At 38.8% G+C, this 112,813-nt stretch overlaps 3 protein-coding genes across 5 annotated transcripts; all 3 read left to right on the top strand.

The window, feature by feature from the left end:
- The first annotated feature begins 3,778 nt into the window (after positions 1-3,778).
- Positions 3,779-58,408, top strand: LOC124856354 (immunoglobulin-like and fibronectin type III domain-containing protein 1). 2 transcript variants are annotated; one of them, XM_047346707.1, is made up of 25 exons: positions 3,779-3,922; positions 13,224-13,309; positions 14,441-14,462; positions 19,319-19,438; positions 30,216-30,358; positions 30,483-30,582; positions 30,705-30,749; positions 31,359-31,392; positions 31,500-31,683; positions 31,778-31,891; positions 31,981-32,149; positions 39,845-40,117; positions 40,254-41,054; positions 46,718-46,842; positions 46,938-47,079; positions 47,167-47,460; positions 47,541-47,837; positions 48,611-48,790; positions 48,889-49,017; positions 49,117-49,425; positions 55,027-55,112; positions 55,191-55,383; positions 55,464-55,760; positions 56,063-56,389; positions 56,780-58,408. In XM_047346707.1, exons 2-25 carry the CDS (start codon positions 13,286-13,288, stop codon positions 56,782-56,784), a joined length of 4,413 nt encoding a protein of 1,470 aa, XP_047202663.1. In that variant the 5' UTR covers positions 3,779-3,922; positions 13,224-13,285; the 3' UTR covers positions 56,785-58,408. The 2 variants fall into 2 exon arrangements, with proteins under 2 accessions (XP_047202663.1, XP_047202662.1); XM_047346706.1 differs by lacking the exon at positions 14,441-14,462.
- Positions 58,409-58,988: 580 nt separating this feature from the next.
- Positions 58,989-71,723, top strand: igfn1.3 (immunoglobulin like and fibronectin type III domain containing 1, tandem duplicate 3). Its single transcript, XM_047346708.1, has 24 exons — positions 58,989-59,103; positions 60,776-60,843; positions 61,052-61,174; positions 61,259-61,392; positions 61,486-61,585; positions 61,664-61,705; positions 61,788-61,833; positions 62,334-62,517; positions 62,639-62,752; positions 62,883-63,045; positions 63,197-63,469; positions 64,490-64,900; positions 64,986-65,110; positions 65,200-65,341; positions 65,481-65,774; positions 65,866-66,162; positions 66,250-66,429; positions 66,540-66,668; positions 66,763-67,071; positions 67,151-67,236; positions 69,496-69,688; positions 69,902-70,198; positions 71,107-71,433; positions 71,526-71,723. The coding sequence occupies exons 2-24, from the start codon at positions 60,792-60,794 to the stop codon at positions 71,528-71,530; spliced, it is 4,026 nt and encodes a 1,341-aa protein (XP_047202664.1). The 5' UTR covers positions 58,989-59,103; positions 60,776-60,791; the 3' UTR covers positions 71,531-71,723.
- Positions 71,724-88,561: 16,838 nt separating this feature from the next.
- LOC124856429 (immunoglobulin-like and fibronectin type III domain-containing protein 1) lies at positions 88,562-111,093 on the top strand. Of its 2 annotated transcripts, none has more exons than XM_047346823.1 (24): positions 88,562-88,612; positions 90,672-90,761; positions 100,060-100,182; positions 100,274-100,413; positions 100,994-101,093; positions 101,534-101,557; positions 101,714-101,768; positions 101,853-102,048; positions 102,227-102,340; positions 102,441-102,603; positions 102,701-102,838; positions 103,134-103,514; positions 103,916-104,040; positions 104,160-104,301; positions 104,405-104,698; positions 104,800-105,096; positions 105,386-105,562; positions 105,678-105,806; positions 105,932-106,240; positions 106,920-107,005; positions 107,110-107,302; positions 109,064-109,360; positions 110,516-110,842; positions 110,923-111,093. In XM_047346823.1, the coding sequence occupies exons 2-24, from the start codon at positions 90,722-90,724 to the stop codon at positions 110,925-110,927; spliced, it is 3,855 nt and encodes a 1,284-aa protein (XP_047202779.1). In that variant the 5' UTR covers positions 88,562-88,612; positions 90,672-90,721; the 3' UTR covers positions 110,928-111,093. The 2 variants fall into 2 exon arrangements, with proteins under 2 accessions (XP_047202779.1, XP_047202778.1); XM_047346822.1 differs by having other exon boundaries at positions 102,701-102,973.
- Positions 111,094-112,813: the final 1,720 nt, after the last annotated feature.

Here is a 112,813-nt window from a genome sequence, read left to right as displayed (position 1 = left end):
GGGGGGTGTGGGGGAAAGGGACAGTGTCAGTGTGGTTTCCGGGCTTTGTTAACCAGGCTGGTGGCAGATGGGAAAAAACTGTTCTTGTGGCGTGAGGTTTTGGTCCGGATGGACCGCAGCCTCCTGCCAGAGGGGAGAGTCTCAAAGAGTCTGTGACCGGGGTGGGAGGGATCAGCCAGAATCTTCCCTGCCCGCTTCAGGGTCCTGGAGGTGTACAGTTCCTGGAGCGACAGTAGACTGCAGCCAATCACCTTCTCAGCAGACCGAATGACACGCTGCAGCCTGCCCTTATCCTTGGCTGTAGCAGCGGCGTACCAGATGGTGATGGAGGAGGTGAGGATGGACTCAATGATGGCTGTGTAGAAGTGCACCATCATAGTCTTTGGCAGGTTGAATTTCTTCAGCTGCCGCAGGAAGAACATCCTCTGCTGGGCTTTCTTGATGAGGGAGCTGATGTTTGGCTCCCACTTGAGATCCTGGGAGATGATGGTTCCCAGGAAGCGGAAAGATTCCACAGTGTCAATTGTGGAGTCACAGAGGGTGATGGGGGCAGGTGGGGCCTGTCTTTAGAGCGTTGAGCTCAAGGCTGTTCTGGCTGCACCAGTCCAACAGATGGTCCACCTCCCATCTGTACGCGGACTCGTCACCATCAGAGATGAGTCCGATCAGGGTGGTGTCGTCCGCAAACTTCAGAAGCTTGACAGACTGGTGACTGGAGGTGCAGCTGTTGGTGTACAGGGAGAAGAGCAGAGGAGAGAGAACACAGCCTTGGGGGGGAACCGGTGCTGATGGTCAGGGAGTCAGAGACGTGCCAATAAGAACTTGAGTTGACACTCATAAAACATTTTTTGTACAAAGAGTTCCCTGCTGACATTTTATACAAAGATGAAACTCGACGGTATAAACCCTGGTGCAGCTAATGTTGGCTTACATTTTGTGGGCTCAGTTAAGTAAAGTGATTTGAGGACAGGGATGCAGCAAAGAAAAATCAGCTACGTTCTGTTCAGGGTTACATCACAAAATTTACATGATATTTTGTCATGGACCAACATTTTAACATAAACTATGAAAAACAAGTCAGCCTCTAAATAATAAAAAAAACATTTAATAAGTGTTTTGTTTTTGTTTTTTTTTTACTTAGAAAACTAGCAGAATGGAGACAAACAGACTCAAATGTACATTTCAGATCATTTCCTTATAAATTACATCGGTTTATTTTGTTTTCCTTCTCAGTATTCTGTCAAACTTTGCAAAAGAAGCACATGAACTTTTGCTCAACTTGCTTTTACAGTTTATTGCACTGCAGCTCCCTGACATGTTTATTTTTCATGTTTTTGAGCAACTCATACAGTCTGAAATCATTGTCAGGGGTCTGTCTGGGGACTATAGGGCATTCTGAACATATTGTAATAGCAATTACATCACATGCATGTCCTTTATATTAAACAAATTGTAGGGGTCACAATATTTATAGATTTAAATCTAGAAAAAAATGCTTATTTTGTGGTTTCTGAAGCAATGTTGAAGACTAAAGCAGATCCTGAAAAATACTAGATAACTTAAATTAATATACAATAGTATTTACATTACCGACCCTTTTTTGTAAAGGCTTTTCCGACGATTTGCTAACTTAAACACAACCAAACTGCATGGTTATACTGTCTTGCAGTATATTTAGATATTGCAAAGTTTTCTTGTCTCATAAAAAAAACAACAACAACAAATCAGCCACTCAGCTTACATGACTTTATGATGAATATTTTGGAATTTGCAACCTAAGCCTACAATAAAACCCTGCTGACTTTACTGAGACTGCCAAAATATCTCATAAAACATTCTAAGAAAATCTACCACCCACAGAGATAATGGTTTCCAATGGATATTGTTTTATGGTATGAGCAGCATTTAATGCAATTTGAAATAATAACTACAGATGATGTTGACCTATTATTATCAACTACATATCTATGATTGTATTAACAATATTGTTTTGTTACAGTATAACTATATTTTGCTATTGTGGATGTTTCTTTTCCAACCTAAGGATCATGCCCTGGAAAACAACATGGACAAACTTGACCGAGTCAATGTAATAAACAGCAACATACCATGTCAGATGGGATTTAGCGGTCAAGACATAGTTATCAAGGGGTTAAAAAGGGCAAAAACTAAATATTTTGTTCTAATCAATTTGAATGAAGCTTGTATGTGGTAATCTGCTATCAGCTATTCATTAACTATTCATATTTTTGCGCCTAAACAAACTGAGCATCCCCTGGAAGATGACACTTGGAAGTAGAATTCTTTACGTACAGTGTTTCCGATTTATGGTTGTTGTAATGTGCTGAAGTCAAACTTTACTGCTAAAGCCATAAATATTTTGGGAATGCAGTAAGACTAGCATGAGCTTAAAGAAACACATGTAAAGAGGTTATGCAATACTGTGTCTGTTTGCTTTAGGGTAGTTGGTGGGTGGCTTTACTATCTTGTATATGAACATTAAAACAGAACTGATGTAAAACCGATGCTTATACTAATGGGAAAGTACAATATAAATACAAAGTAAATAAGAATAGACATTGTAGGGACAGTAGAAACAGAACTGGATAATTTAAGTGACTGACTAGGTCATTGAATGTTAGATGGCAAGGATCAAATTGCAGTTTGTCTAAAGGTCTTTTTAATAGTCTTCCACTGTATGCACATTTGTGAAGGTGGATGTTTCTTTGTCTGTGTAACTTATGCTTGCAAATGCTTTAGATCACATGTCAGATGTTAATAGAAACAACATAACCTTCCTGGCTCCAGTAAAAGCAGAACATGCAATCGGATGGAACAAAGTGAGACAAGCACAGTGTCTTTGCTTCTTGATTTAAGTCTTTCTGGACAGTGACTAAAAACCTCTATCTTCTTTTAAATTATCAACTGACAACAACTGTATGAAGTATAAAAGGATGTAATATAATACAGGACACAAATATTTTTCCTACTGCAGGCTTCATCTTTGATTCTGAGTATATGTTTAAACTTGTCTTACCATTACACAATGGATATTGCTTTAAGTTTTAAAGTGTATGCAGCACAAACTGTCAAAAAGGGGCAGTTTACCCTTGATATGAAACTTCACCCAATAAACCTTATCATCACTATTTCTATTCCAGTTTGTCAAATCAATATCAGCCATTTAAACAGCTTATTTTGTTAATTTAAGTTGTTAAGATAGTAATTACTATGTTCATCAAGAATTGATTAATGGTGGTGAATGTCTAATTCAGTCTGTATATTTATACATGCATGAGACAGCATGAAGAAAATACTCCTGCACAGATGTTTATGTTTGTTCGCCTAAAGGAAAGTAATTGTACAGAAGTATCATGCATATTTTTTGTTTCTAGCCAAGCTTGCTGTCTTAGTTGCTGAATGTATTTTGCTATGTTGATAAATAATACACAAAAAGAAATGCATTTCTTTATGAATAACAATAACAATTTAAGAATAACATTGCCGCACCTAAAACATTCCCAGTTTTTATGCTGCAGGACGTTGTCACCTCTGATTTAGATGTGAACACCCACTTTGAGCTTATAAAAAAAAACAAAAAAGTTCATCTTCATTTGTGTCACTTTATCTGCTTCATAAAAAATTACTGTATAAGTATTTAACTTGATCTTTGACCCCCACTTAATAACCCAACACCCCCACCCCAAAACCCCCAACCTGCTTCACCGCCCACTTTACCTACAATGGCTTTGGAGTCATCACTAACATGAAAAAAAAACATAAATGACTTTAGGCAGTCACTGGGTCTGAGCAGAAGCGAAGCATCAAGCACCAGCTTGCAAACTGCAGGAAGGATCTATTACAGTTAAAACAGGGGAAGGCACAGTGTGACCAGACTTCTGTCTGAAAGAGAAGAGAGACGGTAGGTGATCCACAAAATAAAGGCTTGATCAGAGATTTTACTGAGCAAGGGAGAAAAAAGGATTATATGTATAGATTTATTTTGCATTTTTCCACATGCAAATATCCAGATTTATGCTATATGTTGAATGATGGTGTGATAAAACAGATAAGTGCATTATTCTAGAAAGGTGTGATTAAATTGTAGAGAAAATAAAGGTATTTTAACCATATCAAAGAATAAGGCTAGCTGTTAAAATAATTTTTTTTTGGCATCACAGTACGGAGTATTTTAAAACATTAATCATTAGGCTAGATTAAATGTTGCATATTTGATACTGATGCATAAAATCACCTTAACAAGACATGCTGGTTTAGATTTCACACTTTTAAATCTAGGAGGTTACATTAGAACAGTATGGTCAGACATGTGAGACTGTTGGGTCATAACTAACTTTAGATAGAGGTATCAATATGTAACCTGAGATTTAGGGTCTTGCAAAGAAGAAGTGGGCTGTAGTTTGGCAGATGATCAATTTCTTATTTCATTAAAGAATCTGCAGACCTGTGGTTCATGTTGACTTTTCCATACAACTTTAGGTTGTGCAACTTAAAATGTGTGCATGGCAAGGTTGTTGTTAGCAGAATAAAAAGTAAATATCTTCAATGCAAATAAATAAAGCAAACAAAAACTTCTGAAGGGAGAAAATACTAAAAGGCAAATCTTTTTTCCATTCTACATTTATTTGTGATGAAAATAAAAATCTATTTATTTTCCTACATATGAACACATGAGGGAAGTTAATTTATCACCATAAGTGCTCATTTGTCACCAAAGATCTTGCCATTAAGCCAGGTTTTGTGTAAGTTACATTGCTGAAGACACTTTCTGTCTTGTTCTCTCTGCTGCAATTACTGACATGTTGAAAAAAAGCAGTGAGCGACATTTGAGAAGCTACTAGATGCCATTTCCAGAGTACATGGTCAGCGGCCCAGTCAGCTGAAGTGGGTGTAAGCAGGATGTCATGTTCTGCTAATATATGCTCTGACTTTGTGTTGTTAATCACTTAAAAAAAAAACTTTTCTGCAAATATTTCTTTAGTTAAAGATGGTAATTTTCCTTGTTATAGGAAGAGGTAAAGCCGAGACGAAGGCAAGTTATTTAGACAATAAAATGATTTACTAACATTCACCTATGATATGTATCTAAATGTTGGCCTTTTTTGTGATTATTTTAAATCATATGCTATCAAAGTGAGCCACAAGGAAAAACAGCTTGTAAAATAAAAACGTTGCCATTTGTACACACAAAGTCAGTTTGAAAACTGGTAGAGATTTATTCTACAGAAGTTGTGAGATGACCTGACATCCACAAAACTATTTTTGGACCAGATACCTGAAGGCAAAGAGTTTGTTTTAAACTGACATATCAAGGCATGCTTTGCAAAGTGGCTGAAGAGACAGATGTAAAAAATAATGATGTAAACTAATAAAGTATTTAGGGATTTTATGTGGGGGAGTGGCCATCTACTTTATTAATAAAGAGTAACAACAAGAAAGGTCTGATATTTGTCAGTATTACTCAACCACTGGAATGAAAACTTATAGCAAAAGGTCTTGGGGGATTAATTAAACATTTTTAATTTATAATATTTTAAACATGTCCACAGTAGATCAAATATAAGTCCAACACTTTCATGAAAGGCTCTAATACGTGTCAACATGACAGTGGTCCAAATGATGATGAGCAGTCACTGAAATAAGTTTTGTGTTTCCATAAATTTCATTTCATTTCAATTAAACTTAGTTTGTTCATATTAGCACCAATTCACAGTCACCTGACACTTTACAAAAATAAGAGATACATTTTAGATACAAAAATATATAACCAATTCAGTCAAATTATAGGGACAGATTATTAAAAAAAATGTACACCAATTTGATCCTAGTTATAAAACAGTGCAATCCAGTTTATGTTATTATTCCAGTAGGTCAAATTTTCTAAGAAAACTGAAATATGGAGTCACTGACTTTGAAAAAATCCCTCAAACTGAGCATGCATGTGGAGACAGTGGAAAGGAAGAAACCATCTGCAGAACCTGGCTCAATGTGAGCGGCCATCTGTCTTGATCAAGGTTTAAAAAGACAGAGAGGAAACAGAAAAAACACAGAGGCGCAGGTACAGGGCACTTTCGTTGTGTAAGAGCAAGCAGTTATGAACACCAGTAGCTTATTTAATAGCTTCATCTAAGAGAAAAACATTCAAACATATGTTCTGTGCCAGTAGTACATTCTATGGGATGCAAAACAAATATACAGGTCCTTCTCAAAATATTAGCATATTGTGATAAAGTTAATTATTTTCCATAATGTCATGATGAAAATTTAACATTCATATATTTTAGATTCATTGCACACTAACTGAAATATTTCAGGTCTTTTATTGTCTTAATACGGATGATTTTGGCATACAGCTCATGAAAACCCAAAATTCCTATTTCACAAAATTAGCATATTTCATCCGACCAATAAAAGAAAAGTGTTTTTAATACAAAAAACGTCAACCTTCAAATAATCATGTACAGTTATGCACTTAATACTTGGTCGGGAATCCTTTGGCAGAAATGACTGCTTTAATGCGGCGTGGCATGGAGGCAATCAGCCTGTGGCACTGCTGAGGTCTTATGGAGGCCCAGGATGCTTCGATAGCGGCCTTTAGCTCATCCAGAGTGTTGGGTCTTGAGTCTCTCAACGTTCTCTTCACAATATCCCACAGATTCTCTATGGGGTTCAGGTCAGGAGAGTTGGCAGGCCAATTGAGCACAGTGATACCATGGTCAGTAAACCATTTACCAGTGGTTTTGGCACTGTGAGCAGGTGCCAGGTCGTGCTGAAAAATGAAATCTTCATCTCCATAAAGCTTTTCAGCAGATGGAAGCATGAAGTGCTCCAAAATCTCCTGATAGCTAGCTGCATTGACCCTGCCCTTGATAAAACACAGTGGACCAACAACAGCAGCTGACACGGCACCCCAGACCATCACTGACTGTGGGTACTTGACACTGGACTTCTGGCATTTTGGCGTTTCCTTCTCCCCAGTCTTCCTCCAGACTCTGGCACCTTGATTTCCGAATGACATGCAGAATTTGCTTTCATCCGAAAAAAGTACTTTGGACCACTGAGCAACAGTCCAGTGCTGCTTCTCTGTAGCCCAGGTCTGGGGAACGCGACACCTGTAGCCCATTTCCTGCACACGCCTGTGCACGATGGCTCTGGATGTTTCTACTCCAGACTCAGTCCACTGCTTCCGCAGATCCCCCAAGGTCTGGAATCGGCCCTTCTCCACAATCTTCCTCAGGGTCCGGTCACCTCTTCTTGTTTTGTAGCGTTTTCTGCCACACTTTTTCCTTCCCACAGACTTCCCACTGAGGTGCCTTGATACAGCACTCTGGGAACAGCCTATTCGTTCAGAAATTTCTTTCTGTGTCTTACCCTCTTGCTTGAGGGTGTCAATAGTGGCCTTCTGGACAGCAGTCAGGTCGGCAGTCTTACCCATGATTGGGGTTTTGAGTGATGAACCAGGCTGGGAGTTTTAAAGGCCTCTGGAATCTTTTGCAGGTGTTTAGAGTTAACTCGTTGATTCAGATGATTAGGTTCATAGCTCGTTTAGAGACCCTTTTAATGATATGCTAATTTTGTGAGATAGGAATTTTGGGTTTTCATGAGCTGTATGCCAAAATCATCCGTATTAAGACAATAAAAGACCTGAAATATTTCAGTTAGTGTGCAATGAATCTAAAATATATTAATGTTAAATTTTCATCATGACATTATGGAAAATAATTAACTTTATCACAATATGCTAATATTTTGAGAAGGACCTGTATGTTCTTTAATTGCTTTGTCTAGAAAATAAATAGAGGGTTAAAACCAGAAAGACAGAAGCAAGTGTATCATCCATAAAACGGGAACATAAATTTATTGGCAGCAATACTCAGCCAATGACCATTTTAGGATGGTGTCAAAGCTGGACAGAAACATCTGACCATGTGTAACCTTTGAAGAAAAAAAGAGCGATAGAACAGGAACCTCTTAGAGCAGTAAATTATCAGAAAAAGGAAAAAGTAATTTCAGTTAACAGTTCAGGCTGTTTTTGAGAACATAAGTGATAATATTCACTCTCAAACGTTTTAGCATCAAACAAATAATTTTTTTTGTACCATATATATATATATATATATTGTTTTTGCATTATTGCTGTTATTGCACACGTTATTATTATACCCTTTTTACTATTTGCCTGAACAAGCATAGAAAAAAAAAGTGGTTTAATGTAATATCCTTAGTTGAGATTTCCAGCAGTGAATATAAATTGCAGCAGAAACTGTGAGTAAAAAAAAATGGTTTCTCTCCGTAGTGGTTCAACATTTCAGAAAGCCTGTCTCTTATTACCCCTCCCCCAAAAATCAGAATTCATTAAAACAGAAAGCAAAAGCAAAACATTGGACTCTACGTGTAATTAGCTAAAACAACAAAACTGGAAAAATAGAGGGGTGAATTTCTTTAGAACGCGCAGAACCTCATACCAGGAAATCTTCACCACCAGACAGCTTTGGTTGTGCCATACCGTATGTGGTTTTTAGTACATTTCAAAAAGCCAATGTTGCTGCAAGAGCTCATCACCTTTTAGTACAATTGAAAAGGCATATGCAGTAAACGTATATGCAGCATATGTGCTAAAAATAAAGGATTAAAAGATTTATATTCTCATACCAGCTCACATTTACAGGTTACATTTATAAAAAAAATTATTTTATAAAGTAAATTCTTATCTTTTGATAGATGTCTGTCTTATTTCATATCAGAAACAAACTTGTTTGTTGAATGAAAGTAATGTTCAATCTGCCAGGGGTATAATGTAAAGATTAGCTTTAGCATTTAGTCTTAAGTGTGTACTTGCAGCTGTAATTAACCACAGTGAATTTTACCTCTAATTTACTCAGTAACAGAGAAGTGCAGGAAAGGGTATCTAAAAGTCACCTTTCACCATTCTCTATCATTTCCTCATCTATCCATCAAAGTGGCTGTCACTGAGAGTGATGCAGAGCACAGAATGGAGAGTTTGTCAGGTCATACAACAACCACAATAGGGAAAGAAGTAAAACAATCAATGACCAATGTTTACCATAGGTGGGTTACAAAGTGGCCTAATGGTTACATTAGATACAACAATACCATGATGATTTGCTTATATGTGTTTGCTGCATGTTATACATTAAGTATGTGTCCCATTGCAGTTTCCATTTAATAGCTGTGTAATTATACAGCTAAAAACAGGTAAAGATTGAATAACATAATTTAATCAGCAAAAATGTTTGAATAAAATGTATAAGCAATGTACAGGGGTTGGACAATGAAACTGAAACACCTGGTTTTAGACCACAATAATTTATTAGTATGGTGTAGGGCCTCCTTTTTGCGGCCAATACATCGTCAATTCGTCTTGGGAATGACATATACAAGTCCTGCACAGTGGTCAGAGGGATTTTAAGCCATTCTTCTTGCAGGATAGTGGCCAGGTCACTATGTGATACTGGTGGAGGAATCGTTTCCTGACTCGCTCCTCCAAAACACCCCAAAGTGGCTCAATAATATTCAGATCTGGTGACTGTGCAGGCCATGGGAGATGTTCAACTTCACTTTCATGTTCATCAAACCAATCTTTCACCAGTCTTGCTGTGTGTATTGGTGCATTGTCATCCTGATAAATGGTACCGCCTTCAGGATACAATGTTTGAACCATTGGATGCACATGGTCCTCAAGAATGGTTCGGTTGTCCTTGGCAGTGACGCGCCCATCTAGCACAAGTATTGGGCCACGGGAATGCCATGATATGGCAGCTTAAACCATCACTGATCCATCCCATGCTTCACTCTTGGCATGCAACAGTCTGGGTGGTACGCTTCTTTGGGGCTTCTCCACACCGTAACTCTCCCGGATGTGGGGAAAACAGTAAAGGTGGACTCATCAGAGAACAATACATGTTTCACATTGTTCACAGCCCAAGATTTGCGCTCCTTGCACCATTTAAACCGATGTTTGGCATTGGCATGAGTGACCAAAGGTTTGGCTATAGCAGCCCGGCCGTGTATATTGACCCTGTGGAGCTCCCGACGGACAGTTCTGGTGGAAACAGGAGAGTTGAGGTGCACATTTAATTCTGTCGTGATTTGGGCAGCCGTGGTTTTATGTTTATTGGATACAATCTGGGTTAGCAACCGAAGATCCCTTTCAGACAACTTCCTCTTGCATCCACAGTTAATCCTGTTGGATGTGGTTCGTCCTTCTTGGTGGTATGCTGACATTACCCTGGATACCGTGGCTCTTGATACATCACAAAGACGTGCTGTCTTGGTCACAGATGCACCAGCAAGACGTGCACCAACAATTTGTCCTCTTTTGAACTCTGGTATGTCACCCATAATGTTGTGTGCATTTCAATATTTTGAGCAAAACTCTGCTCTTACCCTGCTAATTGAACCTTCACACTCTGCTCTTACTGGTGCAATGTGCAATCAATGAAGACTGGCTACCAGGCTGGTCCAATTTAGCCATGAAACCTCCCACACTAAAATGACAGGTGTTTCAGTTTCATTGTCCAACCCCTGTAAATTCCAAGCCAGTAAATACTGTGTGCAGCTCTAATAGTAGAAGTCTTGTTTCATTTTAAGCAGATTTTAGAGAGGTATTTCCATTGTAACGCTTACTTCCCACATGGAAATAACGCAGTCATTAGGCTTCAATTTACAAATCAAGCCAACCCAAAATTCAAAAGACCTACACCTACAGCTTATATCATACATTTCTTTGAAGGGAAATCTAAATGCGCATATATGTTTGTCTTTATTATTATTGTTAGGTAGTCATTGCTATTCCCTTTGTGTAGAATAGTGCTTGTTAATTAGGTGATGGTTTTGGACCAGAATAATGGTATATTAGGATTATTTGGCTTCAATAAATCTTCATATATATATAATTAAGAGAAGCTTTTGTGTTTATTTCGTGCAAGAGTGATTTATCTGTCAAAACAAGGTCGAAGTTCCCCCACCTTCGGTGAAGCGGTTGAATAAACAGTGACAGTTGGTGGTTTTGGTTAATAATTTGTAATTATTAAAGAGCTTTGAGCCCATAATCACAACATCAGAGGACATCTCTGATTTCTATTTCTAAGTAATGATCTTTTGTTAAGAAATAAAAAAAATTCAAATTATAATTTTAAATTATAATTCTTGATGAATATTAATCAATAATCATAATCATTACAACATTTATCATACTAAGCTTTCAAAACAGGTAAAATGGTTTCAGAATCCCCAGACAGTGCCATTCTTTGCAGTTTTTAAACTCTAAGAGAACGTCTTCTTGCTTTGTCACAGAGATTTGGACTTAATTTATACAGGTCCTTCTCAAAATATTAGCATTGCACACTAACTGAAATATTTCAGGTCTTTTATTGTCTTAATACGGATGATTTTGGCATACAGCTCATGAAAACCCAAAATTCCTATCTCACAAAATTAGCATATTTCATCCGACCAATAAAAGAAAAGTGTTTTTAATACAAAAAACGTCAACCTTCAAATAATCATGTACAGTTATGCACTCAATACTTGGTCGGGAATCCTTTGGCAGAAATGACTGCTTCAATGCGGCGTGGCGTGGAGGCAATCAGCCTGTGGCACTGCTGAGGTCTTATGGAGGCCCAGGATGCTTCGATAGCGGCCTTTAGCTCATCCAGAGTGTTGGGTCTTGAGTCTCTCAACGTTCTCTTCACAATATCCCACAGATTCTCTATGGGGTTCAGGTCAGGAGAGTTGGCAGGCCAATTGAGCACAGTGATACCATGGTCAGTAAACCATTTACCAGTGGTTTTGGCACTGTGAGCAGGTGCCAGGTCGTGCTGAAAAATGAAATCTTCATCTCCATAAAGCTTTTCAGCAGATGGAAGCATGAAGTGCTCCAAAATCTCCTGATAGCTAGCTGCATTGACCCTGCCCTTGATAAAACACAGTGGACCAACACCAGCAGCTGACACGGCACCCCGGACCATCACTGACTGTGGGTACTTGACACTGGACTTCTGGCATTTTGGCATTTCCTTCTCCCCAGTCGTCCTCCAGACTCAGGCACCTTGATTTCTGAATGACATGCAGAATTTGCTTTCATCCGAAAAAAGTACTATGGACCACTGAGCAACAGTCCAGTGCTGCTTCTCTGAAGCCCAGGTCAGGCGCTTCTGCCGCTGTTTCTGGTTCAAAAGTGGCTTGACCTGGGGAATGCAGCACCTGTAGCCCATTTCCTGTACACGCCTGTGCACGGTGGCTCTGGATGTTTCTACTCCAGACTCAGTCCACTGCTTCCGCAGGTCCCCCAAGGTCTGGAATCGGCCATTTTCCACAATCTTCCTCAGGGTCCGGTCACCTCTTCTCGTTGTGCAGCGTTTTCTGCCACACTTTTTCCTTCCCACAGACTTCCCACTGAGGTGCCTTGATACAGCACTCTGGGAACAGCCTATTCGTTCAGAAATTTCTTTCTGTGTCTTACCCTCTTGCTTGAGGGTGTCAATAGTGGCCTTCTGGACAGCAGTCAGGTCGGCAGTCTTACCCATGATTGGGGTTTTGAGTTTTAAAGGCCTCATGAATCTTTTGCAGGTGTTTAGAGTTAACTCGTTGATTCAGATGATTGGGTTCATAGCTCGTTTAGAGACCCTTTTAATGATATGCTAATTTTGTGAGATAGGAATTTTGGGTTTTCATGAGCTGTATGCCAAAATCATCTGTATTAAGACAATAAAAGACCTGAAATATGTCAGTTAGTGTGCAATGAATCTAAAATATATGAATGTTAAATTTTCATCATGACATTATGGAAAATAATGAACTTTATCACAATATGCTGATATTTTGAGAAGGACCTGTAGCTGCCTGTGGAAACTTCATGAAACTGGAGTTCAGATCATGTTAGGACCAACAGTTATTGTAAATAACACCTACCTCTGCCTCTTGTTGACAGGTTTAGGTAACTGCACTCTGTGGGTGAGGAGTGGTGGGGCCAAAAAGCCTTCTGAACATTAAATAAAAATTCTCAGAAAATGGTAGATATTTCTGTAAGAATCTTTGAGTGGTATGTGCTTATATTTTCAAAGATAATTCATTAATAATAATAAAAATAACCCATCCCCAAGTTAAGGCCATCTCTTCTGGAGAGAATATGAGCTATGAATGTATGAGGTGCTAAGGTTTTATCTCTGTCTTTTGTTCAGAGCCCTCCGAATCTGCTGATCTCAAGAGAAAATAAAGATGTGGAAGAAGACAAAGGTGGCTGATGAAACTGCCACTGGGCAGGCAGGTAAGTGCAGAAGTCAGACAAAAGTTGGTATTCCAGCTGCCTCTGCCTGTATTTTCTTTCATCCCAGAGTTGGTGATAAACAAGTTTCAACTCAACTACACTTTATAAGTAAACTTTATAGTCATGGAAACGCCCAGCAAAACAGCCACAACAATGAAGACCATGTCAGTATTGTATAATCTTAAAAGATCTTCGAAGATGTGGATCCCAAAATACTTCGTTAATGTTGTGGAGAAGAGCTGTTCATTGCTGATGAGATAAAACCAAGAACAACACAAAGCAACAAGTGGAGGCACCCCAAGTATCAGTGACGACTTATTTGCTCTTTTACCTTTGATGCTAAAAAAATCTCATCAAAGAAGACCTTTTTTATGTGAACAGAAATAGAGATGAGACTATTCAATGCATTTTTCACAAAGACAAAAAGCAACGATCAAGTTATACTGGTAAGAACTGAACTCTGGTTTGGAGTCTTCTCCCCCCTCCAAGAACAGAAATATAAGAAGTTGATCAAATAAACCATCTGAGGCATCCGAGAAGATAGAAGCAAGCTGTAATCACCAAAGAAATACATTGCATAAAATTCCTGTTATTGATGAAATGCGCAAACAAAGAATGATTACGAAGGTCCAACAAATGCCCTAATGGTAACAAGGGATATGCACAGAATTGAAACAATATCTTTCAAAAAATTATTTTCTTACAAACTGCTTCTCTCCAAGTATTACCTGAATTTATCTCAAGCACCACGCAGGAATCATCCTGAGAAGTCTGCCATCTGAAAATGTGTAAGCAAGCTTTATGTTGAGTTGTAACACTTACATGGCACAACTCTTTGTTTCAATGCTGCTGAAACACAACACGCTAACATGCCGTGTTATCTTTTGTCTATGACTAACAGTTTTTGTTGTGTTGTCAGTCTCTGCATATTGTGGTCTGCAGATGCTTTGTGTTGTGTTTGTCTACCCAATCTTGGGTTATGTATTGTATATTGTGTGGGCCCTTGTGTTTCTTTTCTATCCTTAATCCTGTCAAGGTTCCAACCTGCCAAGGTGCTTCTGTCAGGATTTATATTTACCTGTCCTGTGCCCTCTCCTTTTGTCTTGTTGCGTGTTAATCGGCGGTTCTGAGGGAGTTCACCAGGACGACAAAGGTATGCAAGAAAAATGGAAATCAAATTACAAATGATTCATTTTCTGCATGTGTGATGCCATGCTGGGTTTAGTTGCATGAACAATGACATCTTCATCATCCTTATTATCACTGTTATCTTTCTTGAAAGGTGTTTTCCAAAAATGGATGACTCACCTTTCTGTGGCACAATGGATGAATTTCATTGTGACTTTTTTTATCAAACTCCATACTGTGTGAAAACTTGCAACATGCTGATGCAAGAGGGCGCTGTGAATGATTGTCATGTCTGTACCTTAGCTTGTGAGTCAATGGGAAAATGCCACTTTTTACTGAAAACTTTGAATCCATATCAGCCCTGTAAGAGATGGGGCCTTAGCTCAATCTCAATACATGAACCCACTTTGCAGAAACCTCCACATAACACAACAATTCGTAGAAAATCACTGGTCCAATAAGCCATTGTAATTTCCTATAAACTCACAGTAATTAGTCTAAATTTTGGATGGTTTTTAGCAGAGTTCACCCACAATAAATTTGATGCAAGAAAAGTTTACATAAACGATGGCTGTTTCTTAGAGAGAAATACTAAAAGAAAAATGAGCAATCTTTAAAAATCAACTTCTTAAACATTTGACTTTTTAATGCTTTCTGACATGTAACTTTCACAGAGTTGCAATAGGATACAAAGTAGCTATAGGAGTACCATGTACAGCCAGCCACTTTTTACCTGAACATTGAGGGTTTATGATAGCGAGTTAAACATATGACATATACAAGCCCTGAAGGCTCATCTACAATACCTTGTAAATGAACTGATACTCCTTAAATGTTTTTAACATTTTGTCATGTTGCATACTTGAATGTATTTTATATGGATTTATGACAAACCAACTAACAGTAGTGAACAATTGTGATTGTGGAAACAGGACATGGTTTTCACATTTTCTAAAGTAAAAATCTGAAAAGTGTGCGGTGGATTTTTATTTGGCCCCTTTAACTCTGATATCTCTATGTAACATCCAGTCCAACTAATTATTTTAAAAAGTCAATTAAATAATAAAGTACACCCATATCAGCATAGATTTTGTGCAGCTTTCTGTGGAGGTCTCAGGGGTTTGTCAGACAACATCTGAGAACAAACAACATTCTTAAGTCCAAGGGACACACTGGACAGGTCAGGGATAAAGTTGTGGAGAGGTTAAAAGGGTCAGGCTATAAAACTATTTCTCAAGCTTTAGATATCCTAGGGAGCAACGTTCAATTATTTATCCAAACACAAAAAAGGGTTTGCAACTGAAGGACTATCGAGGAATGCTGTCTACCTAATCTAACAGGCTGGACAAGGGAAGCATTTATCAGAGAAGCAAGAGGCCCATGATACCTATTCAAGAGCTGCCTGAGATCAACAGCTCAGGTGGTAGAATCTGTTGATATGACAACTCCTGCACACCACAATTCAGGCTTTTACTTAAGAGTGGCAAGAAGAAAGCTAGTTTACAATAAGTCCTGTAGGGAACACAGCAAACAGTTAGAAGAAGGTACTCTGGTCAGATGAGACAAAATTCTAAATTGTTTGCATGAATGGTGGTGGTAGCATCATGCTGTCAGGATACTTTTCTTCAGCAACCACAGGGCTGCTGGTCAGAACTGATAGGAAGATGGATGGAGATAAATTCAGTACTGTCAGAGGAAAGTCTGTTAGAGACAAATTCCTCAACAAAAGGAGAGAGTTCAGACCGAAGATGCATAAACCAAAACTTGATTTCAAAAACAAAGTTGAAAGCAAGTTTTGTACAGTCAATCCACATCAGGCCTTGGAAGCCCTGAATAAAATGATGGGTTGTTCAAAACAAACCCAGGCAGGACAACGCACCGCTGAGAATCTCATCTTTGCCAATGACTTCAACCACTTCTACAGTTGTTTTGACACAGTTAATGCTAAAGAAAATGCTCTTTCCATCTGTGCAGAGGTGCCTCAAGACCAACCTATTCAACGTCTGAGGAGGATGTTGGTGGCTGTTTGTCCCAGATTAAACCATGCAAAGCACCTGGCTATGATGGTTTGGATGGATGCGATATGAGGGTGTGTTCTGCTGAGCTCAAGGGGGTCTTGATGGCTCTGTTTCAAATTTTGATAAACACCTGCACTGTTACAAACTCATGGAAAATCTCCACCATTAAGCCTCCGTCTAAAAAGCTTGGTTCTGGGACTCTGAATGACTTCCAACCAGTTATACTCACTTCAGTACTAGCAAAATGTATGGAGAGAGCTGTGAGAAAGCATCTTGTTGCAGCTGTAAAAGACCAACTTGACCCCCTAGAATTTGCCTATAGGGTTTGTAGGGGGTGGAGGATGCTACTTTGACTCTCATAAACACAGTGGTGGGTCATTTACAGCAGAAAATTATTCATTGACCTGACCTCTGCCTTTAATACGATGAGGACTGACATCTTGTTGAGACTGTTTTCCATTTTGGGGGTGAATGGGGGTGGATCCACTGGTTCAGAGACTTTTTGACAGCCCGACCCCAGAGGGTCCACATGAACGGCGCATGAAACATAAAGGTAATGGCAGCAATTGCTGCAGATAATGCATAATTGGAGAGTAGTAAGAGAAAGTGTGAGAAGAGTGAGGAAAGATGATCATTATGTACTTCAGCAGTCTAAACTTGTAGCAGTATACCTACAAAGGTCTACAAAGGTCTGTCTTCCATTCTACTTTTTGAGACTTTAGAAACTACCAGTAAGCCTGCGGTCTAAGAGCAAACTGCTCCGTCTGCAACATATGGACATATGATTATTAAGGGCTATGAATGTAAGAAGAATAATTTCATCATTTTGATTATATTCTGGATTTAAGTGGGTGTCAGTGAAGATAAGCTAAAATAGGAAAATATTATCTATTTCAGTTTAATCAGAACTTTCATCTTGGTTTTAAATTGTGGTGTTTTAAAAATGTGATATATCTTGAAAACACATTTTTGTTTGTAACCAGGTTACAAACTTGAAAACCTTGGTATATCTATAAAAAATCTCAGGCCTGATGCATACATATTTACATTTCACTGCCAACAAATAAGATGACCTGGACAGTTTTGAAAACACGTTTATAGCACATTACCTTTGCAGTTTCAAGAACATGTAAATTATTATACATTTCAGAGTAGAACAAACACATTTGGAAGATGTATTTAAAAATACCCATGTTCATGCAAGTGGTATTTATCTAAAAAGTTCTTCAATTTCAAATTGCTAAAAACTATAGGAAGTTAAATTATTAGCTGGGTTAAACAATGCCAACTTACTAAATGTCCATTCAGTTTACATCTGGCTAAGAGAGAAGTATTGGTTAGGTTAGTGGTTTTATATTGTGAAAACATTGTTTGTTTGTTTTTTTTATATATAACTACATATGTGGGTCAAAGTTTAATCTGTTATAGTGGCATTTTCCCATAAGGATAATATTCTCTTTTCATATAAACACAAATGTCTGATATTTAGCCCCCCTTACACCAGATTTAAACTGCACAATAGCATAAAATAACTTGCAGAGTGTAGGAGAGGTCTTCTGTTGAATATAAGCGCAGTGAGCTTCCCATTGTGTGTTATAGCGCAGGAGAATTTCCTGATTGTTTTGAACTTCAACACAACTTCTATAGGGAATTTGTTGTGGTTTATTATTGTAATGTCAGCACATTAAAATCCTTGGGGAGTCATGAGGGAGTGTAGTGGCACCAGTAGCAAAATATTCATTCTTTGAAGCTGGAAGACCTGTTAGGCTTGTTCCTCAGAGAATTTGAAGCTGGGCTAGCCTTGCTGACCTTATGCTAAGGCTACTGTAATGCTCCTGGAACTGTGGCTATATCGTACACCTCCAAATTCTCCCTAGCCTGTGCTGATTATTGGGAGACTGAAGGAAGACTTGAGTTTTACAGGCAGCACTTTTAATGTAAATGTACCTGTGTGTGTCAAATCTAAAACCTCAGCATTGTTTTACAGCTTTACTATATAATTTTATAATACTCAAATTGGGACTCAATCTAAGGCTTTAGCGATTTGGCCTGATTGGTTCATAATGATTAGTGAAAAATGCGATGTTAAATAAGATGTTGGATTTTGTGTGCGTAGTTCCTTCTAACTGCACCAGCAAAGTATCCTCATGGAGTGCTGCACCAGATTACAAGTCATCCTCCAGATGGCACATTATTGGTGCGCAGTTTGTATAGACCGCTGTATCCTCTCATGCTTTTAAGATGCTGGATGCTGAAAATACTAAATGTGTTTCATCCTTCACAACGACTGACACTGGTGGTGGATGTCCAGAAAACGTGCATGTATATAGGGAAACTAGACAGTTTGTGAAGGAGTTATTTTTGGGGATTTGATTCTCATCGTTTTAGGTATGTGGTAGGATGACCAACAAAGCAGAAGAAAAAAAACAATTAGCCCGGGACAACGAATGTAGCATTATGACTGGCTTCAAACTAGAAGAAGGTTTTCCAAATTTTCTGCAATGGAGTCATGTTTGTGCTCTCATGCCTGTCTTTGAGACCACACAGCAGTCATAAGCTGGTGTGAGTGGGCCTTACAAAGACAAATGTATATCCTGTTGTTAAATGTGTTTTTTCTTGTCATTATTAAATAAATTTAAAGGTAGTCCCATTACCTTTTTTTAAAGTTATGTATGTACCTTAAATGGATCAAAGAAATTCAATCCATACTTTCTGCCATGATAAAAGTAATCATATTAAAAGGATTTCTGCTCATTTTTAACTGTGCACTTATACTTGGTTTTGCTACATCCTGTTATAGGCTTTGATTGTCACCCTAGAAATACTGACTTTATCTACCGCTAATCCTGTCTGATTCATTTAGGCATCAAGAAGAAATCAAAAGTGCCTGGTGTCATGATTACACAGATTGTGGAGGAACTTCCAGAAGGAAAAACAACTCCAGATTTCACCCGAAAACCCATAGCCCTTACCATTCAAGAGGGTAAGATGTTTTGCAAATATAGTCTAGACTTTATTTTGATACTTACCTCAGGTAAGGTGCAACTCAGAATAGTTGCACCTTCTCCAAGGAGTAGTAATTTTAGACAGCCATCAAACTACTTTCCTACCACAAAGCTGAACCTCCAATGCACAAGGCAAAACACCACAAAGTAATTGTTAGGTTTAAACACCAAACACTTTCACAATTCTGCACAAAGAAAGACACAGAGAAGTTAGTTCATTTTAACCTGCAGGTGAGAGTGTCTCAGAGGCTGCTCAATTACAATCCTCCAAACACACTCTGAGACAGCCCCTGCTCTCTCTGCCTTTTATTCATAAGAGAAGAGGCCCTGGTTACAAAATGTTCCAAGCACAAAACAGGGAGAGATGCACACTCATATTGATTAGAAACAGCTGCACTGACAGAATGTTCTAGAACATCCTGTCTCTATCTTGCAGCTCTTGTACATATAAGATATAATCACTCTGAACAGCAAGCTTCACTTCTATTAAAGTTAAAACATATATAATCATTAATTAACCCTAACATTTTCCTCCTCTTTATAAATGTTTTAAACACTTGATACATCAATCATTAACCTTTTCTTCTCAGATTTTCAGTTAAGACATCATGGTGTGTTTTATCTGTACATGTCATTAAAAAAGTAGCAGGAGGTCTTTAAGTTTACTGTATACAACTAATTGTCGTCAGGGTCAAGATACAGATCAGGGAAATGCAGAGAAGTCTCTTCTTCTTCCTGGTCATCATCATCATCATCACTGGCTCCTTCTGTCTCCTCAGGTCTCAGGAGGGCATACATCTCTGACATTTCTGTTTTGACTGGCTGAATAGCAGAGGTTATTATGCGAGTGCACAAAGCTCTTATACACGGAATACAGCAACATCCACACAATGTGAGAATAGCTGCAAAGACTGCTATTGACATAAGGATAGACAACACTAATTGTTTATATTTACCAAACATTTCTCCAAACCCATCCCACATTGTGGTGTCAACTCCAGAATGATCTTTCATTTTGCTGTTAAGTGACCTAAGGCCCTCCAGGGCCTTGGTGAGGCTCCCATCAGCTGCGGTGTTATTTGGAATAAATGTACAACATTGATGCCCAAATATTGAACATACTCCACCTTTTTCAGCTAAGAGCATATCGACAGCAATTCTATTTTGGAAAGCCATTAAAGAGGTAGCTGACAATTGTTCATGGATGGCTGAGAATCCTTCTTCAGTTTTATTTCCTAGTCGTTGCACATTGTAATGGATGTAATTTATTCTGTCAACATTTTTATTTATTGTGCACCACCAGCATATGGTGGATTCAAAACCTGCTGCTACTTGATCTGCTAACTTATATTCATCAGGAACTCCTCTTGGTATTCCTATGCTATCTATATAAGTAGGGTCGTCTTTACTCCATCCTGATCTTTTTACTCTACTTTTCCAGGTATGTGGAAATATACTGGCTACTGTACCCAACAACTCTGCTACTGAGAGTGGAATAACAGACACGGGAAATATTAATGACACTGATGCACACAATCCAGTTGTGTTGTATGGCAACCTGTCATACAGTTTATCGTCTCCACACCACCACCAGATGTCGCTGCGTGCTTTAGGTTTAAAGCTGACACCTACTGCTATGATGGAGTGACATTGATCTTTATTGAGTCTGCTTATGTTTGATCCCACACCTGTTCGGTTTATACAAGAAAAATTTCCTGGAGCAACCTTATTTGAAAACATCGGTTTTTGTTTTTCGGCGGTAGTCAAAGGATAAATCTTATCCCACATAGTACAGTTTGTTGAGAGTCTTGTGCTGTTCATTACTTCTACTAAGCATTTTTCTGTCAACGTTGAGGGGACCACCTGTAACAGTGGTCTGGCTCCCATACATACTACACAATCTGTTTTTACTGCCTGGGCAGCCTGTTCTGCCATTAAAAGCCAGTTGTTATCTATTTTAGATATTCCTGTAGATATTTTGAACCAGTCATCTGGGGTTACTGGTTCTGTCTTGAACTCCACTAATAGTTTTAGCCCCATATGCCATTTGTTTGTTTTGTTTTCAGGTGTGGCTGCATCATGCCGTATTACCGCAAGTGGCTCAGTAATGTTTTTAACGCATATTTGAATCTGCCAGTAATATTGGCCTTGGCTAGAATCTACATATGGTGCCGCCACAAAGTCTGTACATCCCGTGTTGTTGGGGGAGATCACAGTCAAGGTTAGACCTCCTCCATCTTTTATCAGGGTCAATTGTCTTCTCCATTTAATTGCTGGACCTGTGGACCAATCAGACCAGTCCTGTCCTGTTTCTGCTACTAAGTATTTCCAACTCCACCATTGCACATCTCCATAGGTCAAATACCAATCCCATTTCTTATACATTGAGGCTTGTTCATTTGTGCCATCACGTGCTGTTCCAAGCGTTCCCCAGGGTATTTTTACTGTAGTGGTTTTCTGTACTGGTACACATAGTTTTGTGGTTCTGATGCTTACATCATTTGGGCAGGAATTAACATTTATTTGTCTTTTACTCAAATCTTTTCTTTCTTCGTAAAAACGTTCCCATAGTAAAATAGCTCCTACAATTACCACTGAGATTATTCCAGCTACTAGCACTATTTTCTTGTGTGTGGGGGTGTACATCTTACTTATAGATTGGAACCTTTCCTAAGCACCTTTAAACAGAGTTGTGGAGATCTTCACCGGTTTGAGACAATTGTAAACTATAATTACAATTCCCTTTGTAGCCGGACTTTCCTCTGTAGGTTTGTTGAAAAGTCACAATGCTACAGCAGATACCACAATGCTATGACCACAACACAAATTATGATGGTTAGAATATACACTGCTATTAAGAAACTTATTTTAGTCATGTTCTATTATTCTTTTACAATGTGTCAGATGGATCCATGAGTTTCTTTCTGCAATCTTAATTGCAGTTCCAGTGGTCAACAACACCTGATAGGGCCCTTCCCACTTAGGTGAATGCCAATGCTTCTTCTTTATGCTTTTTATCAGGACCCAGTCTCCAGGTTCAACTAATGGTTTTTCCTGTGTAGACACAAAAGGCTCATGGTCACTTGCGTGTTCATCTGTTTGTTGTTTTTGCTGTAACATTTTTCTCATGTAATCTGCTAGTGTGCTTTCATCATCAGTTTCCCATTTATTTTTAAAGAATGGTAATCTATATGGCCTCCCAAACAGGGTTTCATAGGGTGTTAGTCCTCCTGTGCTTGTGATGTTTATGTAGAGCTTTACTAAGTCTAAACATTTAGTCCATGGTCTTCCTGTTTCTTCCATGCACTTTTTTAATCGATTTTTTATTGTTCCATTCATTCGTTCTACTAGACCAGCGCTTTGAGGGTGATAAGCGCAGTGATGTCTAAGATCCATTTGTAGGGCTTCTCCTATTTTTTCTATCATTTGATTGACGAAATGAGTTCCATTATCACTATATATTTTTTCTGGAATTCCATATCTAGGTATGATATCTTTACATAGTGCTTTTGCTACGGTCAATGCATCAGGATTTTGTGTAGGAAATAACTCTATCCATTTAGAAAAGGAGTCTATTATTACTAAACAGTACTTTTTTCCTTCACTTTTATTTAATTCTATGAAATCCATATGTATGTGTTGGAAAGGATATTTTGCTTTGGGGAACTGTCCCCTTTTTGGTCTGAAGTTCCCTTGTGCATTGTGTTTGGCACAGATCAAACATGTTCTACAAAAATTTTTTGAATAAGAGTTAAATCCATATGTTGTGTATATTTTGTTCACTAATCCTACCATTCCTCCTCTCGAGACATGAGAAACTCCATGACTCGATATTGCTGCCCATTTGTATAGGTTTTTTGGTAGGATAGGTTTATTTTCTGGTCAGGTGTATATTCCTTCTTTAAGTTGAGCTCCCTTTTTTAGCCAGGTTTGTATTTCATTTTGGGGTGATTGTTGTTGCATTTCCAGTAATGTTTCATCTTTTAGTTCCATTGTTACTAGGAGAAGACTACTTGGTTGTTGTTCTGCAGCTGCTTTAGCAGTTTTATCAGCAAAGGCGTTGCCTTTAGTCACAGTGTCTGTTCCTGTGGTGTGTGCTGCACATTTGCATATTGCAAGCTTTTTTGGCAGTTGGACTGCTTGCAATAGCTCTGTTAATAGTGCTGCATGTGTTACAGGTTTTCCAGTGGAGGTAATCATACCCCTATTTTTCCAATGTTGTGCAAAAGTATGCGTTGTTGCATATGCATACTGGCTATCAGTGTATATTGTTGCACTTTTTCCTGTCATTAATTTGCATGCTTCAGTTAAGGCTACTAACTCAGCAGCTTGCGCTGAGTAGTGTGAAGGGAGTGCTTCTGCTTTTAGTACTTTATTAAGAGTCACTACAGCATATCCGGTTTTTGTTTTACCTTTCTCATCCTTTTTGGAAGACCCGTCTACAAATAATATTTCTCCTTCTGTCAAAGGAGTATCTTTTAAGTCTTTTCTGCTTTTTGCTATTTCCTCAGATAATGTTTCACAATCATGAGTTTCTCCATCCTCCTCTGTGGGGATTAATGTTGCTGGGTTTAGTGCTGTACACCGTTCTATTTTGAGATGTGGTTGTGACAGCAAGATAGACATACAGGAAAGATGTCTTGCAGGTGACAGAAAACTCATTTTAGTTTGCAAAAGCAGTGCTGAAACTGCATGGGGTACTTTCAAAGTGAGTGGATGGAATAGTACAACATCTGCGCTAGACGTGACTGCTAGGGAAGCAGCCACCACTGCTCTAACGCAATGTGGAAGGGCACACGCCACTGCATCCATTTTGGTTGAATAGTAGGCTACTGGTTTATATTTACTTCCATGTAGCTGTGTCAACACGGAGGTCATGAAATTTCCTTTGCAGTCTACCATTTGTACAAAGTCTTTGTTGTAATCTGGTAATGCTAACACACAACTTCCCACCATAGTTTGTTTCAATTTACAGAGTGCATCTTCTGCTTCAGAACTCCATTTTAGGTAGTCAGACATTTTAAGGTCCTCTTTGTACATCAGGCTTTGCAAGGGTGCTGTTAGCTCTGCATAATTTGGCACCCAACTTCTACAGTAATTAGTGAGTCCTAAAAAAGACATCATTTGTTTCTTTGTCAATGGTTTTGGTGCTTGCAGAATTGCAGTTTTCCTTTCTTCCATTATTGTTTTTCCCCCTGAACTGAGCTGATGGCCCAGATATTTCACACTTTCCTTACAAAACTGTAATTTGTTTTTGCTGACTTTGTGGCCTTCTTTAGCCAAATGTTTCAGGAGTGCTATGGAGTCTTTTTTGCATTTTTCTTCGGTTTCAGATGCAACTAGTATGTCATCCACATACGTGAGCAATTGGCTCTGTTGTGGTGGGTCAAAAGTGGCCAAGCTGGATGTAAGAACTTGGGAGTAGATGGTGGGGCTTTCACAATATCCTTGTGGTAATCTGGTATAAGTGTATCTTTTCCCTTTAAAGGTGAAAGCAAACCAGTATTGACTGTCTTTGTGTAGTGGTACAGAAAAGAATGCATTGCTTATGTCCACCACAGTGAAGTATTTTGCTTTTGGGTTCAAAGAGTTTAATAACGTGTGTGGATCTGCTACACACGGAGATCTTTGTATTACTGCATTATTTACCGCTTGTAAATCTTGAACCATCCTCCATCCCACAGATGGGGGTGCCTTTTTTACAGGGAATATTGGTGTGTTACAGGGTGATTCAGCACACTCAATTAATACTCCAGCCTTCTTTAAATCTTCAATAACAGGTTCTATTCCCACCATTGCATCTGGTTTTAGAGGATATTGTTTAACTCTGGGTCTGTACTCTGTTTTTGGTCTTATCACAACAGGAAGTGCTCCTTTTACCAGGCCAACATCAGTAGGTCCTTGTGACCATAGTCTCTCAGGAACTTGTTTAAGTAGTTCCTCTTCTTCTTTTGTGAAAAAGATGTGTCATTTTTGTTTTGGGTCTAGGTGCACTCCAGCCTGGACAGTTACTGTCCAGAACAATGCCTTTTTGGTCATTTCAGTGGACTGGCTATACCATGTGTTCATGCCGGTTACCACCCAATCCCTTGCTCTTTCACCTCTGTCCACTAGTTTTGCTAAGTTTTTCCATTCTTCCTTTTTGTCTTTGCATAAGGATATGTGTGGCCCAGAAAGTTGTCTGAACAGTGGTTTGACAGTTTCTGGCAATATTACTGCAGCTGCTGCATTTGCTTCTACATCTGAGTACACATATGAGACTGTTATCTTTGTTGGGGTCATCCTGTTCAGTTCACTCATGTACTTGGTGTCTGGCTTTGCAGTATACCACATTGTCACATGTAATTCATCTGGTGACATAACATCTTGTGGGCTCCGCATTGATTGTTTGCCTTCATCCACTAACGATGCCCCTGTTGCAGTTGGCGGTTTGTTAGGGATGTCTAAAGTGTAGTAATAATTTGGTGTTCCCGTCCCTTGTACTACATAGACTTCCTCAGGTTTGCCTCTGACCACTCTCAAACCCTCTGGGGTTGGTGTTAGGCTTAGGCAGAGGGCTATTAAGCCATCTCTTCCCAATAGGTTCACTGGACATTCTGGTAACATCAAAACTGATAACTGACATGTTTTTCCTTCTGGATCTCTGATCCATAAGGGTTCTGTTTCATTTACTTGTTTGATTTTACCTTGTGCGGCCTGAACTGTGGTACATTTCCCACTGGGTCTCACATATGGTAATTGTTCTCTAATTGTTGTCCTGCAAGCTCCACTATCACAAAGAAACGTGATAGGTGTGCCTTGTACCAGCAGGGTTATTTCAGGTCTTATTTTTTCAACATAGAATAGGTCATCTAAATTTAGTATTTCCTCATCTTCTGAGGTGGTTTTCTCTTGTATTAAATTTTGATCCAATTCTGTCCCGTTTGTCTCACGATCTAGTCATGCATTTTTAGTTTGTGGGGGAGGACCTCCCCTACAATCCCTGGCTAGATGTCCTTCTTTACCGCAGGACCAACATGCTCTAAGATTTTGTGCTCCAAAGTGTCCTCTACCTCTTCCTCTACCTCGGCCTCTGCCTCTTCCCCTGCCCTGTGACTGTTGATAGTACACAGTGTTGTCCTCCTCTTGGTAAAACACTGCGTCTCTGACTGTGTCCTTTTTACCCTTTTTACTTTTTATAACTTTTTCAGCATGCAGCGCATGATTTATGTAGTCTGCAAGCGAGCCCCCACTCATTCCTATGTAGTGCCGGTTCACCCAGCCATGTATGTCGGGTGTTGAGCCTGAGTGGAGTGCATTTTTTAGTTGCTGCTGATAAGCACCATTTTCATCCTCGCTTGGTTCCAGTCCACTGTGAACTTTAAAAACTTTTGCCATTCTTACTCTATATTCATCAAAAGGTTCGTCTGGTTTTTGTTTACATCTCCCTATTTCAGTATAGTTTGCTCTCTTTTTATATTTTCCTTTTATTCTTTCCAGGAGAGGAACTAACTGGGTTGTTAGCTCTCCGCTACCAGCTGCAAGAGGTGCTCCTAATGTAGTTGATGGATTATAACCTCCCTTCACGTGATACCAGTCAGGGCCAAGTTTGCACATCCATGCTTGTTGGACTTCTATTCCATTCAGATGGTAGGCTTTCCTAAGATCCTCCATCTGCCTCACACTCTCATCCACATCCTCTCTAGGGTGTGGGATTCCTTCTACAGCCTTTTTAACATCATCTTGGGTCCAAGTTCGATAAACTCTAATTATGTCTGATTGGCCTTCTGCGCCTGCTCGTGGGTTAGGGAGTTCAATGAGGGGAAAAGTTTGCACATCCCCTCCTTCATCTAGGGTCATGGGACTAACCCTAGGTAATGGAGATAATAAATGTCCCAATGTTGCAGACCATTTACCCACTGCACCAGTGCTTCGAGTAGCAATTGGTGTTCGTGGTGTATATCCAGGTGGTGATGGTGGTGGTGGAGCAGTGGGTGCATCTATATCATTTCTCCCCACTGCCCCTCCCTGTTGCTGCAGTAACTGCTGTTGCAACGCTAAGTAGGGACCAGAATATTCATTATCTTCCCTTCTGTGAAACATTATGTTCTCATGTCCTGCTTCTTTCCATTTTGCTTCCTCTTTTTCTCTCTTTTGCTCTTCTTCACTTGCTTTTTTTTTTTCTTTATTTTGTCGCTTCCTTTCCTCTCTTTCCTGTTTTGCCAGTCTTTCTCCTTCCTCACGTTGTTTTGCTATTTTAACCCAGACTTGAGTCTGTGCATAACCTTCCTTTCTCATTTGTTTTTCATTATTTTTGCATTTAATTTTTATTTTATTCTGTAATTCTGTTAGGGCACTTGTAGACAGCTTTCCATTATAATTATAGGTTTTTATCCAATAACATAGGGGTTCTACTGCATCTTGATTTTCTTTTTCTACCGCTTTCCAATCTTTGCATGTAAGGTTATCAAGTAACTTTTGTTTCTCTTTACTTTGCCCCTTTCCCATTTTGAACTAAATTTAGATCCAGTATGTTTTTTAATACCTGGTGTATTCTAAATACTGGATTTATGTATTTGAAAACAGGATGGTGATCAAGAAGTCAGTTGTGGTAAAATCCACTTCAACCCTGTTCAGGTGGGATTTTCTTGCCTACAAGCATCCACAAAGGCTCACCATTTACTATCTGTTTTCAGTTTATATGAAAAGTAAGGACCTAATGGTCATTACGATTCCATTCACTCTTCCACACGTTTTTCAGTCACACTTTTTTTACGCGTTTTACTCTTACTGTAATTACTTTCACAAAAACATAACAGAGGACTCCGCCGTCCTGTGTAGAGTTTAATTAGTCTATTTCAACTAAGGGAGTCTACCCTCCTGCAGAATTTAACTGTCTATTTTAGTTCAACAGAGGACTCCGCCGTCCTGTGTAGAGTTTAATTAGTCTATTTCAACTAAGGGAGTCTACCCTCCTGCGGAATTTAACTGTTTATTTTAGTTCACCTGATAGTGTCTAGAATTGTCAGGGTTTCTCTATACTGTACTATTTTAGGTCATTTGCATTTCATCACTCATTCCTTTTAAATGAAAGACCTACTCACTGGTTCTCTGTGTCCTCGGGAGTACCGTCAGCCGTCAGACCCCAGCCTGTCAGGGAGGGACCAGTCCCGGAAAGGGTATTAGTACTGTGGCCACAGATTTGTCTGGAATCTCACTCACCCACTGGGATCGTCAAGCGTCTTGGTCTCCGGCTCGAAGGACCATTTATGTTAGGTTTAAACACCAAACACTTTCACAATTCTGCACAAAGAAAGACACAGAGAAGTTAGTTCATTTTAACCTGCAGGTGAGAGTGTCTCAGAGGCTGCTCAATTACAATCCTCCAAACACACTCTGAGACAGCCCCTGCTCTCTCTGCCTTTTATTCATAAGAGAAGAGGCCCTGGTTACAAAATGTTCCAAGCACAAAACAGGGAGAGATGCACACTCATATTGATTAGAAACAGCTGCACTGACAGAATGTTCTAGAACATCCTGTCTCTATCTTGCAGCTCTTGTACATATAAGATATAATCACTCTGAACAGCAAGCTTCACTTCTATTAAAGTTAAAACATATATAATCATTAATTAACCCTAACATTTTCCTCCTTGCAAATGTCTATGTGTGAAGTGTTGATATCATAAAGGGCTATTTGGAATAAAATATTGGCTGGTTATTATATCCCAAGGGTCAGGGATTTAAACATTAGGAATACCATATGCAGTATGTTGGGGTGAGTCAAACTGCCATTGACCCTCCACTCCTGATAATAATTATCAAGACGAGCTGTTAAAGAGTTAAGGAAGCATTGTTTTCCATGAGGAAAATGTGTATTTCAGAAATCTGGTACTATAATTTTTATATTTTACAGTACTTTCATCATTGTATGATTTTCACAAACCAGCTCAATATTTAAGTTTTGTACATTCCCAGTGTTCTTATTCTACTGTGCTCTTTCAGTTTTTTAGTCTTCTTCAAGGCAGTGTTCACTGTAGCTAGCAAAATCTTTGACAACAACAACAGCATTATTTATTTATTTTTATTGCAATGGAATGAAGCAGAATAAGTTGGGACATAGTAAAATGCTATTTTCCGATTAAAAAGATAAAATAAAATAAAAATGACAAAAGTTCAGCAAAACCCTACAGGAGTTTCACATTGTCGAGTGGTATGACTCAGTCAAAAGTAGATGTGATATCTTTTTAAAGCAGTTTGTTTCCTGTGGCTTTAACTGGCTGCTCACACAGACTTGCAGCTCTAACAATAATAGATTAACAATTTGTTTGATCTTCCCAGGTTTTATTTTCCCCCTCTATATCTCAAAAAAAGCACTTCATTCTTTAAATAAAACAGATGTTCTTTGACTAGAACAATAAATCTCATCGTAGTTTGTAGCATTGTCTCAAAACCAAATCTATATTTTGTGTTTTCTTCCTTTTCTTTAATATTCCAAAAAGGATATTAAATAATGACATGATGAACTGGTATCATATGCATAAAAGCACTTATTTTTGTTAGAGACCAGGATTTGCCATCTGCCAAACCAAAACCAACAAACAGACTTAAACTATTCAATTAAAAAAATAATAAAAATCATATTTATGTAGTCACTTTTAGTTGTTGCTTGGTTTGTGTTGAAGTTATGTTTTTTCAATTTTCATATAAATACAAAATGAAAACATAAAGAAGCACTAACCTTGTTTGTCACTAATGACTAGTTTGCTGTTTCAGGCAAATTTGCATACTTTAAAGCCATTGTGGTGGGCGATCCAACACCTACTGTAACATGGAGCAGAGCAAATGGAGAAATAATGTTTCACCCTGATGTGTGCCAGCAAAAATACAATGAGGCATCAAATGAACATACTCTGGAGGTAAGTTAAAAATACAAATTACAGTCATCTACAATACATGTAAAATGTTAATAGGCAACAATGAGACACTGATAATATAAACAAAAAAGTAAAGTGGTATTTCCTCTATTTACCTTTCTGTTAGTTCCCTAAGGTAGCTCCAGAGGATGCTGACACCTACAAGTGTTTTGCAACCAATGAATATGGGAGGGCAGTTTGCACCGTTGTTCTGAACATTATTGAGGGTATGATTGTCTAATTACTGTGTAAAATGCTGTTTTTTTTCTGATAGAGATATATTTATACTGTATGATGCTGACACATTGGTAGGCAAATTTAAAGGTTATGTTTTATTGTTTGTTCACAGTGGGATTTTCTAAGACAAAGGAACGTCAAAAGATACAATCACTAGGTAAAGTTTCAAATACAGAGCTTAACTTTGCTGATATGAAATTAGAATTGTCCTTTAATCTGCTCTTGCGCATATATACATATTCAACACATTCCAGAATTTTAGCACCTATAATAAAGATGTGTAAAAAGCCTTAAAATAAATACATCGTTTAATGCAGTGGCATATTGCAACATACATTTTTTGACAAATCAATAATTTGATTTCAGTCATTTTATTCAGTAAGAAAAAAAATCCCATGTTATAAATAATATACAGTTTTTTTTTTTTGTAATGGTGGCCACTTACAAATCCAATTAAAAAATGTGACTGTACGTTTTACTTAGTCTAGGACCCTATTATTAGTAATCCATGACTTTTTGCTTTCTTCTTCTCTTAAAATCCTAGCAAACAGTCAGATTTCTCTTAGCCACCCTTCTTCAGAATGGGAAAGAAAGGATAACATGGCATTCTTGCAGGCTAATGTGTGTTGAGTCAGAATATGGAAACAAACAATTAGCTGTTTACATAAACTGTTCCATATCTACAGTCAGAGCAATTATTCAAATATTTAACTGGAATTGTGAGTGTATTCAGCCACTGTTCAATGTTTTTGTCATATTTCTTTAGATGCAACAGAGCTCAGAAAAACACTTAAAACACGGTAAGTAAAACACAATATTCTTTATGCCACCCTTCTCTACAGTGTCTTTCTAGATTAAGAGCAACTATTTTAGTAGAGCCTCACAAAACAAACGTTTCACTCTGCAGTAATCCAGATGGAACACGTCAGGAAAAGACAATGGATGAGCAAGAAAAGGTCTGGGAAATCCTGCTTAGTGCAGAAAAGAAAGATTATGATAGAATCTGTGCCGATTATGGTATCACAGACTTCCGTGGCATGCTGAAGAAACTTTCTGAAATGAAAAAAGAACGAGAAGAGGAGATTGCACAAGTACGAAAGCAAAAGTATTGTTGCATTCAATTTATATTTTAATTTTTTATGATTATTTTAATTTTATTTGTTCATCTGTTCATTTTTGCCACAGTTCATCTCACATATAAGGACACTCAAACCTGTTGAGGTAAAAGATGATGACTGTGCAACAATTGAGTTGGATATGGAGCTCTTAGATTCTGGCAGCAAAATCTTTCTGTATAAGGTGAGGCACACACATATATTTTATTCAGGATTTTTTATTTTGTAGTATTTTAGTCATTATAAACATTATCATATCTCTGATCTTTGCAGGATGGTATCATGGTGCCATTGTCAAAGGAAGATGGTGAAGCAAAGAAGCATAATTTGAAACAAGTTGGCAAAAAATATGTGTTCACAATTAAAAACCTAAGTAAAGAAGATGCTGGGCTCTATTCAGTGGATGTTGAGGGAGTCAATGTATTTTCCACAGATTTTAAAGGTAAGAACAGATTAGGTTTAAGGCTACTTGAAAGATTTTAACCCTGTTTACACATTTTCAGAATTCACAATAATGAACATTATTTGTAACAGTAGAGCGTGTGACACATATACATAGGCCTCAGTACTCAACACAACCACCCTGGGTCTAAGTCCCGATCCCAAAGACCCATGGTGCAGGTCTTCCCTCTCTCAAGACTCAAGATTCAAGATTCTTCATTGTCATTATGTCACCACAAAGAAATTTAGCTGAGACCTGGCTCAAAAGATACACATGCAGGTTATAGGCACTTACAAAATGTAAAAAGACTTACAGAAAAAGAGAACATGTGTATATAGAATGTGGCATGTAGTAATTAGTATTTACATAAAGTGCAGCTTGTGCTAAAACAGTCTGAGATGGGCTGGTGGTTTGTTTGATTGTCAGCAGGGATGTTTAGTGTCTGCCTGCAGGGGGACAATTGCCTTCACTACATTAGGAAATAATCTGTTTGTGAGTCTTGTTTTTGATGTGATGTTCCTAAATCGTTTTCCTGACGGAAGTGGGACAAACAGTGCATTGCCTGGCTGGGTGTGGTCTATAGCAATGTGTCTGGTCCTTTTCTGGACTCGTGCAGCATAAATTGAGTCCAGATTCGGTAGACGGCATCCCACAAACCCCTCTGCTGTCCTCACCACCCTTTGCTAAATCCATTCTCTCCTGTGTCATGCAGCTCCCAAACCACACTAAGGCACATGATGCTTTCAATTGTGACCCTGTAAAAGTTTGTGAGCAGCTGAGTGGAGAGCCCAGTCCATTTCAGCTGTCTGAGAAAGAAGAGCCATTGTAGGGCATTCTTTACCATGTGGGAGGTGTTCTCAGTCCAGGAGAAGTCAGAACACGTCCTCACTGTATGTGTTCAGTCTTGATGGACCTCCTGCATTCCACTTTCACTTACTTTGTCTTGGTGTTCAGAATAAGGTTGTTCATGGAGCACCACTGAGTAAGATTGTGGACCTCCTGTCTGTAGTGGGTTCCATGTTAGTTATGAGACCCACCACAGCGGTGTCGTCCGCAAACGTCACAACCACGTTTGTTTTGTGAATAACAGAGCAGTCCTGTGTGAATAGGGTGAAGAGGGCCAGGCTGAAAACGCAACTCTGTGCTGTGGATCAGTGGGGCAGATGTGAGTTTCCCTATCCTCACCACCTGGGGTCTATTGGTGAGGAAGTAGCTGATCCAGGAGCAAAGTGGTGCAGATAAACCAAGGTTGTGGAGCTTCATAGTCAGCATGTCAGGAAGGACCACACTTCCAGTTCCTACTAAAAATAACAAAAATGAAGGGCACTAGTCCTGCAAAATATATGTATAAATATACTGTAAATATATCCATCCATTTTCTATACCTGCTTCCTCCGTACAGGGTCGCGGGGGAGCTGGTGCCTATCTCCAGCGGTCTACGGGCAAGAAGCGGAGTACACCCTGGACAGGTCACCAGTCCTTTACAGGACAACACAGAGTCACACTGGACAAACAGCCATGCCCATATCCATTCACACCTAATGGCAATTGAACTAAACCATTTAACCAAATATTTTTGGGCTGTTGGAGGAAGCTGGAGTACCCTGAGAAAACCCCCACATGCATTGGGAGAACATGGAAACTCCATGGAGTCGAAATCCGGGACCTTCTTGCTGCAAGGCAACAGTGCTACCAACTGCACCTCCATGCAGCCCATATGTATAATACATATATATACGGTACTGTGTAAAGGTTTTAGGCAGGTGTGAAAAAATGCTGTGAACAAAGAATGCTTTCAAAAATGGAAGTGTTAATCATTTCTTTTCAACAATCAACAGAATGGAGGGAATGAATAAAAGAGAAATCTAATTCAAATCAATATTTGGTGTGACCACCCTTTGCCTTTAAAACAGCATCAATTCTTCTAGGTACACTTGCACACAGTTTTTGAAGGAACTTAGCTGGTAGGTTGTTCAAAACATCTTGGAGAACTAACCACAGATCTTCTGTGGATGTAGGCTTTCTCACATCCTTCTGTCTCTTCATGTCCCAGACACATTCGATGATGTTGAGATCAGAGCTCTATGGGGGCCATACAATCACTTCCAGTAATTCTTGTTCTTCTTTACGCTGAAGATAGTTCTTAAGGACGTTGGCTGTATGTTTGGGTTCACTCACTCAGCATTTTGTAAATAATAACACCTGCCTAAAGGTTTTGCACAGTGCTGTGTGTATATATATATATATACATATATATATATATATATATATATATATATATATATATATATATATATATATATATATATATATATATATATATATATATATATATATATATATATATATATATATATATATATATATATATATCCAGTACAGACCAAAGGTTTGGACACACCTTCTCATTCAAAGAGTTGTCTTTATTTTCATGACTATGAATATTGTAGCTTCACACTGAAGGCATCACAACTATGAATTAACATATGTGGAATTATATACTGAACAAAAAAGTGTGAAACAACTGAAAATATGTCTTATATTCTAGGTTCTTCAAAGTAGCCACCTTTCGCTTTGATTACTGCTCCGCACACTCTTGGCATTCTGTTGATGAGTTTCAAGAGGTAGTCACCTGAAATGGTTTTCACTTCACAGGTGTGCCCTGTCAGGTTTAATAAGTGGGATTTCAAGTCTTATAAATGGGGTTGGGACCATCAGTTGTGTTGTGCAGGAGGTGGATACAGTACACAGCTGATAGTCCTACTGAATAGACTGTTGGAATTTGTATTATGGCAAGAAAAAAGCAGCCAAGTAAAGAAAAACGAGTGGCCATCATTACTTTAAGAAATGAAGGTCAGTCAGTCCGAACAATTGGGAAAACTTTGAAAGTGTCCCCAAGTGCAGTCGCAAAAACCATCAAGCGCTACAAAGAAACTGGCTCACATGAGGACTGCCCCAGGAAAGGGAGACCAAGAGTCACCTCTGCTGCGGACGATAAGTTCATCCGAGTCACCAGCCTCAGAAATCGCAGCTTAACAGCAGCTCAGATTAGAGAACAGGTCAATGCCACACAGAGTTCTAGCAGCAAACACATCTCTAGAACAACTGTTAAGAGGAGACTGTGTGAATCAGGCCTTCTTAGTAAAATAGCTGCTAGGAAACCACTGCTGAGGACAGGCAACAAGCAGAAGAGACTTGTTTGGGGTAAAGAACACAAGGAATGGACATTAGACCAGTGGAAATCTGTGCTTTGGTCTGATGAGTCCAACTTTGAGATCTTTGGTTCCAGCCACCATGTCTTTGTGCGTCGCAGAAGAGGTGAACGGATGGACTCTACATGCCTGGTTCGCACCGTGAAGCATGGAGGAGGAGGTGTGATGATGTGGGGGTGCTTTGCTGGTGACACTGTTGGGGATTTATTCAAAATTGAAGGCATACTGAACCAGCATGGCTACCACAGCATCTTGCAGCGGCATGCTATTCCATCCAGTTTGCGTTTAGTTGGACCATCATTTATTTTTCAACAGGACAATGACCCCAAACCCACCTCCAGGCTGTGTAAGGGCTATTTGACCTAGAAGGAGAGTGATGGGGTGCTGCGCCAGATGACCTGACCTCCACAGTCACCGGACCTGAACCCAATCGAGATGGTTTGGGATGAGCTGGACCGCAGAGTGAAGGCAAAAGGGCCAACAAGTGCTAAGCATCTCTGGGAACTCCTTCAAGACTGTTGGAGCTCTTGAAGCTCATCAACAGAATGCCAAGAATGTGCGTAGCAGTAATCAAAGCAAAAGGTGGCTACTTTGAAGAACCTAGAATATAAGACATATTTTCAGTTGTTTCACGCTTTTTTGTTCAGTATATAATTGCACATGTGTTAATTCATAGTTTTGATGCCTTCAGTGTGAAGCTACAATATTCATAGTCATGAAAATAAAGACAACACTATGAATGAGAAGGTGTGTCCAAACCTTTGGTCTGTACTGTATATATATATATATATATATATATATACACATATAACAGCAAATTAGAATATTGTTGAAAAGTTAATTAATTTTAGCAACTAAATTTTCTAGGTGAAACAAATTATAGATTGTTGATTATAGATTAATTCCACACAGACTACTGTTTTCAAGCCTTTGTTTTGGGTAATTATGATAACTTTTTTGCTAGTAGCTGTTAAAGAAATATTTCAGATTAGAATATTACACCAAACCAATAAAAAATGAAATTTTAATACATCAACATGGGTTTGATGAAGAATATGTATAATACCTGTTTAATAGTTGTTATTTTGGCAAATGTTATTTATAAGGGTGCCTGTAATCTGTCAAATGGGCCTCGACTGAACCCATATTCAAATTAACTAAAAATGACTGTATATTCAGAATATAAAAGTTGATTGCATAAAGTAGTGAACTTTTCAGCCTTCCCTCATACTGAGCATGCATATGACAACATTGGAAATCGCTTTTTAGGAGAAACAAATGTGAACTTACTAGCAGCAATTCAGCATTCAGCCGATGCCTTATTCCAGGTAGGTGTTAACAGAGATGCTGAGACAGATGTAACCTTCATGAAACAATTAAAAATACTCGTCTTCCACTTCATCCGGGACCGGGTCGCGGGGGCAGCAGACTCAGTAGAGACACCCAGACGTCCCTCTCCCCAGACACCTCCTCTAGCTCGGGGAATCCCAAGGTGTTCCCAGGCCAGCCGAGAGACATAGTCCCTCCAGCATGTTCTGGGCCGTCCCCTGGGCCTCCTCCCGGTGGGACGTGCCTGGAACACCTCCCAAGGAAGGCGCCCAGGAGGCATCCGGTATAGATGCCCGAGCCACCTCTCAATTAGGAGGAGCAGCGGCTCTACTCCAAACTCCTCCCGGATGGCCGAGCTCCTCACCATATCTCTAAGGGAGTGCCCGGCGACCATACGGAGGAATCTCCTTTCAGCCGCTTGGATAAGGGATCTCGTTCTTTCGATCATGACCCAAAGTTCATGGCCATAGGTGAGGATAGGAATGTAGACCAACCGGTAAATGAAGAGCTTCGCTTTTTGGCTCGCTCACCACAACGGATCGGCACAGCGTCCCCATTACTGCGGCAGCCGCACCGATCAGTCTGACAATCTCTTGCTCCATTCTCCCCTCATTCGTGAACAAGACCCCAAGATACTTGAGCTCCTCCACTTGAGGCAGTAACTCCCCTCCAACCTGAAGAGGACAAGACCCCCTTTTCCAGTCGAGAACCATGGCCTCGGACTTGAAGGAGCTAATTCTTATCCCAGCCACTTCACACTCGGCTGCGAACCGCCACAGCGCATGCTGTAGGTCTTGACTAGAGGGTGCCAGCAGGACTACGTCATCTGCAAAAAGAAGAGACAAAATCCATTGGTCCCTAAACCAGACCTCCTCCGGCCCTTGGCTGCGCCTAGAAATCCTGTCCATAAAAGTAACCGGTGACATAGGGCAGCCCTGCCGGAGTCCAACATGCACTGGGAACAGGTCCAACTTAGAGCCGTCAATGCGGACCAAACTCCTGCTCCACTTGTACAGAGAGCGGATGGCCGCTAATAAAGGGCCCCCGATTTCATACTCCTGGAGCACCCCCCACAGGACACCATGAGGGACACAGTTGAAAGCCTTCTCCAGGTCCACAAAACACATGTGGATCGGTTGGGCAAACTCCCATGAACCCTCAAGTACAATGCAGAGGGTGTAGACCTGGTCCAGTGTTCCACGGCCAGGTCAAAAACCACACTGCTCATCCTCAAGCCGAAGTTCGACTATCGGCCGGACTCTCCTCTCCAATACCTTGGCGTAGGCCTTACCATGGAGGCTGAGGAGTGTGATCCCCCTATAGTTGGAACACACCCTCCGGTCACCCTTCTTATGAAGCTGGAGCACCACCCCAGTTTGCCAGTCCAGAGGCACTGTCCCCGACCACCACGCAATGTTGAAGAGGCCTGTCAGCCATAACAGCCCCACAACATCCAGAGACTTGAGGTACTCAGGGCGGATCTCATCCACCCCGAAGCCCTGCCACCGTGGAGCTTTTTAACCACCTCGGTGACTTGAGCCTAGGTGATGAAAGAGTCCAACCCCGAGTCCCCAACCTCTGCTTCCACCAGGGAATGCGTGACAGCAGGATAGAGGAGATCCTCGGAGTACTCCTTACACTGCACGACAATGTCCCCAGTCGAGATCAGCAGCTCCCCACCCACACTGTAAACAGTGTTTGCAAAGCACTGCTTTCCCTCTTGACGGTTTGCCAGAATCACTTCGAGGCCAACCCAAGCGATTCTGGCCTCACTGAACTCCTCCTAGGCCAAAGTTTTTGCCTCTGCCACAGCCCTGGTCACGGCACGCTTGGCCTCACAGTACCCGTCAGCCGCCTCAGGAGTCCCACAAGTCAACCACAGCCGATAGGACTCCTTCTTCAGCTTGACAGCGTCCCTTACTGCCGGTGTCCACCACCGGGTTGGGGGATTGCCACTGCGACAGGCACCGCAGACCTTACGACCACAGCTACGGGCAGCAGCATCGACAATAGATGTGGAGAACATGGTCTACTAGGACTCTATGTCTCCAACATCCCCCGGAATCTGGCCAAAGCTCTCACGGAGGTGGGAGTTGAATACATCCCTGGTCGAGGGCTCTGCCAGACGTTCCCAGCAGACCCTCACTATGCGCTTTGGCCTGCCAAGTCTATCCGGCTTCCTCCTCTTCCAGCAGATCCAACTCACCACCAGGTGGTGATCAGTGGACAGCTCAGCCCCTCTCTTCACCCGAGCGTCCAAAACATGCGACCGAAGGTCTAACGACACAACAACAAAGTCGATCATTGACTTCCTACCTAGGGTGTGCTGGTGCCAAGTGCACTGATGGACACCCTTATGCTTGAACATGATGTTCATTATGGGGAATCCATGACTAGCACAGAATTCCAATAACGAAACACCACTTGGATTCAGATCGGGAAGACCATTCATCCCGATCATGCCTCTCCAGGTGTCACTGTCGTTTCCCAAGTGGGCGTTGAAGTTCCCCAGCAGAATAATGGAGTCCCCGGGAAGGGCACTATCCAGCACCCCCGACAGGTGACATTCCATATCCCTAGAGCTAGCCTAAGCATCCGGAGATTGTGGCGTTGAGGTCTCCACCTTTGTCCGCTGCCCAATCCTCTTTGCACCGGTCCCTCAGGGTTCCCCCTACAGGTGGTGGGCCCACTGGGGGATGGCCTCGCGACTCTCGTTCGGGCTTGGCCTGGCCGGGTCCTGCGAGGAGCACCCAGCCAAAAGACACTCTCTGACGAGTCCCGACCTCAGGCCTGGCTCCAGGGTAGGATCCAGGCTCCGCGACATCACGTGCCTTGATTTTCTGGTCCTCATGAAGGCGTCTTGAACCTCTCTTTGTCTGACCCGTTACCTAGAGCCTGGGGTAGGCTATGTTGTCTGGAGCTTAAATGCCCCTGGAAGGGTCTCCCATGGCAACAATTAAAAATATCTGCTGTGATATTATTTTGCTTTTTTAAGATTTAACTCAGTCAAAAAGATGTTTGTTTGAAATGTAATCAAATGTACTCAAAGAAACTGTTGATCAATAAGTGACTAAACTAAGTAGGCATTTAAAGAAATGTATAGAAGGGATGATAAGCATTTGTCTCTTTGTGTTTTTCTCTTTAAACTCTGCAGTGCCCGAAGTTGACTTTGCTGTCAAAATTCAAGAGGTCAAGGCAGAAGAACGAGAGGATGCTCTCTTTCAATGTGTCCTTACTGCACCAATGAATGAGATCAAATGGTATGGCAAAAGTGCTCTGCTGACAAATAATGAGAAGCATGAGATAATTGTATCTGAAGATAAACTCATCCATAAGTTGCTTGTGAGGGACTGCCTGCCTTTGGATTCCGGTATCTATGCTGCTGTGGCAGGAATAAAGTCTTGCAATGCCTGGCTAGTGGTTGAGGGTGAGGAAACTTTTATTTCCTGAGATTAAGACCTTCTAATAATCCTTCTAAGCAAATAAGACTCTCACAGTTTAAGGATACCTAAAATATGAAAGCAGCACAATTACCAATTCTGTTGTTGATTTTGTTTTTACAGTGGAGAAAGATCCAGCCAAAAAGGCCAAAAAGGCAGGGCGCAAAACCACCATTGCTGGAGCTGGCAATGATGAAGAGCTGATGAAAGTAGCAAAGGAACAGCAAGAAAGATATCAGAAAGAAATGGAAGAAAAAATAGAACTTGCCAAAAAAGCTCAATCAGAGAAGGGATTGGCAGATGCAGCTGCCCGAGCACAGCGAGAGGCAGAGGCTGAGGCCAAAGCTGCAGCAAAGGCAGCGGCCAAAGCTGCTGCAAAGGCAAAAAAAGCAGCAGCTGGCAAAGATGGTGCTGTTAGGAAAACTAAGAAAAAAGGATCTGCCCCAGATGGGACCAGTGAAGCCACAGGGGAAGGTGAAGGTGTTGGTGCAGGTAGTGCAAAAGGTGGTGCAAAAGGTGGAGCTGCTCCTGGTGCTGCAGGTGGAGCTTCTACTGGTGCTCATGGTACAGGTGGTGGTGGTGCTGGAGGTGGTGCTGCAGGAGTTACTGCAGGTGTTGCAGGGAGCTCAGGGAGAGATGGGAGTGGAGCTGCCAGTGGAGTAGGAGCAGGACTTAAAGGTGGCACTACAGCTGGGGCTGGAGGCACTGAGGGTGAAGATTTGGAAGAGTATTCTGGTGAAGAATATGATGAGAATTCAGACGAGGATTCAGACGAGGACATTGAGGTAAAAGGAGATAGAATAGAAAGAGGAAAGGGGGGCGAGGGAGGCGAAGGAGAACAAAGAGGAGAAGAAGGAGAAGAAAAAGGAGGGAAACGGGGGAAACGAGTGAGAGCTGGCCCACTGGTTCCTGAAACAGTTATAGGTAAGAAATGAACTCATAAAGTGAATAATGTTTTCATACTCACCACCATCAAACTTGGTTTTCCTTTATTAGATGGGGCAATTTATTTTGACCCAGCACAGGAAAATGTTTACAGTTTCCAACAACTAAGAGTTTTATTAAAAATCATTGACTTCATGTCAGTCTATAATCAACACCTAAAATCAAGAGAAGACTAATTGATTTACAAGTATTTTAAAAGTATTACAAAAGTTTTGTATTTCTAAAAATGTTTGTTCTGTGCTAACGCAAGATACTTTTATATGAGACTGCACTTTATTATTACTGATAGGTGATAAAGGAGGAAACAACAAATCCATGAATTGAAATATCAGAAAAACGAAAACATCCCAAAAAATAGTTGAAAACATTTTTGATAAAAGATCCTAAAATCTGCCTGCTACCAAAGACATTTCCCTGACTCCCTAACTCCTCAATTCAAATACAAATTGCACCGACATTGTTATTCAAGGAATTGTAAACATTTTTAAGTGACAGCATTAACATTTCATTCATACAACATTATCCAAATGACCCTATTGGCACTTATACTTATGAATTCTTATTTAGCTTCAGCAGCAATTGGCTCACAATTCACAAATTTGCTTGAGAATTAAAAGTATATTCCACAACAGACTTGTTAAACCACAGTAAGTGTTTGATAAGCTGGGTTGACAGTAGAATATATTTGAGATAAGCTATCTTGAATAGCCTTACTCAGAAGTAATTTGTATTCAGCAGCAAATATTTTATGCTGCGTAAGATCACTATCAGATTTGTATATATTACCTCTTTTGAATGTACAACAGGCAAGAAATACAGACACAATGTTGTTATCCAGACCGGCAATGGAAACCCTTTGTCCAAGCAGCCACAAGATATGTGACTGGTTCCTTTTCTTAAAAGTTGCTACAGGAAAACAAAAAAGTCACAAGAGCCAGTAACAAAAAGTAATTGACCTTGTAAGTACCACAAAATGTATAATTCAGAGCTCACCAAGAGTTATGTAGTGCCCTCTCTACAGAACATACTCTGTGTCTTATAAAACACACAACTAATTTTCTTTTTTAACATTTTACATTAATGTAATATTTTATATATTTGTGTTTTCTGTGTAATAAGTGTGGTTTTATGCCTATCAACATGTTTGCCTTTATTCTGCTGTAAACGTCTTGTTTGGTTTATTGGAATTGTGGACAGTTTAATGGGATATAAATAGAAGAGGTGAAAAATCTAGATATGCACTTAGATATATTAAAGAAAATAAAATGTATTTTTTGATCCAGCAAACTGTACCCAAACAAAAGATACAAGAGGCATCCTAGGGTTCATCTTCACCACAACTCGTTTTTGGGTTTTTTTCTGCAGCGGTTTATTTTCTTGCTATTCTTATTCTGTTTTTATAAATATTATTTGTAACCCTAACTAAACAGCAAATGAAAATTGTTGGCTTGATGCTATTTACAATGAAATCCATTAAAATGAAAAGTTAATAACAGTGGAAAAAGATATGCCCGAGGTGAGAGTTGCATTGGGCAAACAGCAAGCTTTGATTTGTGAGGGTGCAGATGGAGGTGAACCAGCAGCAGCTAGCAAACGTTCAGGGTGTGCACGGCACGTCCCATTGATTGAGCTGACAGCGGTAAGATTACTGGGCGCTGCACTGATTCTCTATGGGAGGTATCAACATTGCATAAAATAATTTAATGCATTCATGAAATTTACAGAGGTTTGTGGGTTAAAAGAATAGTTTTGTAAACCAAAAAAAAAGCTATTTTTTCTAAACATTACATGTACTGATAAACTTAAAATATAATAGACTTAATTTAACCATGATCATGCCTGAGAGGTATGCTAAATATGTCTGATTCTAATTCATTTTTGTAATGTTTGTAGCACGTCGAATATACATCACTCATGCCTGTGAATGAGATTGATTAGTCATTAACTGTGTTTCTTTGATCTGCAGGTTGGACATCAGCAGATAAATCTTCTGTTCGTCTCAATGTGTCTTTTTGTGGCAGATTTAGCTGCTTTTGTGCTGTGTATGCTGCTATGTTAACATTCCTGCTTGGTGTTTCAAAGGTTAATTCAGGATGAGTTGGTGCATTGAGGTAAATGATTTTAACACAGAGCAGTAGAAACATTTCTTCAGATAATAGAAGTGAAACAGTCAGTGTGTACATGAGGTTTTACATAATGGAAAGGTCAAGGAAGAGATGAGCTGATCCTTGAGGACAGAAATGCCCAGAACTACAGTTTTCTATTTTATTAACTTCCTGAAGACTGACTTCTCATCAGAATAAATACATACTTCAAATGAAGAAGAAACATTCAGTACTGAGAGAGAGATTTCATTTCTTAACAGCTTGTCTGTCTTTCAACATAAAGTGAACAGAGGAACATGAATGACCCTGAAGACTTTTTTATAGCTTTAAGAATTCAACTAATTGACGTAAAGAAAGCTTCCAGAAAACAAACCATTTAGGCTTCATGTTCATAAAGATGTCTTCATCAATTCAAATGAAGCCAAAGCACATTCTGAAAAGTATTTCTTACTTCATACATAACTACTATTAGTGAAATAATGCAAGACTGATTTCTCTAGATGCAATATTTTGCAGGTAAGTCTGTATAAAGAGAAGGAAGATCATTTATTTATTAATGTGATATTTGCATACACTTTATAAAAAGACAATGTTTTTTCTCACTGTCTGGCATTGAAACAGACTTTTCCTGTTTAAGGTTATTTAGGATAATCAAAATTATTCCTATTTGCTAAATGCCAAAATAGTGAGTTTTTTAAAGTCAAGTCAAGTTTATTTATTTAGCACTTTTCAGCAACAAGGCACTCAAGGCGCTGTACATATGGAAAAACATTACAATGATACTGAAAATCAAACAACAGAGGTAATAAAAAAAAAATAAAGAGAATAGAATGATGGATAAGAAAATGAAAGGAAAATTGGACTGAAAACGTTATTAACAGTGTTTAGATGGCACAGTCAAAGGCCACTCTAAACAAAAAGGTTTTTAATCTTGATTTAAAGCAACAGGGTTTTGGTGCTTTTACAGTTTTCTGGGAGTTTATTCCAGATTAGTGGAGCATAAGAACTAAAAGCTGCTTCTCCATGTTTGGTTCTGGTTCTGGGTATGCAGAGTAGATTTGAGCCAGAAGACCTGAGAGGTCTGGTGGGTTGATACACTGACAAGTCTGTAATGTATTTTGGTGCTAAGCCATTCAGTGATTTATAAACTAACAGGAGTATTTTAAAGTCTAAGCGATGTGCTCCACTTTCTTAGTTCTAGTGAGGACGCGGGCAGCAGCGTTCTGGATCAACAGCAGCAGTCTGATTGACTTCTTAGGCAGACCTGTGAAGACACCGTTGCAGTAATCAATTCTACTAAAGATGAACGCATGAATTAGTTTTTCAAGGTCCTGCTGAGACATTAATCCTTTAATCCTGGAGATGTTCTTTAGGTGATAGAAGGTCGACCTAGTTACTACTATCTTTATGTGCCTCTGAAGGTTCAGGTCTGAGTCCATCACTACACCCAGGTTTCGAGCCTGACTGGTGGTTTCTAGCTGTATTAACTGAAGCTGTGTGCTAACGTTTAAATGCTCTTCCTTTGGTCCAAAGATTATTACTTCAGTTTTGTTTTGATTCAGCTGAAGAAAATTTTGGCCCAACCATGCATTGATTTCTTCTAAGCATTTACCTAGCGCTTGAATGGGTTCATAGTCACCTGTTGACATCGTAACGTATAGCTGTGTGTCGTCTGCATAGTTATGATAACTTACGTTGTTGTTTATTAAAATCTGAGTTAGGGGGAGCATGTAGATATTGAATAGAAGGGGCCCTTAGATGGATCCTTGGGAACACCTCATGTGATTTTTGTGGTCTCTGATGTAAAGTTACCTACTGACACAAAAAAGTCCCTGTCCTTCAAGTAGGATTTAAACGAATTGAGTGCCGACCCAGTTTTCCAGGCGCTCTAATAAAATGGAGTGATCAACAGTGTCGAATGCTGCACTAAGGTCCAATAATACCAGCACTGTGGTTCTTCCACAGTGTGTATTTACACGAATGTCATTAAACACCTTGACAAGAGCAGTCTCTGTACTGTGGTGAGCATGGAAGCCTGACTGGAAGACATCGAAGCGGTTGGTCGTTGTTAGGAAGTTGTTTAACTGTTGAAACACAGCTTTTTCAATAATCTTACTGATGAAGGGGAGGTTTGAGATAGGCCTTTAGTTCTGTAGTAGCAGCTTTTCCAAGTTGCTCTTTTTCAATAGAGGTTTGATATTTGCTGTTTTCAGGGCCTGGGGTAAAACACTTGACAAAAGGGACGTGTTTATTATTTGTGTTAAATCAGATGTTATTACAGGCAAAGCTTTCTTAAGGAAACCTGTGGGTAAAAGATCGAGACAGCAGGAAGAAGAACTTAGTTGCTGTACGATTTCTGTACGATTTCTTCTAAGATTTTGTAGGTTTTCTTCATATTCAGAAATTGACATACATTTACTTAGCATTTGGTATAACATCACTTTAAACTGTATGGCTTGGGTCAAATGTATTCGGCATTCTTCAGTAAGCTTCTTCCCGTAGTTTGTGGTCCATTTTTCCTGACAGAAGTATTGTAACACAGTAAGGGTTGTATGTCACCTTGCTCACACACACGCCTTTTTAGAACTACAAACAAATTTTCAATGGGATGGAGGTCAGGGTTTTTTGGTGGTCTCTCCAAAACATTGACTTTGTTGTCCTTGAGCCACTTTGTAACTAATTTGCACAATGCCTGGGATTAATGTCCATTTGGAGGACCGATTTATGCCTAAGCTTCAGTATTTTCAATGTTCTTTCCCTATGATGCTATCGGTTTTATGAAATCCATCAGTCTCTTCTGTAGGAAAACAACCCCACACGATGCTGCTAAGTAATACACAGCTTGCAAAGTTGCGGCTATTTACTCTAAATGTAACACGGATAGTTAAGGCCAAACACTTTAATTTTTGTTTCTATTGGGCACACAACATGTCTTCTAAAAATAAGGAATGTGTTCCTTCTGTGGACAGACACACATTTGCAGTAATGCTTCTTCCACTGTGAATGGCCTTTCAGCCTCTGTTGGGAGATGACTTGTTTCAACACAGATAATGACTTGCTCTTACCAGTGTCAGGCGGCATTTTCACTTCATTTTTTGCTTTTGTTCTAACTCTAAAACATTAGATTTTCTGACAGGCGGCTCGTCCATCCCTAAAATTAATTAATTTTAGTCTGTAGTCTATTTTATTTTAATTTGTTTTATTTACTTTCCTTAATCATGCCACTGCAATGTACTTTTGTATGTCTTTTGTCACCACAAACGACTTTTTTTGTCACGTAAAGCACTTTGAATTGTCGTATTGCTGAAATGTCCTATACAAATAAACTTGCCTTGCCTTGCCTAAAACAGAAGAATTGTAGTCTGATATAATGTCAGACAGTAAGAAAAAAGGTTACGTTTCTTTTCTGGTTTTAACTACATATATGTATTAATTTATTGTGGTTGTTCGTTAACTACAGAAAGACGAGACAAATGAACAAAGCATGACTGTAAAAGGATGGCAATGTGTGCATTTAATAACTTGCTTGTTTCTCAGATCCAGGAGTTCACTTTCACGCCGGTCTTTCTGACTGCAAAGCCATTATTGGAGAAGCAGCAGAAATTGAGTGTAAAGTAAGCAGCGAAGAGTGTGTAGGAATCTGGTACAAAGACGGAGCTGAGGTAAGCTCAGACCCCAAAAGCAGTCATAATCTGGATAGTATATTTGGATGATACTTAGGCAATAAAGCAAAGTAATGTTTTTGTTTTTCTCCCAGATTCAGTCATCTGAGAATTTAACAATTTCAAAAGACGGATGTTTCCACAGGCTGAAAATTCACAAAGTCACAGAGGAAAATGCTGGAAAATATAAATTTGAAGCTGATGGCCGAAAGACAGAGTCTGAAATTGTTGTTGAGGGTAAAAACATGTGCATAATTTACCAGAGTGTGAATGCAGGTCTTCGAACTGAAATTTAAACATCTTTGTGCATTTTCTTGATTTCAGATCCCCCTCGATTTGATACTGAGGAGCTAGAAGCATTCAAAACTGCTGTAACTGTAAAAAAGGGACACAAAGCTACCTTTAAACTGTCTTACAGTGGCCGGGAACCAACAAAAGTACAGTGGTACCTTGAGGGTGAAGAGCTTTCAAGTGAAGGCAATATAAATATTGAGACTTTAGATGGAAGCAGTCGTTTGCTGCTGATGAAGCTACAGCGTAAGGACAGCGGCGAAATCAAGATAAAACTTAAAAATGAGTTTGGCATGATTGAGGCTGTAAGCCAGCTTAATGTACTTGGTATGTATTCGATGGATGTGACAATTATTATAAAGTGTTCAGCTGAAATTATTGTTACATACTATGATGGATTCTGACAGATAAACCTACGCCCCCACTGGGACCTCTGGAGATTGTTGAAGCCTCCTCTTCTGTTATTGAATTCAAGTGGAGACCCCCAAAGGACAGTGGTGGCTGCAAGATACAAAACTATATCCTTGAACGTCAACAGGTTGGCCGGAACACCTGGAAGAAGGTTGGACCTATTGGTCCTGAGGCCAAATACAGAGATACTGATGTGGACCACGGGAGGAGATACTGCTATCGCTTCAGAGTGGAGACTGAAATAGGAACCAGTGAGCTGATGGAAACAGAAGATATCCAAGCTGGAACAAAAGGTAACCTCCAGTCAGAAATATCAGATTTCCCTTAGCAGCCTAAAATAACCAGTCTTTATTAAAAGGCAAACTGAAACTAAAACAATGAGCATTGTTCACAGAATAAGATTTGTTTAACCCTGACATGCAAGCTGACCACACAAACCTAACTATATTGATCTTTCTGTTACTCCTCTCCAGGTTTGACATGCTCTATGAAAAATAAGGTTGTGATTACAGAAAACTTTAAATGAACAGTTCATAGTAAACATATAGGAAATAAACTGTTATAGATTTACCTAAACTAGTATTTTCTAATCTAACAAGCAACTGTATTACATGTTTTACAAAAATTGTTCCATAACTATATCTTTAAAGTTAAGTATGATTTTTTTCAACATATGCCACTGGCATTAAAATAATCATTGAGGAAAAATATTCATTTCAAGGCTAATCTCTTTACTGATAATTAGTAAGTTAATTTCCTTTTATAGTTGCTTATTTCCTATCTTAAATAACATATTGTTTTACAGAAATGATAAACAGTTCTTAGAGCAAATACATTTCTTTATTTTTTTATGTTTTAATTCAATTTAAAAATGAAGATATTCAAATTGTGTAGATTTTTGTTTCTTCCCACACCATTTCAGTTATTTTACAATAACCAGAATTTTTAATTTGACAGATGATTTTGATATGCCGTTAAATCAAGGAATTAAAACAAGATTATGACAAATGCACACTGACTCATTTAAAACCAACCTGAAGCAAATTCATGCTTGTTGTGTATGCAGCATATCCTGGACCTCCATCAACACCAAAGGTTGCCAGTGCCTTTAAGGACTGCATCAACCTGACATGGTCCCCTCCTGCTGACACTGGAGGAACCAGCATTCTGGGGTACACCCTGGAGAAACGCAAGAAGGGCAGCAATCTCTGGGGCCAAGTTAACCCCCCGAATGAAATCATTAAAGGTAACATTGTGATTTATCAATGATTTCTTTAGCTCTTGCTACATTAATAGTTTGTGGGATAAACTAATGAAGTGTTGTTACTCATATTACATGTTCAGATAAAGGATTCGCTGTTAAAGATGTGGTTGAAGGATTAGAGTATGAGTTCCGTGTCTCTGCAATCAATGGCTCCGGAACTGGTGAATTTAGCACGCCATCAGAGTTTGTTTTCGCCAGAGACCCTAAAAGTAGGTGGATGTTTACAAATAATGTGACAGGGCTGTCATTGTTAATCTACATAAGATATTTGTGTGACATTAAAAGTGACACGGGATAATATGTTTCAGAGCCTCCTGGTAAAGTGCTTGATTTAAAAGTGACAGATTCCACCTACACAACCCTGTCCCTGTCTTGGAACAAGCCCAAGGACATTAAGGGGGTTGAAGATGAAGCAAAGGGATATTTTGTGGAGATAAGGCCTGCAGAAAAAACAGACTGGGATCGATGCAATTCTAATGCAATAACCATGACTTCGTATACGGTAAAGGGCATGAAGTCAATGGCCATGTACTGGGTGAGAGTTATTGCTACTAATGATGGAGGCGAGGGAGAGCCTCAGGAGCTCGCCAATTACATTCTCGCCATGCCCCCTCCTGGTAAGTACATTTGCACCTAAATTAACCTTTGTAAATACATTTAAAGAAACAGCATGCAAAACCATGCACCGACAGTTGTATTGGTCAATATTTAGTGTATCATTTAACACACAAGGATACTGAACATAAAAAAGTACACTTTTGTTAATTTTCTATTATATATAAAGTAACAGTTATTGTTAGAAAGTGAATTAAATTTCAACTAAAGGCTTATCTTTCAAATAAGCTAAAAGGACAGGTAAATCTACAATACCCAACGTGTCAGTCAGTTGTTTCTAAATTGGTGAAGTTGTCAAAAGTTAGCCTCAGCAGATCATCCCACAAGTCAAAGTCTTTCAGATGATTCTGAGACCACCTCTATCAAGCAACATACAGTAACACTTGGTTCATATCCACAATAATGGATGTTTTGTAAAACACTTTCTTCTGCTTTATAGCTGCTATCCACATGCAGAAAGTGTTCTTAGTGGAAAAAAAAAAAAGTTCTAAAAACATTTTCCGAAGAATTTAAAGCGTAGCTTTTATTTGATCCACTTGTAAATGGCAAAAACATTGCATCCAACTTTGCGTAAGCTTAGCTTTTCTTTGTGAAATCTTTTCTGTAAACGTGCTAGTTTTGCCTAGTCTGGACAGCTTTGTTTTAATCACATCATTATTAAATTTATGTAATGTTGAAAAGGATAATAAATAGAAATTGATGTACAATCTAGAGGAAAAAGCTGCAAATCTTCTAAGATAATCTATAACCATGCTCAGAATATTTATTTCAATTTAGTATTTTGACATATCAGCATTGTTAAGCTCAGCGCAACAGAGAAACCTAGAATGCAGACTAGCAGGCAGCATGACGGTAAGTGAAAAACATTTAATGAGCAAAAAACAAAAACTCACTCACAGGAGGAGGCAGGAACCAAATTAATAAACAGGCAGGCAAGACAGTCATGGCATGACCGAAATACAAGACATGAGCATGATCGAGAAAATGTTTCCATGAGGAATAAACAGAACGGAGGTGTATATAGGAGTGTGAACCAGGTGAAGCAAAGAGACAGATTAGCTTGGAGCAGGTGACAAAACATGAACTAGAAGACAAAAACTAAAGCATGACCAGGAAAATAAACAGAAGCATGATTCAAAATTTCAACTGGGAATAAAACCAACAAAACCCAAAAACAGCCACAAATCATAACAGAAGCCCCCCCCAAGGGCAGATACCAGACGCCCACCAGAGTCCAGAAACAGAAACACAGGCGGGCGACTAGGAGGCCTGATCAGCCAGCGGCGAAGACCTGGCGAACCCTCAGAGGCAGAAGCGGCGAAGACCTGGCGAACCCTCAGAGGCAGAAGCGGCGAAGACCTGGCGAACCCTCAGAGGCAGAAGCAGCGAAGACCTGGCGAACCCTCAGAGGCAGAAGCAGCGAAGACCTGGCGAACCCTCAGAGGCAGAAGCAGCGAAGACCTGGCGAACCCTCACAGGCCAGAACGAGGACAAGCTGCTCCTTGAACTCCCCAGAGACAGGATCTGCAGTGCTTCCTCCTTGAAACCCTCGTCTATGGGTTCAGAGGCCAGAACGAGGACACGCTGCTCCTCATGAAGCCCTCATGAACAGGGTCTGGGGGCGGTTTGTCCTCGAACCCTTCATCAGGGAATTCAGGAACCAGGACAAGGATCAGACTCTCAGAGAACCCCTGGAAGACCTTGAGACCAGGAGCAGGAGCTGAGGCGTCACCGAGACCGTCAGTGGCGTGCGCCGGAGCTGAGGAGTCGTTGAGACCCTCAGCAACATGCGCAGGAGCCACAAGCCGGAACCTCGGAGGCTTGGAGTCAGGCTTGAAGTCAGACTGTGTGTCAGTGGCCACTGGAGCCAGAATCAGAGGCCACTGGAGCCAGAATCAGAGGTAGTCCACCCTCAGACCCCTCTGGAACCGGTAATAGAGGCGGTCCGTCCTCGGACCCCTCTGGCACAGGTAATAGAGGCGGTCTGTCCTCGGACCCCCCCCCTGGAAACTTTGCAGCAGGCTGTAGACCTGGCGTGGACTGCTCAACAGCAGCGGCAGCAAAAGCACTCTGGAGACCAGGCGTGGGTTGTTCTGCAGCAGCAGCACCCTGGAGACCTGGCATGGCCTGAGCTGCAGCACCGCTCTGGTGGCTTGGTGTGGGTGAAGGTGGACGGCAGTAAAACTGCCTTACTGCCATCTCATAATCTTCTTCCATCTGCCTGATTCTCTCCATAAGCTCAGGAGAGGAATACAGGAGACAGGTCCTTTTGAAGCTCTTTATTTGGCAAGCATCAAACCTTAAACGCTGCTCCAGCTCGTCAGGTGTTGCCTCAAAACACCGGGCTGGAGCGAGCGAAGACAGCATGGGCGGAACTGTAGCGAGCCTGGGAGACAATGCTGTGGTAGACGAAGACGCAAGATTACTCGTTGCAGCCCTCACGTCAGCCAGCAGGAAAACCACCACTCCAGCGGCAATGGCGCCGATGTCTCATGCGGCGGGAGGAGGACGTTGGCTTCGCTGCCGGATCTTTGTGTGCAACCAGAGAAGCAGGCGGAGAACGGAGCCGAACCGCCTCACGTTCCATCTGCTCCAGCAACAGTGGAGAGGGCAGAACCTCCAGCTCTGTAGGCAGATGTCTCATAGCCTCCTCCATCTGCCGCTGGACCCAGCAATCTTGGGCACTTATCTTCTGCTCGTCCGTGGTTGGCAGAAACATTCTGTTAAGCTGAGTGCAACAGAGGAACCCAGAGTGCAGACTAGCAGGCAGAATAATGGTAAGTGAAAAATATTTAATGAGCAAAAAACTAAATCTCACTCACAGGGGGAGGCAGGAACCAAAACAATAAACGGACAGGCAAGACAGGCATGGCATGATCCGAAAAACAAGACATGAGCATGATCGAGAAAATGTTTCCGCGAGGAATAAACAGAACCGAGGTGTATATATGGAGCGTGAACCAGGTGAAGCAAAGAGACAGATTAGCTTGGAGCAGGTGAACCGAATAAAGTTAATTAATAGACAGGAGAGAACAAAACGTGACTGGAGCAAAACAGAGACTCTTGAATACAAACTAATACAAGCTAATGTAAACTAGAAAAACATGAAACTAAAGCATAACCAGATCCAAAAACCAAACTTGACAAAACATGAACTAGAAGACAAAAACTAAAGCATGACCAGGAAAATTATAAACAGAAGCACGATTCAAAACTTCAACTGTGAATAAAACCAACAAAACCCCAAAACACCCACAAATCATAATCATAGCTTTATCACCCACTACATGTCAGAATCTTCACTTTTTTTTCAATCTTCAATCTTTTTGTTTTTAAGTATACTTGGATTAGGGGGGTTAGGGCCTAAGATATGGATTTATGCTGCCATCACAGAGTCATGGGTTTGAATCCCGGCCTAGGAGGCCTTTGCTTCATGTCGTCCCTCTCTCTCCTCCCCTTTCCTGTCAGCTTGCTATTGTAAAATTTTGAAAATAATTGCCACCAGTGCAGCAAAAAAAACTTAAAATAAAATTTGTGTGCCATTAAATGCAATTAAAAGAAGATATTTAGTCAATAATTTATCAATTAATCAGATAATTAATCAGATAAAAATATATATTTCTATTTTAAACTTTAATTGTAATTTATTTCTGCACTGTTGTGTTTATTTTGTACTTCAATTCAGTTAAATTCAGTTTATTTATATGGCAATTCACTATGGCATGTCATCTCAAGGCACTTTACAAAGTCATTTAAATCCAATCATACAGATTGCAAATCAAGTACATCCATTTCAATTCAGCCTAATTATCAAACAGTGCAGTCAAATTTAGTGTAATTATTTAAATTGTTTGAAAAGTATTTATATCTAAGGAAACTCAGCAGATTGCATCGAGTCAGTGACCTACAGTTAGTGACCGACTTTGCAGCAATCCCTCATACTGAGCATGCATGTAGCGACAGTGGAAAAGAAACCCCCCGTAACAGGAAGAAACCTCCAGCAGAACCAGGCTCAGTGTGAGCCACCATCTCCCACGACTGATTGGGGGTTTGAGAGAGCAGAGCAGACACACCAAATAACACAGAAGCACTGCTCTCGGAGTATTTTCTATGTGTAAGAAAAGGGAAACACTAAACGCAGTAGTAGCTTCTGCAGTGGCTTCATCTAGGAGAGAAAAACAATTAAGCAGATAAATGCTGAGCCAGTGTTCAAGTCTAGAGTATGAAAGAGAGCACATACAGTTAGTCATAATAAAAGCTCAGTCAGTAGCTATGGCTAGGAGAGAGACAGGGTTAAGCACTGAAAGAAAGGCCAAATGTATCATCTGTAGAACATTAAGATGTTGGCGGCAGCAGCAGCTCAGCCGATGCCCCCCGCCTTGTAAGGTGAACACAGAGCCAGCTAAACAAAGAGTTAGTCCAGATCTGGCTTTTAGGAAGAAAGAAAAAAAGAGAACATAAAGTTAAAAGCATCTCTTAGTATATATTTCCTTTGGTTAGATTGGGAAAACAGTCCATCACGAAGACTTAGTGCTCTGGCAAACTGATGCAGTGAACTATCCTGAATAACAGTGCTATCAATCTATAACAGGCTTAGCTTCTTTACCTACAACAAGACAAAAGTTTCTAGCAGCTCCCTTTCAAAACAAGGCAGGCGTGGTGAGGTTAGCACCTACTTCCTAGAGGCTTGACCTTAGCCAATCAGCAAGAAGCTGAGGTGGCGATGATGTTCCAAAGATTGCCCTCTTTTATATATTTTCGCAAAAAAAACATGTTTTAAATATTTTTGGATGGTGATAAATATAAAAGAAATAAAAGGGCTAGTAAAAAAAAAAACAAACAACAAAAGCAAAAAAATCACTTTCAATAAAATATTAAATAAACAGAGGAAAAATAGTTCAAGAAAAAAATGTATGATTTAAAATTAGTACTTTAAATACAAAATAACCACATTAACAGAGATAACTTAAACATTAAAATAGAAATATATGTTTATATCTGAATAATTGATCAATTATTGAATAAATCTAAATTTGTTTCATATTTTGTTGCATTTAATAGCACACTAATTTATATGTCTAGCTACGTTTAGGCCCAGTAATTGTTATTTCGGTAAGTATTCTTAAATATGGCAGGATTGGTTCTCTACAACTATGGGGATTGCTTTCTATTTAATTATCCTCAAGGCCTTTGACAGTCTCAAAGTGGTGGAGTGGTTTAATGCATGTAATGACCATGACTTTCCCAATTAATGTACTCCAGAAACATTTAGTAGATTTGTAATTATTTTGAGTTGAAATTTAGACTTAAAACTGTCAAACTAGTGTATCCTAGATTACATATGTCAATATTGGATCCTCTACTTATCTCTGCGCATTGCTTGCAGGTAACCCTGCACACACAGGTTATTAATTTCAGTTAGGCTTTCAATAAATATTGAAATAAATCAAATTTATTGGCTAGCCAAGTGAAGCTCATTCGGTTGGAAATATATACTGAGTTTTGCTGTGGAAATGTGTTTTGTCTTTTTGCAGTTAAATGTGTTTGTCTTTTGTCAGTCTGGTGACAATAATAAAAATGAGCCCTTTTTTTTTTTAACACAGTGAGACCACGATTCACAGATGCCAAAATCAAAAGTTTCATGATTGTGAGAGCAGGACATTCTGCACGATTCACTGTTAACTTTGAGGTACATTATCAACCACAACCTTCCATTCATGTTCTTACAAATTGGAAAAAAAGTCACATTCTCATATTCTTTTTACAGGCGTCACCATGGCCAGAGGTAATCTGGCTAAAGGATGGAGTGCCAGTGTCTAAAAAGGTGACAATTAGCAATGCTGAGGGTACATCCCAGCTTCTGATCCCTTCAGCAGAGCGTACAGATACTGGAATTTATACCATCGTTGTCAAAAATATTGTAGGACAGGAAACATTTAGCATTGAAATTAGAGTCACAGGTGAGTTTAATATAGTGATGTACTCTTTTCCATTGGTGTATCATTAAGTACATTGAGTGAAAACAATTTTTTAACTCTAGATGAGCCAAAGCCACCAGGTCCTGTGGAGCTTGATGAAAATGTTCCAGGCACAGTAACCATCTCGTGGACCGCATCTCCAGATGAGAAGCGTGATGACAGGCTGCATTACATGGTGACAAAGCGGGATTCAGTCAAGAGAACCTGGCACACTATTGCAGATCGAGTCTTCAACAATAAATTTACAGCCTGCAACATCATGCCAGGCAGAGAATATCAGTTTAGAGTCTATGCGAAGAACGACATGGGCTCCTCTAAACAATCAGAATCAACAAAGTGGCTGATTCCTGCAAAAAAAGGTGATCAAAACAGCTTTTCAGGTTTGCTTAGGAATTTAGAAATGCATAACTAGCAACACTATATAATATAGGTTAGCTTAACAAATCCCAAAGTAAATGCAATATATTAACTTACTAACTTTTATTTTATTATTTTATTATTATTCAAATACTGCACTAACTCAATATATTTCACTCAAAAAGCCAGATTTTAAGCCTTTTCTATACATCAAGTCTGTCATATGAGTGTGAAGATTCTATATTCTATTTTTTAATTCTATAGTCATATTTCTATGTAAACTTTATCTTTTTCTTTGCTGCAGAAAAGTTCACTGTGAAAATGCCGGAGTCCAAGGCCTGTGACTTGCGGTGTCCTCCCAAATTCCTTGTCCCACTGAAAATGCATACCGCTCCTCAAGGCTATGAATGCTACATGACCTGTGCCATAAAAGGAGACCCAACACCTCACGTGACTTGGCTCTGTAACAACATCAGTCTGAATACCAACACCAACTACTTCATCTCTAACACCTGTGGGGTCTGCTCTTTGCTAATATTGAGGGTTGGATCAAAGGACACAGGGGAATACAAAGTTGCTGCAGAAAATGCTTTGGGAAGAGCAGAGAGTTCAACTAAACTCACTGTCAGAGGTAAATCCTTTACAGAATGTTTCTAAAGCTAAAAATGTTTGGTGCTGTTTTGCACAAGTGTGCAAAAATAAAATAAATAATAAAATAAAATAGCAATAAAATAAAAATTACAAATTGCAATAAAATAGCATGCCATCCAAAATTATATTTAGTGTAAAAGTGACAGATTTAAAACACACTGAGTGAAAACATTTCAAGTGTTTATTTCTGTTCATCATAAAGATTTCAAGCAACACTTGAAATATATGACACTTTGTGTAATAAATCTATATGCCTTTCCTATTGTGAGTTGAATTACTGAAATAAATTGACTTTTCATGACATTCTAATTTACCTTTAAAACCTGTTAAATAAAAGATGACTAATGACTTCCATCATCTTTCTTTGCAGAATAAATGGATCCACAGAAGATATCACATAAGCCATGTAGTTGGAAATAAACATTGTGTGCCTTACAGGGCCAAGCAAATCCCAGATGTGTGAAAAATGTGAATTCAATATTACTGGTGAAACCTGTTTTAATTTCAAACATTTGATTTTCAGACCCTGAAAAATGTGCAAACATATTATTGAAAAATAAATCTGTAGTTTTGTATTTAACCCTTTTCAGTTAGTTAAAATAGAAGCCTGAAAGTAGTGTAAAAAATTGTATTTTATTTAAACTATTTCCCCTTTCAGTATCCACCAAAAGTTGATTGTTTTGATTCAATGTCTCTGAATTCTTGTTATTAAAACTGGCCTGACACGATTTGAACATATACAGTCATATTCAATAAATTAGAATACTATTGCAAAGTTCATTTAATTCAGTAACTCAATTCACAAGTAAAACAGGTTGTATAGATTATTCACACACAGGCTGATGTTAAAAAGGCTATATTTCTGTTAATTATGATGATTTTCCACTTACAGCTAATGAAAACAAGATATTTAATATTAATGCCGGAATTTGGCCTTAATGAAAAGTATGTTTATTACCTGTTTAAAGTTTGTTATTTTAGAAAGGTACTTTTAATGTGACAAGCAAATCTCATCAGAACATATTCAAATTTGTTGAATATGATTGTAGGTGATTTCATTTCATTCTCTTCTAAGTTTTGCTTTGTTGCCTTTTTGCATTTTCTTCTGTTAGCAGGTTACACAAGTAATATAATGTAGTCTGTCCTAAAATATTGTGCAAAGCCAAGGCAACTTTTAAGGAAAACAATAACGAGTTGATATGTAAGTTGTTTTGTTTATTTGTTGTTTTTATGTCAGAATCCAGTCACACTAGTAGGTTATGAGCAGGCATATGAGGTTCCTCAGGCCTTTATGGGGCTCCTAGGTGCTGACAACTTTTTAACCCCTTCTTCCTAAACATGAACATCTCACAGTAGCATCCCAGTGGGGGAAAAAAGAGCCCTGGATACAGTGATAAAAAGAGGAGCTGTATTAGATGTTATTCTAAACTTTAATAAAGCATAAGTCTCCATCCATCCATCCATTTTCTGTACCCACTTCTACCGTAAGGGGTCGCAGGGGGAGCTGGTGCCTATCTCCAGCAGTCTACGGGCGAGAGGCGGGGTACACCCTGGACAAGTCGCCAATCGGTCACTAGCACGGAGAGAACATGCAAACTCCATGCAGAAAAACCCCCGGCTGGGAGTTGAACCGAGGAACCTTCTTGTTTCAAAGCAACAGTGCTACCACCTGCACCACCATGCAGCCCCACAAGCATAACCATTAGATAATATTAGATGTTAGTGGGTTAAGGTAAAAACTTTGTTTGTGCATGCATGACTGCATCTTAAGCGCAAGTTTAAATTAAGAATTGAAAGTTGCATTTTGCAGCATCTTTTAAAACTGATTTTTAAGTTAGTAAAGTACTTCAGATACAGAAAAATGCAGTGAATACACTGGTTTCTTATAACTGATTCACTAAAAATCACATGCATGACCGGCGTAACAAGCCTTCATATAACATTCTCAAAATTCATACCACATGTCAAGCTTTATTAAAGTTTATCTGAATAATCTGTCTACCAGTCTCATGTTTTGACTACAATGGTTTTTCTTTTAAATTTCCAACATGATATTTGTAGTGTCATGAAAGATGAGAGGGTTAACAGCTTGATAAACAAAGCATGAATAATGTTTGGGTAATACTTCTTGGATACAGGTTCAATCTACAAGATAAAAGATTCATAGATAGCTCTGGTTTATTTCTAGAGTTTGCTTTTCATAGGAAATGTTCATAGCTCAAAATGTCAGATAGTTATTCAGCAACATAACTATATTTTAATGCTGACATTTCTTAACATCAAAATCCAGTAAGACATTGAGGTAAAAAAATAAACTTACCTCTTGTGTAGAGCGGAAAAAAACAATATGGCATGAGAACAAAAAAACCACCCATGAGAACCCCTTTTCTACAATATCCTAAAGAATTCTGCTACTTTCCTAAAGCTATGAATCCCAGTTTTGAGAAATGAGAATTACAGATATTCTATGCTGCTGTTCCTCAGGTGTTCCGTTTTCATGAACCCATAGGGGTAAGCGAGCATATGCAAGTAAACCTATCTCCATGTACAACTGTAAAAATGCCATGGGTTGGGTTGCTCTGAGTGTCATAAAAGCCTTTAAGACCTCTTAAAAGGAAGAGCCCACGCTGAAGAATCAACTGGACCCTGGCTGGCGCCGGACTGCAGAGCAAAGCAGCTAACGTGAAAGAAATAGTAAGTACATTTATAGGACAATTTGTGATTCGTACCTTGTGTTTCACTTTCTACATCAAACTAGCTGTGGTCCATGTATTTTACTGCTTTTTGTGCAGGTTTCTGTAAATTAACTTCATGCTTAAGCAAATACCACAAAGTCTATCAATTTGTGAGAATATCCTTGATGTTTTATCATAAAATGTCAATAATGGTCCCTGTGTGTTTATGTTCCTTTTTGGGGGAAATAACAATAGTTTTGGTATGCTTGGTGAAAGATTATTGACAATAACATGTTATTACACCATAACATTGTAAAACATAATTGCCACAGATATAAAACTAACTTCACATGTAAAACAATTGTGTGTTCACAGCAAAGTTCTCTTCCCACTTTACTCCAGAGGGTCACACTGCAAGACACTTAAAATTAAGTGAAAATGCATGCTCCATTTTAAGAGGGAGCCTGAAATATAAGATGGAAACCTGGCATTCATAAATCACTTCACTTATGACACCCTTGACAAAAGTATTTTCTCCCTGAGAAAATTCAACTTCACAGCAGCCCAGCATTTCCACAAAATTAAAAGAATAATGTAGCTACGTCAGTCACGTGAGAGCTCTGCTTGAGTCTATCAATCTAAATATGTTTTTAATTTAAATTGCTATTGTGTATACATAATTTATAGGAGATTGCTATTTAATTGGATTCCTAATGCACTGATGTGATCTAAGAAAATGAAGAAAAAGTAGCAGGCCAGAAGAGACCTGTTAAATAGAAAAAAACATCAATCAAGACAAATCATGCCATCTAAGTCACATTATTACCTGTAAATTAATGTAATTAAAATGGCACAGTCTCAAATCAAGTCTGAAGTGTTTCTTTATGAAACGGTCATTAGTCTGAGGTTATGATTTAAAGAAATGTGATTTCTGTGTATATTGTGTACCATTGTGTAAATGTAACTTATGTTACAAATTTACTTGTTAATTTATAATATTTGTGGTTATTGTAGACATCTGACAATATAACTTAACAGATATTTATTTCAAGGACTTATTTTGATGCCTAATGGTCCAAATCTGATATAATTACATTTTATAGAACAGAGAACCTGTTAAATACATATACAGCGATACTATAATGATTCCTTTAAAAAGAAAATACAGTAACTAATGGTTGTAAAAACAGGGGAACTTCATAGGTTAGGCTGTAGATATAATTTCAGGAAGTATTTAACTACAACAAATATTTTACTCATTTACAGTAATATAAAGATTTTTAAAAAATTGTTGGCTGGCAAGGCCTATAGGTTTAATGCTTTATTTTATAGTAAAGCATTAAACTTACTTTTATTTTATATAGTTATTGCTATTACCAAGTAAAAAAATTGCTCCCACCAACATATTTTCTAAAAACACATCCAACAATAAACCTCCAGTTTCCACAATGATAAGTGATACCCAGAAGATATTTAGACCATCTGGAACACATAAGTTATTTTAAAGACAGTGTTCAGATTCAGAACTCACTGAAATTGAGTAATATAGTATGTACGGAGTTAGGAGCAAATGACCCAGGCATTTACTCAAAGAACTGAAAACAAACTGCTATACCAATAGTATCTAGGGAAACCAAACAGTGGCATATTAAGAGATTTAAAAATATCTTGTTATACTTTGGTATTACCAGAGAAATTGGTGTGAAGATGTTTAAGATTTGCAAAGCCAAGGATGGGCAGCCAACTGCTCCTGGGCAGGGTAAGTCAGACAACAACAAACAAACATGGTCAAAAACATATGTATGCAATTAAATTATAGCTTACAAACCTTGTTTAAATCTGTAAACGGAGAGTTCAGACTAAAATACTTTAAAAACAACTAACAGTATGAAATGCATGAATGCAATGCTGGAATTTCTGTCTTTATCAGTTTGTAAAAGATCATCCTGCTTGTCATTTAATAACAGTGAAAATTAAAAAGAAGTCACAGGTGCCGGGAGTTATGATCACACAGTATGTGGAAGTATTACCCAATGGCATGACCACCCCAGATTTCACTCGAAAACCTATCGCTCTCACAATTCAAGAGGGTAATAGTTGTTTACACTTCCATTTTATTTAATTGTGACATGATCTACTATGAAAGTTTCAATTTCCTTCTGCTTTGTCTGTAGGAAAAATGGCCTTTTTCAGAGCAATAGTTACTGGTAATCCAACACCAACTGTGACTTGGGTGAGAAATAATGGTGAAATTGATGACAGATACAAGTCTGTATTTGATACAATCTCTGGTGAACATCAGCTACAGGTATACATGCTATTTCTCTTTATGTTTTAAAATATGACATGAACTGCACAATTCTCTTTTTACTAAAACAGAAAATGTTTTGTTTCTTGTTAGATGCCAAATGTGTGTGCAGATCAAGCGGATACCTACAAATGTTATGCCAGAAATGAGTTTGGAAAAGCACTTGTAACCGTTACTCTCAATGTCATTGAAAGTAAGATGGTATATTTATAATACATGTTTTTTTCAATAAGAAAAAACTTCTAACATGACCCAAAATTGCTTCGTTTAGTTGGCTACAAGAAAAGCAAAGCGATGAAAGAATCCAGAACAGGTATACAGACTGCAGTTTTTTCATTTTCAAACTCCTTTTTTGTTAAAGAAAAATTGTATAACTCAGCAGCTGGTTGTTTTAGCAATTCGAGAATTACCTGAGGACTTCAAAAAGAACCTGAGAAGCACGTAAGTAGGAAACAAATTTGGTACTGCCTATTTTGTCCTTTAATCTCTGTTTTGTCTTTATGGTTTTCAACGCTAACTAGTGTTTTATGTATTTATTGTTTTTTTTTTTATTGTTTTCAATGACAATGCAAGCAACAGTCCACCGTCACTACACGCTTGTCCAGGAGGAGTGAATAATGCAAGTCAATGATTTGATGCAATCTGCTGGGTTTCCTTAGTTTTTAACCAATTTGAATAATAAACTGAACTTGATTGCATTCTTTTACAACTAGGATCAATTTGGAATGTATGTACTTCGACTGAATTCTCTTTTGTTTTTGTAAAGCGCCTTGAGGACGTGTTGTGAATTGGCATTATATAAATAAATGTGTACATATATATATATATATATCTAAAAACATATATATATATATATATATATATATGTATGTATGTATGTATGTATGTATATATATATATATATATATATATATATAATATTTGTTTGTTCCCTTTTGGAGGGCGGATATAGAGCCAAAGGAAGAGAAAAACCTAGAAATCAATGACCAGTTTTGGGAACTGTTGTTGAGTGCAGACAAGAAAGAATATGAGAGCGTCTGTGCACAATATGGGATCACCAATTTTCGCTGGATGCTCAAAAAGCTAAACGAGAAGAAGTTAGAGAGAGAGCAGGAGCAGGACAAGGTTTGTTTTCACACTGTCTGTCCACAGGAACCACATATGCAATCCAAGATTAATGTATATTGAAGAAAAACATTATTATATAAATGTACGTATATATTTTGTGTGATTCAAATCACTTTAGGTTGTTGAAAAACTCTGTAACCTGAAGCACATTGAACTAAAACCTAATGGTGCTGCAGAGTTTGAACTTGAGATGTCACTGAAAGACCGTAACAGCAAAATTTTCCTATTCAAGGTGAGTTTTTTTGTATTACAACTTTCACGAAGTGGAAAAATGAAAAGTTCTTAATGTGTTCTAGTTTATCCCACTAACAACTGAAAATTGTGTTTTTTATATTGTTTCCACTTTACGTTGGTTATAACAGGACGGAGTTATGATTCCTTTTGATGCTGACACCGAGGTAAAACATGGGCTTAAGAGAATAGGAAGGAAGTTTGTGTTTAGCATCAATGGAATTGATCCCGAAGATGCAGGATTATACCAACTGGTAGTCGATGGAGTTAAGATATTCTCAACTGAATTAAAACGTAAGAGCATAAAAACTCAATACTTCTTTATTTTTTTTTACAGAACACTCTTAAGTCAAGACGTTGTGTGTAACTTTCTTGTGCATAACTTAATTTGACCAAATATTTTATATTTCATATGCTAAAAAACATACATTTTTGCTTTGTCTAGTTCCAGATGTGGACTTCTTGGTAAAGATTCAAGATGTAAAACCAGAGGAAAGAGAGGATGCTGTGTTTCAGTGTGTGCTCTCACATCCAATGAAAAAAATCACCTGGATGGGAAAAAATAACCCAGTGGAGCAAGGAGATAAATATGATATTACTGTATCGGACAACATGTTGATTCACACTTTAGTGGTGAAAGATTGCCTGCTACTGGACAAAGGAATCTACTCCGCTGTGGCTGGACTTAAATCCTGCAGTGCCTGGCTTATAGTAGAGGGTGAGGATAATTATTTACAATTTTGCATTTGAAGTTTCTAGCAGGTTGATGTTTTTCAGGTTTTTATTTATTTAAATTCCATGCTTCCTATCCTGTTTGTAAACACTCAATAGACGCAAATCAACCGATGTTCTGTAAGAACACAGTGATTGGCAAACGATAATTGTTCATTGTTCAATGAGACGGAATAAATAGAACATAAAGAGGTTGACAGTGAATAGAAAGTACAGACATTTTGATCCAGAGTTAAATAATCCTAATCTACTAGGGATGTATATGCTCTTAGAACAACATTGATTCACAGAAAATAGAAGGACGACAGCCAGCTCCTTCAAGCATTAGGCAATGGTACTCAACCGAAAAAATTTGGATTGCTTCCTCTGGGTAGGGGCATCAGTCTTTGCCTCAACCAAAGGAGTTCAGGTATCTTGGTGTCTTGTTCATAAGTGATGGTGGGATGGAGCGTGAGATGGATAGACTGAATAGTGCCTAATCTTACATAATGTGAGTGTTGCCCTGGTCTGTCATGGTAGAGAAAAAGAGAGACAAAAAGTAGAGCACTCAATTTATGTTCTATGTTCCAACATTCACCGCTGATCATGAGATACTGAACATGACGAGAGAACAAATTCCTAACACAAGTGGCTGAAATAAGCCTCCATAAGATGTCTGGCTTTAGCTTAAGAGATATAATGAGGATCTCCATCATCCAGTTGGGATCCCCTAAAATAAACTGGAGACTGTCGCAGGAGAGAGGGATGTACAGCTTTTCCACTTGGACCTGTCACCTCCGCAACGTGATCATAGTTGCAAAAGATGGGGGATTTCTTCTTCTGGTTGACTGGCAGTACATATTTTTGATTAAAAAATATCTCTAAAAACATAACTTGTGAGATACTTAATGAGTTATACCTCAGCAACAGTGAGTATATATCCATATGTAAAAACATACTAGGCTTCCTGTAAATATTAGACATTTTGTGAAACAATATTTTCCTTACACTGTGTGTTCTTTAATAGCTAACAAAGATCCAAATATGGTTGGAAAAAGGAACGCTCGCAAAACAACTCGTGCAGGGGGTGGTGGAGAGGATCTTCTCAAAGTTGCTCAGGAGCAGCAGACGAAGTTACAAAAAGAGCGAGATGAGTTGATTGCAAAGGCAAAGGAAAAAGCGGAGGAAGAGGCGGCAGCAGCAGCCACTGAAGAACCAGAACCTGAAACTAAACCAGAGGTAGAACACAAAGAGACGAAACCAGAAGTGGTGGCAGATTCAGAACCAATAGTTGTAGAAGAGAGAGTAAAGGAAGTGTCAAAACCAGAAGATCCTGCACCAGCAAGAGAGGAAGAGGTTGTTCTTGAAGATAATGAATCGGTCCAAGAGAAAAGACAAAGAATGAGAACAGGTCCACTTATCCCTGAAACAGTTATCGGTGAGTTGCTTTTAAAAGCAAAATGTATACTACTGTTGGACATATTGTATACTAGATTAAAATGGTTGTACTGTATTTCTGTCAGACCCTGGAGTTTATTTCACTAGCGGACTCTCAGATGTAACTGTGATTATTGGTACTGATGCAGAACTGCTATGCAAACTCAGCAGTGAGGACTGTGATGCAATCTGGTACAAAGATGGAAAAGAGGTGGTAAAAAAAAAAACCCACATAAATTCATTGAGGAATGAATATGCCTTCACCATCTGTGATGTTACATTTCTGTATTTCAATTACAGATAACAGCAACAGTGGATATTAATGTTGTTAAAGAGGGGACTTGGCGTAAACTAATTATTAAAAAGTGTAAAGAAGAGGATGCTGGAAAATATAAATGTGAAGCTGATGGGCGAAAAACGGAAGCTATGATAAATGTTGAAGGTAATATATCTCTGAAGTAATCTACTCAGTTTGTGTTGAAGGGCTGCTACGCTAAAATGTGCCAGTTAAAATTCAAAGCTCAGCTTGGCCAATTGTGTCAAAAAATAACTACTGGAGTCATTGCTTTACCCTGAAATAGATCCCCCAAGAATCAACCCTGAAGACCTTGCTGAGTTTATGAAACCTGTAACAATCAAAACTGGAAAAGATGCATCCTTCAAGCTAACATTTATTGGCCGTGAACCCATGAAAATCCAATGGTACAATGATGGGGAAGAGCTGATGGAGGAGACCAATATTAAGATTGAGAAGTCTTCCTCACATAGCCGCCTATTGTTAACCAAGTGCCATCGCAGGACCACTGGAGAAGTAAAGATTAAAATAAAAAATGAATGTGGAACAGTTGAGGCCATCACACAACTTACTGTCCTCGGTATGGTTTTGTCCCTACACTTTGAAAACTGCATGTTGTAATAACTTCAAAGTTCAAATATCGGATACATACAGTTCTTGTCTTAATACAGATAAGCCAACTTCACCACAGGGACCTGTGGATATCATTGAAAGTTCATCCTCTTGCATTGAGTTCAAATGGAAACCTCCCAAAGATAGTGGTGGTTGTCCTATAGTCAACTACCTTCTGGAGCGCCAGCAAGTTGGACGCAACAGCTGGCAAAAGTTGGGAAAGATTGGCCTGGAGCCCAAGTACAGGGACACAGATGTAGATCACGGCAGAAAATACTGCTACCACATCAGGGCTGAAACCGATCAAGGTATCAGTGAAATGATAGAAACTGATGACATCCAGGCTGGGACAAAGGGTGAGTTTTCTCACGATTGATAATCCAGTAAGTTTAAAGAAACTCTTTACTTTTGTAAAAATGTCAACCACTTGATGATTTCTGTAGCATACCCTGGACCTCCATCAACACCAAGAATTGTCAGTGCTTTCAAGCACTGTATCAATCTCTCTTGGACTGCACCAGCAAATACAGGAGGAACAAATATTTTGGGATACAATGTGGAGAAACGCAAGAATGGGAGTAATCTGTGGAGCATGGTCAACCCACCAGACGAGCCCATCAAAGGTTAAGCCATTCCAATATTACCAATTATTTAGTGTTTACTGCTAGAAACAAAATCCTAAAAAACGTAAATAAATTCCATTTTAATACATGAATGTGTTTTATCTCAACAGCAAAACAATACGCAGTAGAGGACATTGTGGATGGTATTGAGTATGAATTCAGAGTGTCAGCTATTAATATGTCTGGTGTGGGAGAACCAAGTGTACCCTCTGAATTAGTCATGGCAAGAGATCCAAAGAGTATGTAATAACTTTGCAAAAAAAAAAAAAAGTTTTACAATTTTGTGATCACTTTCCTTTTAACGTGTAACTGTGACACTAATTACACTTCCAGAACCTCCTGGTAAAGTTGCTGACCTGAAGGTGACAGACTCCTCGTATACGACCTTATCGCTGAGCTGGATCAAACCAGTAAAGGAAGAAGGTGTCCAAGATGAAGCCAAAGGATACTTTGTGGAGCTACGACCAGCAGAAAACCCTGAATGGGGCCGCTGTAACACCAACCATATTGTTATGACCACCTTTACTATTGTGGGTCTTAAGTCAATGGCAATGTACTGGGTAAGAGTTATAGGCACCAATGAAGGTGGAGATGGTGAGCCTCAAGAGTTAGACAACTACATCATTGCAATGCCTCCACCAGGTGGGTCACTAACAGTTTCAAAATTGTCTTATACATTGTCAAACAATCATTATCTAAAACTGTTTTCTCATTTTTACAGTTAGACCCCAATTCACTGACAAAAAAATGAAGAACTTTATGGTTGTGAGGGCAGGGAACTCTGTTCGAATCAACATCAACTTTAAGGTACTGCTTTCTTAATAAAAGGCTCAACCTACAGTGTTGTTAAATCAAAATAGCTATTTAAGGATGTGCTTTTCCTAATACAAGTGCTAAGATAACACAAAGAAAATTTAGTTTATCTATTTTGACCTCAGAGAGTAACTGCCTTTCTAATCCATAAAGATGTGTTTCCTTATTAACATTAACACAAAATGGTCATTTTAGGAGTAAATGTAATTTATTGGGGTAAACAGTGTTGCACACTGCAATCTAAATGATTTTTGTAAAAAATATGTAAAGCAACAGGGTTTGCTTTATAGCTAACAACAGTGCATAGCAAATGATAACGGATACTAGTTATTGACAGCTAACAATGGCCAATAACTGCCAATGGCTACCAGACATTTACAGGTCCTTCTCAAAATATTAGCATATTGTGATAAAGTTCATTATTTTCCATAATGTCATGATGAAAATTTAACATTCATAGATTTTAGATTCATTGCACACTAACTGATATATTTCAGGTCTTTTATTGTCTTAATACGGATGATTTTGGCATACAGTTCATGAAAACCCAAAATTTCTATCTCACAAAATTAGCATATTTCATCCGACTAATAAAAGAAAAGTGTTTTTAATACAAAAAACGTCAACCTTCAAATAATCATGTACAGTTATGCACTCAATACTTGGTCGGGAATCCTTTTGCAGAAATGACTGCTTCAATGCGGCGTGGCATGGAGGCAATCAGCCTGTGGCACTGCTGAGGTCTTATGGAGGCCCAGGATGCTTCGATAGCGGCCTTTAGCTCATCCAGAGTGTTGGGTCTTGAGTCTCTCAACGTTCTCTTCACAATATCCCACAGATTCTCTATGGGGTTCAGGTCAGGTGAGTTGGCAGGCCAATTGAGCACAGTGATACCATGGTCAGTAAACCATTTACCAGTGGTTTTGGCATTGTGAGCAGGTGCCAGGTCATGCTGAAAAATGAAATCTTCATCTCCATAAAGCTTTTCAGCAGATGGAAGCATGAAGTGCTCCAAAATCTCCTGATAGCTAGCTGCATTGACCCTGCCCTTGATAAAACACAGTGGACCAACACCAGCAGCTGACACGGCACCCCAGACCATCACTGACTGTGGGCACTTGACACTGGACTTCTGGCATTTTGGCATTTCTTTCTCCCCAGTCTTCCTCCAGACTCTGGCATCTTGATTTCCGAATGACATGCAGAATTTGCTTTCATCCGAAAAAAGTACTTTGGACCACTGAGCAACAGTCCAGTGCTGCTTCTCTGTAGCCCAAGTCAGGTGCTTCTGCTGCTGTTTCTGGTTCAAAAGTGGCTTGACCTGGGGAACGCGGCACCTGTAGCCCATTTCCTGCACACGCCTGTGCACGGTGGCTCTGGATGTTTCTACTCCAGACTCAGTCCACTGCTTCCGCAGGTCCCCCAAGGTCTGGAATCGGCCTTTCTCCACAATCTTCCTCAGGGTCCGGTCACCTCTTCTTGTTGTGCAGCGTTTTCTGCCACACTTTTTCCTTCCCACAGACTTCCCACTGAGGTGCCTTGATACAGCACTCTGGGAACAGCCTATTCGTTCAGAAATTTCTTTCTGTGTCTTACCCTCTTGCTTGAGGGTGTCAAAAGTAGCCTTCTGGACAGCAGTCAGGTCGGCAGTCTTACCCATGATTGGGGTTTTGAGTGATGAACCAGGCTGGGAGTTTTAAAGGCCTCAGGAATCTTTTGCAGGTGTTTAGAGTTAACTCGTTGATTCAGATGATTAGGTTCATAGCTCGTTTAGAGACCCTTTTAATGATATGCTAATTTTGTGAGATAGGAATTTTGGGTTTTCATGAGCTGTATGCCAAAATCATCCGTATTAAGACAATAAAAGACCTGAAATATTTCAGTTAGTGTGCAATGAATCGAAAATATATGAATGTTAAATTTTCATCATGACATTATGGAAAATAAGGAACTTTATCACAATATGCTAATATTTTGAGAAGGACCTGTATACATGTAGGTAAATGCATGGATGCCTCATCTGTCTTTTACATCCTGTTTGAAGCTCAGGCATCACAGATGAACCTCAGGAGTCACTAAAATATGCATGTCCACTCATTTACATGCTGATGTTTGAGTAACCGATGAGTAAACATTGTTGAGTAAACAACAACGGAACACAATCTAAGATGAAGTTGTGGTTTACAGCCTTGATTTGCTACTTTACAAAAAATACAAACTGCCACCTTTACTGTATCTCTTGCTTTTCGACAGGCTTCTCCAATGCCAGTGATCACATGGCTAAAGGATAGCTTGTCTCTACCCAAACATGTGACAGTGAGCAACACGGACACATCATCACAGTTAATGATTCCCTCATCAGAACGCCATGATACCGGGATCTACACAATTATTGTCAAGAACCTTGTTGGTCAGGAGATCTCCAGTGTTGAAATAAGAGTCACAGGTACAGAGCAAATTATGAAATATCCATCAAATCAGCCATTAAATGACAATGAAATGTTAAGAAATGGTTTAGTTGATTTTTTATTCTAATAACTGCTGAGCAGCCATTTTTTTGCTTATTTTTCTATAATTATAAATTTATTTAAGTTTCTAGTATTTGTTATTCCACATTTTGGTTATTATGGTAAATATTAGAAATATTTTCTACCTGTAGATGATCCTAAACCACCAGGCCCTGTGGAACTTGAAGAGAATGTGTCAGGAACAGTGACCGTTTCATGGACCCCATCTCCAGATGAGAAGAGAGATAACAGGCTTCACTATGTGGTCACCAAGCAAGATTCTGTTAAACGCACTTGGCATACTGTGGCTGACCATCTCTTCAACAACAGGTTTACTGCAGTCAATATTATGCCAGGAAGGCAGTACAAGTTCAGGATCTATGCTAAGAATGACATGGGGCTTTCTGCAGCATCTGAGTCACCAATCTGGGAAGTGAAAAAAAAGAAAGGCAAGTTTTAACTGCATTGCAGTAAACCCAAAAACATGCTTTGAGCACTCAGTTATTAATAGTAGATTGTAGATGTGCAGAGGCTAACCAATTCCAAATAAAAAATAAAAGAAAATACATTAAAAATAATTTTCTAAATTTTCACAAATTAACAGATACAGATAAATTCCACTGATAAAGTTATTTTCATGTCAGTAACTTGTATTTGAATTATTCTCTGTAAGAATTTTCCAAATCTCAGAAGCAATGTTTACGTTGATGATAATAATTACATTATTTGCTGCAATTACAGTTAAAAACTTTACAAGTGACTACATTAAGGCATATCAATAAATATGGATGGAGCAATTTTTGTGAAATGTAGAAAGATCCCCCCACCCCGTTAAAATACACAAAATGTAACAAGAAAAACTATAAATCAACATTTTTGTTACAATCTGGCACCTCATTAAGGAGGTGTTTTTTTTTTTAAGATGAAGAGGCATTTATTTTACTTCTAGCCCTCTGCTACATATGTATAACTGTGGACAAAACAAAAAAGAATGGATGAATTGGTTTTCACCCATCAAGCAAAGTGTTGGCCTTACAGAGAAATTTGTAATAATTTGATTTACATCTTGAAATGCATAAGAAGCCATTTTATAATAAAAGCATACATAGAGGACAATCTCTGGATATGTTCTGGATAAGTAAGAGGCTGCAATAACTGTTTTCCCACAAAAAAATAATTACTTTTGTTTCCCTTACAAATTATACTTTCAAAAACATAAAACAATGTTTATTTTAGTTCAAATGCTTATTTATGTTATTTTCATAGGCTCCATATGCAGACAAGTAAAAACAACTCAGTTGTCACAAGGACAGTCATTACACTGTATCTTACAACCCTTTTTCTTGTGTACTTCCAGAGAAATTCTCTTTGAAACTTCCAGCTTCCAAGATCTGCAGCTTTGAGATGCCTCCATCATTTTCTGTTCCTCTGAAAACGCACCAAAGTCCTGAGAGCTACGAGTGCCACATTAGTTGTGCCGTGACAGGAAACCCGAGACCCCATGTTACCTGGTACAAAAATAACGTCAGCCTCAACACCAACACTAACTACTACATCACCAACACCTGCGGAGTCTGCTCCATGCTAATACTCAATGTCAGGCCCAAGGACAGTGGGGATTATACTGTTGTTGCAGAAAATTCTCTGGGCAGAGTGGAGTGCTCAACAAAACTTGTTGTTAAAGGTGAAAAACAAAGCACAAAATATTATACATTAAAGTTAAAACCAACTGAAAAAAAAAAAGATCATGATGGTTGTCCTCTTCTTCTCCTTTAGATTAGCATGATGCAGTGGCCCTGAACTTCTCAAGACCCCGGCGGCATCAAAATAAATGGAGGCGCATTTATCAGCTTGAAATCTGGTTGTTATCTGAGTTGATTTTGTCTTGTGTGGAAAATATGTATTTATGTATTTAAATAATGGGATGAAAATAAATTATAACACGGCAAATGAATAAAATCACAGAAAAATAAAGTTAGAGCTTTGCAAGAGTGATTTGACATGGCACAGGAGCACCATGGTGCTAAAACGCTTGTTCCTTTTCGAAGTGAGGAAATGTAACGTTCTCATTCCAGAAAAAAAACGACAGGCTTCATAATAGAAAAGACATTTATTTTTCATTATTTAATATTACTGTAACAGAACACTCAAGCAGCAAACAGTTTTTTGTTTGCTTTTTTGCTCTGTCAGTCCAAATATTCTATTTTTGAATAATAGGTGAAAAATTAAAATGTTTTTTTTTGTCCAGTTCATTGATTAAATGAAAGAATAATTAACCGATTAATTGATTATTAAAATAATCCTTAGTTACAGCCCTGATTTTACCAAGCCAAAGATACTGTTTAAAAACATAAAATTATAAACAGCTTAATATATTTGTTGTTGTTAATGGGTTTTTTTTAGCACTCTGTGAGAAATGTGTTTTAACTATAGGATCCTTCATTCACAGTGCTTTAAATCATGCAATGTTAGCTTGTTTTGTCCATAATTTCATGTGCCAAAATTTAGACATTTTTATTTCAGTGACCTCTTACCGCACATCTTGAGATATCCACATACAGTTCTTCATTATCTGAGCATCGCTGTTATTACTAAGACAACAATGGTGGTTTCAAATGTCCAACAAACCCATCTCCAGTAGACTTTTGATGTTGTACGTAGGAAAACACCTTTAGGAGATCATTGTGTGAACAGCAGAACTATATTTCTCCAAAAGCTGTGTTCAGATTTTCTTTTCCTGATATTTTAAACTTTGTCATTGTTGGTTTTCCTTGCTATCATTCTCATCTTTAGCTCCCTCCCCAAATTCTCTATGGTATTCAATTGTTGGAATTATTAATCTGACAACATTATTTAATATTTAATATTAATATTTTAATATTTTATCAAATAATATTTCGGTCTGTTAAGGGTTGTCCTGTGAATACCAGCCCTGTAAGGCAATGGTATTAGGACAAAATAGGAAGGTGTGAGATGAGCTCTGACATTATTGAACAGCATAAACTCTGCACACACATGGAATGAATTCACACAATTTTTTAAAATACAAGAATTTATTAACAAAAATAAGTCAACTCAAAGTCAAACATATTTCAATCAACAAACTCTTTACTATGCTAAAACAATCCAACTAAACTACCAAGCAGAATTTAAGAATAGGGAAAACTAATGGGCTATGTACAATATAAACAAGTTGATTAAAGATGATTGAAACCATGACCAGAAGAGTGATGTAACATTACCATGCAGTGTTTATGTTTGAGAACCAAGGATTCTCTTGAAGAATCTGGAAATTAAGTTAAGTTAGTCTTGGAACTAACTTAGGCAATAATCAGCAAACCTTTAGACAACCAATCACAATGCAAGATCAGATAAAATATTATTCTCATAAAATAATGTTTTAAATAATGATCTGCTGAATAAAACCAACCTTCTGGATGACCAATTCTCAACGGTGTCTAATTAGCTGCTTTTATTTATCGAAATAATATTTGAAGAAATATTATTAAGGGAGTATTTTGGAAAAGAGCCAAATCTTTCTGGAGAAATGGGGCTTAATGGTATTTACTTACTTATCAAATCTAGTAAATGATGTTCAGGGACTATTATTCACTAGCTTGAAACTAACAACCTTTCTGTTAAATACTCTTTAGTAGCAAGAACGTGTTCTTACCAGTTAGCAGATAAGCTAACAAAGAAGCAGATAGCTTAGCACCAGAAACAAACACATTCCTTTAAAATACCAGAGTTAATAAAAGGGTTAAACTGCATAAGCGCGGACGGCACGTTATGATCAATGTTCTGTTTAAAATCACCTTTAAATAAAGTTTGTCTTAACTTTAAAAACATGCAAAGAACACAAACGTGTGCTGCAGACAGCCTGCTAGCACTAAAATAGCTGTGTTTCACCCAAAACCAAACTTCATAAAAATGAAAAACGTTCAAATCATTTCATCCTAAATCTGTCTCTGCCCAAAACACCTAACCTCATGAACCGTGGTGAGGAAACGTTGTCCAAGGGCGAAGTTTGAAGAAGGTATCCACAGTGAACAAAGGGTTAGCTTCCCGCTAGCCTCCTCAGCTTCTCACGATCAGAAGGTGCGTTTGCTCTCTGAACAAAAGAGTTAGCTCCGGAGATGTAGCTGGGCGGCCCGTCCTGTCCGCTGCGGTCTCTGCTGTCTTCTTCCAGACTGGGAGACCGCGTCTTTGCAGGGGGTTTCTCTCGAACACCGTTTGCTTCTACAGGGCTCGGAGAGACAGTCAAGCAATGCTTGTACCTTAATTTCCCCCTGTTCATGAATGAAAATACCGGCTATACAGACAGTATTTCATTCGTACTTAACTTTGCATATGATCGATGATCGTATGACATCCTTGGATCCAGTTGAAGAGTTTATGTCTGTTTGCCAGCAAAGAGACATCAGCGCGCTTTGTTCCCTCCTATCCCGATGATCATCGGTGGAAGAGGGCGGATGTAGCAACAGCTGTGCTTTTATTTGGGTAGTGGTGTCACAGGAAGTCCGCAGTTATCCCGTTTCCTGGCTGTGCCGGAAGAAGATTAATGCACTTTATTTTGAAAGTTCCAGAAAAGTCCATACCAGAGTTTAATGTTGAAATCCATGGCTGTATGTCCCAACACAATTTAGTTTAATTTAATTCAGACTATTTATGTAGCACCAAGTCACGCCAAATGTGATAGGCGCTACAAATACAGTTTCTCTACAAAATACATAGTCAACTCCAATCATATAAACAAATTTAATTAAAATAAAGTCCAATATAATCATAGATATACTATAAATCAGTCAAAGTCATTTTATCATGCCAGCTAGTACTAAGTTTTCAATCTATGGAAATCCAGCTAAAACACTGAGTTATCATTTTGCAGCATAGTGCTTGCTGCTATCTTACTGCTACCAACTAGAGGCTTGAAAAGACAGACACACAAAAAGAAAGATGCACTGGTCCAAGAGTACCTTTCCATGTAAAAGAACCAGAACATTCCAAAACTCAAAGATTACTTCAAATTCAAATCTGCCATAATCTGCATGCAAAACCTAGCCTAGCTGTAGGAACATGGGCATCTGACAAAATTAACCATACAATTAAATGTGTATGTCCTCCCAGAGAATTTCCTCCAAACATAATTTTACCAGTGAGACTCATTTTTGCCTTTTATAAGAAAGCTCTCAACTAATTAAAAAAAATTAATTGGAAAAGTTTAATTAAAATTTGTGCATTCTTCATTGCATTATTGCTTCATCCCTCAAAGTTCAAAAAAATAAATATAAGGGTTATTCTATGCCCTAGTATTAGTGTTGTGTAGTTTGTCTTCCATAGCTCTGAGTGTTTGGTTTATTTTAATATTCAAAAACCAACTGAAAGAGAATTACAAAGTTGTCTGTTTATTAAAACCTTGATGCATTTGCAGCATTGAAAGCTATATATATTTGTCAATAATGTTATTGAAAAGAAAAGCTTGGTCTAGATTAGAGGAGTTAAAAGGTCTAAAATCATGTCAAAAAAGAGTAGCAGACATTAAAAAACAAATATGTATCAAAACGTTAATCTAATCACTGCTGTTGTCATGATGTTATTTTTCTCCTTGGCTGGCAACTCCATTTTGTGACTATTATGTGTCATTTCAATCTTATAATCCAATTATATTACCATTTTAATTGACATAACTAGGAAATCAGCCAAAAAAAAAAAACAAATACAGTGGTGAAACATTTAAAAAACTTATAATGACCTTGTGGCAACTCTTTTTAAATTTACAATGCACTAGAAGAGCAATTGACCTGTTCACAGCAAGAAAGGTTATATACTGATCACAAAAAGTAAGCAAAACTACCATTACTAATTTTCTAAAAATTCTTTAGAAATATTTTGAAAAATGTAATACTGAGGCAACTCAAGAAGTACAGGTCCTTCTCAAAATATTAGCATATTGTGATAAAGTTCATTATTTTCCATAATGTCATGATGAAAATTTAACATTCATATATTTTAGATTCATTGCACACTAACTGAAATATTTCAGGTCTTTTATTGTCTTAATACGGATGATTTTGGCATACAGCTCATGAAAACCCAAAATTCCTATCTCACAAAATTAGCATATTTCATCCGACCAATAAAAGAAAAGTGTTTTTAATACAAAAAACGTCAACCTTCAAATAATCATGTACAGTTATGCACTCAATACTTGGTCGGGAATCCTTTTGCAGAAATGACTGCTTCAATGCGGCGTGGCATGGAGGCAATCAGCATGTGGCACTGCTGAGGTCTTATGGAGGCCCAGGATGCTTCGATAGCGGCCTTTAGCTCATCCAGAGTGATGGGTCTTGAGTCTCTCAACGTTCTCTTCACAATATCCCACAGATTCTCTATGGGGTTCAGGTCAGGAGAGTTGGCAGGCCAATTGAGCACAGTGATACCATGGTCAGTAAACCATTTACCAGTGGTTTTGGCACTGTGAGCAGGTGCTAGGTCGTGCTGAAAAATGAAATCTTCATCTCCATAAAGCTTTTCAGCAGATGGAAAGTGCAGAGTACCCTGCCTTCTTGGCATCCCTGTCGGGGGTGCTGGAAAGTGCCCCTCCCGGGGACTCCATTATTCTGCTGGGGGACTTCAACGCCCACGTGGGGAACGACAGTGACACCTGGAGAGGCGTGATCGGGAGGAATGGCCTCCCCGATCTGAATCCGAGTGGTGTTTTGTTATTGGACTTCTGTGCTAGTCACGGATTGTCCATAACGAACACCATGTTCAAACATAAGGGTGTCCATCAGTGCACTTGGCACCAGGACACCCTAGGCAGGAGGTCGATTATCGACTTTGTTGTCGTATCATCAGACCTTCGGCCGCATGTTTTGGACACTCGGGTGAAGAGAGGGGCTAAGCTGTCCACTGATCATCACCTGGTGGTGAGTTGGATCCGCTGGAGGAGGAGAAAGCCGGACAGACTCGGCAGGCCCAAGCGCATAGTGAGGGTCTGCTGGGAACGCCTGGCGGAGCCCTCGGCCAGGGTGTATTCAACTCCCACCTCCGGGAGAGCTTCGACCAGATCCCGGGGGATGTTGGAGACATAGAGTCCGAGTGGACCATGTTCTCTGCATCTATTGTCGATGCTGCTGCCCATAGCTGCGGCCGTAAGGTCTGCGGTGCCTGTTGTGGCGGCAATCCCAGAACCCGGTGGTGGACACCGGCAGTAAGGGATGCTGTTAAGCTGAAGAAGGAGTCCTATCGGCTGTGGTTGGCTTGTGGGACTCCTGAGGCGGCTGACGGGTACCGTGAGGCCAAGCGTGCTGCGGCCCGGGCTGTGGCAGAGGCAAAAACTCGGGCCTGGGAAGAGTTCGGTGAGGCCATGGAGAAGGACTACCGGTTGGCCTCGAAGCGATTCTGGCAAACCGTCCGGCGCCTCAGGAGGGGGAAGCAGTGCTTTGCCAACACTGTTTATAGTGGGGGCGGGAGACTGCTGACCTCGACTGAGGACATTATCGGGCGGTGGAAGGAGTACTTCGAGGATCTCCTCAATCCTGCCATCACGTATTCCGTGGTGGAAACAGAGGCTGGGGACTCGGGGTTGGACTCTTTCATCACCCAGGCTGAAGTCACTGAGGTGGTTAAAAAGCTCCGCGGTGGCAAGGCTTCGGGGGTGGATGAGATCCGCCCTGTGTACCTCAAGTGTCTGGATGTTGTAGGGCTGTCATGGTTGACACGCCTCTTCAACATTGCGTGGCGGTCGGGCACAGTGCCTCTGGACTGGCAGACTGGGGTGGTGGTCCCCCTTTATAAGAAGGGGGACCGGAGGGTGTGTTCCAACTACAGGGGGATCACACTCCTCAGCCTCCCTGGTAAGGCCTACCGCCAGGGTATTGGAGAGGAGAGTCCGACCGATAGTCGAACCTCGGCTTCAGGAGGAACAGTGTGGTTTTCGTCCCAGCCGTGGAACACTGGACCAGCTCTATACCCTCTACAGGGTGCTCGAGGGTTCATGGGAGTTTGCCCAACCGGTTCACATGTGTTTTGTGGACCTGGAGAAGGCATTCGACCGAGTCCCTCGTGATGCCCTGTGGGGGGTGCTCCAGGAGTATGGAATCGGGGGCCCTTTATTAGGGGCCATCCGGTCCCTGTACGAGCGGAGCAGGAGTTTGGTCCGCATTGCCGGCACTAAGTCGGACCTGTTCCCAGTGCATGTTGGACTCCGGCAGGGCTGCCCTTTGTCGCCGGTCCTGTTCATAACTTTTATGGACAGGATTTCTAGACGCAGCCAAGGGCCGGAGGGGGTCTGGTTTGGGGACCAGTGGATTTCGTCTCTTCTTTTTGCGGATGACGTGGTCCTGCTGGCCCCCTCTAGCCAAGACCAACAGCATGCGCTGTGGCGGTTCGCAGCCGAGTGTGAAGTGGCTGGGATGAGGATCAGCTCCTCCAAGTCCGAGGCCATGGTACTCGACCGGAAAAGGGTGGCTTGTCCTCTTCAGGTTGGAGGGGAGTTCCTGCCTCAAGTGGAGGAGTTTAAGTATCTCGGGGTCTTGTTCACGAGTGAGGGAAGAATGGAGCGGGAGATCGACAGACGGATCGGTGCAGCTGCCACAGTAATGGGGGCGCTGTGCCGGTCCATTGTGGTGAAGAGAGAGCTGAGCCGAAAAGCAAAGCTCTCAATTTACCGGTCGGTCTACGTTCCTACCCTCATCTATGGCCATGAACTTTGGGTCATGACCGAAAGAACGAGATCACGGATACAAGCGGCTGAAATGAGCTTCCTCCGTAGGGTGGCCGGGCACTCCCTTAGAGATAGGGTGAGGAGCTCGGCCATCTGGGAGGAGCTCGGAGTAGAGCCGCTGCTCCTCCACATTGAGAGGAGCCAGTTGAGGTGGCTCGGGCATCTATACCGGATGCCTCCTGGACGCCTTCCTCGGGAGGTGTTCCAGGCACGTCCCACCGGGAGGAGGCCCAGGGGACGGCCCAGGACACGCTGGAGGGACTATGTCTCTCGGCTGGCCTGGGAACGCCTTGGGCTCCCCCTGGAGGAGCTGGAGGAGGTGTCTGGAGAGAGGGACGTCTGGGCGTCTCTGCTGAGTCTGCTGCCCCCGCGACCCGGTCGTGGATAAGCGGAAGACGACAAACGAACGATAAAAATGTCAAATGAATTATAATCAGTAAAATAGCATGTGATTTCCTATTAACATTAACATATTTTAATTTACACTAGATTATGAGTTTTAACATGCACATGGCTCTTCAGTTTTCTATTATTCACTTCCAGTAACTTGTCAGTTAAATTTTTTAGAGCATCTGATAACAATTTCAGATAAAATAATTCCCAATGCTAGGCAGAGAGATTGAGCAACAATAATCATACTTTAAGTAATACTTTTTTAAATCAAAAACAGTTATCAAATAATACAATGTGCCATGAATAATACTAAGACAAATACCTTGTTATTTTTACTCAATCAAAATCCCCTCTGCAACTTTACCAATTTCTATTGCTCTAATATGCCTCGGCTCTAAAAATAGCTATAAGCTTGTGTAAATTGCCTTTAGCTGCGCCTTGCATTAAATAATTTCAATTTGCTTGGTCTGAGTATACAGGCGTCTACGGACCCCTGCTGGGAGTAGGGCTGGTCACAGAAGCAGCTGGTGGCCTTAAGAGCAGCAGCCAGCAATGACCACATAAAGCTATTTAAGATTAATAAACAAATAATACACAGCCCTCTCACAGCAATGGCAATAAAATCATCTTAAAATGTAAATGTATATCTTTATGTTTGAACTTGTTATGGCTGTACTATAAATGTGCTTATAGAACAAAAAACAGAGAACATGACCTGTCATATTGGGATTAAGTGAACACAGTAAGAATTGGAGCTAAAGTATCAATTATCTGTTTGTCTCGCCTCTAAATACCAAAAGATTTTAATTAAAGGTTAACATTTGTTGCACTGCATGTTGATGCAACAACTCAGTCGAGATGTCAGCTGTGATTTATAAGCATATTAAGATGTTTAAGATGAGAGGTTCTTAGTTTAATGTGGCATGTGACTTATCGTATGACTGGTTTACTCATCTTCCAGTTGCCATGCACCATTGAAACCCCAGAATATCACATATCTATTCAGGATGGTGGTAATGTTAAGCAAAGACAGCATGAGGAAGTACTGGAAAATGAATCGTGGCACCAATTACTCTTGATCTTCAGCCTGTCATCTTTTTAGCAAAAATAACATTAGAATCAAAAATGTAGGTGATATTTTTATACTTAGACATTTTTCAAACTAAAGCAACAGCTTTGTCCACATTAATTTTGCACAAGCATTTTTCATGTCTGTAAAGCTGGTTAAAAGCCAGGGCTAGGATTCCCAAGTCTCCCATCTCAGATCATTTCAAGGCCCCAGAAAGTACTGGAGCAATTTGTAGTCAATGAAACAAACTACAACCACAACTAACTTTGTCTGAGGACATGGTCCTCAGGTGGACAAAGGTGGATCAACAACTTACCCTGGACACTGAGGTACCAAGGAAAGGTTCAAAGTATCTTTAATTCTTGGTCCTAAATTGAGGAAGAAGAGAGTTAAAAAATTAGTAGTGGGATAGTGGCAGCGTTTGCAATAATATGCTGAAAGAAAACAAAACATTTCTGTTTACAATCTGTTTACAATTTCTATTTTTTCTGCTCTTTTTAAACAGGAAAACTGACTTTCTTCAAAGCTATTGACACTGGAGTTGAATATATAATAGTAACATGGAGCAGAAATAAAAAAGATGTTCCCAAAGCATCAGGAAACCAGGCCAAATATGATCCCAAAACCAATGAGAATAAATGTGAGGCAAGTGATAGAGACTATTAAATCACAGTAATTCTATACAGCAATGTTCGGATGCGCAAAGGATGCAGCATAAAAATAACTCACAGCCAGAAACTCTCTAAACAGAGATAGCCTAGGAAGGGGGTTCATTACAAGAAGGTCATTTGGTCAATGTTCTACACATACACATAGCCATGCGCTTTGTTTTGTACTTAAATACATGAAAAGTGTTTTATTGATCCTTGCAATCCATGAACAAGTCACAGGACACTAGCATCTTCCATAAGTGGGTCAAAATGACGCATGTTAGAATTAATGTGTTTTGTGCCATTTTTGACATTTTGGTTAAGGATAATAATTTGTAAAATAATTAGTATCACATTTTGTGTCCACACATAATATTATTTGTAAGATTTTAATTATTTTGAAAACACTTGAAACATTTTGGAAACTTAAAAAGAAAACTGCACAACCACAATAGAATATCCGTTTTGTATGTGTGTGTGTGTATGTGTGTGTGTGTGTGTGCGTGCGCATGAGTGTGCCACTGTATGCAGGTGTGGCAGACTAATTGTTTCAGGCTGCGGTCATTAGACACAGGTACGAAAGCATTTTTAACGCCAACAGTTGACCTTATGGTCTTTGTTACCTCTGACTTGGGCAGATCTGGCACCTCTATTTCTTTGGTTGGCCCTATTTGTTTCTGTCCTCTGGCTGAGTTGTGGCTCTTGTCACCCCACACCTATTGTTTCAACAATTGTGGTTTGCAGGGGGCAACTTTCCAGTTGACTTTGTGTGGTTTGACAAGCTAGGAGGTGTTTAGGGAATTTTTGGTTCAAATCTTGCCACATTTGTTTTTATAATTAACTCCAATGATTTATATTACTTTATAATCATAATTCTATATTTTGAATATATTCAACCAATTTAAATTGAATTTTTCTCTACTGGACAGACAGACAGACAGACAGACAGACAGACTACATTTTATTACTAATAATTACTATTAATAATAATAATTTAAAATAATTTCATTCAAGTAAATTGAGGCAGATACTAATTACCACGCTATTCTGAAATCATGCTGTTGTGTTGAAGAATACCAGCAGCTAACCAAAACATGAGGAGTACAGCTAATAAAAGTTCTGTCTGCAGAAGGACATATGGGAAATAAAGATCAAACTCAAAAACCCATTTGATGTTATAAATGGCTCATTTCAACTTCTTGTCCTTGGTATGAAAACTGACAAAAGGAGAAGAAAAACCCTGGCAAGTATTTTTGTTTGCCACCATTCAAAGCCACTTTTAAACAAACTGCAAAGATAACTTCTGTCTTACTGACATCACAGAAAGTAATCCCCTCTTTCAGACACAGGAACATTATACACAGAAGGTAATGTAAGTATCACATCTACACAGAAAATCCTGAAGGCATCAGTGAGGGCCTGGGCAGCACTGATAACATTACATTTGGCAAACTAAGATAGTGTAGTAAAAAATTTAAAAAGTTGATAATGCCACTGTTCTCACGCCCTGCAGCTTCTTAAAAAAGGACTGGATAAACTTAGTGTTTGCTACTGTCACTGCCACATGTAATCTGCTGCTGTATCGCAAGAAAGCAAAACAATATTTTTCACAACATCCTGCAGTAATGCCGCATATACCCTTAATTTGACTATACTGCTTGTCTTTTTTAGTTCTCTCAGGTCCTTCTGGAGTAGTACCAGTCAAATCCATGCATTTCCCTGAATACGCTAAATGAACCTATAGAAAGTTTGGCAAAACAGAACTATTGAACTTTAAAGGACAATTAATGCATTAATAGTATTTTCAGAAATGACATTTCGAGTTGAAGACATCACTGAAGGAGCACAGTACAAGTTAAGAATGTCAGCAATCAACGAATCTGGAAATGGATCCCAAGAGATGGATATCCATGTCCTTCATCTGCAATGGTGTCTGCAAAGAATCCGTAATAAATCCATAAATGTCATTTCTAACAAAGTTCTTTAACACAACATGGTGTTAGCAAATATAGCTCTAAAATATGTTTTACCTCCCGTTTAGCAGATACGTTGGCGGGTGAGAGATCAGCTGATTAGAAATAGACTCAGTTTCTTTTCCAAAGCAGTGAAGGCAATTGTCCCCCTACAGGCAGACATTAAATATCCTTAATATATCCTAATATCCTAACCTAATATCCTAATCAAACAAACCACCAGCCCATTTCAGACTGTTTAAGCACAAGCTGCACTTTATGTAAATACTAAACACTACATGTCACATTCCATGTACATATGTTCTCTTTTTCTGTAAATGTTTTTAAATTTTGTTAGTGTCTATAACCTACATGTATATCTTTTGAGTCGGGTCTCAGGTAAAGTTTTTTATTATGGCGACATAATGAAAATAAAGAAACTTGAAACTTGAATTAAGATTGTGATGCTTTCACAAGCAGAGTTATTAAACTAAGCTGCGTATTTTAGAGCATTTGTTTGCATTGGTACTGTGATAAATAATATTAGTGTGGTCATGTTGTCTCCATGCACTACAATCCTTCAAACAAAAACAGAATAAAACAGGGGAGAATCAAACAAATATTTAAGAAGTTTTTGATGATGTGGCTCCCAATTGGCTCTCCAGTGGTGGAAAAGCAAACCGGTTTCTTTAGAGAACCATTTCAGAACTGGCTCTAGTACAAGCCCTGTTAAATCTGTTCTATTTGGAAGCATTAACAGTGTTAATTTTGGTCGCACAGTTGAACATGCGCAGCTCAACAGACATCGCAGCCCAGAATTATAAAACCCACGGAAAACAAACTTTTGTTGCCATTTCCAGCGTGTCTCACGGGACGACGCAACGGAGGTGCATATCTGGAGAGACAAAAGCTCGCAGGCAAACTTTTGCTCCACAAGGCCATTCCCGGAAGAGCTTGAAAGCTGGAAATCTGTCTGATACAAGAAGGTCAGAAAATTCATATACCGATCGAAGACCACGCCGACACCCGGCGCAGGTGAAAACCCACAGAGGTTTTATTTCCAAGGAGATGAGTTTCCTCCTTCTTGATTCAGTTGACTAAACGGTTCTTCATATTTTCCCCTCCTGGACAGATGAGACGTTTTCCGTTTTTTTTCTTTAGGTGAGCACGGACGCGTGATCCCCCCTCATTTTTCTTCAGACCTGACCCATCCTCAACCGGTGAAGAGAAGAAATCAGCGTCAAAGTAATTTCGTTCTTTTCATATTAAATTGGATAGGTGCATTTAGGGGTCTGGGCAGGATGAGGCATAGTTAAGGTGATTTAGAATCACCAGTAGTTAATCCAAGGTATCACTTGATTGAAGTGTTTTATGCTGAGCTGTGTTTTGATTTGCTGCGCAAGCGCTGCTGAATCGTGCGTGTTCATGTTTTTGTCCGGCTGATCCCCAGCCAGGAGTTAGAAGATGGACTTTTAAAGTTTTCATTCAAAGCAACTGCGGTCTGGGCCTCGCTTGACCATTTTATTACTGGAGTTTTTTTTCCACTGAGTTCCCGCCTCAGAGTTTTATGACTCTTTGTTCGAGATTTGGGGCAATCAGCTGTACAGCTAAAGGAGCGTGGCCCCACCGTTTTATCAGCTGATTGCTGCAATCGAGACATCAGCACCAGGAGGATTTCTCTTTCTAAATTAACCCAAATTGCACATTTTGTCCATAAAACTGATGGTTTGATCTTCATAGACACTCAATGCGCTTATATTTTCTTTTATTATTATTGTCATAGTCATTTTTATCCCCTTTGTGTAGAATAGTGCTTGTTACTTAGGTGAAGGTTTTTGGACCAGAATCAGAATTATTTGGCTTCAACAAATCTTCATATATATAATTAAGAGAATCGTTTGTGTTATCTTTGTGTTATCTTGTGCAACAGTGATCTATCTTTATCGGTGAATCGGTTGAATGAACAGTAACAATTAATGGTTTTGGTTAATAATTTATCAATTATTAGTGATGAATAACTAATTGTAATTATTAAGAACTTTGCTCCCATAACCACAACACCAGAGGAACTCTTTGATTTATATTTCTAAGTAATGATTTTTGGTTAAGAAATTCATTTTCCTGAATTATGATTTTTTTTTATTATGATTTTTGATAAATATTAATTAATCAATAATCATAATCCTTACAACTGTCAGGATGTGGGTTGTGTTTGTGTTTTTGTGCTTGCTTCATGTGTTCATTTTCAGACGGTGCTGGAGCTCTCAGGTGTGCTGGGTGACAGGTGCGACTTATTCCACTGATTACTCTGAGGAGTACTTAAGCAGGAGGCTGCCAGCACTTCGATGCCAGAGTGTTTTGCCACCAATGGTACAAGCTCGAGCCAAACACTAAGTTTATGCTTCATTCTTCGACCTTGTGTACCTTTGTCTTTGCTCCTTTTACAGATTTAGAAAACCTAAGCTTTGGATCTATGTCACTGTGTACTGACTACGTCTTCGGAAATTACTCTGGATGATCAAGCCTATCTATGCTTTGTGGATTTCATATCCTATCTCCTGTCTTCGTTTGGATTCACATGAAGCTGGCAGTTTCCTGCTCCCGTTGTCTCCTGGACCAAACCGTAAGCGTAACCTCTCCACCCTCCAATGGAAAACACCTGCACACCGAACTCATTCCTATCCGCTCCGAGCTCACACTGAACAGCACCTAAGGAACCTCCTGCAGACTCACACTCGTCTAACCTGGATCCTGAATCTTACTACCCCTGGCGACCTGACCGCAGCTACTTAGTCAGCAGAACTAGCGATCATATTAGTTTATTGTTCTTAGTTTCATTAACTTTTCGATTCCCTGTTCTCACTCGTTCTCTTCCCCTTTTTCCATACAGTTGGAGTTTAGACTATTACATTCCTGATTATCTTCCTTTAAATAAACAACCTTTTATTGATTTTGTTCTTCAGAGTGTTTCTCTGTATGTGGGTCAGATCTATTGCAAAAACAATGACAACAACAGTCATATAAAAACTCCTAGGCTTCAGTTTGTAATCATGTCCTATTTCTGTGCACTTCAGCATTAAACATCTAATGAAAAGGTTACTGTAAATGGTTCATCGTAGGCTGTGGTATCACAGATTTCATCGCCCGGCCATGAGCTTCATCACCACCTGTTCTACGTGTTTTTTTCAACATGACTCCAACTATGGCAGACTTCTTTCTCAACAACATACACGATGTTAACATCCTTCCAGCAATACAGTACAATTTCAAACTCTATAACAATGAAATGAGTTTCTGTAATATTTAATGTTCAAACTGATAAAGTTAATTGGTTTTTTGCAAATATTCGCTTAGTTTGAGTTTGAAGCTTGCACCAAAAAAGGCTGGGACAGGGGCATGTTAACCACTGTGTTGCCTCACCTAATGCTTTGGAGGTAGATTTCTTTCCCATTCTTGCTCAATGTACAACTTCAGTTGCTCAACAATCCCTGTTGTCATATTTTGTGCTTGATAATGAAACAGAGAATACAGGGGGAGACAGGTATTGACTGCTTGCAGGCCAGTCTAGTACCTGCACTCTTTTACTACGAAGCCACACTGTTGTAACACTTGCAGAATGAGACTTGGCATTGTCCTGCTGAAATAAGTGGAGATGTTCTTGAAAAAGACGTTGCTTGAATGGCAGCATACGTTGCTCAAAAACCTGTATGTATCTTTCAGCATTAATGGTGCCTTCACAGATGTGCACGTTCCCCATGCCATGGGCATAGCCTAACACACCCCTAAACCATCACAGATGTTGGCTTTTGAACGTTGCACTGATAACAATTCAGATAGTCCTTTTCCAATTTGGCCCAGAGGACACCAAATTCATGATTTTCAAAAACAACTTTCACTTTGCGTCAGTGCATCTCAGCTCAGACACAGAGAAGCCAGCGGCGTTTCTGGGTGTTGTTGATAATATTGCTTTCGCTTCACATGATAGAATCTTTACTTGTACTTGTAGATGTAGCAACAAATTGTGTTAACAGTTTTCTGAAGTGTTCCTGAGCCCACGTGGTAATATCCGGTTGATGTTGGTTTTTAATGCAGTGCCTCCTGAGGCATCAAAGGTCACAGGCATTCAGTGTTTGTTTTCAGCTTAGCTGTTTATGTGCAGACATTTCCACATATGGACTATAGATGATGAAATCCCCAAATTTCTGGCAACTGTACATTGAGAAACATTGTTCTTAAACTGTTAGACTATTTGTCCCAATTTCATTGTACCTGGGGTTGTATATAGCTAACTAACTGCACAGCAAAATAGGCTATTAAAGGGATAGTTTTCAAAGTGAGGTTTTGTTAAATGTGAAGTGTTCCTACTCAGAGTCTCATATAAAAGTAAAGTGCTATAAAGAACAAAAATATAATATGAGTTTAAGTGGATGTTATTTTATTGATCTTTACACAGCCATACTTTTCTATCAGTTACCAACATTGATTTACATGTTCCATTCTTAGTACATATTTCACACAGGAAAATAATTTTTGGCATACCGCCTCTAGTCTATGAGAGCAACTAATCAGGATTTACACTAAAAGAAGATATCATGAAAGTCATACAATATCTTACCAGAATATCGATGTAAAAATCCTAAACACCAACTCTTCAATATTCCCACTTGCTTTGTGTCTGTCATGCAATTAAAGAAGCATCTGTAAAATGCTTTTATAATTATGTCAGAACATACATGCATCAGCCCTGTTGAAATTTAAAGTAATGCTGAATAAGTGTATCTGACACAGACTTCTAGATATAGCCAAGTCCGAAAAAAGTACATTTTGAAATTTTGAAATTGTTTCCCCAAATGTTTCTTCAAATTTGAAGGTATCCAAGGACATCTATACAATTGCTTTTTTATCTCCTGAGGGAGATACCAATGTTCGAATGACCCTCAGTGCAGAAAAGTCAGAGTTATCTTTAACAAATAATGGAAACAAGGCATCTGAAACCGTTAAATAAATCCTCAAAATAACACTTAAGCCATTTTTTTTATTATTGTTGTAATTGTTGTAATCATTTAATAAAAATTCACTGATATATCTGATAGTTTGAGACTTTCAGATGACCAAATGTCTGCCGGTACTTTATATGAAAACTTACCTCATTTCCTGAACCAGGTCAAGGGTAACATTTCTGTTAATCTGCACAAATGTCATCAAGCTTCCTTGTTAGCTGTGTCACCTTCTTTAACAAGCTTGGGGTTACTTGTTACACTGTCTGAACATGTCATGCACATTTAACCTATGACAATATAAACTGAAAAACACACTCTGAACACAGTGTCCCAAAAATCCTGAACTCAGCGATTAACAATTTTTTTTTACAATGTAACAGCAGGTCCAGTGTGACCCATGAAATACCACAGCCCTGCTGTGAGATTCCAGCTAATGCATATGAAGGATAATTGGAACGTGGATCCACTAATACCAGAAAAGGGATCATTTTACTAAATAAAATGTCTCACGTTAATCTTAATAGACCAATGAAGTCCATACTTGAGTGGTCATATTACGCTTATGATGCTTCCAGTGAAAAACGTTTGGTTGATGATGCTGTACGCTGTGTAGGGAAAAAGTAAAAAAAAAAAAAAAAAAGACATGATGATTTATACATCAGATTCTTAACTGTGTGGTACAGGGATATACGTTACAAATGTAGTGATGATAGTGATGCATTAGAATTTATCATAGTTTTATATTCCTGATACTAATATTGTTAACATTTTTGTTTTATGATCTTAACATAAATGGCAAAATAATGTTGACATGATATGTCTGTCTAATATCAGATTGAATGAACAGTCATAATGTGTGTCCGGTGCCAACTGCAAAGTGATCGCTTTCATAGAGATATCCTTTCACGCTGTGGTAAAATGGGATTTTACCAACTACCCATGTAAGGAGTTATTAAGCATTCCAAACCCTAATCACCAAACAAAAAGGGGAGCCACATCTGTAACATCACCCAGTGAGAGGAGCAGAAGCTAAAACACGTTCAGGTAGGCATAATCGGCTGTGAACGGAAAGTAAGTGTGATTTTCTTTTCATTCACTGGGAAAAGTGTTACGATCACTAATTACTACAGATTACATCAGGAAACTGAAACAATGCTTTAAGTACTTCTTGAATAAAGTGTTACAATTGTCAGGAAACTAGCAGAATTGTTAAAACAGGACATTCAGATTCAGATTAAGGACTATTCCGATTTGATAATTGTTATGTGTGAAGTACCAAAATGTCTTTGTCAGATGAAATACTACATTTGTAATTTGGTAGATTTGGAAAGGTAGATATTATCGACAAATTGAATATAGACATGATGCACTCTTAAACTGTTCATACATTTGCGCTTTTAAAGCAAACATTTGTGAAATAAAGCCTTACATGTTATGAGCAGGTCTTTAAAATGCATAGTTTCAGCTTCCTGAAAACAGCCTTACTTTTGATCAAAGATATTTTTTTTAAATGACAGAGGAATGTGACCTTTACGAATGAGCAGGAGGCTGTGATCATTTTGTCAAACAGAATATGTGACATATCAAAGTCTTAATATACTTTTCCATGGTCACAGATGTTGAAGGACAGATATACCTTTTGAAAAATTATACTGTCTCTTCATATCCCAAAAATTAACACAGAAAAACACTCATGTTGATAATTGTGACACAATTCCAATGTTCTTATTTTGTTTCTTTTAATTAAAAGCCTTCATACTCTGCGTACATTAGAATCATTCAGCCAAGTAAAGAATAAACCCTGCAAAAATATTTTTCTGACTCACTAGTACTTGTGAAATGGTATTTTATTGTTTGTTAAATGCTATTTACAAACCTCAATAATAAAATAAATATATATTTATATATATATATATATTTCTTTTTTTTTTTTTTTTTTTTGCTTCTAAAGATTACCAAGTTTGTAAATATAATAAAAGACAAAACAGATCTGTTCAAATAATTACTCGGTTTCAACTTAAACTTTTGAATATGAAAATAACAACTTTCCTTTTAAAGTAGAATCACAAAATATATCTGAATGCATAAAAAAAAGCCTAAAGTTGTGCCTCCTATTTGTCTGGATGCCGAGACATGCCTTCTCTTTCTATGTTTGGAGCCGAAGCAGTTAAATTGCTGGCAAGGGAGGCACAAGCTGGGATTTCACATTCCTCATTTACAGTTTCCCAGTTTGTCTCCAACTGTCTCCACAAGTCATGCAGCACCCAAGCCCATCGATTGACAAACTGATGTCATAGGGCAACCTGTGACACATGAGAAGTTTAAAGACTGTTTTAACCTTTCCTGTGCATGACTGTTTTTAGGTGTCCCACAACACTAAGCAGTCGTGTGACATTTGCTTTATTTGAAGCTATGAGAAGATAGCTCTTAAAATTGCATAAGAATAATTATATTTGCTGTATAATCTTAGAAATTTGAAATCAAGGCTTACAAATGATCTAAAAAACAACACATCCATTCTGATTAAATTAATATATATTTGATCCTATATGATCTATGTTACAAATAGCAAAATTAGTTAAGCCCCATTGTGCAACCAACGCACAATTTTTGTTCTTGAATTCAGATCACTACTCCATAGCTCCAATACCACAAAATTATTTGTGATGACATATAATTATTATAATAGTAATAACGTTCTTGAACAGTAAAGGAATACAGGTGGTACTTAGCAGTAATGTTTTAAAATGTCTAAGAATTTATTATCAACCTTGTAAAGACAGATTTAAACTTTAATTTTAAACTTTAATATTTAAACTTTAATTTTTTTAACTTTTATGTAGTAGGATACCTTGGATTAAAGTACCATACATATTTTTACCAAACCATTAAGCAAAACTAACAATTAAGTCATCTAAACCTTTCTCAGTCAAATATTTTCATTTCAAATAAACAAATTCTGAAGAAAATGCCTCAAAATATGCAAGAGATAAAGAATTAACAAGAAAAATGGAAACACAAAGAAATGCAGAAAGGATAAAAATATGAATATTTATATACTGTAATAAAACCCAATATCTTGTTGCACTTGCAGTTCAGTTTTTTTCTTATCTCTTCTTCTCTGCTTTAGCCGAAAAGCAGTAACAGCAATAACTCTCAGAATCGACAACAAAAGCTACAATGAGTTCTAAAATTCTCCAAGAGGAACCGAAATCTTCGGGTAAGTTTAATTAATTGTTTTCTTGCTGTTGACATTGTTTTGTATCTTTGTTTGTGTGCGTGTTTTGCTTTCTGAATGAGTTGCTCGGTGGAGCAGTTGTTTGCAATTTTGGCTTTCATTAAGATGGTCCTGGGTTCAAATCAAACTTTTTTACATGAGGTGTACAACCTTTTCCCTATGCATGCATGGGTAACCTCTGGGTACTCTAGCTTCCTCCCACAGTCCATATTAGTCAGTCTCTCTAAATTGCCCTTAGGTATGACTGTATGTGCATGGCTGTTTGTCTCTGTGTTGCTCTGTGTTGCCCTGTGATCAACTGGTAAACTGTCAAGGGCACCCTGCCTATCTTCAGATGGCTGCCTGAGATGGGTAATAGCTACCTCATGACCCTGCAAAGATTAGTAGGTATAACCGATAAATAGATGGAATAATTAAACATTTTAAAACTTCAATAATATATATATGTACACACACACAGATGCACAAAGTCTGTTTCTAATGGTTTGGCCAGAGACAACACCCCAGTGGCCCTGCTGGAGTTCACTTTTTAGGGCTACGGCAGTACTCACCCTGCTCATCCTTGCACAAGGGAGCAGATGCTGGTCCTATTGATGGGTTAAGGGCCTCTGACGGCCATGTCCAGCTCTCCAAGAGTAACTCTCTGTCTCCTGGAATCTCCTTCGTGCTCTTGAGACTCTGCTGGGAGACACAGCAAACCTTTGGGCAAAGACTTGTATTGATGTGCTATTGTGGTGGAGTTGGACAGCCTGTGCAACCCTGTAGGGTCCAGGTATAGCATCAAGCTACCAGACGTGATGCTGATCTTATAGTCAAATGCAAAACTACTGAAAAGCAGTCAAAGAGGAGGGACAAAATGTCTGTGGCCTCTACCTGCAAAACAGGTGGGGTCCTCTTATTGTTGCCCCACACCTGTTGTTAATTTTAATAACACCTGACACTGATTAACATATCCCTCTACTATTTAACTGACCAGATCAATATTCTAGAGGTTTTACATCTCTATTGCAGCATGGCTCCATAATTCCAGGCTCGCCAACCTCCAACCTTGATACTAAAACATTTGCAACATTATGAGACAACAAGCAATGTCCACAGTTGGGACATTTACAAGTTTATATATGGGTTCTGTGATAACCAGATTTTGGGTTTTGAAACATAATTTATTTAATAACAGTGTTCTAAGCATTATACACTACATTATACAAACCAGACCTTTAAGTGTTGCTGGTGTGTCGCTTTTACAAGAATGCTTGTAAAACGACACACCAGCACCAGCCCCTCTAACTCCTCTCTGAAGATGAACCAGAGAACCTTCTTACTCCAAAGATGGAATGGAGGAATTTGAAGATAATCCATCAGTATTAGACTTCTGCCCTGACAATGCAGGCAGTCACAAACTGTACAGTCACAAAGCTCAAAGGGCATGTATGAGCGGAATAAGTGAGGAGTGAGAGTAATTCCCCTGTCCAAACCACGTTGTTGTTCTTTTCCAGCTCATCCCAAATGCCATTTTTATGAGCACATTGAGCTGCACCAGTGACTGTGTATGCATATCAAAGTGGAAAATCAGTTGCTTCACAAGGACATTTGTTTTTAAGCTGATAAGGTGGAACTGATGTGTGAACACAGCTAATGATAAACATGGCCTTCACTCCCATTTTTGCAGAAGTTACTGGCAAAAAATTGAACAGGGGCAAATATGCTTAGAATATGATCTGAACGTAAACCCACAGATGCTCATACTTCAGTAATTGAAGTAATAAACTCAAAAGAAACATTGTTAAAGCAAACTGATCATTCACAAGATGATGTTTTTCATGTATACCAAATAATAAAATATTAAACGAACCACAAGTAAACAAGTGTGCAAAGCATAGGCCACTCCATTATTTCTATTGCAATTCAGAAAAGCTAAACTTATACAAGTTATATTGTTTTTATGTATCTATACAGTATAGGCTGTTATTAGTTCCTTAAAAAGTACCAGCAATATTCACAAAAACAGTAAAATAAAAATATTTACATTTTCATTTCTTTTTCTGCAGATGTAACTGTAAAAAAATGTTTTATGTAGTTGAAATAAAAAGACAAGGTGCAGTAGAAAAGTAGACAAGGTGTAGTAGAAAGAGCAGTATAAAATAGAATAAGAAATGTACCATTTAATTTTCTACTTAAAAAAAACAAAAACTACTTCAAAGTGTCTAAAAGGAAACACAGTCATTCTTAAGGCAAAGGGTGGAATGGTTTATGACAGAAATATCTGCTTGTACAGCCAACACATTTCTTACGTAAGATATTCTCAAGTTTGCCGCCCCCCAAATCCAACAGTTTTTAATGGGAGTAATTGGTATGCAGAAGGAAACGACTGCCTGCTATCAGAACAGACATGGAGTTTGAGAGAATCAATGCTTAAAAAAGAAGGTTACAAGAATCCTCCCTGCATTCACATGATATAAGAACATAAACCATCCCCCCTTGAGAGATGACACACACAATTTGATGAATATTCAATGCATGTCCTAAGGCTGCAGTACAGCAGCTGGGAAAAAAATTATGCCAAATAGATAGTCTAGAAATGAGTCATAGAGGACAAATTGCAATCATAAATTAGCCCTGGACTTTATGGAAGCAAATCGTTACCATATTTCAAATGAAAAAGCATTTTCCGAAATTATTTTTCATTTTAAGAATGTGGCTGCATTGTTTGACTCATAAATTAAATTAGTAATCAATAATCCTATTTGCATTTGCATTCTCTTCTTCAAGACTGCTCATTCCTTCACTAAATTAAAATGAAAATGAAAAAGACATTTGAGATTTATTTTTCAAAATGTACCCCAGCAAATAGATACCAAAATTCAATTTGAAATGTAAAATTTGAAAATGACAACACATTTTACACATTTTTAAGAATGTTGCTGCATTATTTGACCCATAAATAAAATTAGTAATCAATCATCCTATTTGCATTTTCTTCTTCACGACTGTACAAAGTACTGCCCAGAACTCGAAAACGAAAAAGCATTCCGAGTGGCGGGCGCAGCAGAGTGACGTCAGCAGCCGCTCTTCCTCAGCTCCCTGCTGACCGAGCTACCCAGCTTGTTCGTTAGGGGGCGCTGTGCACGTCTGCATTGGCTGTGGCCTGCCACCGAAGCTGCCACCGGAACTGCCGCAGGGTGGCAGGGGATTCCGCGAGGATCCCGGAAGGTGCCAGACCGGCCGTAAAAGCTTGCCAATGCGGTTGCCGCTGTTTTTGTGGAAGCTGATGCTGATTATCAGCAAATGGGATGTCATTGTTGTTATAGCCTGTTACCTTTAAATAATGATTTCATTATTGATTATTATTTAATAAACAGCTTTAGGCCCTAACATAAGGTGATTGTATTTACTTGACATGGAAAATAAATAGCACTATGTGTATGTGTGACGTGTTGAAAGGATGACGAAGGTTTATTGCACAAACAGCCGGTTTATTATAGAGCACGAGCGGCTATTCTGAATTGTCACTCACAGAAAATTATAAATAAATGCTTAAAAACACGCTGGATGTCCCGGGCCATAAGGATGCCACAAGGATGCCACAGCCTGCCACCGGAACAACCAGTTCTGCCTGCCACTGCCACAAATTGAGCTCGGCCCTGCTGCAATTCAATCTCTCGGCACGTTTGCAATGTAATGCAATGCAGACGTGCACAGCGCCCCCTACTGAACCAGATGGGTAGCTCGGTCAGCAGGGAGATGAGGAAGAGCGGCTGCTGACGTCACTCTGCTGCGCCCGCCGCTCGGAATGCTTTTTCACTTTCGAGTTCTGGGCAGTACTTTGCGGGCAGACCGCAAAAACAAAAAAGCAATGTCTGCTTTGTTTTCTTTTTGATTATGGCATAAAATGTGCAGTCGTGAAGAAGAAAATGCAAATAGGATGATTGATTACTAATTTTATTTATGGGTCAAATAATGCAGCAACATTCTTAAAATGAAAAAGCATTTCGGCAAATGCTTTTTCATTTTGAAATTTTACATTTCAAATTTAATTTTGGTATCTATTGCTGGGGTACATTTTGAAAAATATATCTCAAATGTCTTTTTCATTTTAATTAAGTGAAAGAATGAGCAGTCTTGAAGAAGAAAATTAAAATGCAAATAGGATTATTGATTACTAATTTCATTTGAGTCAAACAATGCAGCCACATTCTTAAAATGAAAAGGCATTTCTGCTTTTTCATTTGAAATATGGTAACGATATGCTTCCATAGAACTTAACTCCATATTTAAAAAAAAATTAAACAGTTGCTGAAACTAATTTGGATAATTTCATATAAAATGCACGTTTAGAACATATATTTTTGATTAGCACAAAAGACTCCTAACAAGTTTGCATGTGATTTTTAATCAAAACAAATGTGATACCTTTAAGTGAAAGAGGAGACATAGTTCAGCATTGGTTTGTTGGCAGGTTTGATGTTTCACACAGCAGTGCTGTGTGGTAAGTAGATATTTGACCTATTCACATATATCAGCAGTAAAATTGTACTTAATGTGCAAGCTACATGGTAACAGGAGCAGTTCAGGGTGATGCACTGAAATAGATGGTCTGCTGATGCTTGTGATTTCAGTAGCAGTTGGGTAAAGTTATTGTTGTCTGCTAAGCCATCACACACATTTGAAAACAGACTGGGAAATTCATGACATCTTTTCTTGTCTCACATTAACAACTTTATTTAGGCAACAAAGTCCATCTATCTGTAAATGTTCAGCTGCTTTACAGATAAATAAATTTAAAGTACTGCTAAATGAAAATGTAGCTTAATAAATTAAGGTAATAAACATAATCTGTCAGTCTGTAGCGGCTGTAACCATTTGCAAAGCGAAAGGCAAGAGTGACCCCTGGTGTTATACTGATGTTAAACTGCAGCCAGCACAGTGCCTTTCAATAGTAGTTATATGAATTGAACATCTTTACATTTTATTCAGTAACAACTAGAAATGTCAAAGTATTTTGTTGGGGTTTTATTTGAACACAAAGCCGTTCATAACAGTGACGGCGAAAGAAATTTATATGTAATTTTCATTATTACAAAAAAAAAAGTGTGTTGCCTGGATATTTTTTTTCACCTCTAAATAAAATCTTGTGCAACCAACAGCTTTATGTTGCTTATTCTCCATATAGTATTCTCCAAGTGAGGCTTGGAAAATAATAAATAAGGAAAAATGAGGAGTGGAGAGATTGTTGAATTGTTAAAAGCCAAAAAGGCTTAACACGGATGTTTGCCACAACCTGGGCAGAGGACACAGCAAGAATGTAAAATAAGGTGCTCTGGACAGATGAACCAAATATTGAACTTACTTGCTTATGTGCACAGCACTTTGAGTGGTGGAAAACTACACCCGAACCATACTATGCTCACCATGAAAAATGGATGTGGCAGCATCATGCTTTTCTTTAGCAGCAAAATGGAAGTTGTTCAGAGTTAACGGGAAGATGGATGGAGCTACAGGGCAAACCTGAAAGAAAATATGTTATAGACAAAAAAAGGATTTGAGACTGCAGATGAAGGTTCAACATCCAGCATGTGTGTAAGAATAGCTGAGACCTAAATCTATCTATCGAAATTACTTCACAGTTGCTGTTTTCAGATCTAAGTGCCTCTATTTTACTTTCACTTTAAAATTATTTGCTACTTTGTGTTGATCTCTCACATGAAATCCAATTAAAATATATTGAGGTTGCAAATGAAATGGGAAAAGGGGTACTAATACTTTTGAAAGGCACTGTAAAGCACAAATTAGAAGGCCAAAAAAAAGTTATCATTGTGGTGTTTACTTCACAAATAATGAAATTAATGTAACTGTTTAACTAAATTGATAAAACTGAGTTTTCAGTTTATGGTTAGCTTTTTGAATCTTCAGCCACTGACCTAAACCAACTAACTGATGTGGTGACATCATACATCAGTTTCTGTGAGGACATGTGTGTGCAGACCAAGACCTTCTGCACCTTTGGGAACAACAAGCCATGGTTTACTCCACACCTCAGGAATCTGTGCAGGGATAAAGAAGAAGCTCACAGCAGTGGAGATTGGGCGCGGTACAGGCAGGCCAGGAACAGACTAACAAAGGAGATCAAAGCAGCCATTCACACCTCAAATCATCCCCTCCACATCCCATTCAGGAATAAATTTGACCCGTAAAACAACCAACCCCCTACCTTCAGTTCCTCTGCCTGCACTAAAGATATCCGAGGAAGATGTAAACAGGCTCTTTCAGCGCATGAAAACAAAGAAAGCTGGAGGACCTGATAACGTCTCCCCATCATGCCTGAAAGCCTGTGCAAATCAACTCGCTCCGATCTTCACAAGGATCTTCAACAAGGCACTGGAGAAATGTGAGGTCCCCTCCTGCCTCAAACGATCCACCATCATCCCGGTTCCCAAGAAACCCACCATATGACTACAGGCCTGTAGCCCTGACATCTGTGGTCATAAAATCCTTTGAGCGGCTGGTGCTGAAGCACCTGAAAGACATCACAAGCCCCCTGCTGGACCCTCTGCAATTTGCTTACCGAGCAAACAGGTCGGCAGATGATGCTGTTAACTTAGGTCTAAACTTCATCCTGCAACACCTCGACCACCCAGGGACGTACGCCAGGATCCTGTTTGTAGACTTCAGCTCGGCCTTCAACACCATCATACCAGACATCCTCCACCAGAAGATCACACAGCTCAACGTCCCAGCCTCCACCTGTTAGTGGATCAACAGCTTCCTGACGGACCGACAGCAGCAGGTGAGACTGGGGAGCATCTTCTCCCGATCCAGATCAATAGGTACTGGTGCCCCCCAGGGGTGTGTTCTATCCCCACTCCTCTTCTCCCTATACACAAATGACTGCACCTCATCGGACCCGTCCGTGAAACTCCTTAAGTTTGCAGATGACACCACTGTCATTGGACTGATCCAGGACGGTGATGAGTCTGCATACAGACCTCAGGTGGATCGGCTGGTACACTGGTGCGGTCAGAACTACCTTGAACTGAACCCACTCAAGACTGCGGAAATGGTGGTGGACTTTCGGAGAACACCACCCCCATACACCCCCCTGACCATCCTCAACAACACTGTATCGGCCGTGGACCACTTCAGGTTCTTAGGAACCACCATCTCTGAGGACCTGAGATGGTCTTCACACATAGACACTGTTCGAAAGAAGGCCCAGCAGAGACTGTACTTCCTGAGGCAACTCAAGAAGTTCAACCTTCCACAGGAGCTGCTGGTTATCTTCTACACTGCCATCATTCAGTCTGTCTTGTCTTCATCCATCTCAGTGTGGTTTGGCTCATCCACAAAACAGGACAGGTCCAGACTGCAACGAATAATCAGGAATGCAGAGAGAATAATTAGGGCTGACCTTCCCTCCATCCAGGACTTACAGGGGTTGGACAATGAAACTGAAACACATAAAACCACGGCTGCCCAAATCACGGCAGAATTAAATGTGCACCTCAACTCTCCTGTTTCCACCAGAACTGTCCGTCGGGAGCTCCACAGGGTCAATATACATGGCCGGGCTGCGATAGCCAAACCTTTGGTCACTCATGCCGATGCCAAACGTCAGTTTCAATGGTGCAAGGAGCACAAATCTTGGGCTGTGGACAATGTGAAACATGTATTGTTCTCTGATGAGTCCACCTTTACTGTTTTCCCCACATCCGGGAGAGTGACGGTGTGGAGAAGCCCTAAAGAAGCGTACAAACCAGACTGTTGCATGCCCAGAGTGAAGCATAGGGGTGGATCAGTGATGGTTTGGGCTGCCGTATCATGGCATTCCCTTGGCCCAATACTTGTGCTAGATGGGAGCCTCACTGCCAAGGACTACCGAAACATTCTTGAGGACCATGTGCATCCAATGGTTCAAACATTGTATCCTGAAGGCAGTGCCGTGTATCAGGATGACAATGCACCAATACACACAGCAAGACTGGTGGAAGATTGGTTTGATGAACATGAAAGTGAAGTTGAACATCTCCCATGGCCTGCACAGTCACCAGATCTGAATATTATTGAGCCACTTTGGGGTGTTTTGGAGGAGCGAGTCAGGAAACGTTTTCCTCCACCAGTATCAAGTAGTGACCTGGCCACTATCCTGCAAGAAGAATGGCTTAAAATCCCTCTGACCACTGTGCAGGACTTGTATATGTCATTCCCAAGACGAATTAACGCTGTATTGGCCGCAAAAGGAGGCCCTACACCATACTAATAAATTATTGTGGTCTAAAACCAGGTGTTTCAGATTCATTGCCCAACCCCTGTATACAGGTCTAGGGTCAGGAAAAGAGCTGCTAAAATATCTGCAGACCCCACACACCCTGCACATAAGCTGTTCAGAGCTTTACCTTCAGGCCGCTGCTACAGAGCACTGTTCACTAAAACCAGCCGCCACAGAGACAGTTTCTTCCCCCAGGCTGTTTCTCTGATGAACATTCAATAAAGTACAAAACAACAGCATACAGATGTTGCAAATGCACCTTTTTGTTATATATGTGAATATTGTACATTGTAAATTTGTATATTCTGTAATGCAAAAACAGAACAAAAGAGCAAAGTGTACCGGAGTCAAATTCCTTGTTTGTATGTACGAACTTGGCAATAAAGCTGATTCTGATTCTGAAATGTGGAAAAAAATATCTCGTAGTTAAATGTGTATATGTTAAGTTAATTTTAAATACAATCCTTTGTTTTCCTTCAGAAAGTTTTTGTTTTACACATAACTTACTTAACCCAGGCTGCACGGTGGGGCAGTTGGTACCACTGTTGCCTTGCAGCAAGAAGGTCCTGGGTTCGACTTCCAGCCAGGGTGTTTCTGCATGGAGTATGCATGTTCTCCCCGTCGATGCATGGGTTCTCACTGGGTACTCCGGCTTCCTCTCACTGTCCAAAAACATGGCTGTTAGGTAAATTGGTCTCTCTAAATTGCCCTTTGGTGTGAATCAGTGTGTGTGTGGTTGTTGTTCTGTATGTCTCTGTGTTGTCCTGCGATGGACTGGTGTACCCTCCCTCTAGCACGTAGACTGCTGGAGATAGGTACCAGCTCTCCCGAGACCTACTATGGAATAAGCGGTATAGAAGATGAATGAATGAATGAATATATTACCCAGATTTAAGTACATTGCTTACTTCGCTCAGGAATGTTTTAAATATATCTGGTCTATGATTTTGCTCCCAGTCAAATGTACAACAATGCTTCTGCCATGTTAAACTCGTGTTTTTTTTTAAATCCCAACAGTGGCTGTCAAAAAGAGGTCCAGAGTCCCTGGGGTTATGATCACTCAGTTTGTAGAGCAACTTCCTGCAGGAAAATCTACACCAGACTTTGCCCGAAAACCAATGACTACAACTGTTCAAGAAGGTAAAGTAATATATTAAAACAACAAAATTATCAAATGCAACTATTTACAATGCTCCTATTTTACATCAGTCATTGTTTGAACCTTTTTCAGGTAAAAAGGCTTTTTTTAAAGCTATGGTGAGTGGAGAGCCACCACCAACTGTTTCATGGGGTCGCAACAAAGGTGAAATGGATGACCCAGAAAAGTACAGCACCAGATATGATGAAAGAGCTCAAGAACATGTGCTGGAGGTAAGAAAAAAAGGAAGTGAAAAATGTCTATGTCAGCTTTTGTCAGTATCTCATAAAATCCTGTATGTGGGGTGAGATATTTGCTAAGACCCTTTGCCATTCAGCTGTCAGTTAGCATTTAGTAAAGCAATGAAAAGCAATACACAAAAAATTCAGAACATCTAATTTTCTACACACACTTATTTCTGCATGATGTGAAGTAAAATCTGGGAAAAGTTAAATAAAGAATGACTACAATTGTCTACCTGTCACTAGAGAGGAGATTTGCTTGCAAATTTGAATCCAACCTTGGAGGAAAACACAAAGAAACACAGAATGAAAACACAATATTGTTTTATTAAATTAGCAATGACCTGAAAACGCAAATATATGACATAAACAGAAAATGTGATAATGCATAACATGTTACCTTAAAACCTACAGATTTACTTTTAAATTCAGTGCTTAAAAAGCCCACTTAAAAAGACACTGCCTCAATGCATAAAACAGCACTATAACACTGGGTTACTTTTTGGAAAAAACAAAATGTGTTTTTTTGCACCCAAACTGAAATTTTCATATGGTGACGTTGCTTTATCAGATACTCAATGTTAAACATGACCAAGTGGACAGTTACAAGTGCTTCGCAACCAATGAGTATGGACAAGCAGTCTGTGCTGTTACGCTGAATGTTATTGACGGTAGGATTTCATATTTTTATATCTTAATTAGGGCTGCACCGATTGCGGTTTTCTAGACGGTCAACGATCTTTAGAAAGCCTAACCTTCTGATTACAATTTTGGTCGGTGCCGCTTTTCTTTATAATTGACACTGTCAGGTGGCATAAGGTCACCACACACCTTCAATGTTCCAATCTTATGTTGTCAACAGTTGTGAACTGTGCATGTGCAGACGTGACCTAGTGGGCAGGTCTATCAGTCAGCCCCAAACCTAGATTGGAATCACATGCAAGTATCGGCTGATCACCGACCACCCAAAATGAAGGAAATCGGGGCTGATCGATAGGTCAGCGGATCAATCGGTGTACCCCTAATCTTAATAGCAAATTATTTTACTTCACCGCAGCTATTATGTAACTTATGTAATTTTGGGTTTTTGGTATTTTGTGTTTCTTTACAGCCTTTAAGAAGAAAACGCAAAATGGTATGAAATGTAAATACAAATAAGATGTATTTTTTGTTTGTCAAGGATTACTTTTTACTTTCTGATCTTAATATTATATTTAAACTGGTAAAAATCAGTCTTACAGTGATTTAAATAAAAATAATTATTATGTCATAACTTTCTTTTGCTTTTTAGCAAATGTGCCAAATGGGCAGGCGGCACAAGATTTCAGATCAATGCTTAAGAAAACGTAAGCTCAACTTTAGTTCAGTAATATTTAACTATTTAAAACTATAAAAGCTAAAGGATGATATTAATGTTTATCTCTTTTTAGAAATGTAGTCACCAGAAAAAAACAACTCCCTCAACAAAAAGAGGGAGAAATTGATCCTAAACTCTTGGAACTGCTTTTGAGTGCACCAAAGAAAGACTATGAAAGAATCTGTTTGGAGTTTGGCTTTACTGACTTCCGTTGGTTACTAAAGAAACTCAAACAGATGAAAAAGGAGAGGGAAGATGAGCAATCAAAGGTACCGACTGATATTTTTAATACCTGTACAAATATTGGTTTTAGATTTTTATTTCCTTTACATAAAGATTAGCCATGAAACTAAATTAGCCCATTGCATCTTACCAGGCATACAGGCAATTCTAATAGTAAAAACTCCACAGTTACATTAAAATGTGATTTAAATCTGTCCATTGTAGGTTGTAGAAAACCTGGAGAATGTGAAACAAATAGAAGTAAACCCAACTGGAAGAGCTGAATTTAGCTTCGACATGAAACTACGAGATCCTAACAGTGCGATTAATTTATACAAGGTGAATTAATACAGTTGTCTTATTTGAGCCTAAAAACAGCATCTGAATAAACAAATGATCTTTAAAGAACAAAATAATATATATTTTTTTTTTTGACCAGGATGGGACGATGATTCCATATGATGATGACAAAAACTCAAAGCACAGCCTTCAGAAAACTGGGATAAACTATCTTTTCAGCATCAAAGACCCTCAACGAGAGGATGCTGGATTTTATCAGGTGGATGTTGAAGAGACCAATGTTCTTACAACTGACTTTAGAGGTAAACCCTAATTGCTCCACTTACAATAAAATTAATATAGTCGTGTTGGAAGTTGATTAAGGATATGTAAAGCATCAGACCTTTTCACCTTTCCTAGTACCTGATGTGGAGTTTGTAGCAAAAATCAAGGATACAAAAGTCATTCAAAATGAGGATGCCATCTTCCAGTGTGTTTTGTCAACACCACTCAACAAAATTGCTTGGTCAAAGGAGGATGCATTACTGGAACATGGTGGTAAATATGAGATCACCATCTCAGAAGACAAACTTACTCACACACTGAGAGTAAAAGATTGCCAAATGGCAGATAAGGGAGCATATTATGTCATTGCTGGCATTACCTCCAGCAGTGCCTCACTTGCAGTCCAAGGTATTGGGTATTGTCCATTTTAAATATAAATACCGCTATACTGCTATATTATTACATGCTAATCTAATCTTCTGTCTAGAGGATCTGCAAAAAATGTTTGATATTTAATATTTGATGATTTCTTTTTCCTCATCTTGCATGTGTGCTAACTGTCATTCAGCTGATTCAAGTGCTAGTATGGGAACCAAAGCCAGTCATATGTCTAAACTGGTGTCAGAAGAGCAGAAGTTTCTAAAGAAAAGCACTGACATGGACACACCGAAACAAACAGAGACTGAAAATGAAAAAAAAGCAGCAGATAGATCAGACAAAGTTGCACAGGAAAACATAGAAGATGGCAAAGAAGGAACAGATGGAGAAGATGGGAGAGATGGTAAAGGCATTGGTGATGGAACAGGCAAAAGAAATGAAGAAGACAAGTGTGATGAAGATGACAAATATAAAAACTTGGATGAAGAAGATAAAAGCACAACAGATGATGCCAGTGATAAGAAAAAGAAGCCATCCAGAGCTGCTCTTTTGGTTCCAGACTCTGACTTAGGTAAAACTTTGTGAAGGCTGGTTAATTAATTAAATGTATGGGTTAATGTTAGAAATGTGTTGCTAGTTGCAAATAATCTGAAACTGAATAATAATAAACAATTTTAGCTGTTACCTAAAAGCAATTAGGATGTGTATATAAACATTTAATAGGTTTAGAGTGCTTACATTATTTCAATTCCAGAAGCCAATAGTATAATTATTAGATTACATGATGTATTTACAGTTTCAAACCCATCAGTCAAATTTGCAACAAAATTAATTACCTCTCTGCAACGATGAGCATAAATATTTAGATCTGAAAACTTTAAGATGGTGAATAAGGAATCTCCATATGATGTTAAAACAGCATAACTTGTCTACAGCTATTTTATGTTTGTTTTACATTTTCTCAAAATGCAGATCGAGGAGTTCAGTTTGTTAGAGGACTGTCAGATATAAATGCCAAAGTTGGTGAACGAGCAGAACTGTCCTGCAAACTAAACAGTGAAACCTCTGAAGGACGTTGGTATAAAAATGGAAAGCTGGTGAGTAAACAACAGAACTGTATAGTATAGCTAGTATGAAATATTTGGATTGTACTGACAAAAACATATTTTGAAAAACAGTTTTGTATCAAGTATCTTGGTCTATTTTTTCTGATAAGCTGACACAGGAGGATGGTGTAAAGATAATCAAAGATGGAGCCTGTCACACATTGATAATTGAATGCTGTGAAAAAGATGACACTGCTGTGTACTGCTTTGAGGCTGAAGGACGCAAATCAGAGGCAACACTGAATGTTAAAGGTCAGAATAATAATAGGAGCTATTGGAAATGGTCGGAAATATTGACAAATATTTTAAAAGGCAACTTCATCATGCAAAGTTTTTTTTTCCATTTATACTACAGACCCACCACAGGTTGACCCTGATGCTTTAGGCGAATTTACAAATCCAGTCATTGTTAGGGTAGGCGAGAATGCCAAATGGAAGCTGCCGTTCTCAGGTGGAGCACCAATGAACATACAGTGGTACAAGAATGATGACGAGCTTCTGCCTGCTGTCAATGTGAAAATTGATACCTCAGATACTGAGAGCCAGCTGCGTCTTATCAGGTGTCAGAGGAAAGATACTGGAGAAGTCAAAATCAAAATAAAGAATGAGTTTGGCATTATAGAAGCAGTGTCAAGGCTTATCGTACTTGGTACGTTTATGGTGACAAAATGATGCTTCAGTTTTGTTGTGAGAATAGATCAATGCTTTTTGTTCTTGGCAAACTATAACCTCTATTCATTTTGCCAACAGACAAACCAACACCTCCACAAGGCCCTGTGGAGATAATAGAAGGTGCCGTTACTTCTGTCGAATTCAAATGGAAACCACCAAAAGACAACGGCGGATGCCCTGTTACGAAATATATCATAGAACGGCAACAAGTTGGGCGAAATAAGTGGTCAAATCTGGGAGAGATCCCTGGTAGCCCCAGCTACAAAGACACTGATGTGGACCCTGGCAGAAGATACTGCTACCGGATAAGAGCCAAGAACGCTGAGGGAATCAGTGATTACCTACAGACAGGGGACATACCAGCTGGTGTATTACGTAAATCTTTAAACAGAGCCTAATTTCTTTGTGTTGCCAAAAGTGCTTATAATTACCGGTATATAATTTAAGACTCTAGATATCGAATCAGAACAAGGCACATGTGAAATAATCTTTAAAGATTGCAAATGGGCTTACATTAGGCAAAAGCTGGTTACAGTAAAATACTAAATATGCACTGCATTGAGATGATTAATGTGCATTTTTTCTTTTATACTTAAACCCAGACTTCCACAAAACAATAAATTAAACAAACAAAGAAATGAATAATCTACAATTTTTGCTACAGGTTATCCTGGACCACCAGCAACACCCAAAGTAGTGAGTGCCTTCAAAGATTGCATCAACCTGTCATGGTGTCCACCCTGTGACACTGGGGGAACCAAAATATTGGGGTACAATTTGGAGAAGAAAAAGACAGGCACAAATTACTGGAGCCTTGTAAACCAAAAAGGGCAGATTACAGGTATGAAGAAACCTACAAAAGTTTACAGTGTGATAGTTTTTAGCAGTGTTAAACATCTGCCAACTCAAATAAAGACAGTGGGTGATATAATAGATATGTTATCCTTCCTTCTCAGATACAAAGTATGCTGTCAAAGATGTATTTGAGGGTGCTGCATATCAATTTAGAGTGTCTGCCATCAACCTATCTGGTGCTGGAGAACCCAGTTTTCCATCTGAGGCAATTATTGCAAGAGATCCCAAGAGTAAGTCAGTCACACACATTGCTCCTGAAGTTTTTTTACACACAGAAAAAAAAAAAAAAAACATAACTTAAAAGAAAATTGTATTATATTGTTGCTTGGTGTACATCCCTTTGGTGTGCTTTCAGAACCTCCAGGGAAAGTGACAGACCTTAAATTAACATCTTCCAGCTACACTACATTTTCACTAGCTTGGACTAAACCAAAGGAAGTGAAAGGTGTAGAAGATGAAGCCCAGGGCTACTATGTGGAAATCAGACCAATTGAGAGCCTTGAATGGACCCGCTGTAATGCCACTCCAATTAGCTTAACTTCCTACACTGTGCTGGGCCTCAAGGCAATGGCTGCATACTGGGTGAGAGTAATTGCCACAAATTATGGAGGGGATGGAGAACCTCAAGGCTTTGATAATTACATCATCGCCATGCCACCTCCTGGTAAGACATGTTAAAAGTTTGTCAACACTGCAAGATTTTCTTTAAATCAGGCACATTTTTACCAAAAAATATATTTTCTACCCACAAAAATGTATATTTTCTTTGAAATTGCTTAAAAATTTTATTTTAATTTTTTTATTGTATATAATTTTGCACTAAGTACATACAACAAATCACTTTTCTGGTGCAGTTTTGGAGTTACAAAGTTGGAATAGTATAATTAATGACAGAAAAAGTCCAAAAGAATAAAAAGATCACAGCCAAAAAGAAACAAACACAAAAACTGCAAATCAATAGTTCTACCCAACATAGTATTTTACAACTATTAAAGTCATTTGCATTTTAATGACACAGACTGTGAGCAGATTTGTGCTAAGGCTTCTGATTTTTATAAATTCAGTCATGCTACCATGTGGTTAAGTTACCAACAGGCCCAAGTCACAGAAAGCACAGCAGAGCAACAACATGTGTGAAAGCTGTTGACCCACAGGACAGTAAATAAACGCCTGGTAATGGATGTAATAAATTAATGTCTGTCCTAGTCTCTGTACATGTTTCATACACATTATTTCTCCCTATTATACAGCCATGTGAATACTAAATAAACAATTTAGCAATATTAACTATAGTCTAATCTATAGGAAAGTAAGCAACTTATATTTGTAAATCTAACATACAGTAAGGCCAAGGTTTAAGGACCGCAACATCAAGACCTTGATGGTGGTGAAATCTGGAAACACTGTTCGACTCAACATCAATTTTGAGGTATAAAATATGTTACCATACCTTTGCTCATATAGGGTCATGTGAAAATGTGCCTTGTCTAATATTTCTTTTTTTTTTTATTCTTTTGTTTGCATCATCTACAGGCTTCCCCGATGCCTGACATTTCTTGGATAAAAGATGGAATTCCTTTACTCAAACATGTGACTATAACCAACACAGATAGAGGATCTCAGTTGTTAATTCCCACATCTGAGAGGTCAGATAGTGGCATCTACACGATCACTGTGAAAAACATTGTTGGCAAGGAAAGCTTCAGTTTTGAAATCAGAGTAACAGGTAAAATCTCAGCATTTATAAAAATTAATTATTATTATTATTTGGACAGCATTCTTTTGGCATAGTACATCCAAAAATACAGAGAAATGCTTTAAAAGAAATCAGTTATAAGCCACAATTTTGTGGGAAATTTGGAGTTTTAATGTTGTGACTGATAACTGTGCCAAAGTTAAATCTGTTTTATAAAGTTGCAACTATATATATATTTTTATATACATATATATATATATATATAGTCAGTCAGTCATTTTCTACCCCTTATTCCGTAGTGGGTCACAGGGAAGCTGGTGCCTATATCCAGCAGTCTATGGGCAAGAGGCAGGGTACACCCTGGACAGGTTGCAGTCCATCACAGGGCAACACACAAACAACCATGCACACAGTCATTCATACACCTAAGGGCAATTTAGAGTGACCAATTAACCCAACAGGCATGTTTTTGGACTGTGGGAGGAAGCCGGAGTACCCGGTGAGAACCCACGCATGCACGGGGAGAACATGCAAACTCCATGCAGGAATTGAACCCAGGACCTTCTTGCTGCAAGGCAACAGTGGTACCAACTATGCAGCTACATACAATACATAACATACAATACATACAATACATACAATACATACATACATACATACATACACTTAAAAGGTGGTGTTTTAGCGGTAATTATCAAACCTTTCAAATTAAATAATTAAACATTGGTTAGACACTACACCTGCATAAAATATTGTCTCACAGTAACCAAGTCAAAGACGGGCCATGATGTCATCAAATATGGTGAAAAATGCACAGCCACAGCCAGGGAACAAAATCGCTGTTTTATGTCAAGTTAATTTCAAATCTATGTGTCATCAGACATCTTCCACAACAGTTACTTAATATCTGTATCAAAAATGAAACACTGTTTGCTGGCAAAAGGTGTTTAAAGATGGACTTAGCAGGAAAAATGGACATTTAGTTAGGGCAAGGAATGGGCCAGTATGAGATTCCCTTCCAGTAAAAATACTGGGGTTTCATAGCATACAATCTAAGTACATTAAAACAATACAAAAAAACTGAATTATTCCATCTGCTGCTAGAGTAATATAGCATTTATTATTACAGGTATAACATGTTATCTATAAGATATATTTATTGTTGTTTTGATTTTAATGTGTAGACTTCGGCAAAATTATAGTGTAAACATCCACTAAATTTAGTAGTAGTTTTTCGTGCCAAATATTGAACCTTTTATTTCCATTAGTTTTTTTATAGTTACACAATCATGATGGAGGCTATGTAGCAGGGTAGCCATCATGGTTCACAGGCATGTGTAGCTTCTTAACAGCCGTTTTAAAACAATGCAACCTTAATAAAAGGGATGGGTGATGCTCCTTTAATTTTCAAACTATGACTGTCTTGAAATCCCAAATATTTCCAAACAGTCCAGTTTCTCTTTCTTGTTAACTACTTTTCTTTAGCTAGCTGACTCGTAATGTGCAGCAACAGGTGGGGTTTGTTACTCTATGCCCTATACAGTCGGAGAAACTTCAGTCACTCCAGTATTTTCTCATGCATTACCTCACCACATTTTAAACCACAGGAAATGTTTGACAAAAAAGTGTGATAAACTTTTCAAAACCTGTTTGCCTTAATACTGTACACCATCCTAGGCTCAGTTAAGACTAGAACATTTTGGCCTATGCAGTTTCGATATATTCTTTTCAAAACCTCAAGAGCGGCATTCATCTACATTTTTGTATTTCTGCACCCTAATCTTCTTTTAGATGATCCCAAGCCTCCAGGTCCCATAGAGTTGGAACAGAACATTCCAGGAACGGTGACCCTCTGTTGGACTCCCTCTCCAGATGAAAAAAGAGATGACAGACTACACTACATGGTATCCAAAAGGGACTCCTTCAAACGCACTTGGAGGACAGTAGCTGACAACCTTTTTAACAACAAGTTCACAGTTGTCAACGTTATGCCTGGACGGGAGTACTACTTCAGAGTGTTTGCGAAAAACGACATTGGCCTGTCGCCACCATCTGAGCCCCCAGTGTTTTCTTTAAAAAAGGAAAAAGGTTTGCGTCAATTTTCACTTGTCCCTTTTGAGGAAACAAACACTCAGCATCCATCCAACATTAATTACTGAAACTATAAATGTTATTTCATTGGAAGAAATACACATACATATTTAATTTAAATACTGGAATGTATCATTTAGTAAGGACAAACTGATGGTGGTCAGAGGGACCGGTTGCGCCGATTGTATGGCAGCCCCACTTCTGTTAGTCTATCCTAGGGCAGCCGTGGCTACAATGTAGCCTACCACTGTTATTATGGTATTGTGTGTATGAAGGAGTCGATGATTGGTTGTAGTGTAAAGCACTAGTATGAATCACTTCAAAGACCTAAAGCTGTATCAAACAGTGTCTGTTATAAAGACAGAATCTGTTGATCGCTCTAGCCACATTTGGATGTGATCTTTCTTTTGTGCATCCACAAAACATAATTTGTCTGGGACAAATGTGCCCTGGTATACAATGATGTTACAATCATGTTTTGTTTTGTTTTTTTTCTGGTCTGGTTCAGTTTCCTTTGACCAAAGCCAGAAAGGGTCCAAATATTTAGGTTTATATATGGGGTTTCATTACAATTCCATACTCACATGTTAATACATAAATACATAACCTTCCAAGAAGAAGGCATTGATAGTGAAGTGTCCATCTTATAAGAAAACTATTTATATGATGATTTGTTGAGTGAGGAAATCTGTATGTTGGATAAGAGCAGTAGCTTGAATACATAATGGTCTGGCATCCTACTTAGAAATATGAAAGTGCTTTGTGGTTTTTAATCATAATCTACTTCTTAAACTAATTAACAGTCACACAAACACAGGCTATACTCATTCTATTGTATGCTTCGTATTTAGTAATAGAAGGAAATACCGCATGTTGTGTCATAATTTAAATGATCGTCAGTGCTATTTTTTTTAAAAGCATGTATCTATATCTTTATATGGCTCTTTGTTATTTCTAAGCTCAATTTCGTTTTCATAATGTATTTGCTTTATAAGCAAAACAATATCTAAAACAAACGAATTACAGTCAAAAAGATAGCAGTGAGTAAAAATATATATGGGGTCCCTGACTCATTTCAGTGTTAACAATATATCATGTTATCTGACAATCATTGTCCTGTTTGATGATAAGCTTAATGAATTTCTGTTTCAGAAAAGTTCAAAGTTGACATGCCACAGATCAAAGCTCTGGATTTTAAGTCACCTCCATCATTCATTATTCCCCTAAAGAGACGCACAGCTCCAGATGGGTATGAATGCTACATGAGCTGTGCAGTAAAAGGTGATCCAGCCCCATATGTGACATGGTACCACAACAACATCAGCCTCAACACAAACACAAACTACCATATAACAAACGTATGTGGAGTCTGCTCCTTGCTCATACTACGGGTAGGACCCAAAGACAGCGGGGAATACAAAGTTGTCATTGAGAACAAACTGGGGAACGCAGAGTCTTCTATGACACTAAATGTTAGAGGTAAGCTATTAAAAACTTTTTTTAAATTCATAAAATTAATAATTTGATAGACTGAAGATATAAATGTGTTTTATTTGCAGAATAAAGCGGATCAGTAACGTCAAGAATCAGCCTGAACCATGAGATTCCTCACTGCGCTTTAAATCACTGATTGAACCTTGTATGAACTTTAAACTACTACACTTCTCAATAATGGGAGTCCACCAGTATTTATCAAAGATGTAAAATCGTAATAAAAAATTCCTAAGTGATGTCAAATTTGTTTTTTGTTTTACCAGACATTTTCATTTAGCGATGGTACATTTTCAACCTTCATCTTCAGCCAAATATACACATTGTACATCTCTGATCTGTTTTAAGTGTTCATTCATGCAAAAGATGTTTTGGATTTTACTGAAGAGGACCAAAGCACATTGATATCAATAATAAATGATACATTTACATCAAGATCATTGCTTAAATAGAATATATTCAGGACAGAAAATGCATTTATGAGATCACTGAGGTAAATCCAAAGCGTGATTTACGACTAAGCAATTCTGACATAACTATAAATAATTTTGTAAAGGTCATGGCATAGAGAGCCCCATACTTCAGAAGTAAGTTAACTCTCCATGTATAATGTACATGTACTTAGCCATATTGATTGACAACTTACTAAGTATCCTCACAACTAATGCTCATTATAAATATTAAGTTCAGTTTCACAGAACTGTAACTATAAAATCTATTACTACGAATATTAAGCTTATTAACAGGACGAATATTAAAGTGAATAGGAATTTGACATCAAAGTTGGTTATATGTACATCGCTGTTTTCTGTGTTGTTCAAATCTTGCACTTAGGTTGACTTTTTCATTAAACTACCAAACTGTAAATGTTGTCACATACATGCTTTAATATTAATCTCTAAAATTGTATCTGAATCCACCACTACTTAGTGAAATGCTAAACACCTCTGAGTCCAAATTCAAAAACATGTTATAGCAAAAACATATCTGTTTGATGACTGCAAGAGGTTGGTTATTACACATCGAAGTATATTAACACAAAACTGATGTTACTCTATCAATAAAAAAGCTCCTTAGTGATTTGCTATTTTTAAATGAGATGCAGCCAAACAAATTATTATGTTATTCTTATAGTAAAAGTAATCTGTGAATAAATAAATTATGAAGATTGCCAGTTTTGGCTTTCAGCAAACTTTGACAGCTACAGACCACTTTTATGACAAGTCTGTCCAGTTAATTAATCCCCTCGGTCTCTGGAAAATGTATGCTTAGCCTGTAGGCCTATGTTTGCAATTATTTCAAAATGCACAAAATCTGTAAGTATTGAGAGTTTATAATTAAAAGAATGAGGAAGTAAATTGCAGTACTCTTATTACAAAAATGAATAATAAATACCCAAATCAAGACCTATGCCTTCTGTTCGCTAAATTATTGCAGATTTTATTAAATTCCACATTTTCCGTGTGTATGAAAGGAAACATCACCAGGGTCTAAAGGACAAGGCAAATGAGTAACAGAAGGAAAACATACCTTTCGTCAACGCCAGTTGAGAACAGAAGCCACACTTCGCTGAATCCAGGTTACAGTTGGCGGACAGATCTGCTCCAGGCCCTTTACTTCTAGGAGCCACAAGTCAAAGAAGATGCTTCTAGAAGAGGTCTCCAACTTTTTAGGAACTCAAGTGGTTGTAACACGTTGAATGCCTTTTATACAGGCGTTTGAAAAAGAGATAGTTTTGTGTACAAAGCCTCGACCAAATTGTCCCAACCGCAGAAGAGAGAATAACAAACCTCCAGCAAGTGGCGGAGATTAAAAGTGAGTAGATTAATTTCTGATGGGTGGGCCCTAAAAGTCATTTATTTCATAAAATTACAGAAATAAATGTGTTCATTTCTGCACTTGCGCTCTGATAATCTAAAAAGTATTTAATTTTTTTTATAAACAGCTCTGAGATTTGTT

The sequence above is a fragment of the Girardinichthys multiradiatus genome, chromosome 20 (assembly GCF_021462225.1).
Source record: "Girardinichthys multiradiatus isolate DD_20200921_A chromosome 20, DD_fGirMul_XY1, whole genome shotgun sequence".
Classification (NCBI taxonomy): domain Eukaryota; kingdom Metazoa; phylum Chordata; class Actinopteri; order Cyprinodontiformes; family Goodeidae; genus Girardinichthys; species Girardinichthys multiradiatus.
The sequence above is the reverse complement of the archived record's forward strand: the minus strand, read 5'-3'. Positions and strand labels throughout refer to the sequence as shown.

Coding starts and splice junctions, on each gene's coding strand:
- LOC124856429 (XM_047346822.1), top strand. CDS start 90,722: ATGAGTTCTAAAATTCTCCAAGAGGAACCGAAATCTTCGG. Junction 101,769..101,852: donor AGATCAATGCTTAAGAAAAC/GTAAGCTCAACT, acceptor ATCTCTTTTTAG/AAATGTAGTCACCAGAAAAA. Junction 105,563..105,677: donor CCAAAAAGGGCAGATTACAG/GTATGAAGAAAC, acceptor CTTCCTTCTCAG/ATACAAAGTATGCTGTCAAA.
- igfn1.3 (XM_047346708.1), top strand. CDS start 60,792: ATGTTTAAGATTTGCAAAGCCAAGGATGGGCAGCCAACTGCTCCTGGG. Junction 62,518..62,638: donor GAGAGCAGGAGCAGGACAAG/GTTTGTTTTCAC, acceptor AAATCACTTTAG/GTTGTTGAAAAACTCTGTAA. Junction 64,901..64,985: donor TATCCCTGAAACAGTTATCG/GTGAGTTGCTTT, acceptor TATTTCTGTCAG/ACCCTGGAGTTTATTTCACT.
- LOC124856354 (XM_047346706.1), top strand. CDS start 13,261: ATGTGGAAGAAGACAAAGGTGGCTGATGAAACTGCCACTGGGCAGGCA. Junction 13,310..19,318: donor AACTGCCACTGGGCAGGCAG/GTAAGTGCAGAA, acceptor TGATTCATTTAG/GCATCAAGAAGAAATCAAAA. Junction 49,018..49,116: donor TTTCGCCAGAGACCCTAAAA/GTAGGTGGATGT, acceptor AATATGTTTCAG/AGCCTCCTGGTAAAGTGCTT.